At 42.1% G+C, this 141,172-nt stretch overlaps 3 protein-coding genes and 1 long non-coding RNA gene across 7 annotated transcripts; all 4 read left to right on the top strand.

The window, feature by feature from the left end:
• Positions 1-32,843: 32,843 nt before the first annotated feature.
• Positions 32,844-64,724, top strand: LOC110974633 (uncharacterized). 3 transcript variants are annotated; one of them, XM_022226431.2, is made up of 4 exons: positions 32,844-33,791; positions 44,201-44,463; positions 50,273-50,907; positions 61,307-64,724. In XM_022226431.2, exons 3-4 carry the CDS (start codon positions 50,439-50,441, stop codon positions 61,600-61,602), a joined length of 765 nt encoding a protein of 254 aa, XP_022082123.1. In that variant the 5' UTR covers positions 32,844-33,791; positions 44,201-44,463; positions 50,273-50,438; the 3' UTR covers positions 61,603-64,724. The 3 variants fall into 3 exon arrangements, with proteins under 3 accessions (XP_022082123.1, XP_022082125.1, XP_022082124.1); XM_022226432.2 differs by lacking the exon at positions 32,844-33,791 and adding an exon at positions 43,855-43,973; XM_022226433.2 differs by lacking the exon at positions 44,201-44,463.
• A 20,924-nt stretch (positions 64,725-85,648) lies between these two features.
• LOC147798310 (uncharacterized) lies at positions 85,649-89,188 on the top strand. Of its 2 annotated transcripts, none has more exons than XM_087140554.1 (2): positions 85,649-85,936; positions 86,328-88,202. In XM_087140554.1, the coding sequence occupies exon 2, from the start codon at positions 86,336-86,338 to the stop codon at positions 86,855-86,857; it is 522 nt and encodes a 173-aa protein (XP_086996680.1). In that variant the 5' UTR covers positions 85,649-85,936; positions 86,328-86,335; the 3' UTR covers positions 86,858-88,202. The 2 variants fall into 2 exon arrangements, with proteins under 2 accessions (XP_086996680.1, XP_086996681.1); XM_087140555.1 differs by lacking the exon at positions 85,649-85,936 and adding an exon at positions 85,943-86,065 and having other exon boundaries at positions 86,328-89,188.
• An 8,938-nt stretch (positions 89,189-98,126) lies between these two features.
• LOC147798309 (uncharacterized) lies at positions 98,127-105,902 on the top strand. The gene is made up of 2 exons (XR_015426240.1): positions 98,127-98,210; positions 105,574-105,902. It is a non-coding gene; the product is annotated as an uncharacterized LOC147798309 (long non-coding RNA).
• Positions 105,903-125,006: 19,104 nt separating this feature from the next.
• On the top strand, positions 125,007-129,059 carry LOC110974660 (homeobox protein Hox-B4-like). Its single transcript, XM_022226465.2, has 2 exons — positions 125,007-126,132; positions 126,516-129,059. Exons 1-2 carry the CDS (start codon positions 125,685-125,687, stop codon positions 126,869-126,871), a joined length of 804 nt encoding a protein of 267 aa, XP_022082157.1. The 5' UTR covers positions 125,007-125,684; the 3' UTR covers positions 126,872-129,059.
• Positions 129,060-141,172: the final 12,113 nt, after the last annotated feature.

Below are 141,172 nucleotides of genomic sequence, written 5' to 3'. Positions count from 1 at the left end.
GTGATTCTTAGAAAGCGAAAGTACAAATCTGGTGAAGTACCTCAAGGGCAGACTATATACTTCTATATACGCTATGCATTTCATTCATTTGAGCGGTATAGTCTATTAACTGACAATGGCAAAGGATTCTTTGTGTTTTGATGATGAAAACGGTTTCTGCATCAAAGACGGCGATGTCTCTGGAGGAATGGAACGAGTTAGGCAAAGAGTGACGGCGCAAGAAATGCGTCCTGGGCCAAACACGCAACTAACTAAAACTCTTGGACAGCGCCACTTTTAGAAGGGTGGCATCTGTGTGACAACACAGTGAAAGTTGCGAGGCACTAAAAATGGCTGACGGTTCTGAACTCAGAGTAAAGTGAAAGGCAAAGATGTCTCCGTGATTAAGAGGGTCGGTTTTCTTTTAGGTCTAATCAGTGAATGAAATCAAACAAACATGAACCTATTGAGGGCGAGATACGTTCACTTGAGTAGGGTGTGTGAGGGTAGGGTTCAGCTATTTAACAGCGTGTGTTTCCAAGGTAATTCGAAATTCGGGAAACTCGAAAAAATCTGGACTGCTGGATGTCTGTTTGTCCTCTCCTCGATTGGAATAACGTGAATGATCCAGGCACGATTTTGCAACGTGTTGACTAGCCAGGGGAATGAGACGGTATCTTTGATGTCTCGACAATGTTGGTGGTCTGTTGTTGGTCAGATAGCAAGCCTATCGTAACATAAAGGATGTGAGATTGAATTGGGACCAGTTAACTGCAGCCTCGCACAATGAATGGCGGGATGTCTCCTGCATTTAAGAGGGGAGGTTATAAATGGATTAGCTATTGAGGAATAAAAGAACCGGATCATGCACAGCGGCTTAATTCTACGTAAATGTCTAATCTGACCCGACTGTCAAATCGTATCAAGGATGTTGTGGTTGACTTCAATATTATGCAGTTGCTTATTGAATTTGGAAGTTAAAAAAATATGCTTAGACGAATCATCAGTGGACTTGTGAAGGCCTGTAATCTTAAATACTGGCTCTTGGCACATTACTTTTCAGGTTTAGTGAAACTAACGACAAATTTAGAATTCAAATTTCAAATAAAAAAAGTTAAATCATATACGGGAGGTGGGCTTGGGTGTGCAGGCAAAATGGAAACTGCACAGATCGTTTTCCAAACAAAGATTTGAAAAATCCAATAATAGGACAAAAAATCTAAAGAGAGAAAGAAAGAAAGAAAGAAACGGCCCTGAAATTCCTCAATTACATGTGACAATTGGCGGCTCGAGGGAGGGCTGGGACCATAGTTTTCCCAAAGCAGCCCCCAACATGAGAAATTTTAATTAAGGAGATCTGTTCCAGTTTCGCAAGGTAAAAAAGGGGAAAGGGCCGAATTAGTTACAACAATAAGTACTTCATAAGAATCCCAGTTTGACCATTCGGATTCGTCTTGAACTTTAAAGCTGCATTGTGCGGCCCTACAACCGTTTAAGCGTTCCACGTTCTGCTTCAACTCTGATGGAAACGAATATGGCTGTGATGGGGAAATACAATTTGGCTGCGAGTTCTGTTGCCTTTGGTAACATTTTCAAAATCTCACCAATAACCAAGAATTGAATTAAGCTTCGCCTGGTTACATTTTAGTCTATGAGTATATGGATCACAAGCTAGACAGCAGTCGATATGGGAATACGTGTACTTTCATAGCAATACTTCAACACTGGCGTCATAATATCTGCATGAAACGATTTCAATCTGCTTATTTGTCTCGATTTAGCTTCTGTATGATAATAAGCATTCCGAGTTTGGTTCATAAATTCTTCAGTCTAGGCTGCTGCATCCCAGGCTAGTAGGCTACGCTACTATAGCAACAAGCCCTGAAGAAAACTTTCTCCATCCAGTTTAACTTGGGCTTAACCTTTAAGCAGATAAAATGACCAGTTTGTTACATTAAAACTAAAGACGCAAAATGTGACACACACGCATAGGATAATCTTTGGCCAAAGGAAGGCCTTTAACAAAGTTGGATATGGTACAACACAGTCAGAAACAAGCTTGGACGAAAAGCAGACTGTCTCACTGAAAAGTCCGATCAGGTGAATTAATTTGTTTTAAATCCACTTCATGCACTAATGAACTAAGAAGGTTTTGAGGAAAAAAGGTCAGAGCAAAGACATTTGTGCTCCAGGCCTAAAATCAGACTAATGGTTCTATGTTATTGATGTGCTTACTTGGCTTCGCTGACAGTTGAGGCTCACGTACATACAGGTTATAAATCTAGGAATAAAAAAAAATGAGCCAGTGAAGAAAACCCGGATCTCTTGCCATTATGTTCATGGAATTAACCAATTTGTCGCCAGATGTGACCGTTTTGGGGAGTTGGCAATTTAACGCCAGAGTGACATTTCCCAACTCCAAGAAGATATCAACCGAAACGCGAGTTATTCCCAACTGATGTTGCCCAGTTATTAGTATCTGTTTGGATAATTTGTCTCTCTTGCAGGAGTGGATTTAAACCCAATCGGAGACAGACCACTTGAGCGCAAGAAAACGAACTGGGCACATTCAAAACGCCAAAATCGGTGGATTTGCCCGTGCCGAGTGTAGGGTACATTTGGAATAGTCCAGTTCTATCGTTTGTTGATCGTTATAGAGAATTTGTAATGCTATTATTTAATTGTAATGTATATTTACATACTTTAATATAATGTGTTATCATAGTATTATCGTCATACAAAGCATTATAGTTTCAATATTATCTTTTAATCCAATTTTAGCATTAATTTTGTTTATGAGTTCTGGAGTAACAAAACATAAACTGAACTGTATTCTGGCCTTTCAAAGTTGTGACAGTTCGACGGCAGTACGTTGTCAATAAAAACTAAAGTACAAAAGAGGGCAATTATACTTGCGTTTCACCCACCCGCACTTTTACAAGTCACAGACAGCAAACGATGTTGACCTATTAAGGATTCACGGGGCGTGTTAAAAATGCCACATAACTCCAGCTACGAAGTTACGGGGACCCTTAGAGAGTCTCGTTCTTGTATTGCAGCACCGAGCTTGTTATACTCAGTCGGACAACATCACTGGTTATGCAACAGCATTACGGATCCACCTGCAAAAAGAAACCGTGGCAATTTCTGACAATTGTTTATGAGTATAATGATCAGGTCTCTCAGCGAAGTAGGTGGTCAAACAACTTGAGATCGTTTTGAGCGAACATGCTTCTTTTTACATCCTGATCAATACGGCGCCCCTGCCTTGCATAGATATATCTAAATACAATAAAGAAAACGCCCATCAGTGGACTTTTCAAGACTGATTCCTGAGCCGATTCGACCAACATGTTAATGGCCTTAATAGGTTGTTCCAAATGATTTTACAGACTTCATACGACCTGGCCAAGAGATACAAAACGTTCGAGGTTTTTGTACGTGGGGGGATACTCCATAAATATAGACTGGCTTCTCACTTAGATCTAGACGAGGTGGAAATTTCTTACAACGTGAGGGTAAATAAACTGGATTGAGCACCTCCTCAAATAAACAAAACTCACTGTAAATGTTAACAATGGAAGTAACTGTTCAATTTCTCAACAACGAAGATTCAGGGTGAGCAATTGTAAACGAATGAAAGTTTCCACTTCTCCATAGACATATTTGGCGAGACAGGTTTGTTATTGACGGGCGAAGCAGAAGTTGAATCAAAAGGGTTTTACAACAGCTCAAGAATAAAAAAAAGACAGTTGGTTTGCAACTTGCTATTGTGGGTTCTAGACACAGTTGTACTGTGTGTGACTGCAAAAATACCTTTGGAAGTAAGTGTGAAGCAGTTTCATTTCAATGATGTGAAGGTTTGGAATGAGTATTAATAACAATTTAAAAATAAAATATACCGAAATATGCCAATTGGTTTAAAGAGTTCTTGACAAAGTATGCCCCAGTGAAATGTAAGTTATCAACTAGGTTAGTTCGTGTGGCGAGAACACATCTCGCCATACGGGGCAGAAGTCTCCAATGACATTGTGATTTCTGATCCTAGCCTGCGCTGGGAAAAGGCCTCTGTAAATGACTGAGAATTTGTTAACCGAATGCTCATCTCCTGCGCTGATTGTTAACAAACCTTGGGAGCAGGTTACCCTTGTTGGATTTCGTGTTTACCCCATGGCTGCGGACCTGTCGTTTTCGCGTAATTGGCAATAAGTCTCACTCCAGTAGTTTGCCCATGCGGGGAGAAAAATGAAAATTGAGCAAGAATTTTTCTGCAGTCCCGGGGGGAAGGCTGGAAATAATTTGGTCCATGTTTATGACGCCAATTGTTGGATGGAGTAAAACAGGGAGCAGTCCGCAGATGTGCGCTTGTGGGAGGAGAAATGATGGGGATTGCTGCGGGGGCAGGCACCGCGCGTCATTCGGCGGAGTCGCCCGTAATGTACCGTGAAATGTCCGCTGGCGGGTTGGTAACGACTCGCTCAAACTATACCCGCTCCCTGGGGATTAATCGAGGTATTGATTATGCCTCGGAACGAATTAGAAGGCACGCGTGGCGTACTTCTAAGGCATTTAGCTGCCGCGGTCGTTGGGAGGCACCAGGGATTTGGCTGCTAGAAGGGGGGGGGACGGAGGAAGGACAATGATCCGGCCCAGGGAAAGGGCCGAATGACGGCAGGGACGAAACGTTGCTATCACTTGATCAAAATGACGGATCATTGCAGTCGGTCGCTTTTATCGGTCGAACATTACAGTCGGAATTGGCAAAAATTGTCTGAGTCCAGATTAGCATAATGCGTTTCCCTAGCAAAAGTATAAAACCGGGGAAAAGTTTCAACTCGATCAGGAACTCCAGGCCTTCCAATGTTATGGAATGTCCCCCATCAAAGGCGGACCCAGGGAGTGGGTGGGCTCGGGGGGCTTCAAGTCCCCCCCCCCGGTTATTTATTTTTTTTTTCAATTTGAAAAAGGAAGATATAATCAGCACCTGCATCTTAAACTATACCAGTACAAGCTTAGGTATAAATATAAATTCTAGTTCCCTGTGGTGCAAACGGGGCGTGATCATCATGAGCTATTTGGGGGATAAATTCCGGTCCGAGACACCCCCCCCCCAGGAAAAACGCTGAGTGTACCACTGACCCCCTTGGATTAAAAGGTTCAATAAGTGATTGTTTCAACTGCATGCAATCGTGTTATGCACCTTTACCTTCTATGTAGTTATTACAGTAACATCACTCTACTATTGCAACTTGAATATAATCACGAAAATATTCAAGCACTGCCAACAGTTAAGGGCTGTTCACAAGTTATCGAGGTGACGCAAAGTGCACCGCGTGAATGTCCGTATCAAGGTCAATGAAAAAAACGTTTTTGCACTCTCACAGAAGTACACGCAAATCTGGGAGAATATCCAAGTTTGAGCGTCAAAAACATGGCATGTGGCCGAGCAACTCAGCTAATTACACGTGCGGCTAGATATCCCTGCACTTTTAATATAGGTCATCTTCCAATGCAGTTAAAAATCCATTTACATCCACGTCGACTTAACATAAACGTCGGGAATAACTTCAAAGGTTTCGCTGTTTTTGTTTCTCGCCAGAAGGTTCTCGAGTAGTTTGCAAGGACGATTTCCGTCGAGCGTGTGTGGGTGCGGCACGCCGCTCGCCGTGGGAGGCGGCGCATTGGCGGCCATCGTCGACGCGCCGCGCCCGCCCTATCTACACAAAACGGAGTGTACTGCAGGCGTGACGAAGCTCCTACTGCAAACCTCAGTTTTGACTTTTCTATTTCCTCCCTTACTACAGAAGCCCTGGGGGTACAAACATTAAGTACCTGCTGCTTACTAAATTAAAGCTATCTGTTTTTAGTACAGGATCTGAAATTTAAAGAAAGATTGAGGTGAAAACAAGTTGAAAGGATGTGGTTTTCAGAACGTGCCTCAACATCAACATAATACTCGCAACATGAGTTCAGTTGGCCTTGATGCTTGGCAAGACAAACTGATAACCTTTTTTAATCGAATGGAATCTTTAAATATATCACATAGGGAAACTGACTCGGCACTTTCATAAAAGAAACATAAATACATAAACAATGTTCGTGAAGAGGATTGGAGCTAGCAAAGCCGAACATACCGCGAACTCTTATAAAGTGAGTTATCTCAACGATATATTAGTGTGGTGCCCTTGTCTTTATCTTATTTTCAGGGACACCATGTGGTCAGAAGCCATGAATTCTTACACCAAATAAGGAGGGAACACGTTCGAAATTACGATATCAACACCGTCAGTAACGTTGGTAGCGTGATAAGACCTTAATTGCCAGAAGTGGCAGGTTCAAATCCTGTTCCACGAAATTTCTAGAGTAATCATGTTGGATTTTTTTTTGCGTAGGTTAGTAGTTTCCAATTCGTTGAGTTTTATGTGTGGTTGTGTAAAACACGTCTGCGTTTTTTCCCAGTGGCATGGTTTGCTTTTAGACAATAATGTGTCCCTGTTCTTCGCGGCATAATGATTGGAAATGTATATTTTAGTCAATGACATGCTCATTAGGGGTCAAATTATAGGGCACTAAAAACTTCAAACCACAACTCAGGCCAAGAGTATGAAATTAACCAGGGGACATTTACCAAAAGAGAGCTTCCCGTGAATTCAACATTTTATAACATGTCTAACGCATGCCTGCCTTGGTGACAGTGTCTGCAAGATTTCAGGGAAGGAGAGAGAGACTGTCATTTATTCCACAATCAGAGAAACATCTGCGCCTCCGAAGTCATAGTAAAAAAAAACCTTGGTTTTATTAATAGATCTGCCAACTAAACTTGAAAGCGGAGGAGAGGAAGTGAAGGAATTCCAACCTGAAGAGAAAATAGTATGAATGGAAAGCCAAGCAATGACGTGGTGGAAACATCCGGCCAATCACCTTCCGTTAGCACCACGCCGTGTTCCACGCGCTTGTCCGCCAAAAGGAAGAACCACTACCGCTACTCAGCTGAGCATACGCCCTATCTCACAGCGGATATGTTTGGAACTCCACGGGTAACGAAAGTACCACAACCGGAATCTTTTTTTCCAGATTTCACCGGAGTGGGGTGGAGAGACCAAGAGAATCATGGAGGAAGAGCGTGAACAATAGGAAATGATGGTTGAGGGATAATGAGGATACCATCTGACTCTTTTCCCTTTCTTCTTTTTTTTTTCCTTCCTTTCTGTGGGGTTTAAAGTAAAGGTGGACAGCTCGCACATCTAACCATGCGTGGCATTTAGTAGGACTTGTTAATTGGTAACCCTTTTTCACCTTGCTGATCACGTTTGTGTGTGCATACTTTAATATCTGTTTGAAAACTGTTCACACATGGTTTTAGTTTAAACCAAGAGCCATTTTTTTTGGGGGGGTCTGTTCGTCACGGCGAGTCAAAGGTCAAATAAGTGCCACACGCGTTTGATGGTTAGCAGGTCTGGAGTGGGGAGAACAGTGGTTGCGTGGTGTTATGGAACATCGATCTCAAGATCTGTGATTGAGTCTTACAGGTTACCGGTTGCCTTGGAGTATGGCGTGCAAAGTTGACATTTAATTCCGGAATAGAGATATCTCCATTCCTAATAGAGACATCTCTATTAAGAATAGACATATCTGTATACGCGGATTAAATCTTAACTTTGCACGCCATAGTGGAGTCCAGGCTGTGGTACGATGCATGTGTCTATCACTACCCCCCCCTCCCAGCCAGGAGCAAACAGCTACAGGGTCCAGTCCACTAATTCAAGCCCCATTGAATACTGTGTAAAATCAGCAACGTTCAGGGCCCAGTAGCATGCACGCCAACATCCCTGAGATTTCTGAAACACAAATGGAATTCTTGTCTGGTCACTTATCTTTCAATTTCTTTTCAATTTTTTGTGGGTTAACCAGTTACATTTTTAATTATTCCCACAAAACAAAATCACCCCCCAAAAAGTGATTTTTCCGAAGTCTGATTGCAGCCATTTTTCAAGTGGCAACCCTCAACTTTCTCGGGCACTTAGGACCATTTTTCAACCGTAGTTTTCAGCCCTTCTGCCCTCATATGAAAGCTCAAAGACCCAGGGAGTTGATACTGGCAACGATTTACACAATCTCACCATTTTGGGGGCCAAACAATCTCCTTTTTCAAAAGATACTGTGGGGGGGGGGCACTTTTAATGCTAATGAGCTGGTCAGGAATTCTCACTTGAATTAGTGGTCTGCACCCTACAAGTGAGAACAGCGACGGTTACTATATTGTAGCCGTTTGCGGCTGAATGGCCGCATCGAAGTGTGTATTAATACCCAAGGTGGCCGAGGTGGTGATTTTAGGAATGGTTTTAGGCCCGATGAGTATGGGCACTAGTGATCTTGTGTCTTGAGCAGCAATTTTGCTAAATGTCTGCGCATTACTGTTGCACATTATTAGGACAAGTCCCAAGTCACAAGAGTGTGGAATCGCTATACGTGTAGATTCTCTCAGCTCTTGCGCATGTCCGGTCCCTTTGCTACGATTGTACTTCATGGAGGTTCTCTGACGTTGGAGGAACAGAGGAAAAGAAAATCGGTCACAAAAACACCGTGCTGGAAAACATGTAAATACTAACGTCAGCTACTCTATATTTGTTCTTCGGATCTGAAGGTTTTGAGTTATAAATTGCAATAGTTCATGTTAGTACATGTAATTTAAAACGTCTTCGATCGATGAAGTTTGACTCTTTGCAGCCAGGAGAGACTGAAACCGTACAATTTGTGAATCAAATTTCTTTGAATTAAAAAAACTACTTCAATAAGTGGCGGTTGAATTTGTGATTTCATTTTGATACCGGAGTAACCGGGCCGCAGACTTGAATCGGGAGGATGAAGAGGGAGAGCAGGGACAACATTCTATTTTGCAACGGGTAGACAAAGCCCATTCCTGATTATAATTGATTGATCCATACATCACCCATACATGTGCATGCATAAAAACTTCATACAAATGAGATTCAAAAATATACATATATACCTCAGAACCTTAGAAATTTTCTCTCCGTTGGGGTGGCCGGTATTTTTCCACGGGGAGTAGCTGGAAAACTGACAACAGTCGAAGGTGGGGCAATACCGGGGTCAAATTGGAGATATTCACCCGCTTTCCACCTTTTCTGACTTCCTCTGCTTCCTTTTTTCTCTCCCTTTTTACCATTTTCAATTTCATCATGAGGGGGTCCCTCATCCAAGCCCATCCGCAATGCGCATGTCTAATTTGTCTCTTCCGTAACCTGTCATTATCTATTGGTGTCAAATCGGCGTGCGATACATTTCGATGCGTGTATATTGCACTCGTTTCTTCTTTGTTTACGTATCGTGGAATTAAAAATAAAATTGCTTTTTACAAAATATCCCCAGTCACAGCCATCCCTAGTTATGTTTTGTTTTAGAATTCGTTCTGTAAGGAATTCTGTTGGCGTCGATTCTTTACGATTCGGCCTTACAGTTCACTTAGTCGGTTAACGCTAGCTGCGTGGGACCCATGACACAGATGGAAAACTCATTTTGGGGTCTTTGCCTGGGTACAGGAATAAACACATCAATCGCGCGGGTGCTATTAAGATGGATGATATGGAATAGTGCTTTTGACAAGTTGAGAATAAATGCTGACTGGTTGAGACAAGGAAGGGGGCCTTCCCGCTGGAAGGTGCTTTCCTATTGAAGCCCAGTAGAATTTGATACAAAAGACAATGTATTTGTGTTTAGAACAGGTGTTTAAAATGACAAGATTTGTCTCGTCATTCTGGCAAGAGAGTTTGCTAAAACGACGAGACAATGTAAACTGCTGGTATTGTCATTCTGATTATTATCTGGCGAGTAAAATCCTGGTGTCATTTCAGACGGCCATGTACCTTGTCAGCAGAGCAAACTTTGTTTACAGTTTACCCACTTCCAGATTGACACAAACCAGCAACTCTTGTTAAAAAGCTGCTCTTTTAAGGAGACGATCTAGGGATACCGTGAGAGGAAAAAAATGAAGCAACACATTTTTTCGAGAAAGGAGTCCGCGCATCTACAGGTGGACAGTTTTTATATAGTTGGTCTGTGAGGCTGTCACCACCACTGGTAGAAACATGCACGGACTTAAATGGAGCGTGAAGTCAGAGCCCAATTTATCATTACGAAATGCTTATCTTCATCCATATATCTGTGCACGGCCTAACGATGGAGAAGGCTGTCATCCCCGTACCGCCATCCCGGCTGTTTCAATATCTAAATATGAGTCAAGTCGAGCTTCGGACTGCTGTAGGGATTTCAATCTATGTGCGTTTAACTTTTTTTTTTTCGTAAGCCATTGTCTCAACATATACATGTAGTTTCACCATTCGTTTTACTTTGCCTACAGCCACGAATGTGGTTTTTCAATGTTCAACAGACGTTAACAAAATACCAGTCAAACATCAAGCACACGGGTGTTGCCGTGTAACATGAAAGAAAAAAAAATCTATTTTCACATTTCCTCAAGATTGTACAAGCTAGGCCTTTAAGATGTTTCATGAAATTCTTTAAAATACGCCACACTGAACCAGAAAAATGAGACCAGCACTTAAAAAAGCAATCTTCCGTATAAATACCTTCTCATCAAGGGGGCAAAGGTTTGCACCTTTTACATGTACGATTCTACTTTCCACCGAACTACGCCATGCATCACAGCTTCTCTTACCTGTTTCCCCTACGAGATTAAAAGCATGAAGATACAGTACCGGTATTTCCATAGAGCTTTGGCCACATCGGTATAGTGTCATGCCGACAACGGCGCACTTTTGACAAACCCAAAACGAAGGTACGAATATTCCCGAGAATTGACGGGGAAAGACAATGCCGACCTCTCTACAGCTTGCCCACCGACTAACAAACTAAAACAAGGCACTGTTATACAACCTACACCCGATCTTGTCCCTCGAAATGGGGTTTCAACTGGCACTAAAAACAGCCTTAAACTTCAAATCAAACACATTCCGGCCATACTAGGGACACTTGTGCCCTGCATTAACACTGGACAAATGGATCATTCAGCCGGCCATTCCGACCCTCATTTGGTGCGGAAACACCGGATCGCAGGCGGTTTAAATGTTGCTCGTAAGCCGCAAATGTTCTCGGTTTTACGACGGGGCTGAGAGTTGCAGAAAATGTCCCCGGCCATTGAGAGCTGACTAACAATCCACATCTGAAGAGCAATTGTCTATTCAAATAGCATAATGGCGGTAGGTGCGGGTCTGGTAACAGATGTCAAGGGGATCCTAGGCTAAGCACAGACGGTAGATGTCAAGCAACCCGGTGAACTGTGTGATCTACTAGGAAAACCCGAGACGTGCAGTGAGGAGACTGCTAATTAGGTTGGCTGTTGGTTTAAATTCCTTAATTCCTAACTCTTTCATCTTATCCCCATTCTGTGATTTGGTTGAATGGAGTCAATAACTATTTCAAGACAGTTACAACTGTGATCAGGGCGCGATTCGCTATGAAGACAACTATCTCAGGGGAAATAACATTTAGAGTTCAATTAAAAAAAAACCTGTTACCAGAGAGCATTCCTTGATTTTTCGAAAATGAACCAATAAATAGCACTTCGCTGCATATCTCAAAAAAAGGTCAGGTAATTTCTTTTTTTCCCGAAATTGAACACCTGGGTTGAAATGTTTTTCAATAAAACATTTCCGAAAAGAAGTTGCCAGAAAATGAAACTAAAACTATGGTACCTTGTTGTTGGCAGGTTTTCCTGTTGAAATCGTTACTTTTGATTGATGTTGCTGGTTGTAATATTGATTGAATATAGGTCACTAATATCCTAATTAGGTCCCCTTTTAAATGGATTTTTTAATTTTTGAAAATCACAATACAATCTTATCATTCGTGATAAATTTCGATCGTAAAAAGCGAACAACGAATGGAAAGATAGAGAACAAATTTCCGCGTTTATTGCGTTCGCATTATGTTCACACATTTATCAGTGTCAATATCTAGGACGCTGTGTATTGAAAAAATCCATATAGCAAGGCCTAAAATAGCCTGCTTTTGAAATAGGCCGACACATTGTTCCCTGGGCTGTCCCATGATGCATTGGGGTGCTTTGTAGTCGCCGGGTGGTGGCGTGTCTCCTGGTTCCTTCTGGAGTGCCTGGGCGCCGTAATTTACGATAATTAGCCGCGCACATTTTGATCGCTTAGCCACAATCGAGGGTTTTATTTTCCCCCCCGCACAGAGGACAAACCTCGCCAGCTTCCGCGCCTTGTTGCCATCTGAGAAAAGTGCCATCACCCTTACGGTGTTCCCGCAAATTTTGGTGCTGTTGATAAATACCTGGGTTTTATGAAGATTGTATTGGATTTGACGCTGGCTAATAATGTTGATGCATCTGTCATCTCCGCAGCTGGGCCGAAAAGCGATGATTGATAATTCCAGCTAATTGGGCCTTGTTCTTTGGAGGGGATCATAGGGAGGTTTGAACAATTACGATGTCGTTCTTGTTTCTCAATTTATTATAGGAGGAATTGCAATCCACATCATTTCTTTTCTTGCTGTCAGGTAGGTTTCTTGTGGAAGAGAGAAAAATTATATCATTCAAATATTAACGTTTGTGGGGGAAAAGGAGAGGTAACCACACTGGACAAATGCCAACTTTGTCAAACAGGAAAAATCACAATTTAAACAAAGTGAATACACTTTTGAACACGAGTTGCTTCACTTCATTGCAACTGTCTGATTTCATTAGTTGATTAACCAGCGTAGTCCATTTACTGTGATTAATTATGTTTTTTTTTAAAAACAAGTCACTCTTGTCCAGAAAATGATGATAACATCAGTCCCCTATTATGTAAAGAAACAAATCGGGATCCATCTCTTAAAAAGCACCTCTAAGGAAAACATGTTTTCTCTGATCTCCTCTGTTCAAATAAATATTGAAGCATCCAAATCGAACTTAGTGACATTTGTCTTCAAAGCTCAACTATAACAAGCTAAAAGGACTTTTTCTTGTTCATGCCAAGATGCGAATTCTGAATGTAGATTGCGCCATTCTGAGAAAACAGGGGAACCCTCGCCCTGCGTTCGTAGTGGATAAACCCCAGTGCCTGCAAAACAATGGCTACATGCAATGGAGTTTGCTGTCTACAGCATCTCTGGATATTGCCGACAAAAGTATGAAGATTTCAGCCGGTTGACATAAAAAATCCCCGTTTTTCCTCAGAGTGACACATGATGACGCGTCTTGTCGTTACAATCAGTGGCATAAATTTGTGCATATATTTGGGATGGGGATGAGGATAGGTGGGGGGGGGGAATGACTTGCCCGGCCATGAAAATTTGAAAAGCAGGGGATGGGGACACCATATAACTCTATATAGAGGTAGATGTTCATGATATTAATGTATATCTGTAATACGTATTCAAAATGGCATGTTTATGGTTTTTAAAAGTTGTTTTTCCTTTTTTTAGTGATATTGAATGCATTTTAGCCGTTGGAAGTCTAAAAAATTCCTCACAATACTCTTTAACTTTTTGCTCATCACAGGGGGGGGTACGATTAAATAGCCCATCCCCCACCTCACAAAGTGTGGGGGGATATATACCCCCATTCCCCCGGGATTTACGACCATGGTTACAATCATATAGCTAGAATGCCTCGTGTTAACTAGGAATGTTAACTCATTTATGGTCAGATAATGACCAATGTTATGTCCTTGGAAGGCCGTGGAACATGCCGAATCACACACCATCGAAGCAGGATTCTGCAGGTTGCATAGACGTGAAGGAGTTGGGTGCGTCAAACAAGATGAAATTGCTAAAATGTTCTTGATGAGGGGCTTTGGAAACCTACTCAGATTTCATTGTCCTTTGCACAAAGAAGCTGAAAAGACACCATAAATGGCATAGGATCATTGGTCCTGTGCAAATGGCAGTGTTTCAAGATTAGTTAGTTTTTAGACAATTCCCGTCCCAACAAATTTCATTATAAGCGATGGGCATTGTTGAGTGGATCTCACATGTTTGGAATGTAATTGGCTATTTCATCGCAACATCGGGAAAAGTATCTGCTACGGTTAGTGGCAATAAATGCTTCCCGTTGTTGAGACTTTTTGCTCAAATGCTAAACCCACGACATATTCGCAATTTGCATTACACCTCAAACCAATCTTCTCTGTCGATACTAAACACCAAGTATACGTTCAAAATGGTTAATGGTCTCATTTGTCCTGTACATTTTGCTCAATTTGACTGGAACGCTATTAACGTCTGCCCCCAGAATTACGCGCAGCCGATCGTCAAATTATTATGCTGCCATTTCGGTTGTTGGAGTCCCGTCGCACTGTTCCTTTTCAACCGAATGCTGCCCAAAATGGAGATAACAATACTGTTCGAGCTCGCTAGTGTCCTTAGCATATTTGGGGACTTATTCAGACTGTGAAATATTGACGAATAGTAAAGGTATTCCACAAGAAAAGGAATCCTTCAAAAGCCGCTGAACCATTTACCGCGATTGGTGAAGCATCGCGAACGCGGGCAACTTGATCTCACAACAGTTCAATAGATTTTTGTTCGAGGAGAAATACGTGATTAATGAGGTTTCTTTCTGTGTCTGACCCTTTGCAAATTATGTAACGGTCTTTTTGTGCCAAATATTTTTAATTTGGGTTACAGGCCGACTTCAGAGCCGGTGAATAGTTGACGACAAATGTCGAGGGAGTGGTTTCCCAGATTCAACTATACCTTTTTTTCCTCTTCTCTTGTGTGAAACATGGTCACAAACTCTTACACAGCAAGGTTGACACTGTTTTCATGAATGAACAAATCATGTACATAAATGTCGGACCTTAAATACTGAGAAACTCACAATCTACGATTACGTAACATTTAAATACACAATTCAAATTGATTTCAGAAAAGTGCACGGCCCAGTTTTTGTTTGCCCGTGTCAAAATTATTTTATGTTCCTCGAAATGCTCACTATGAAGAAAAACGGATGACACGCTGTATTTAGTGCATTTATCTTGGATATATTTATATATGATGAATGATGTTTATTTGTATATTCAACTATTGACATTTCAAGAAATGGAACTACTATGGGGATAGGTTTTACGCACTTTTTTTTTACCCAGGCTATGCCCGAACGGTTTCTTGCAGGACACTTTTTTCTTTAATTGCACGAAATATGTCGTGTTAAGTTAAAAGAAAATTAAAAAAAAAAGTACATGGAAATAATATGACCAAAAATAACCACACATCAATGTCAATGAGAAGACTGGAAAGACTGTATTTCTGTAGATCTGCAAAAATTGGAATCGGTTGCCAAAAGACAAAGGGAAAAGTTGACCACACAAGTTAAGACCCGATCTGAATGTTAAAAAATGGTTTTGAATGTCATAGCACTGCAATATTGATCAGGAACGAACCGAGTTGGCCAAGACTTCGCTGCAAAACGACCATTGTACAAAACCTAGATGTTGTTTCCTTCAACAGGAGTTTATTGTCCTTCCATCCAAGTTCAAGTTTGTTTTCAGGAAGTTTCATCGAGGCTTCCCCGCTGGATCTGTCGCCTGGCCAGGCTTTTTATTCCAATCTTTAGGCCCCAAGATAAAGCAGTGGCGCGGCGCGTCTCGTCCTTCCGCAAACAGGGTGTTTTTTCCACTCGAGCCCTTCCTCTAGAAGGAAATGATCGAAATTTTATTTTGGCGCTGAATTGCGACATTACTGTTTAGCCAAAGAATTTCCCGACGACCTTAAAGTACAAGAAGCATGACTCTATTAATTTTTTTCAAATGAAAGAAAAGGTGTGTAATGCTTTTATTGGCCAACAGGACACACAAGGTCTAAGAACACACGGGTATATGGCTCACATTTGGGTTGTGCGCATTTTTTGGTGAAGTTATTCCTCAAAACAGTCGCGTAACTCGGGAACATTTTGCAAGGAGCAGTCGTAGGGGGCCGTCTTTTGCTGGAAGGGTGGGGGGGAGGGCACTCGACAGGTGTGATGACAATTACGGAACACTGTCCAAGACGGACTATCACCGGAGTTTTTCCGTTGTCTAATATCTGAGCGGGGAGCACACGGGGGGGGGGTGACGATGTTTGTATGTCCCCCTTAGTTCCAACGCTGCCTCCAAAAGGAAACCATTTTTTTTACGACACAATTTAGCGCTGAAAAGTAAAAAATCTGTTGTCAGAGATCGAAGGTGCATTTTTTCTCTTTTAATGCATACATGTAAAACGAAATAAGAAAGAGCGTTCTCTGCGAAAGCTATGAAAGAAAAAATGCGGTTTTTTAAAGAATGTATCGACCACGTTGGTAATTATTTCGACAAGTCGATTTTGTTCACAAGCTGCATCGGAATTGCAGGAAGTGCAGACGTTACAAAGCATTGTGGGTTATTTGTTGCCTTAGTGCACACACATATCGTGCACCCCGTGTCGTGCGCATGCCGAAGCGCTAACGCTAGTCAAGCAAATTTCTGTCCAATGAGGCCACTAGGAAATTGCATCATTTATCTAGAGGAAATTAGAGGGCACTAGTGACCTTGAATGAAACTGTAGGTACGAGTTATTTAGATTGACTGTGAGGGGCGTGAGGACAACCCGGTCGATTAAAGGTTAGCCAACTCACGTTGAGGGGAATACGTTGTCTCAGAGTGAAGTGGTGTACTTCGTGAGTAACTGGCCGCGATAGTGCTCAGAATTCACAACTGAAATGCACCTGATCGATGCTCTTACTTACAATGAAACCGAAGTGCGCCCTCCTTTGACTTGCAACTTTGCAAGAACACAACTGTAAACAGTCTATTGTAACGAAGCGCAAAGTAATTTCTGTCAAATTAACAGAAAGTTTCGTTTCACTTGATACGATTGCATTTCATCTTTGGTGAAACACGACGGACACATACCGATAAGAGGAAGATGCTGGCGAATTATTTCGAATGATGAAATAAAACGATTAAAGTTGCCGTCTTCCCCCCAAAGAAGGATTTATTTAAAAATTAATTGTTATGGTTTTTTGGGGGGAGAGCTAGTATAACACAACATGTAGAACATAAGATAGAGTCACCGTTTCGATCCGGAGATCTTCATCAGGACTGACTAGAATAGTACATGGCCAGGCTTAAATACTGAAACACTCAAGTCATGGAAATATACAACAGCTGTGTGGTAGGCAAGTGAAATAACTGCAGATAAACTATGTCCATGCAGGTGCTACTGCCAAATGGGGTGTATGTGGACACCAGAGTCAATGTTTATATTCGCAGTCTGTTGAATAAACAGAGCTTCCTGGGTTCTTCTGGTAAGGATTTATATCCCTGCATCTTTCAAACGAGAGGAACTTTGTTTCACTTTGTTAACTTCCTTCGGGGGAAAAGGGCAACTCAAAGTTGACAAAAGAGGGCAGTGTGTCGTTCTCACAGTTGGACCTACTGTGCCGTGTTGAATTAATCCTGTGTCCGAAAGTGCATTGTTCACGGCTATGGCTCTAAATTGTAGAGCGTGCAGGTGTCAAAGGGCAGAAACTCGAGGTAAGATATCCGATTGAAGTAGGCCTATGGCTTTGGAAAGGGGCATTTTTCTGTGGTGGTAGTTTCATCAGCAGTTATATCAGCCTGTTCAGACACAAGACCTAACTACAGTCCCCCTAAACTGCAGTGTCACGAGTCATTTACCATGGCAATCAGGGCGCTTCTTTCTCCTCGTTCATGAACCTGACCACTTGCATGGTCTTGCCTTGTTAATCACATATGCAAACTTATCACTGTGCCGATTTCAGTACCCTTAACACCGATCTAGTTTGTTCACTCATCTGTGTCAATAACATCACAAGCTGTATACCATTGCAAAGAGAGCATTCTGCCCTTTCTAGAGATATATTTCTCTTTCCAATATATAAAGTAGTTTTGCTATGACAGTAATTTTTATCTCGGTATACTTTTTATGTGGACACCCTGTATTAAGCGATGCTACTCACACCGTTACAGTACTGAGATCAACAATTCTTAAACATTAATTAATAACAGTCTTAGATCACTTTAGTCCAAATACAAGAAGCGCCATATGCAATCATGGAACAGGTTGACTGGTTCGAAGTGGCCTTCTCAAGTGACTGCAAAAGTCCCATTAAGTCGAATCGCTTCCTCTTTAGTTTTCCGCCTCGTTCCAGTCAATTGCGTGATAATATTTTACCTGTCAATTATTATACGAAATTATACAAAATCTCATAGCTGGAGTGCAGAGAAACCACCGAATGTTTCACAATGAATTGAACAAACAAAACTAAGCAAAATCTTAGCCTCACATGAAAATAGATTTAGGCTGTGTCTTTTTTTTATCTCAACAGATCATCATCAACCAGTGCGTTAATGAGACAGAGAAGTATACTCATAAATTGTTCTCAGGTTTTCCACTTGCAAACCAGTCTGCCTGTGAGATTTAATGATAAATTATTTTACGAGTTGAGTTGAATTTGTTGACCAGAGAAAGTTATGGACGGCCCTTTATTTAAACCGTATCATTTCCCACTTGCTAAAGGCTAACGTCAAATTTGTCTCAATAATTCATGTTCTTTTATAGTCCACGTTCAATTTCGCCTGTGGCCGATCAGTTTTGTACTTTGTTCAATTTCATAGTCCAAAATTGCCGAATGTACGATAAATGATGCAAATTTAACATTTTGCAATAAATTTCATTTCAATTCGTTACACAAGTGTATACCTTCAGCATTCTTACGTTTTCCTCTTCACCTCTTTTATAAACATAAATATTTACATTATAATTAGGTTTATTCCTGCAAATAAGCATTCCTTTGTAATGTTAATTCGTTTTCCATATTATTTGTGTGTCCACTTGACTCAGTGACAATTTTATTCGTCAACAACTGAGAGAAATAAGGTCAATACACAGGCATATGAAAACGTGTACCTTCCATTTCGTGCAAGAAATAAGTACCTCTATATTTAAACAAGAAAATATATTTATATTTTCCATCTTTCGGAGAAATGCCATCCAGTTCTTCTTCTTGTCCTTAGTGTTACGGTCGGGTCCTTTGGCTTCAACTGCAATCTTTTGTTTTTGCAGTGCATGTGCCAAATAATTATATCCGTGCATAGTTGCACACCATCCAATGAATTTGATCAAAATGTTCTTGACATTGATTGACGAACACTAATTGAACGATTACATTATGTAGATGATGATCGATAAGGAAATCCATTTAAATCCGACGACAACGAATGGACAAATATTGAAGAAGATCGACCATTGATCACTTGACATGACCAATGACTGAAATAAACTGTAAAATCAGCGCGTTCCAATTTACTCAAAGACGAAACTGAAGTTATCTGTTCATGAATTTAAATTTAAAAACCTTTTCAACTGCGCGAGAAAGCCTAGTGTTATTCAGAAGCCAGAAATCTTCGCTACAGAACATTTTTACCGTTTAAAGCTATAGCTACGATCCTACTGTTACAGCACCTAAGGTCCGTGCATTTAACGCAGAAGCTGAAGAACTCAGGAGATGTGGTGCACTGATAGCTTGTTCGGATAATGTGTTTCGACTACGGACGCCATTGAACGTCTGTGGCTGTGACCATGATTTATATGATCAAGTCAGACGCAAGCGGGCGCCGTACAAATTCACTATCAGTCAACGGCCTATTGTCAGCGTGTCCCCGTGTTTCCAATTGGGCGAAGGCCTAGACCTAGCACTAGATAACAAATGCTGATGCAGCCCTGCACAAGTGGAAGCACCTCCTAGAAATCCCAATGGGCACCGGTCATAAAGTGTTAATATAGGTTTTCCAGGCCAATGTCGGAAAATGTGTAAATGAATTAGTACTGGCAGCAATTGTTTTTGAGAGAAATAGAACGAACATTCAAATCCCTGTTTCTGTAAATAAAAGTTCCATTTCAATAAGGGTGCTTTCAGTCGTATAAAGTCAGCGTTCAATTTTCCAATATTGCGCTGGTTTATTTACTATACTGACAATGGTTTTTGGGCAAATTGAATGCACCTCAGCAATCCTGCATTCATCTTAATTTGAACTCAGTCTATTTCGCAAAATGTGCAGGCAATTTCGCGATAAGTGTTATTTTTAGGAAAATTCCAGGTTCGGTGACAATTTTAATGAAATGAGAGATTACACAGTGACTAACAAGTTTATAATCTATGCCTGGTCAAGAATTAGAATTCGTTTACCGGTGTGCTAATAGAGGTTACATTCTTAGATGTGTTAGTTGATATTTTTTTTTTAATTTTCATGAGCGAAATAAACCATTCATGTTGTCTTTGGAAACATTCCGACTATATAGGAATCCTATATAAACAATGACGCTGAGGTAACTTTCCTTCTTGTGTTGCGTTTCAATCGTAAAATCCTTAATTTTTGTACATTTTCTTTTATAACAAACACACTTTTGTAGATTTTTTTTATAACAAACACACTTTTGTAGATTTTTTTTATAACAAACACACTTTTGTACATTTTTGATGGCAAACACACTATAATTCTCCAGGAGTAACGTAACATTTATTATCAAAGTTGTGCCATGATTTGTGGAACCCTGTATATTCTAATCAAATTGAACTTGTATTTCGCGATTTTAAATTACAGCAAATGAAAATGAATACTCACTTCCGAAGGGTCACGGTAAAAGACAGATTTTCCGTGAATAAGAATGCACATTTGTTGTAATTGGCAAGGAATACGTCTATCCGAAATCCCAGTCACGTATTTGTAACTTCTTTAATGAAACGAAATGCACATTCGTTTATTTGAAACGTTTATTTGACGAAGTCGAATGATTGTCATTGCGAACATAAAACCAGGTTTTCAGTCGTTTTCAAAATCTACGCCATATTAATTTTTTGTTTGCAAATTAGATCTCGCATTTTCCGAAATTGGACGGGAAAACCTATACTAAGATAATATAAGTAGTACAGTTTTAATAATAAGATGCTTGTCAACTGTTTTACATAATAGTAAACGGAAAGATGAGATTTCCCCATTAGGTATTTGTTGCATGTTTGTATCAATATTTTGTGGAAATGCTATCGTGCCTTACTTTGGAATCTCAAAGGGTCCGAAGAATAGTGATCTTCTGCCTAAAATCGTCCTTTATCAAAATTTACTCCATCAAAAGTCAACAACCACAGGGGAAACTTGTCTTCCCTAGTCTTTATGCCCTACAATATTTCACTTCGATGGAACAGTCGCTGTTCTGTCCCGGATCTAAAGTGATGGCCAATTCTGACCAAAGCTCCCCTTAGAAGCTGACTTCAAAACGTCGCCAATTTTTCTAGATCAGTTTACACAGTGTTTAACCAGAAAGAAAGGAGACGGTGTATAAACCCGTAAAATGCTATAAATCTGTATACATTTCATTAAACGTCAGACACCCGTCTGAAGAAAAAAAATGTCCCAAATACTCATCGATATGGAAACTGCATTAAGCCGAGACGTTGGGCTTTGTGGGGACTGATTTACAGCTTTGATTTGTTTTCGGAAAGTGGAACCATCCCGCCAATGTTGAAAGACTTTCCAATTCTCGTCAGTGACACCTCTTTGTGCTGTATATCACGTTAATTTATGAGGTTTGGAGGGGATGAAAATAAACCAGGTTTGTTGAAGTGACGTTCAGGCATTTCGAGAACGACGCGCACCCGGACCCGCTAGCGCTGTCGAGCGCGATCAGTGTAATGTCTTTCTTCAACACTGCCGCCAGTAGTATGCCTTCGATCGAAAAAGGGCAAGGTGACTTGCTCGAAATATTCAAGAAGGAATGTCTTACCCTTTCACAGATGAAAAGGGTAAGCTTTGTCTTTGATAGAATTTTGACTAAAGAACGGCGAAGCGGAACATTTGAAGCGAGACTTGGGGACGGAGAGTACCCCTTCCCCCACTTTTGTGTTGGTCATTGTTTGATCAGAATCACAGGAATTTTTTCCAGACATAGGGGGGGGGGTGTTTGTCACAACGGTCTAAAGTGCGTATAGGGATTGGATATGTGGTAGGGGGTACCCCTTCATCCCATAAAGTGGAACGCCCTACACTTTTAGCATATGAAACAAGATATGGGACGGAGAGCGCCCCCACCTTTGTGTTGGTCATTGTTTGATCGGAATCTCAGGAATTCTTTACAGACATCTAGGGATGTGTTAAGTAACAATAGTCTAAAGTGTGTACCACGAGGTATGGCAACAGCGTCTTAGTATGGAGAATTCAAACTGTCATGTTCACGTAAATTTAAAGAACTCAGTGCACCGGATTTTATTGAAAGGCTTATTCGTCCAAGTTTCATCTGAGCTGATCAAAAAACAAAATATGACAGCATTTCGTTTCACGATCAAAGAACTGATGACGTCACTGTCCGATCCTGCCACCTGCATTTAAATCCACACTGTCGTCTACATCTTCAGTGAGGAAAGAAACGAGGAAACAAAATCACTCCACTAAAATTGTGAGCAATTTATGGAGGAGAATAAGATTGACCACCAGTTCATGAATGGTAACCGTTTTACAGCCTATTCTAATGCAGACAAAACGCTTAATGCCCCATGTATTTACATGACTAAACGCGGCGGTTGATTTCTCGAGGTGCCAAAGATATATTTTCAAATGAAAAACCAAACGAGGCGGGAAAAGTGGGTAATCAACTCCAATCTAATTTACCAAAGTTCCGGCTGTGTATAAGGATCTCGAGCGGGAGTGAAAAAGTGCTATGCAACACAATAGGCCTACATGTAAAATTGTGGCAGAAAGTATCGGCGTGATAAACACGAACTTTGACCAGCTTATTTCTGGTAGAAGCTCTTGAATCTACGATCAGGCTAGGGGAAGTGCGGTTGCTGTGAAAACTGCTGTAATTCTAAAATTTTAAATCATATGAAATTATTTACTCCAGTGAAACGCCCTCAAAAGGTCGAGAACCACGCCCTTGTAGAAATCCTGGTAGAAAAGTCCAGTGCCAGTTTCCAGACTCATCTGCACTCCACGAAGATGTGTGTCTTAGCCGTTTAGTTTCTTTAATATGAAAGAAGGGGGAAATGATACCGATCTTCAGCGTGCTTGTGCTGGCTTTTATTTTTGGACCAAACTTGACTGTTTCCTGCTCAGGAATTTTCAGAAGGCTGAGTACAAACTGCAGAAGGCGATATATCATCGGTAGACCTCATCTCTCTGGCAAGGCCAGAGTCATGAATCTCATCAGCTAGTTCCGGGCCATCTACGGTGGTACGTGCCCATTTCTCCCGCTGGCCAAAAATCCCCCCCCCCACACACAAACACACATTTTCCCGAGCCACCGTCCTGCAGTCCCGACACTGCATGTCCAAGGATCCCCCCAATACTTTTTTTTCTCCGTCCCGGAAACTTCCAAACTTCAGCTGGATTTATGATCGCATCAACAGGGAGTAGGAAAAATATTGTTTCCAAACAACAGGGAGTGACAGCGGTGACGGAGATGGATGGAGGCCGGGGCGCCGGGCAGGATACGCCTGAATATTTCATGGCCACAAATACCATGGGCTAGTCAGCGGACGGGGCCTGCATAAGTCCATCCGTCTCAGGCTTCCCAGGGAAACCCAAAACGAAACGATACTTGTGGATTGAGCCGGCCAGTGCATGCCGTGGATAGGGATAGTGGTAATTCCGGGATTAAAGGTTTCGTTCGGATGGCAAGAGGTGTGATAAAATATACATGGAAAACCCCCGAAGATGGGCTGTTTGCAATCACTGTGCGTCCGGATTAAAGAATGACACAACTGTAAAAGGAAAACCTAGAGTTACGTTGTGGAAAAAAACTGGCTCCACTATGATTTAGCTATCATATATACTTCAGTCGGATTACAGGCTCCAGACGGCATAGCAGTCTTCAGTATGAAGTTCAGTAAAAAATATGACATACAGTACATGATCAATTTTAGTGCGTTACATCCACAACAGTTGTTTCGATTCGAATAACTCCCAAAATAGTGATCAATTCTGTTCAACAAGTTTCTCACTCGGTTCAACATGACGTTGAAACTGAATTTCTATTCTCTGAAAATAAAAGGACACTCAGTCACACAGTCTTACTCACAAAGAAAGATGTAAGGCCCGTGTGGTAATGAGCTATTGCTGTACTCAAAAAGGACACGTTCACTGGAGAAGTCAAGCACGCGAGCGAGTCGGGGTATGGCCCCTCTGATGGGTAATCACTCAGATTTCGTTCAAACTTTTGTGTACAAACTTGTCGCCATAAAAATGCGTGTCATTCATGTCTTTATAACCCACCCTATCAACTGCTTTATGTTTCTCGTAGAGTTTCGTACAATGACCGTGAAGTATAGAGTGTATATTACACTCCACCATGTTTCTTAGCGCGGTTGTTTCTGGTTCTCGGCGCAAGCTCCAGTGAGGTAGTCCGTGGTATGATTGGTTGGTCAAGTTTGAAGTGCGGAGGTTGCACAAAGTATAATCCTCATTGGTCTTTCATCAGTCACAGGGCAGCATTCATGAATTATTTAACGTTAATCACTGGATTTTCTCTTCCCCCCCCCGAATCTACTCTTTTCCTCGCACAATATCAAGTCAAGACAAGGCTCAGCTTGGTGTTTTTCTTTTTTTTTAAGGCTTATGTTCCGTGATACAAAGGTAAAAATGGCAAGATTTCTCTGATGCTCGAAGAGGCGGGAAACGTCTACCGGCACATGTAAATGTTTCTGTTGTCTATCTAGCTGTCGAGGAGGCTTCAAACACACGCAACCAGGGAAGAGGGGCCGGTATGTTTGCCGCCACCTTGTGTTCAAATTGTCTCTCTCTTTTTTTCCTTGAGGGCTCCATGGTCTTTGGTTAGCAGTCATTCAAGTCACCACAGCTACGGCAAAGGGAAGAAGTAAACCGTTATGGATGTGTCGCTTGACCGTTGGGACATCGTTCAGTCTCACCCCGCCATATAGATCTCGGCCGTGGCCTAGAAGATTTTACTGAAAGTTGTTATGACCTTTAGACATGATCATATTTACCTATCTACAATGCATTAGACCATCACACTAAGAAATAAAAATGGTTGGTTATTAATGCTTCAGATTACACGTCATATATACAAATAGAAACAGCACAACACAAAGCAAAGCAAAAAGCACAAAAAACACACAACATGCCAGGTAGATCATTCCACCAGGCAATTTTAGTCTCTTCATAACTGTTTTGACCAACGATCGTATAGCGCCGCGTAGGTGTTTTTCCATAAATCCGCGACTCACGCATACGGATTCGAGGTGCTCTGCAAACGCTCAGGGGAAACTGCATTTAGTCAAATGTAATGGACCTTTCTCATGAAACATGCAAATAAGGGAGGCGCATGTGCATTACTACTACTAGTTGGCAAAGTTGCTTAAATCTATGACGTAACAATACAAATTTCTATGCGCGCGCAACTATAAGCATATGCATGCCGTCTCCGTACTGGTATAGTTTGACATGAGTGCCAAACCTAAAAGGAATTGTTACCTTTCCAACCTCAAGACTCTGAAAACTTCACTTAGTTTGGAGAAAAGCGTGCTGAAGTATCCTAAAAAGGCTGTAATGTGGTTTTGTTTGACCTTCAACGCGCCAGGTTATGGTTAGAGCAGCTGTCCTATACACTGCCGACAGTGTCGACGGCCGCGCTTGCCAACCAGTGGTAGTAGCGCACATGCACCTGCCCAATTTGCATATCTCATGGGAAAGGTCCATTGTTCAAGACTAATTGTAAGCATTAGGCGCCAGACGCGCGCGTAAATTAGTGTCCATGCGTAATGCGTTTTCCACTTGCTCGTGAATGAGGCAGTTTTTGTATATCAACAGGGCATACTCAAAATGAAGACAGCCCGAGGTCATTCGAGAGGATCAGTATGAATACCCAACTGAAAATGATAGTCACATTCAGTAAGCGTGCATTCGAAAATGTCAGAATTCTACATCTCCGATTTAATTCGAATCATTCTTTGTCACTGAAAACACGACATAGGCCTAACTTTCCTCCCCTTTTTAAAATTGTTTTATAATGTGTCAGATTCTTCCAACAGAAACAGTTTGATTAGCTGTCTTTGTTCTAAAACGCATGTACAATTAAACTAATTAACTAGAAGATACAGCACTGCTTGATTAGATGGCTTTGGGTTGCTTTGACGAGTTATGTCGGAAATACAACAACGTACTCTTGGGAAAAACGGAGCACCCACTAGTACATCCAAGTGACTAAGTCTCATTTATATTTTGCACAGAGAAAAGTATTAAGCAAAAAGAGTTGGATAATACGGGCAATTCACAACAGTGCGCCTCCAAGAGTTTGCAACGTGTTGACCAATCACATTGCACGAAATCTGTTGAACCAATGCGCGTTTGGAAAGGGGTGACAGATTTCGCGCACTGTGATTGGTTGACGCGTTGCAAACTCTTGGAGGCGCACTATTGTGAAACGCCCGCATTCTTTCCAGCCAATAGCAAAACTGATTGAAATGTAATTTCATAGCAGCTCATATTTTTTTCCTTCGACGTCTGTCGTGAAAACGAGCAACTGTTGCCCTTGTTGTGGCGTGCACGGCTTCAAAGATTAATTAATGCTTTTAATGTGAAGGATATTTGCCCTAACAACACGAATAACAAAACGAAGCCGAATTATTGCTGACGCAGCCAAGAAAGGACAGTTTTTTGGTCTATATATCTACAAAACAAAGCTAATTCAAACTAAAGAATAAAGACGACCTAAACAGTACTATTTACATATAAAGTTCCAATTCTTTAGCTCAGAAAGTAGTAAAGTAACATGATTCAAAACACGTATGTGCATAAAGAACACCAAGGGAAGATCACACATTTGAAGAGAAAGCAACTGTTCTCCCAGACACCCTCTGCTACTCTTTTTGAACAAAATGGTTGGAAGATGTGATAAACTAAGGGCAACTGAATTTCTTCTACAAGACTGGACAGAGGTGTGACAGTGGGTTGAAATCAAGTCCCCTTTTCGTTAAGACAAGAGAAGGCATCCAAGTGCTTTGGATAGAAATTAGGTGTGAAATCGTCCCCTCTATCAAACTTCACACGCCGAACAAAATGCCAACAGCCATATTCTCGGTCCGTACCAATGGACCGCTCAGGCTCAACAAACTCAATTTACATAATCCCTTCCCGCCCCCCCCCAATAAAACAGCCAAAAATAATAATAATAATAATAAGACCGTCGTCAGCCAACAATGCGCAAGGGCTAAAAATCCGGACAACCGCGATTTGGGACCGCGGTCAATTTTCCCGCAATCTAACGCGGAATTAACTTTTGGTGGCATTCATGTCAGCCCGTTGCCCCGGGATACGGCTCGCACAGATGATGTAAATTACTTGGATACACGGGAGAGGCGCCGGGAGGTTTTGCCCTGCACCGGTGGAGGACTCGACGCCGCTTCAGTGCGATCAGAGAGACAGTCTTGCCGATGGAGAAACAGCGATGAAAGGCAAGAAGACAGAAAGTGAGGCGTATGGGAAATGAGCACGCCACACACATTGAAACAAAATACAATAAACGATTATGCGTGGAAATGTGATCATATCCTTAGTCGAAACCACTCTGCAGATCGAATGACAGGATGCAAGTAGAAATACAAGCAGCAAAATGCAAAATATCGACGTTTTTATTTGCCAAAACACTTCTGAGGAGACTTTGGAAAAACATTAAATGAAATGAATTTTGAAAAAAGAAAGAAATTTGTTGTTTATCTAGCGATGAGTAGTAAATATGAAAACAGGAGAAAACAAAACACAACAAAAAGAAAGAAAGGAAAATATTATCTGGTCATTACAAGTCGACCGGGCTTCTCCATCGAAACTCACGAAAATGCTCCAACTGAAAAGGTCAACAGCAGTATATGCACATCAGTAGCAGAATTTGGCTGTGGGTTATTGGCTGCAAAAACCACTCACTCCTTCAGACGCTGACAATGTTGACAGTACCGGTCACAAACAACCAACAAGATCAAATAGAATGCTCAAGTTCCTAAATATTCTCGAATTACCTTTCAAAGCAGGAATAGGTACCACGGATTCCGATGCTTACCAGGGGAACGACCCTGGTACCCCCAAGCACGATGTGCAATGGCACGCTTTATGACGCTATCACGTTACCTGTTCGTTTTTTGACAAGTAAAGACTCTAGCCTTTTCATTCGTGGACCGTATTGAAATGAAAACGAGGTTAACTGTTCATTTAATAAAGTTGAGAGTAAAACTGAAGGCAATAAAATGACATTTCACGACAAATTATTACCTCTGATGAATAAATCTACTCTGATGAATAAATTTGTGATTAAAAATTAATGTTGAAAGGAGGCTTGCAACGTACGCCAATTACATGCAGTATATATCAGTCCGGTGCCATCCTAATCAGCAGTTCACCATCCATAAAGCAGATTCAGGGAATAAGAACAAAAAAGGCTTCTTCGTGGTCTACAGTTCCTGCCCCAGTGCACTTTAATTAGGTGCCAGCTATTCATTTTGAGAACTGTGAAATAATTTGGCATGATAAGCAGCGGGGGAGGAGGCAAACATGGTATAACAAAGGCAAAGTAGAATGAACTAGATAGGACGTGTTTATTTTAGTTGATATGTCGCTAGAGGCCATCGTTTTATGCAATGACATTATCAACCCCTGTACATGTCTAGCACTAGGCAAAATGCTCTCAGCTTTTGTTAGAAATACAAAGGGCTACAGAACAATCCTTCCGCTTTGACTTCTATTCAGATTTCATTGTATTACCGGTGACCCCGGAAGTTGAGGTCAGGTGACTGTGTTACGATCAGAAGTATTGATATGTGGTATCAAACATCGTGAGTAAAAAATAATGACTTTAATATTGACCTTAGATTGCTTGTAATTTTTATATCCGGAGACATAACAGTGACGTCACAAGAATATGGACAGCTGGTCATCAGTGTTAGAACAGAGTTTCAAGTTAATATCAGAACTGTTCGAAATTGACAGATGTTTTAATTTGAATGTTTGAAGTGTTTACAAAATTACCCAAGCATTGATCGTTCATTGGCCTCGGAAGCAAAGGTCAGACAAATTTGACTCCGAGGACAACAATGGCAGCCCAACTCAAGATAGTGAACCTCATACCTTCATTTTGTTCGGGAGATACAGCGAATAGAAGTTATGAATGTCAAATCACATGCATAGTACGTAGTACCTAATGACGTCTTCGATGTCATTTAGTGTGTACATCCAGGGATCAGGATTGATGTACAATACGTTCCAAGTTTCAAGTTTACAGTTACACACAGAAAAGCCGAGGAGAAAAATCGTTCAGAAAAACAAAATGACCACAACAAAACCAATAGGTGATCGGCTTCGTGCTGTAAATTGCTGTTAGACTTTAGCATGCTCAGTAACAGAAAATTGGTCAACCAGGTTAATATTAAGATTGTTGAATTAATTTTGCCGTTTTTTGTTAACTAGTCGGTCATTTTGAATGGAAAGAGAAGTGAGTATGTGCTTCACGCTTTTATGTCTAAGTTTAAATAAAAATGATGCAGAATATTTCTTTTTTAAGCCACACAAAACTCTGGGAATAAAAACACAATGTAAAAAGCTTGTTGAAACATTGTTTTTATGTACAACTGCATGGTACAACTTACAAATTAACTTTTTTTGCTAGCTCTTTTATACACTTGACACAACTTCTTTGGCAAGAAAAAAAATTGTAAACTTCATTGTTATTTCAATCCTTGCCAGACTTTTTATAACAAGACTGCATTAAAAATGGATTAAAACATCCCCCAAAACCTCATTTAAAAAAATTCATCCAGTTTGCCTATTTTGTACTATGCATATCAATAACTGGCACGTATGAATTAGTGTGGCCTTCACTTTCTGCGAAATACTAATCTAACTATTAAACCACTCGTGTGACCTCATCCTATTCAGAAAGAAAAGGGTTGATTATTTTTAAGAACGCAGCCTAAACTGTAATGATTTTAATAATTTAATTTTTTAATAATTTACGGTAAACTCTCATTCTTTAAAGAAATGACTGCTCAAGATTGACGCATTAGACATAAAAATCGCAATTGTGACGGGTCCCATATTCCCTCTTAATTTATCGATACGAAGCACTTATATTTTCTGTTTCATGATTGGTGCTGATTACAGATTTTCATTTAAAGTGAGAAACACTTTTCATTACACTTTTTATTTTATTTGTCTGTTTATTTCATACATACTCCTTCCATTTTATTGTTTATTTCGTAACTCATTTTTGCTAATTTATATTTATAAATTTCTTAATTTGTATTTAGCAAAATTTACTTTAAGTTTAACCGTAATTTATATCCTGCCTCTGTCATCACATTTTTCTTTCTCAAAAAAATGAATTTAACAATGGCAATTCCTGTAGAACTTTACAAAACAGGTAAATTATCTGGAAACTTAACAATCAATGCTTCCCTAATGATATTCTAAATGCATGTATTTTCTCAACAAACTAATTTCCTGTGGTGGCCAAGGGATTTCGATGAGTATGCACGCATGCTATTCCAAGGTTGTAAAGGTGGTCTTCATTTCAAGAGACGGTGAACTGCGGTTTTCAAGTTAGTCGCTCACAAAAAACTTGCTTGGTGGTGCAAAAAGTATCCAACACCGTGCAGTCATATCAGTCGCATTTGATAACTTGATGATAGCATATTTCTTCGGTCAACTTATACATGCAAATCCTATTGAACTTGTGTATGCTCACCGTACGATCTGGTGATGGTGCCAATCGCAGGTCTCTAAGTGTGACTTGATATGCCTGCAGCGTGCACGTGAATAAAAGAAAGCAGTTGTGCAGCCAGCCGAAGAGTTTACACAATTTACAGTTCGAACTAGGGGGAAAGCTTTTTATGTGCTGATGTACATGTACATGGTGAGCAACACTGGACAATAGATCGAATCATGTCTTGACTCAAAGCATTGATAAACCTTTTCGTTCTCTTGTACACTGGATAATAGTGGAGGGAGGGACGCGTTTTAGGTCAAAAGGTGGAGATTCTTTGATTCAAATGGCTCGGACGTTTCACAGACCTTTTTAACTGGACACCGTGATGTAGGCAAGCGGGATTGGGCTATCTCTTTTTCTCCACCTTTTGTAATATTTTAATGTTTTCTGGGGTGTACCGTCACCAATCTTTTTTTAATGACATAAAGTTTATCTTGTCAACACGAAGGAGTTTATCATTTCTATTTAACGTTCAAGATTTTCATGACTGTAGAATTTCTCATTCTGGATCTTTCCAGAAATCTGATTTAATTTTAGAATAATTCGAGTCTCATTTCTTTCCGGAGTGTAACCTCGGTCGTCGTTTTGCCACTGAATACACTACAAAAAATGTGTCAACATGAGGAAATGTTTATGCCTCCTGACTGAAGCAGCTGCCAACAAACGGATCGAATGCTGTCTCTTGAAACCTTAGAAGTCAAAAGTGAAGAGGCGTCTCTGGCTGAATGACGACTCCCAATTCACAAGTTCCAATTAGGCCTACTTCCGATAGGCTTTGTGGCACAAACAACACAGGCTGACCTTGCACCCGTATCGGCTGGCATCCATAGCGCAAAGCTTGGACCAAAAAATGCATCCAGAATTGCCAAGCATCTTGAACGGGTTTGATTAATTCCATTCCCAATTGGGGGTAGAGTATTCCCCTCCAACAATGCGGCAGATCTCAACCGCCCCGTCGGCTCACCACCAGGGAAAGGGGCGGACTTCTTCGCCAGTGAACCGTGTCCAATTTTAGTGCTACACCGTACGCGTGGGCCGTGAACAGGGCTATGATGACCTTGGATTTCAAGATGCGGCGCGAGGCGCATAGTTTGAGTAATTAATCGAATTACACGTGCTCACTTTACCACGCCTGAATTGAGGTGATCTGGTTGGGTGTCTCGAGGACATACGGTAGATGAGTGTGTTAATCATGACTACTGCGTCACTCGGTGGCTAAGGTCACACTGCTCTGCCAATGATGCTTAATTTAAATATCAAATTAGGCCCATGTCTTTTTTCCTGTTTTGTCTAAGTTTGCGTAAATCGGAGTTCGCACTGAGTAAGATAAGTAACCCACTTATCGGGGGCACCAATCCCCCTCCTCGATCCTGCAACCCCCCCCCCCCAGCAGAATACCTCGATAGGAAAGGATCTGTGAAAACTGAGTATAAAGAAATAAAACAATCAAGAGTAAAATAAACTCCAAAGATAATAAATAAATAAACCTGCAGGACTCACAATTGAATATCCGTAAAATGCCGCTGAAGGTCTTTTAGAAGCGAAAATTCCAATCCCAGCGATCTCCTATCTCAGAAAAAAAGAGAGTGGAACAACCCAAAGGAGGATTTTTTTGTTAAAAGAAAGGGTGCCGTAACAAACCCTCATAATGGATGAATGTATTCATATAAGACACACCTGGCTAATTTCTTTATTACCTATACTATTAAAAAAGAAAACTACAAAATGGAAAGATCAGAAATAATTAAAAAATATTTAGACACAATAACGATAGCAAAATTACCGAAAGAATATTTAAAAAACAAACGTTTCCCTCCAAACGATAACTAGAGCGGAGCCAGTGGGTTCCGTGACGGAGCAATTGCCAGCGTTGATTCATCAGAACCATTGACAATCGTTAAAGGCATTCTGACACCATCAATTAGCCTTGTACAAAGTCCATAGCTTTCGTTACATGCAGACAGACCCGCCGACCATCACAATACGCATTTAGCGTTGACAGCCAAGTAACGCTCCATATTCTATGAATGCATAAAATGGAATGGAAAACGAGGATCTATCATTATCAGGCATCTTTTCAAGTGAAATGAATAAATAAGTTCAAGCAGTCATTTGTAGTTAGTCGATTCTCGCCTATATACGACCTTTCAGTAGACTGTCATTATAGGCCAACCCTGAAAGGAATATAGAATCAATCCCGACATAAAGAATCACAGAGACCGTGCGCACTGTGGGCTGCATTTTTATTAATGTAACTCGGGGAAAGACGATCTGCAGAGCAATACGCGAAACAATGTGGCCAAGCGATGCGATTTCCGCCCTTCGATCCCGTTCCTCTCCCCGGTGTAACGCCGCTTTGAGCCGGCCGGGTGAGCTAATTCATTCCCGGCCACGGCCCGTATCGGAGACGTGTTTACCAAACCCGGCTCGCTTACAGTCAACACAGGCCGGATTAGATTAGTTACACGCGAAACGATTAGCCTCTTGACACATCTACGGCCCTGTCGAGAGAGAAGGAAGAAGAGGAAGGAAAAAAAATCCAAGGAAATCAGAGACAAGGAGAGATTCGGAAAAACAAACCCAAAACCGCACGACTGAGCACAGCTCCGCTGACGGGACATTTATCGCTCAATTACACGCATGAGGTAGGAGACTCCCTGGAGTCCTGGACGCGCGCATCTCGAAGTTATCGAGCCCATCTCATCCACTGGTTGGCCAGGCGATCGGAGTAGCCGAACGGGGCGAGCCCCATCCTCCGCCGTGTCCTGCGGGGACTTTTCTCGGTGTAAGGCAATTAAATCGGAGGTTCCGCACGGACGGGTAACAGCGACTTTTCATTAGACGCAGGGTCCTGGGAGAGAGCACGTCACCCGCAGCAGCGGCAGAGCATCATCAGCAGTGAGGGAAAGAAGTTGGTCAAGAAGAGGCGTCGAGGCAGCCCAAGACATCTGCTGCTGTCGAGTCAAGGAAGAACATTCAGTCAGACAAGCCTTCTCGTTCAGCAAGCATCGGTTGGTACCATTCATCCAAACAAGGTAAGCCCTCACCCAATCTTCATTTCCGTAGCTTTCTATGTCAGCTTCGCTGTGAGTTCTGAGCTCAATGCATTATTGATGACTTGTTAACTTTTCAAGAGTGAAAATCGCAGAAGCCGGTGTGGCCTCACAGTATCCGTGAAATGAAACTCCTTGTTATCCTGTCATCAGGTATTTTCTAATAATTTCAAAAGGAGCACCCGCAAGAATGTACCCTGGGACAAAATTATTAGGAAAAAACTTGAGACATTTTCGGTGGAAGGTAATGTACAATCAATGTGTTCAGATCACAAGAGGTACCCCCCTCTGTCTTGTTTTATTCCAAGACACATTAACTTCCTAATTATAACCTGGTTGAGAAACACATATAAGAAGGACACTTCTTAAATCAACCAATCGGCCAAAAGTTAATAATCCAATTTAATGCGATGCCTTAAAACAAAACAAGATTCATATCAACCTTGTTCCCGATGTATTATTGCGATCATGCCTTTCCCGCGTACACCGTTGCTCTTAGCAGTTACTAACACCTTGTCAGTTTTCTTTCCCACCAAGTTTCCTGTTTTTCGTTCCTTTGACAATGGCACATGCTTAATTAATCACCCAATGGTGTTGTTAATGTCAGGTGTATAGATCTGACCTCAGTGAAAAATGCCTGAACCAATATGCATGGGGCCCCTAATAATAACATTCTCGTTTACCCCCTTTTTAACGAACGCGTTGGGGTAGTAGATTTACGACTTATTTGTAATCGCTTTATTTCCAACTTGACGTGTCGGCGATTACCACTTCTTTAGCAGCGCAACTGTTGATTATACCCCCGTTGCTGGCCCTTAACTGACCCAAATGGAGTCACACTTGACATAAAAGGAGAGAAAAAAGAGAAAATGTTGTACCTGGCGGTTGGCTTGATATACGCAGCAATGTTCATAAATTCTGAATAAGATACAATCGGGTTTTTGAGGAATTTACAGGCCCATGACATTTTGACCAACAACAGGTAAACGCGTCAAACCACGATTGCCCATTTTTGAGGGCCTGTGAAGAAAACAAATTTTTTGAGTAGGCCTAATACTGTTGAATACATTTGCACTTATTTGATTGCATCGCAAAACCCGCTTTTTTTAAGGGGTGGTTGTTTTTATTTGGCTTATAAATTGCCCCTGTTATACCGAATTAATGGACCCATTACACCATGCAACTGTTACAATGTAAATGTATTCGGGGGACGCAGCGCAAAATGCAAATCTATCCGTCTACTAACCGCGTGTGGAAGGTCACGACTTCCAACACCTTGATGTGTTTAGTCTTGTCCGGCGGCAAATAACAAGTACCTTGACAAACCTACATGTCATTCCAAAACAGTTTTGCACTCAAACTGCGCTGAGCTGCTTACGGCCATCTATATAGCTGGTGTAATGTCAACCACCCCCCCCTAAGAAAAGGGAAATGGCGTTTCGAGGAAGAAAGATTTCAAATCGGTTCCCGGCCCACAAGGGGATTTTGGCACTCTCGACTGGTCGACAGGCGCCAACACCTCGGATGAGGATGTGATATTATACCAGAAAAAGCTAAGCAGGGAAAAAAATTCGAAAGAAAAGCCTAGGGCCCAGCAGTGCGCATCATCATGGCTCTCTCATCAAGCCACGGTAGATAGCGAGGCGCCGACTGGACCAACGCGCCATCAATCAGGTGTCATCAACTGAGGCAGCTCAGCGTCTGTTCGGGGGGGGGGGTGCATGGAGACTGGAGTTCGAGATATAGTCATGCAAATCGCGCAAGTTTGAGAGAAGCAAATATCAATATTATTTTCCGTCGAATGACGACACAAATTCTCTCCGCACACATAAAAACCATGAAAAGTACCAAACGCAACCATCGCAACCTCGCTGTTCATATTTTCATGAAAATAAAAACAAATAATAACATGAAAAAAGAACAATACATCTGGAAATTGATGCTTTAAACAGTCGAAAACTTTAAACAATGCAAATGTAGTCGATAACAGCAGGGTACTTTTTAACTCTTTATCCAATCCTCGGGAAGACAACTATTTGTGACTGTTAGAATGAAAGAATAAATTTCAGTTAAGACATCGTAGCCAGCCAATATTAAATTGTGAAGCTTCTTCATTTTTCCGTCATAGATTGATAATAATGCGTTGTATTAAAATTCAATTTTCCCCCAAAGATGAACAGCCTTTTAGCTTAATTCATTCAGTTGTTGCAAGCGTAGGCACACGTATAATGAATACAGATTGCCCAACAATGATGAGCTGGACCTAAATGAAGGGGATGAATCAATATCAATTCCAAAAGACAACTCCATTTGTAACAATCTCCACACCATTTTAATGGGTATAATTCTTCACTAAGCAATAAGAGCGGCTTATTTTCACCAAGCGAGGAAGACGAACCTGCCACAGCGAGGCGATCACCGCCGGCAACACGGGGCCAGGGCATAACTGACGATTAGTCGGGCTATTACGTCCTCGATGTTCCGGTAAGCAACAAGACCTTGCATCTTTTAACTGCCGCTGCTCATGAAAGACCAGGTTAACTCCGGATAATAATGGAAACCGGGGTCCACTAAATCGAAATATGACGATCTGTATGGTTCCTGGCGGGCCAGACGCGGCCGAGGAGCGAAATAAAGAAAAAAAAAGAAAGAAAGAAAAGAAAACAGAAAGTAAACGAACGAGTGGAACGAATACGGACATAAAGCAGTAGGCCCCCGGCGATATGTAGCGCGCATGGGGGTCGCAATTGGCGGGGGCACGCTTACGAGTACCGCATATCCGGTTCGTCTTGAGATGACTTCAGGCCGAGCCGCGAACGGCGGGCGTCGCGACGGCTGTCAGGGGGTCATGTACACACGGTGCACGGCACGCAACCCCCAACAGCCTGCCACTGATCGTATATCTGGTCGACCTCTATTTTACCAAGTCCTGCAAGCCAAACAGGCAGATATCACGACCCAAATGTCACACGTTTTCACGGTGGATCCTCTTAGGTTTACACTGAACGGAAACAATATTAAATGCCACCCCGCTTCAACTTGATGAAGAAAGTGAAATGACGAATGAGTTACAGGAAAAACAGGCTTCACCAACACGTAATTGTTCAGTTGTCAGATAGCTAAAATTAATTTTGTTTGTTTTGTTTTTTGTTTGTTGGTTGGTTTTTTTTTTCTTGTGTGCCTAAATATTAATAGCTTCTGGATTTTGGCCTGGAGGTTTTTTTCGTGATGGGATCGTCTTCTTCCCTGCTCAAGACGGTAGTCTTTTATTTTCCTCTCGCACCACTAAGCCTGACATTTCTGCCCACTGTCGTACCAGATTGGACCCCAGGGACAAAAATAAAATGTTACAGCCAGTCGGCGTACTTAGAATTAAAAATGTTGACTATACGGACAAGTAAGGATTTTGATCTCAAAGATAATCGGCTCTTCCGAGCGTAGCGAATAAGTAACATCACAAATCTTTTCGTGAAGGCAGAGGATAGGTATTTGTTCCAAGACCATCAAGAGGAAGACGGACTGGCCACCTAGCCCTTCGCGGAAGAGGCGAGTCAGAAACGTGAAACCCGATCAAGCCGGCTCCCCCGGGAACAATAAGTCGCCATTTGAATGTAATAACAATACACATAGATTACAGGACAATGAAAGACGACGTTAAAACTGCTAGGACCGAACCAGACCTAAACCTGGATGACAAGTGCGGTGTCTTTTGAATCCACATTAAATTACATTATAGGCCTGTATTAGTCTCAATCTGGTTATGCTTTAAATGCGCATTTCTATTGTCTTGGACAACCTTCATCTCTGCGTACGCATAAACGTTACAATATGGTGGAAACCTCTCCTAATTCAGTCCATGTAAACGGCACGAGAAAAGTGATATAAAGACAGACTTTCTCATCCTATTAAAGTCTGACTTTACCATTCAACAAATTCCTTTATCTCTCTTCATCCAAAGGCTAAACCCTCAGGCGATTGGGCATATTTCAGAGGAATCATTTTGTTGGCTGGTTTATGCATTTTATCAAAGGCCGCGGAAGGGGAACTTTGACTTGAGTTCTGCACATCTGCATCCGGTTGCTAACCCAAATCTTACTTTGGGCTTGAGTGGTTTGGTAGACAATTAACTTTTTTACCTTCATCGAATAACAAAGTTTACAGAAATTCTTCAGTAACCTTGCGAACATAATATTTCAAAAAGCGTTGCACAAAAAGTATGTGTACTCATACACGAGGAAATGTGCTGTAACATCAGCATGGGCATTTTGTCATGCCCTCGAAGCACAATTATCCAAAAAATCAACCGTAACAAACCAAGAATACATTTACAAGTGCGCCCTCCAGTGTTTGGCTTTGAGTATAAATTTACCATGAAAAAAAAAAGAAGAATGAAACACATGCAACCATAGCAGTGTTGAGTCTTATCTCGACATGTACGCTAACAAGACCAGTGTGGGGCATGCACTCCACACACCACTTTTGCGCGTTGGTTACGCCCGTTTCAGCCTTTCCATAGTAAGGGATACGACTACAACTCGAAAAGGAGCTTACCTCAAATGAGACACTCCCTAGTCCATGAGCAAACAACAACAACAAAAAGTATCCACTCGTCAATCCGCGACCTCCATTCCAGTCGTGCGTCCCATTTATTAACTCGGCCTGTCCATCTCTCATCATTACGGAGGATGAAGCCAGTCCGCAAATAGAGATTTATGCGCCTGGCAAGAGACAATCACGCTCCCAACTTCGCTCTATCCCTTCAACTTTCAGTAATATCTTACAAACTTCCTGGACGACTGTTCCGTGCCATGGGATGGGTCGTTCACACCCTGCGGCTGTTTCTGCACTGCTAATTGGGAGAGGTAGAGGATTCTGAAACCCTAGGTCAAGATTCGGTTAGTGTTCTTGATATATCGAAAAAAGGTGCCTTACGATGAGCTGTAATTAATAAGAGCTTAATCGTCGTCGTCAAATTTCACGGAGACAGTAACTTCAACAAAAATAACCCCGAGTTTTATAAGTTATGTCACACTTAATACAAAACACTGAACATTCGGGAGGATAATGACTAAAATCATGTTGATATCTCTGGCTAATTTGATCAAAAAAATAACGAACGCGAGTCATTTAAACTCCCTTGGTAGCCCCTGGTAAAAGATGACTCTCATGAGTGTTCAGGTTCCTGGTGTGTCAACCACGCCTATTGAAACGAGACTTTGACATGGCTTCTAGAGGCTGTCTGTTAAACGGTCTGCTTGTGCTGTTCTAATTCTCCAGTCGTTTCTGATGCTGCTTCACACAGTGAAGCCGGAGTTGAACCAGCTCTTTTGAACATTGAATAAGTTGCCGCTTTTCTCGTCTAAAATGTGTGGATTTGGCGGACCGGTTAACGCTGTAGTATCATACTCCCCCTTCTATTGTCCAAATTTGAGGCCTTCCACAGAATGGCCGTCGATGCCAACAGGGGAGAGGCTGGCCGGTGGAGGGGGGAAGGGACAGTCAAACGACAGAGTGTGTCGGCAGGGCGAGCTAGCTGCGGTGTCTGGTTTGTGATTTACTCCTCGACAAGGCGGAGGTTAGCCTCAATAGGAGCAGGCGATGAAGGAAACAACCACCCACTGACTTGACCTCTTAGCAAGTGCACTCTGGAGGCAAAACACGAAGCAACCTCCTCTGGTTCCCTGTCTCCATCCAAGCCTTTCACTTGCGTGCTTAGCGCCATCATGTTGGCCGACTGTCTCATTTTGGCAGGCAAAAATGTGCAGTGAAGTGGTTTTCTAATACGTGTGAAATCACCCATTTTAAACTTACACGGTAGGTCTGTGTCATGGTGTCCAAACGTTGGCTTGGTTAAATTAAAATTGGAAAGCATTAAGGCAAGTCTGCTGATCTTCCACCGAAGTATGAAATAATTTAAATGTAACTTTTCTCTTTTATTTTTTTTTTTATTTGGCAGAAAATGTAAGCAAGAAATTATCCAAGTTGTTTTTGAAAGGTAATATGATACTCTTTACAAAAAAATCTTACCTCAATCTGATCTAATTCACTGACTTTTCACTGACGTCAAGAAGTCGAAGATAAAAGATATTCCATATTTGAAAATGTTGACTTTAAAAAAAACAACAAACACAAACAACCCAAAGGAAACAAACAAATGAAACGTCTTCAGCGCTGGTAAAGTAAGCTTATTATGCAAATGCGTGTCTTGGTTGAAGAGGTTTATTTTAGCGAGAAATTAGCCTGAGCTGCGGAAGCGTGACATTCTGGATGTACCGTGTTCCATCGGCTCGCTGGACATGCATGGTTGAACCTCGGTCGGCTCGCGTATGCATGCCAACAATGGGCAGTTAGTCCCGCTACAGTGAGCACCCTCGATACTCTCTCATATCGCAGCTTGGGATGGGAGAAGGGGAGAGAAAAAACTCCGAAGTTATTATTTATAAGGAGATGAGCGGGAACATTTATCACTGCTCACCCCTCTAATCAGCCAGCTAATGCATGATGTAAGAAGGCCAATGGGCGCTTAGTTTACTGGCTTGGTGTCTGGGACGAAAAATAAGCAAGTAGTTGGCGGGTTACTCCCAAACGACATTATTCATTCCCGTTCGCCGCTGTGGTGAGTCACAGACATTGATCTATCGAGATCTGCAGGGGGAAGAGGGAGAGAAGGAAAAAAAAAAGAGGCGGGAATGGGCAAGGTGCCACTTTGTATAGGTCGCCGCCATGTCATTATACGATATAATTGGTATTTTAAAGGAAAGGCCATTTCTGAGATTGTCAACACTTACAATGTTTGTCTGTGATCATGTGTGCCATTATGTCGGTCTTCCCACTTATTTTTGCATAGTCCTCTTGAAAGAAAATGAGGCGTCTTAATTTTTTTGTTAACTTTTGGCTGTTTTTACCTAGAAATTAAAGTCTTCCGTTTTCAACCTTGGATCCACCCATTTTAGGCAATACCAAAAATCGAAGTGTGTGCTTTACGCGTTATCAGTCGATGGACACAAATACAGATATTTTTCACTCGTACTCAGGGCAATAAAATATTATTGGTGTCAATAACAAGCTGAATACAGCAACTTTCGAAATTTCATCGCTGTTCGTTGTTGTTGTTTCCTTTTTTTGTTCATTCTCTTGTTTGTTTCTCACAAATATGAAGTTTTGGGTGACTATAAGAATAGCAGGGGAAGACGAGACTAAAGATGTGCCTCTCTCCGTTTGAAGTAAAATTCCTTGGGAGCACTTCAAAACGTTGGACATACCAAAAAGCATACATGCTAACTGCAGAGTACCTCAATGTATTTGATGTTCTGTTTATTAAAGTGAGTGGCAAATAATGTTTTAGACACTTCATTCCAACACGTTCAACATGGTACGTATTTGAGTGCATTTTATGGTGATGCGGGGAACATCCAAGTAAAGATAAGACAGTACTCCCTCTTTGAGCTATGTTCGATGGGAAAGCAGGCATGAATTGACTTTCTGCCAACGATGGTCAAAATGTCAGCTGCTTGTACCCCTATTCTTCTTATGCAGATTGAGGCAGTCATTTTCTGTGACAAATCGTTTCTTTCTTAGTAGGTGATAGCAAAAAGTGGCTTCTCAACCGACTGAACTGGCACATGCATGTACATGGACACCAGGATTTTTTTTAGCACAACCTGAATTTCTTTTCGCTTTGTTTTTAAGATCCATCAGATGTCTCATCTATAAACCTGGTTTTCCCATGCATTTCAAAGCTCTAGCCCTTCAGCTGTTTCTATCATCGACCGAACCGGCACAAATTGACGCGCGTGTTTCGCCTTTTTCGCACATTCGGCTCGGCGACGTCAACCCCAGTTCTCTGATGGCACCAAAACAGACGTGAAATAAAATATACACCAAGTTCGAAAGGGACAAGGGGGAAAAAAGTCACTTCAATTTCTATGAATCTTTTCTCACCCGTTCCCGCCCTCCGACATAAATCCTTCCTCACACAAGTACATCTTGTTATGCGGCCACACATTGCGGGCTATATTCTGCGCCACCGATGTGACTTCATCGCGGGCGTATTCCTCGCTCGCAGGATCCTGAATTGCCCAGGTCGTGAACTGTCGACACAGATGGCCTAATAACTTAATTTTGTCAATTGGTGAGTTAGAGCTATATTTCTTTGGACGTGAGGCCAGCACGGCACAATAGCCGCATACCGCTACTTTTCTTATGTAGCCATGTGTGGTGTAGCCCGACTTCGGTGAATAATTGTACAGCGGAAACCTGCAGACGACAATTTTTGAGGCAAGTATCACTGAAATAGTGTCGTTTTTTCCCCAATGAATAGACTTTTGAACATTTCAAAAGTCAAATTGTTCAGTCAAGTGGGATAGAAGTGGTCTTATGTTTGTAGTTATATTTAACGAACTGAAGCCGAGGCTGTAGTCTTAAATGTGTATATACACGGTGACAAATGGTCTCCAGGCTATTAATTCAAAAAGAATATACTGTCCTTAGTCTATTGATCTCAGTAAATTCACCCTCCAACTTCTGTGACATTGAATAGAAAGGAGAGTTTTTCGAGCACCCTTGTACAACGGTCAGTCATGTCAATTCGAAAGTCAGTACCAATACCAGAGCGAAATAAGTAAAAATGGCGCCCGACGTATCGCCTAACACCAGCAGACTAAAGTGGTAAATGCTGCATTGGGTTTTATTCCTGCATTGAATACATATTGATAAAAAAAATTCAAGTTGCTTCTTTTCACTGTTAGTAAACTTTGCAAGTCGAGATTTAAAAAAAAAATGGAGTTACCGTCGTCAGAGCATCGTGTATTCATCGCACCGCCTTCCGGGGATCACAAGTAATTATTGGCGAAACCATGCACAGACTTTAAAATTTCAAATATGTCAAATTCGGGGGGTCGGGGACTTGCGAATGGGTGCCATTTACATGAAAAGGCAATTTACACATCTAATGAGCTGCTGTTTTTGGAGTCCGCGGGGAGAGTCGGGGGGCTCGACGTTGCCCGGCGTGTTTCGAATTCACACTCCCCGATAAATATTTCATTTTGACCGGGAGAGACCGTCACACGGAGGGGGCGCGACTCCAAGATGCTTGGACGAGACTTCCATGACCCAGCTGGAGAGGACCCTGAATATCAATCCTCCTTCAGGAAATGACTTTTCTCCTTGTTTCCTCCCTTTGCAACCCTTGGAATTTGTTCGTGGACTGATGGTGACAGATGATGAAGCAACGATGATGAAACATGTACAGTTTGAATACAAATCGGATGTACTAGGGGGGACAAAGTTAACTCGGACGGCCTAGAGGGTGCATGCGGGTTGACTTCTTTAGATGAGAACTGGCATTCATGTTGTGTTTAAGTGTTTGTGGTGTTGAGGTGAAAAGCATTGATGGTGCCTGTGGTGGTGACGACTATTGAGACAGAGTTGCCGGCGGTGTTCGGTAGCTGGTGATGTTGAGATGGTGTGTGTTGGTGATGATGGTGATGGTGTGTGTTGTGGTGATGACGGACATGACGGTGGTGAATTGGTGGTGCCTTGGTGAAAGCGATGCGGTGTTGTGGAGATGTCGGGTCAAAATTCGAGATTCTGTGATATCGGTGGTGAATGTTTGGGTTTGGTGGTGGTGATAAAATGATGAAAGTGACAAACTTTCTCCTGTAGCATCAGTTGTAATCAGTTGATTCAAACGATTTTGTTGATAAACGATGTACGAATATTAAGAGTAATAATATTTCTACCATATGTTTCTGTACAAAAAAAGTCATCTTACTTGAGTAGGCCTGCGTGGGCGTTTGATATTGTGTCTCTTTGTAAAGAGTCACAACTGAAGCCACAGAATTTTTCCATATTCACTACTAATGATGAACGGGTTCTTTTGAACCTGCAACCGGGTGAAAGGGGAGCGGTCGTCACGCGTGGATGAAGAAAAAACCTTTTGAAAACAAATACAAAAGACTGCAATATTTCATCGGCTCCTTCTTCTCTGACGTCTATTTGGCATTGGCGGGTTTTTTTTTTCGAGAGGATTCATATTTCGGGATCTGGGCCTTTTGTGACACTTCTTGGTACATTTGGTTTCGCCGATGGTGGTGTTGGCAGACATCTTTGTTCCCATCATTTTTTTCCATTGTCCCACCCTACCTACTGACTGGTTAGGCCACGGTACAGTGTTGTCGTGTGTTACTGTTGCAAGCTGTGTATATTAGCATAGGAAGCTTCCGCAGCTTCAGGAATCACTTATGGACACGCATACAAAATTGTCCGCTGGTTGGAATGTTGCACGTTAGAGGGCCCCTATACTCAATAGTCTTTTGCTCTTCGAGTTCATTCCTAGCATTCTGATCACCACAGCCGCTGAGGTCTCTTTCCCCCCTCTCTCTCGCTCACAGGACCAACTTGGGTAGAATCTCATCTCCAAACTGACAACCACTCAACTCTTTGGATATAGACTGTAGCACGACAACTTCCTTGCACCGCTGACGTGTACTGCTTTGGGGTCTGCTTCCCGACCACCCGTCCTCTTAGACAAACACCACTTCTCCCTACTCGGACCGCGGGAACCCCTGCGGGCCATAAACCAGCTCCAGCCTTGCGGCCACGGGACCCCGGGATCAGACGGCGTACGGGAGCCTTCGCCCCAACCCAGCCCAAGGTGAGAATTTATGCTCCCCTCGACACGCCTCGCGTGACGCGGCCAGGCGTGTTTGCACCTCGCCCGGCCAACCTTTAATTACTAGCTTCGGTCTTGGCGTCCATGGACCCAACCGACCTAGCCAGGATGACATATTAAGCTTGGCTTTACGTGATCTGGGCGTAATATTTTTGGCAGATTGGTTTGATAAACTCCGCCACCCACACTTATTCCTTTGTGTTTGAAGGATATCGAGCAGTTAAAAACTGTTCAAAAACAAGAAATCAACAACTTTTCAAAAATCTGAAGTATACAAAGCCTTTTTTAAAATTGAAATCAAGCTTTCAACCATTTTATCGATACATTGAAAAATTGTGGCTTTATTTTGAAAGGAAATGAGAACAACAGCATACTTGACCATAATCAAGACCATTGAAAAAAATTGTTCGACCCAATCCAAATGTACAGTCCTTAATCGTGCTGATTTAACTTGAGTTACCACGCACCAAAAGATTCCCCTTATATTTCTGTTTTTATTAAGAAACTTTGACGTTGAAAATGGCCAAAGCATGTTACTAATATCTTGGTTTGATTTGCACTTAATTAATGCGGACCCTACCCGCATGATGGCTTAATGACTTTCTTTGGAGCTCGGGTGCACTATTTCGGAGAGCGTGTCGACGGCCCGCCATTTCCACCCCTCAGCTCGTGTGGTGAATTCGCCCATACCGTAATGAATGGCATTATGGATTTTCCACAAACCGTATACCCTTCAAAATGCCGGGCCGTCCATCACCATTGCAACTTCTTTAAAAGGCTTAAGAGCGGGAACGACGGCCGGCATCGGCCTAGCCTAATACAACTTGACACACTTCCTGTGTTTAAGGACCATTATACGCCAAAGTGCCGGTCGTTACGGCTAATAAAGCGCGCTAACATACCCTTCTCGTAATCAACGGAAAATTATTTAATAAAGCACACTTAAAATGAATGGGCGGAGGGCGCTCCTGGAGCTGCGCTTCCGTCTTGCCATTTATCTGCTGCACCGGGAGTTTATGAAGTGAGCTGAAATCAGCATGAGGTAGCTATACCCTTTTGGAAAAGTTTTTTTTGCTTCAATGACAAGAGGAAAGCATAGTCCTTTCGAGTCAGGGAGAGAGGGCTTTTAGTGTCAGTGGTCTGGTTCCGATCCATTTATTTGTGTCTCTGAAAGTTTTTGCCACAAATTCTCAGCCTATTTTCGGTACAATTTTGCTTTGTTTTGCTTTGCTTTAATCGGTACATCGGGAATAGGAAGGGAGGCCAAAACTCTCTTATTGTTTCAAGCATAACTTTGGTAGTCACGAAGGTTTCCGTCGGAAATTTTGAAGTTCTGCCGCGTGAACGCATTTTTAACATGAATATCTTGCTAGTGTATCCAAACTACACTAAAAGTCTTGTCATTTATTACACATGCCAGAGCCAAGTACAAATTAAATGGCTATTCAACCCTTTGTACCAATGTCGAATTCGTTTCAGAGTAAACGTTTTCGGCATTAATTGTGTGTACCGCGAAGAAAAATATTCTCACATAGGATTGAATGCTTCATCCGTCGAATGACAGAAATTGTAGAAAGTGTGGACATCCCATTTTGGATCAAACATGCGCTTGATTTCTGATTTCACTAAATTGTATTTCGAGGCTACCATGGCATTGAGTTTGAACTGTAGCCTACTGTTTGCATTGAGCTCAAAACCCTTCGTTGGCTCCCAACGTTGTCATGTCACCATTCTCCGATGACGAGCCTTACAGCATGGCTCGTCTTACCCTTGTTGGTGCCTACGGATTCAGTTTGATTTGATACTGATGACGAGGTGCGATGTGCCCGCGCCATATCGCCGCGTCACGGAGGCCGGACCGAGCGGCGAAGCCGACGGGTGAAAACCCCACCTCTCTGCTGCCCAGCTGTCTCGCTCCCCGGGCATGGCCAATTACTCAGAGGCGTAACAGTAACACTGTCGCTTGTGGCGCGTTGTCAACTCGCAAGCTTCAGGGTAACGGTATGATAAGCAACCAGTTTCTCTGTTGCCTTAAAAGATATACCGGTACTAGAAATCTACGCATTAGTTGCCACCTATTGTTTCAGTCTGGTCCTTCAACATAAGTATTCTTATATATGTTGCAACAAGCAGGTGCTTTTGTAATTACCAATTACAAATTATAAATAAAAAACAAACATGAAAACATTGTATCTGGTAAAGAGGTTTTGTCTATGATAACATGCTTGATATTGTCTTTCTCTGGGTCTTAAGATCTGACCGTGAATCTAACTTTTTAGAAACATGACCAGACGCTGTAGCCTTCGAATGGACTACCTTTCACCTTGTTTTGTTTTGGATATTTTTTGTTCGTTTGTTTTTCCTTTCTTAAGTTTTATAATCTGTGATCCTGTCTAGCCAATAAATGATACTAGGTCGATTTGGACTCCAGAATGCGTGAACTAAAAACTGTTTCTTTGGTCAAATCTGGTACAGGACTTTTGTTGGGTATGTCTGCGAGAAATCTTTATGAGATTAAAAGTGCCGTATCGGTATCACACATGTCATCCAACGCTACAGTTTGCGCAAAATATACTAGCAACATGGAATTTTGTGGATTTTCTTCATTTCGATGACTGAGAGCACACTACGGTTAGATTAAGCCCACCCTAACCAAAAAAGCATATCCCATCGTGATATAAATGACATTAATTTGTGCCGACCTTGAAATACTTCTGAGAAATTGAAAGGCATAAATGTTAACTGATATCTTCTTTGCCACTTTCAAGTTCAATTTAGTGGTTCAGTTTTATAAATGAACGATTAATTAGAAGTATTTGCAGATCAAACAAGATTACTGTTTTATGTAAGTAAGGTTCACATTAAGGTCATTGTAGCTCAAATTAAAAACATTTTTCTGACTTCCAAAAGTGTAAGTGTTGACGTAGGTAGCTTGCAGGAGACAGAGTTCACAGCGAAATCGACAGCAATCGGAGACTGGTGATTTTCGCAGGTTGCTGGGTCCCGACTGTCCCGAGCCGATGTTAGTGTGCTAGACTGGCTGTTACTGAGACTTGCCAGAGAACACTGTCGGTACCTATTGGGCGCACATGCACTATTTGAGTTCAGATCGACAGCGGTGCGGTTAAAATAAAACATCTTTCCATCAATAGCTTTTTTCAAACTCGTCTGTGAAATTTACCGTGAAATGACTAAGAAAGTTAGAATAAAGAAGGGTTGATAGTGATCGCGTGTAAAAATGGGCTGACACCCCCCCAAGTCGACAAATAACCTAATTTTTACATGAAAAAGATTGATAAATTGATCCAAGGAACCCGTTCATAAATCAGTGGTTCTACGTATTCATTGAGTAGAAACAGCTTGAGCAATATTTTCTGGATGTATCCTATATTTCTTGGAATGAAATAAGAAATTCAAACCCCTGCAATGGGCCTCGAGCTGGACCAAAAGAGGGCGCTGTTTTCTCAGCAGCGGAGGCCGAGGCTCCTTTGGTAGGAATTGAATTTCACTGGATCACGAACTAATAGAAAATGCACGCGTCGCGACCAACAAATCGAACACTCCTGACCAACGCAACTCTTTTCAACCAATGAGGGCTTGCTTCTGCCCGAGGCGGATAGCGCCAACGAATTCAAAGTGCGCATAGAGACACCGAGTGTGCAGTTGCTAGTATGTTTTATTACGATAAATGCATACGATAGATGAATAAAATAATAAATAAAAAATAAGTTATACGATAAAGGAATAAAAAGTACTTGGTCAGGACAGCGCTGAAATGAAATATTTTGTATCCGGTGGAAAATTAACAAAACTAATACAAAAAACCCACAAACAATAATTATTGTAATTTGCTGATTAACAAGCCAGATGACAGGCTCACCAATTACTTTGTGTTATCATGGCCAGTGTAAATGAGTTGGTGAAAGAGGATGTAATTTCACAAAGTGGGATGAGTAACTTTATAGATCCTTTTTTGAATGAAGGTGTTGTCTAATTGACAAGGAATGCATAGTCAGCCCATCCACGGCCTTGGAATAGAAGCACTCACCTCCAAGATGGTTGCCGTGAGCTAGGAGCTGTACACAGTGGATTTTCGGATAACTGACCGATCACAGAGGATCAAACAAATTCATAGTATTTCTCTCTCTCTATTCTTGAATCTTCAGGGAGCCTTTGCTGACAATTCCAATGGTAGTGCTCCAACAACCTATGTAATCCTCCCCGAAAGTCAGTTGATTAATTGACTGAATATTTCCAAATGAAGAAATGGGATTTACGTTGACGGTTCGTGCAAAATTCATCCACGCTTGTCCAGTTTACATTCATGAATACATAAATAAATAAATAAGCATGTCAAAATTACACGCGTAATGACTATGTAAGTGACAAGCAACGCTGTTCACAGCGTGTTTTGGAAACGCCTTGTTGGATCAATCCCGAGATAAAGTCCAGTTCAAGAGCACCGCTGGCCCGCGACAAATGGCTCACTCGAAGGTACCAAATCGGTGGGACGGAACTGGCTCTTTTGTCCCGGGGTCGAAAGATGTTTCTCAATCCCCTCCCCGTGTCTGGCAGATAGCAAAGACATAATACATTCCACGGACTATTGCTTTCAACTGATGCACAGAAGCTGTTGTTCAGTGCTTTCGAAGAGCATGCTTTTCTCCCCAACCCCCTGTGAGCCACTACTGATACCGATATTTGCCAGGGGAATTTCGAGGCTACAGTAGTATTTTGTTCATTTGAATAAATGGCACATATGTACGTATAAAAATCTGTGAGACGGACGTAGGCAAGCGAAGCGGGCGCACGGCTGCCGGCCGGCCGACAGGAGAGCCCGTTGGTCACGGTCTAGCGGCGCGGCTTTACCGTAGGCTTGGAATAATTATTCCATTACCAACAACGCTGCGTATAGTGATGAGCACGTGCGCAGTGAAAACAAATGACCAATATTGTAGAAATGATATCATACCTTAGCATAATTATGTGCCTGTAACAGTGATGCATATCTATCACAAAGTGCCCTCCGTTGTCATATTCTGTATTTCCTTCTCTCTACGTAGATAATCTGTTACACAGAACTCAAAGGGTTTATCTCTAATATCAGGCCTCTATGACGTATTCAGAAACGTATTGGTCGTTTGTGTTTTCGGTTTAGATCGAGTTACTGTGATGTTTCGGTTGGTTGTCATTATCATAGCTGTTGCTATTTTTTGTTACTTAAGTTGCTTGATTTTGGGGGGTAAAGGTGTTGCCTCAGAGTGTTTCACAAAATGATGCATGGAAAGAGTTCTTGAATTTGTGAAAAAGAAACAATGAAATGCCTTATGAAGTAGAGTAACCTCTATGGGAAGCTTCTAACCTTTATTGGTATCTACCTCTTTTCCCAAACTGCATTTGCATAAAGATAATAATAATTCAGCTCCCTTTAGAAATCCGACGTTTGTCTATTTCGTCATGCGCGAAGTGACGCTTTTTGATTGGTCCATCCTCCAGCGTAGTCAGGGAGGAAAACTGAGTGGAATTCGTTTCTGGGTTTGAATACTGTCTGTGATCTGGTGCTATACCTTTCTTGTGGACGGGTGACAGTGTAATTCGCTCTTGGCCTGCGCCTGTTATTTATGAGTGCATTTTGTAATATGACAACTCCATTCACTGCGCTTTTGTGACCAGGGACAATAGGCCTATCTCATTACTCAGTTTTTTAGGTGAGGGGTGGAAAAAGCAACTGTTTGGGGGCGATTGGCTGGTTTGAATCACGTGGTATATCTCTTCTTTCCCTATTTGGTAGCTGGTATTGACCTGACAGAAGGCAGGCCGTGCCAAGCTCTATTCATCATCGAAGTTTGCAACACTGCTGACTCGGCGGGACAGCTAGACAGCCGTTCACTGCACAGCAAGGGCAATAAAATCCTAAGGGTCACAAATCAACGGCTCTGAGCCCAGATACGAGACAAATGAGCTCATACTTCACACACTCTTTGTCGACGGCCGATTTCCACCATGGGTCGGATTACCCATCGGCTGCAACGGTACAGGGTTACTCCCGGCAGGCCCCCCACTACCCAGCCAACAGCACGCCGGTTAACTACAGTTACAGCAGCTACGGGGCGTCGCAGTTGGAGGGCAGTTTCTACCACATGGACCGGACACCGTCCATGGAGCCCACCGTGCCGCTGACGCACCCGCAGAGTTCGCCCGTGTCCGGCGTGACGGCCACCACCACCTCGGCGGCGTACAACCGCTGCCCGAGCCAGCACGGGACGGGATCTTCCGGGGCCGCGGCGGCAGCGGCGGCCTGCATCAAGATGACCAGTCAGAACCTGAGCGGGGACTGCGCCAAATCGGCAATGAAGGCGGCGCAAACAGCTCGGCAACCGGAGCAGATTTACCCCTGGATGAGAAGAATCCATTCCAACACGGCAGGTAAGTCAAGATACTTAACTTTTCCTATAACATTTCCAAACGTATACATGCTGTCAGCATTTCTTGTTATTAGTCCCATTTATAATTGAAAGAGCAGTTGACCGAGTCAAAGTTGGAAAAGGGTATGCAGTTTGTTCGCCCTTTAGGACTCTCTCCGTCGACCACATCATTTATTTCTACTTAATTTGCAAGCTAGCAGGCTTTTCAATCAGAATTTATAATTGTAAAATGACATCTGTCTATGCATACATTTCATATTGCTTAACGACACCAGCTGACAGCTGCTATGAGTATCACCAACGCAATGTGCAAAGTACAGACTGTATTCAGCTTGCATGCGTGGAACGTATGATATACATCCATCCAACCCATGTCAAAATACACCATTCAGAAATCTCAGCATTGTTCAGTTAAAAGCCTCTTCAAATACTCGGCAGTTATTTAAGTCAGCCTGACGGAGTGACGAAACATGGAATGTACCGAAAAAAATGATGCATATCTCTTAAAAAAATGACACAAGTTGACGCATGTTGAAACAGTTAGATCTATTTAAGCATTCCAGACCAAAGCCGCATTGGTCGACAGTGGTTAATGTTGCCTCCACCGAAGATTTTAATCATGTGATTGCACGTGTGATTTTTCCATAGTTAAATTGAGAAGTGTAACATTTTTGTTGGTTGACCGTAAATGATTGATTCCAGCATCATAATCAAAAGTTTCTACACAGTCAGACACATGTGTCTGGAAGGCACTATAGCATAATAAGGTCGGGAATATTTGTGTTCATCCTATGGGTTGACCCGTAGATGTTTCGGAAGCAGTCGTCTTGAATAGTGCATGACGCCTTTCGCGTTACTTGGGACGGTGCGTAACAAATTTACTTTAACATTATCTTTCTTTATTTATAAATAATATCAATTTCTTAAAACAATCAGCTGCGCTTAATTTTCCATTGCTAAGCCTCGACTGTCTACCCAAACGCCTACCTGTAAACATTGTGCAGTGCTGTGTTTCTCTCAAAAAACCCAAAGACTTTTTTTTCAAAGTATTATATCTAAGGAACTTCGGCGTTGTCTTTTGTTCCCGTATAACCCAAAAAAAAAAAATTAAAAAATAAAGGAAAGACTATACAGCCTTACCAACTAACTAATTACACGAAGAGCTAAAGCACGTTGGTAACTAAATCTTCAGAGATATCCACTTTAAATTCTTCGCAAACCTTTGGAATTCAAGGTGAGTGAGACAATCACGGGCTCCAGTTTTATGTAACGGATGAAACGAGCTATTCTATTCTAAAGCATAACATTCAGAGGTAAAGCAATAAGCAGTGTTTTTTCATTACTGAGTAGTGGTAGCATGTTACAGCTGTGTGGTGTTTATATGCAACATGACACTCAGTTGATTTCAAATACGGTACCCATCGCCCTAAGGTTGCCGTATCTAGACTGCTTTGCCAACGACAAACCTGCCCTGGGCTTGCTCAACGTAGAAATATCCAAACCTGAAATGTCCCATATTTGCTATTGAATATTGTAACAATGGTTAATGGAAATCTGCAGCGATGTTTACAAAAGATCAAGGTTCATCCCCGAGGGCCTTGTGTATTTTCTGCAGAATAGGCTTCGCCAAGCGTAACGCAATCCACTGAGAGAAGAAGGATTCATACATAATACGCTCGCGCTCGACTGGGTGATCCCTGTTACTTATTTCAGTGCAAGATGTGATCCAAACTTAAAGCAGCCAGTATCTATGACATAATTACATAGGTCTTCCTGCAGCGCCAGTATGTGAGTGTCTATAAGGGCGAATTTTCCAACAAATTGTCGCTCATAATCTGATAATTGGTCGGGCAGATCAACATCCTTGGGCGAACAATTAGTAGGGAAGATCAACCGCGGAAAGCGTCTTTTCTCTCAGGCCAAAACATGCGATGTTGTACATCATGTTCACACGAGTCATTGCACACGCAAACGTTGCCCGCATTGATTTGCAGGGTGGTGAATGTTCCAATCGAACATTCACATCCCAAGTTATTTCAGTAACTTTTTTCTATTTCGCCCAGCGAATTTGCAAGTGTGCAGATTAATATCATTTGACAACGCCTACTATTAAAAATAATCAACGACGAATTCCAAAGAACTGAGTAATAAGCAGTGTCTCATTTACTATTTCACTTCATTCTGTGGTAAATCTTGAATCTTTTCCCAAGTTAATGCGATACTCAAAATTAGTGTAAGACAGAGAAAAAAATTCTGAAGGAAAATAAAAAAAAACCCAAAAAAAACTGAAATTAAATTTGGAAGAGATCACTAATAGCTAATTCAACAACAAACAGGAATTGTAGTAACTAAAAATCTAACGCAAACTGTGTGAGCAGACGTGAAAAAGAGACTGTACTATTAATATCATACCAAAAACTCCTCCTTGCCAGCAATAATAAAGAAAACTCGAGCGAGAATAATTTGCATGTTTTATAGACATCAAGATCATCATCATCAACAGAAAGAAGCACTGAAGATGCAACAGTAGGCAAATGAGAATTTTAATCCCTTCGACGAAAAGGCAGTTCCCGTCGTTTACATTGCACGCGGGACAAACTGTAACAAATGTTCCAATTTTGGGATTCTTTTTTTTTATTCCATTCAAAACTGTGGACCAATTTATAAAAGACTTCCCCCAAAACACAGCGGACTCCGAAATCCCTACTGATTTTGTTCCACCTACAATAATTGGAGCATTTAAGTGCTACCGTTTAAATTATCGGCGATGTGACATCTTTGACCTCGTACGCTCACAGATACATTGTTTGCGAATATAGAGCAAAGCGGATGGCTTCAGCCAGGATACTACAAGCTAGTCAGCATTGATACCAGTTTGAAACACGTCAAGCCAAGGAACGGTTGCAATAACAACATTTTTATTATGCCCAATGTTGGACCACCAATTCAAGTTGAAAGTGTGAAAATATGTTGTGCACCAGAACTCTTGTGGACACTGTGTGTCTTGTTGCACTGAAAAGAATTGGCCATGAGGAATTCAGTATCATTTATGGAAAACTCAGTCATTAACAGCTACATGTCCTATCCTTGGGTTCACAACTCCTGTCCGACGATGGATTTCCAGTTAACAGTATTCGCAAGTTAATTTTTGAAATGGCATTCTTTCTGAAAAATAGAAGCATACTCTGGGCTCTGTTTAGCACTGGACGCTTAACCGTCAAGCCGCCCGGCGTTATAAATGAAGTACAATCCTCTGCTTAATTACTGAATTCGTTAAAAAACAAACGAGCGGTCAGAGTGTGCGGTGAAGGTGCATATGTAACAACTCAAGCGGGCCGTGAGCTGAAGGTCAGCGGGTCGCCTACGGGGTAAGGAGATATACAGGCCTGGTGAGATTTGAAGGGGCCACGGAACAGGGCTTGCGGAAACAGCTCAACGTTTTTATGGCCTTTCTGTGTCGCACTGATCCAAGTTTCGGGAACTGTCACTTACCCAGTTGTGTTTATTAGTCCCGGGAGAATAGCTAAAGAACACCATATTCGATACCGTTTTACGGGCACGAAATGTTCCCTCGGAAAAAAAAGAAGTTGAATTAAAAGAGCCTTTGGAAAATTCATCATTGTTCAATAGCTGTTGTGAATATCAACCCCCCCCCGCTTGTGAAAAAAAAAATCCAGTTGTTTTTGTTTGCTTATAAGACTGTCAGGCCAAGCCTTGCAGCAGATGATAGCGCGTGATCACATGGACAACACCCCTAGGCAGCGGAAACAAGGAATCATGAACTTCAGTGAGATATGCTCTGTAGCACAGTCTCGCATAAATTTGACGGATCGGGTCCTAATCCAAACCATTAATTGCAGGAGCAGCTGCAACGACCAAGTGCGGCGCTTTGCATAGCATGGTGGTTCTTTAGTATTGCCGCGTTGGCCTGTGGTTGATTGGAAGCTTTATTCCCAGTTGTAATTTGGAGATATCTTTTTTTTTTATACAGGGTTGAGTGTTTTACGGTTCGCATGTCGACGTTCAAAGTTGTGTTTAACTTCGAACTGTGAACATAGTGGGTCTGCCATTTCTTTTCATGTACTGCCCTCAACCACTGTACAAATTGTCCGTCGAGTGGGATCTGTTGTGTATGTCCGGTTAAATCTGAAGCTTGCAAAGGGATGCCAAGACCCCTTTAATTTCCTGTTAAATGCCAGGCTTTTATTGAACTAAGCCAATAGAAAACTGCTTAGCTCAGTCTGTGTTTATGTTTCTTTTAGTGCACAAGCAAACAACTCTATTGATGTAGAAGTCATTGGCAGCCGCGTAGTGTCGAAATATTCGAAGGTTGCTGGCTTGAATTCGCAGTGGTTGGTAACAGTTGAGTCACACATCCACAGAGAAGTAATAATTGATTATTAGAAATGTACGAACACGAAAAGGGTTCGCCTGTTGTTTTTCATCTACCAATTCCAGATTATTTATGTTCGGATATTGAATCAGAGAACACATGTCTTTTAATTTATTCATTCTATTCAGAAATATTTTTTGCCCTGTTTGTAAATAAACTGCAGATTTTATCGGACGGGAGTGAATCTCTTCCGTTAATCTCAGACCAATACATCCTGTCATTTTCCGTTGAGCTGAATCCTCATTACGGGCGTTGTGTGAGAGACACCGATAGCAAGTAATAAAAAAAAGTCCAAACGAACACGTGTTCCTGGGAATGTGGACGGCGCTGAACCGGATGGCGAAAGTGACGCCATTGTGCCTCCACGAATTACGTTGTTCCGGCTTGCTTAGCGTCGAAACCCATGCACTTTCATGATTACAGCGGCCAGACAATGCTTGATGTCGGCATTCAGTGACTGTCGCTCTAGCAATCTGGAGGTTTACGAACTCCAACTTGTTTTCTCATTTCGCTCTCTCTTTTTTTTTTTTGGCTAGCCTGGTCCCCCCCCACCTACCGGAGCAGAGAATATTAAACCTTGACTCTTTGTTTCTAGTAGCTGGCTCTCCTCCGTGTCATACACAGTTGGGATGGTTTCGTCAAATTTCGGCTAAGAAAACTGTTTATTTGCCTTACACCTCCCGTAATTTCGTTGGGGGGGGGAGCTGTGTGCGGGGCGACCACAGTGTTTTTCTCGTGGCGGCCGCTGGCTCGTGATTAAAGGCGAACACGACCGAGCCGCGAGCGAGACATTCGGACTCCAATTACATGTGTGTTCATTAATAAATAAACTCGTTCGTCACTGCTGTCAACCAAAAGCTGATTGCATCGTACTTCTCCCCTTGCTTTCTTTCTTCTTCGATCTCTCTGTTTTGTAATGTCTCGGTCGGTTCTTCTCCACATCCGGAATATACCTTGTTCCGATGTAACAATGCCTCGATCGTCGGACTGTACCCGCGTCCAGGCTCAAGTGTTCGAAATATGCAAAGTTTAGAGGTCCTTACCCTTTCAGAAATTAAACTTGTCACCTTAATCGGCAAAATGAATATTTAATGGAAAGTTCTTCTCATGGTAATTATGTGGACTATTCATGCGGTTGACTCACAATTTAGCTATCGACTTGACTGGTCCAAAGCTTCCACGATTTACAATCTTGGTGTAGAGAACCGATTTTTTCTTTATTCAAACCTTAATCAAATGATAAAGCTCCCCCCACACTAAAACCCGACACAGTGGTCGATTCGCCAGCTGCAAATATAGATACTCTGTACTAGCTTGCTTTCAAGTTGATAAATTTACGATTCTGTCTTGAGACGCTGATTGCTGTATAACCTATTGATGGGCAACAGTGGAAAATCAGCGAGCAAGGTTGATCATGAACACAGAGCATGGAACGTGTGATTTATCGGCTTCAGGCGAACATAAAAACTGGGCTCTAAGAATTTCGCATTTTTCCCAGAAAAAAAGTCTACAGGTTTCTTTGCTGTAGATTTTACTGTGTACATCGAGCAGCATTTTTCCTGTACAACATAAGAATGATGTTTTCGTTGTAGTGAAAATGAAAAAAAAAAAGGAATTTGGAACTTTAGTTATTATGCATTGTCTGAAGATCAGTCTGAAATAAGCTATTTATACAAAACAAAACACCCATATAAATTTTAGCCTTTTCCTTAGAGTTTCTAAATTCCAACAATGAGGGCGTCTGTATGTATTTCCGACCGACCCTCCTTTTGGCTTTGTTATTATGCTGAAGACCCTGTCTGGAATTTCCAACTAAGAAAAAAGATAAAACATGATAATCTTAAGAATTTCTGGGGGCAAGGAAGACATTTATTTTAACCTTCTTTCCCCCACCCATCGACCTTCCCTCAAGGTCAAAAATATATGAAACCACTTAAATACATAACTTCAAACATCTTGAAACAATGTTGTCAAAGTTTTCTATCACTAACCAAAAAGTCACGTCAGTGTGCTTTGATTGCCGCGCAGATAACACAGCCTAAGGCTTCGAAGACTAATGATTTTTGGGGGGGGGTAATTCCTGTATGCAAGTCGTAGACGTCAAGTTGGTTTGTAAACTACGAGGGAACTCACGAACGTATTAACCTGGTAGCCGGAGGCGTACAGGATGCGCATTTTTACTTGTGCTTATGCCGTCAGATTTCAGTCTGCTTTGTAGGAATGAAGACCGAACAGGGGAATCGTAGCTAAATTTTCGCAGAAAAGCCTTCAAGGTGGTACGTCCTTTTAGCGAAAAAAATGCTCCTGATGTTCTACAGTACAGGAAGTGATATTAGCCAGGATTTCGCGCAAACAGACAGGGGCCTATCGTAAGATGTTGTTGCAGTGTTCAAAATATTCTGTGGCTTGTAGTTGAAATTATGATGATGCTTTACCATGGTGGCTCCTCACAAATCATAAACATAATTCAAGTGGGAGACCATTATTTATTAATGAATCTTATGTGTCTTTCTTTATTGGAATATGCCTTAACTGTAGAGGCTTATTGTTACCAATGTGGCTACAGTCATCGCTGACACTGTTAACACGGCAATAACGAATTAATATAGACTTCATTAAACAAGCCCCAGGATGATTAGACAGAATTGCTGGCTTTGAAGCTGTTAAACCTTCCTTACCTAACAACTACAATAACAAAAAACAATCAAGAACATCAGTCAACAACAACCAACCAACAACATCAAAACTACAACAATTATTTAGTCCACATAACTCAGGTTAATTATATTCTCTGTTTCCGGTTGTAGAATACGTCGTCTTTCGATAGGCTGATCTGACCAAACGCTAGCAAGAACAGTGTCTCAGTGTGGTTGGTCAGCACACCCCATTCCATTCGGAGAATCACGTTCATTTTAAAGAAGCTGCACTTTTTGTCGCCCTCAGTTCAACCACAGTTCAACCATGACATCTCATGGCAGGATTTCTTGAACATCTGAGAGCGGAGATATCAAATGGACGACTCCAAGGTCCCCAGGAGCTCGACGAGTCTTTTGTAGCGCGTGTCACGGGTAATTGGTCCTGGCATGTGCATCATGTTAGCCCGGGATCTTGGGGAGCCTCTTATTCTAAGTAGGCGGAACACTGATTTCCTTTTTTCGCAAGTTTGGCGTCCTGACTGACATTTTTATTTCGTCCTGTCATGGCATTTACGAGCTGCCGCTTGGCAGGCATATCGTTCACCGGAAACCAACTGAATCCAAGTTGACTTAGCTCTATAAGGATTGATCCGAAGCTGTGGCAAATAAGTAAAATCCTCGATGTAATGAGCGCAAATTCCACACTCCGGCATTGGAGAAGGGGCAGTCCGGTCGTCCGTACCTTTTTAAAACTAGAACGAGCAAACAGAATTCTTATTACCCAATGTTCTATACCCAGCAAGAAATGAGACCGAGGGGTACCCCCCAACATGTCCAATCCCTGTACACATTCCAGACTACTGTTACTTAACACATCCCCCCAAGATGTCTGAAAGGATTTCCCCTGATTCCTGCGAGACAATGACCAACACAAAGCAGTGGGGGGGGGGTTCTCTCCGTCTCATACCTTGCTGCATATGTCATGTTCCAAGCTATGGTTGGTCAGTGCCCCTGGGTAGCTCTGCATATACACCACGTTCTCCTGGCTTACATGTACATGCAGTTGCTGTACCTCAAAGTTCATTTTCACTTTCTGGTTTTACGGGGCAGGCATCTAAAAGTTCAGAAATTTGAAAGCGTGTCATCACCCTCCAACAGCTGAATTTAGACTTGTATAACCAAAGACTAAGAATGTTTTCTATTATTTAGACCATAGATGATTGGTTTAAAATCCTGACTTTCAGAAGTGCTGATCGATTTTTTTTCCTGAAGACATCAAATTTATCAAAATTAAATTCGAAGTAAAAAAGGTCGTAGTTTGGGGGGATTTAGTTTTAAATGCCTCCAAAGTATCTCTTTGAATTGACCCAAATATTGACGGAGTGGCTCTAAATAACACTATTTTACGCGATGCCGTTTATATAGGATTTGGAACTAGATTTATTTATTTATTTATTTATATCTAATAATCCAGCAGCGCATTTAGAGCCGATTACAGGATGATAATGAATGAAAAATACACTAAAGAAATGTTCAGTTTTAGAGGTGGGAGGAAAACCCTGAATAAATGTTTCGGGGAAAACCCACGGACTCAGGTTGGGACTGAAAACCCAATCCACATGTGGACCGTGCCGGATTCAAACCCGGACCGCAAAGATGGAAGGCGAGGAAAGAAACGCGAGGCCAACCCGACTCCCCAGAATTTACTTGTACAATTTGCCATAAACATCTCTAGATTCAGATAAAATGTGGAAGTAGCACAAGTTATCCCCACAGTAAGTCCTGTCTACATCACCGTGTACAAAGCACGCTTAATGCGTGGCGAAGAGACTTTGTGGTCCTGCGTCGCATTTATACGATGGCAAAGTAGGCTGTCGCTGGCCAAGGTTTTCTCATTTGTCAACAACATCTCGCTGCGTGATTGGGACATCATGCAAATATTTTCACCTTTTTCGTCAAGGTGCGTTCGACATATTTCTGCAGAATTTACTTGCGAGATTTTTTTTCGCCCGTACACTTTGACATTACGCATTGCATTTACCCCCTTACTTGTTAAACTTCTTTTATAAGCACTGCATAAAATGTATTTGAGGGGATTCCAACACGAGTGGCTGCTTGAACCTGACAGAGCAGAGTAACAAGCTACATGAGATTGTATTGTGCTCATGGTGGTCATTGTTGATATCACTGTTGTCCTTGATGTCGTCATAACTCACACTGCTTAATTGAGAGCTTATTTGTTGTTCGCAAAATGTATATCTATTTGCCGGCATTGTTCCTCGCAAGCTTTGTGCCATGAATATTTAATTCACAGATGAAGGCAAACTGTAGTCATTGTTTGACGGTGTCTCTGTCTGATCCATTGTGTCTCGTCAAATCCTCCCCGTGAGGCGGTGGAATTGTGCCGGAGACGAGGCAACCTAGCTTCAACGCGAGGCCTACGCACGAGCAGTTCTCAGATTGTGTGACCGTAGGAAGGCTTCGCATCGTTATTAATCACCATGCACTGTATTCGATCCGTGTGCAGTGTTGGTGGGGCCGCTGCCGTTCGAAATAGTGCATTGCCCTGGCCAATGTCACTCGAGCTATTTCCCATTTTGTAGATTTTTTTCTCTCATCTTCTTCCGCCTATATACAAAACAAACGTCCTGTTGCTTTGTATAATTTTTCATTTTTGCTCTGCATAATTTTGATGTTTGCAGCTGGAAAGATTTTTCTAGGTAATTACAAATGGGCTCATGGTATCCCAAGCACCGTGATTACACGCCAAAAGGAATACACTTTAAATACACACACTCTAATAATTATTCCTTCTCTTGGTTAACTCAGAAAATGGAAGCTTTTAAATGATGGCCAAAACAAGACGTCGCATACAACTCATGACAATAAAAAACAACAGCCCAATATCAGAACGACAGCAATACATTATGTATGATCACTTCAAGGACACGTGCATAACAGTAGCACCATTCACCGTCGTAATGTAGTGACAATACGGGCGATTCACAATAGTGCGCCTCCAACAGTTTGCAACGCGTTGACCAATCACAGAAATCGAAAATCTGTCGAACCTTCCCAAACGCGCATTGGGTGGACAGATTTTGCGCACTGCGATTGGTCAACGCGTTGTGAACTCTTGGAGGTGCACTATTGTGAATCGCCCGTATTTGATGGGTACAAGTAGATCACCAGCTTAATGTTCTGTTTTGGTTTCTGTCATCAAATGTAAACTTTGGGGCTTAACGTTTAAACGAAAAAAATAAACATGTTATTTGAAAGAAATGGTTCCACTATAATACATCGTTTAATTGCTTGAACTAACGTCGCATGCGGTTGAACCTCTGTTTCTTGTTTGGTGTTTCTTTTCTCAGTTAGCCAAACAAATGGCCTGGAACCCAGCAAGCGGTCACGAACGGCATACACGCGTTACCAGACCCTGGAGCTGGAGAAGGAATTCCACTTCAACCGCTACCTGACGCGGCGGCGACGCATCGAGATCGCCCACGCTCTGGGCCTGACGGAGCGGCAGATCAAGATATGGTTCCAGAACCGCCGCATGAAGTGGAAGAAGGAGCACAACGTCAAGAGTATCTCGCAGTTGATGAGCCAGGAGGCGGCCGCCGCCGCGGCTGCCGCAGCCGCGGCCGACCACCAGTCCCTGCGCTGACTCGATCAACCGAAAACTTAACTGCGAAATCTCTCGGACGCCTGACCCCACAGGAGGTTGTTTACGTTCCTGCGGACCCCCGCCACGAGTGAGACATTTTGACACGCCGTGAGCGTTCCCTCTAGGCCTTTCCTCCGGGCCGCTGATGAGGTTGAGACATCGTACTTTTGTTTACAGCCGTGCAGGCACTGATATAATGAATTAAAAGCCTGTACGGAATTGGAGTAAACTGACGGAGGCTTGGACGATACAGAGACCAAGTGTATTTTTGTTTATACAGTGTCATTCTCCTTCTTGTTTTATATCTTCCTCCGAGAAGACAGGCTTGACATCAGGATCAGTAAGAGTTAGTTATTTGGGGGGCTTTTAATTTGTTTTGTAGCGCTGTGAATATATTGCCATCATATGCTCGATATTTATTAGTAACTAAACGAGTCCAACTTCTCACTGGGCTGCATTCGGACGTCACATCCTGCGCATGTCCTTATGTCCCCCCTCGATCTTTGAGACATCTTGTTGTTTTGTGCAATACCATTCGCCAAAGATTACGGAAAACTGAGCTGACAGTTTCTTTGAATTGAAACAAATATACACCATTTCGTTACTGACTCACCTTCATCTGGAAGATTGTTATGATATTTTGAGGAATAGCAGAGGAATTTCGTTTCATATCTTAGCCGGATAAGACCATAGCACCAGAAATATTTTCTGGATTGGGCGAAGGCTGTAATCATGTGGGTCGCAGGGTCCAAGGAGGGCACCTGCCCCAGGAAAACCAGAAGAGTATTACTGAGGTACAAGAAACAATGAAAATGGGGAAGGGGGGAGGGGAGACAGTTGCCTGGTTTCATAATAAGGCCTCAGAACTGATACCCTCTAGCTACTGTGGAGCGCTTCGACCAACAGTGGGGGGGGATCCTTGCGACACGAATGACGATAACAACCGGATTGCACACTGCGTAAAAGAGAGGTGGTATGCTGTTTCGATCCAATTAATTAAAGTGAAAATTCTGCTGACTTGCCAAGTGAAGTTCCCCGAAACTGTGGTCGGTTGATTATTCTTAGGCAAGAGGTTGGGTGATGATTGCCCGTTTATCGTGTGTAGTTTGTGAAATTGCACATTTTTGTTTTTACTTGCTTGCTTGCTTGATGTGTGTTTGATTTCTTAGCTACTGCATTCCATGAATGATGAACAAGCTTATATCATGCCAACAACAAACGTTGTGATTATTACATGAAACATACAACTTCTGATCATGCATAATGTACTACCTACGAGTACAAGCTAAACGTTTACATGTCTTGCTAATTTACTCTAAATTGCTGGTCGAAATTATCAGTTTTGTGTAACATTTGTATTATTTACGGGGTCATTACCATGGGAAAAGCATCCAAAGGGTACTGATCAAACCTAATCATTTATCACCTCGCTCCATTATACGGTTTGATTAATTCCACAGAAACTGGCCCATTGACTATACCACGACTGGTGGATCTAACTGACCATAATATCGTATTGTCAGGTATTTCCAGTCCAGATCTTTCTGGAATAATGAAGAAAAATCATAAAGCTGTCTGCATTTATGCCACTTATTAATTTTTACCATTTCGGACACGTGGGTACTTATTATTATTTTTAAAAATCTTAATGTATAACATTGCATTTGTTGCTTTACTGTAAAGAGAATGAAAGAAAAAGCAGTGTTAATAATCTACCCATTCAACCGATATCAAATTAATCCACGTACTGCCTATATTGAGTCCAATTTTAGAACATTTTAGAAGCATTTGCTCAGTATTCTAGGCATCAAAATTGGCAGGAAATTGAAGTGCATTTGACATTTTTTTTCGGCGTAATAGAAGGTGCAAAAACACTCTCTGGGACTATTCATGCGTGACCACGGAGGCCGACAATAGCCATGCCACCGCAGCACTCCTACGTGTACTGCAGCCGAATGTGGTGACTGAACGAACAATACTGCAGTTGAAAATCCACCTGTTATGACGAGTCAAACTAGTCTCTGTTACATTTCAGGGTGTGCCACGCCTTCGGCTTTAAAACGGGAAAAGTGACAGAGTCCCTGATAAAGATTGCCCCTGCCACAAGACACACCAAACATGACTGTAAAAACTCGAAGGAAATAAATGCTTGGACTGGACGTGATGGCACACAACCTAGACAAAGTATCCAATCAAGTTCTAGGGACTATTACTCGAGAATTCTAGATGAGTTTCAAACCGTCTGGTTCTGTTTATAGCAGGTTGAATCGAGGAACTAAAGTACCATGCAACTTCGCGTATGTACTTGAACGCACGGCCCAAGTCCCAAGTCGGGTCTTGGTGTTTTTTTATTGTCCCTCAAAACTGACCTGGGGTTTATGTCCAGGTTGAATTTCTTGATACTCAACTCTTACGCCTTAAGTTCAGGCGGTATGTCCTAACATTAAGGGAGTGTCCATCGAGGCCATAAATTGTTGGAAACCAAATAGTTTGTCATTTTGCTAACCCTGAGAGATGCTCGTTCACTAAACGTGTTCGTCTTTATTTCGGATAACATTGTTTTCACGAGGAGGTGAATCCTTGATCAAGGCTGAAATAACGTGTTTGCTCAATAATTCAATCTTGTAAAGTACTGCCTATATTCCGTTCTATTGCATGGTCAGATTATGTGTGTTGAGTATACTGGGCCAGTTCTGAAGTATAGATGGGGGGGGGGATTGGTGACATTGTCTTTGTGTGCCAGTTAGCCATCCCCATCGTGTGTTAAATGTAATGCTTAAGGACGGGACATTTTGATGTAAATATTTGAAATCACTTTATATTACTGTGTAATGTAATTTACTTATATAGTTTCCATTAGACTATTGTCTATATAGAGCCATTTCTTTCATCTGTACATCCACTTCAGTAAAAAATGTGTCATTATAAAGCTATTCAGATTCTTTCATTTCTTCTGTCCATTTTTGCCATGGTCTTGCGCATTGGTTTTGTTTACACTTGTGTGTTCTTGTCCTTAACCCCTTGCCTCCACTAAGTCTTGGCCAGAAAAACACTGATTTGTTTGCAGTGTGGAAGGACAAAAATAAATCCCTCGATGGCGTTGAGAAACGAGGCCTGAATAATGCCGAATGGAATCTAGTCCTTACGGTGGTTCACACATCAGCTCGCTCGCTCGAATGCCACAACCGACGTGCATTTTGTAAACCGAGCAACAGCGACGAATTAAAATTCTCTCTCGGAAAAGCTGGTTCCTGGGTTCCTCTTTCTTTTTTTCTGGATGTGGGTACTGAGTTCAGGGATACCGCCATCTTGGATTAATGTTGCTTGTTATTGACACGCTCTTCGCGGCAAACTGTGCTGCGTAAACAGCCTTCCTTTGGCTATGTCACTGCAGTAACTGTATGCTAATATTTGGTTACAGAAGCCAGGAATAGTTCACTCATGAATTGAAAATAAATACGAAAAGTAGTCCCCAAAACTAGATGAGATATGCTGATCTCACAGTTGAAAATGAACGCAAAAGCTGTGGGTTTTTTTGGAACATTTGTATTAAACGAATGGAAGGTCGAAAACCACAGTTTTCAATGATAAAAAGGATAGATATTTGCCCACACAGAGATCACGAGACCACCACGTAACTAAAAAATCCAAGATGGCAGGGTCCGTTTAATGTTCTCTTGCGAAACGCCACCACGCCAATGGCCTTGTTGCCTTTCTAACTCGACCGAATGCATGACTTGTAGATGATTTCCAAATCAGTTAACACAGAATTTTTATACAAATATGATTTCACTACATTTCAAAACGTAATCAAAAATAAATGTCACTATACAATGGAAGCAGCTGGTGAGAAACGACTTATTAAGCTTTTCTGGAGGCCACCGCATGTCGTATAACATGAATTCCATAAAATGTAGAATGTTGAAATTATCCTAATTGGTTTGGGACGGTTGGTTAAAATATAAAGCACAAACATGGCAAATGGTCTAATATCAAGCAGATCATGGTTTGAAGCGTTTATGGATCCCGCTACGTTATTGGAGTGGTTTAGTTAGGCCATCATTTATTTAATCACATAAAATGTTTACACTGGTCGATGCCCGGTCCTCTGGCAAGCTGTCTCGTGGAAATCCCCTCCAGGAGTCCCCTTCTTAGCCTGTTGAATATATGTACTGGTAAAAAGCAAGCTGGCTGACGTTCCTTTTTAATGATCATCTACAAATGAATATTGACATTCAAATGCGGGGAACTGTGACATTTTGTCGTCTCTCTGGGATGAGCGAAATGCCATCAAGCCGCTGTTCTTTTGAAGGCTTCTCATACAGGCGCACGGCCGGTCAACCCAATCCACCACAAAGGCGGGGAAGTGGTATTCTGAAATATACATGAACAGTTGGCCTTTATTGAAACCGCCCCTATGTTCCAGTCCCGATGAACAACCTAATTCAACAATGGCGCACGCCAACAGGAAGAATTCATAATTAATTTCATTACAGAAAATACCAACAACGATCTCAGGCAACTGCATGCATCCCGACTATGCTGAAGGTGATGGCGTTTGTGCTGCATGTATAACTTTCTCCATCTTTCCATCCCGCTCCAGGTGATTTACCCCTACGTTTTCTCCGTAAAGACGTTTCTAATGCCGTATCTCCCCCTTGCTTCTGTCGTCTCATATAAAAGAACTCTACCACCAAAAGTTGGGCCCAGTAATTCGCTGTGAAATGATGGACTTTACGTCCTTGCGATTAAATCTGCCAAGCTCTCCAATGATTGCACGCCAACAGTTGATGTTGAGGAGCGGGGCGGGAGCGGAGATTTCATACGGGCTGATGACGTAAATGCCATCATTTCATACAGACATTGTCCAAGTTTCGATATTCCATTAAAAAGGGGTGGATTTGGATGTCTATTAGACTATGTTGTTTAATGTTTTATTGTAACACTGCTGTGCATGAAAATGATTTCACTTAATGCTTTTGAAAAGTATATCTTGAACAATGGGAAAATTGGCAGTAGCGCCTTTTTAATTGATTGATTTCAGGCGGGTATTCTCACTTTATGTCAGGTTTATTTCCTAGTATTTCACGAAGCTGTTGCTACAGCATCAGGTGTGGCACTTCGTTTGTGCTAAAATTATGTTCATTAAGGTTTAGCTGGTCATCGTGATATGTGAGATCGCCAAAGAGCACAACAATTAAAGAAAACAGAACCTGTTGATGCTGTCCACTGCTTAAAGGAACTTACCGGTAACTAAAATTGGCCAAGGTACACGTTGCGTAATCTTAATATCCAGAATTCTCGCAGGGCAGAAAGTCCTGCAGCGTGTCGGGGATGGACCCCGAGACCCAACGGCCGACAAAAGCTGACGAACAGACCACACGCCGACTGGCCCTTCTCACAATGTCACATGGACTGAAGCTGCAAAATATACGAGGCTGCGCTAAAATTGAATAATGGGTCTGGCAGGACACCATCGCGATTTATCACCCTGACGCTCGACACCATTTATGTTTATGTGGAGCATTATTTTGGGAAGGTCAACCCTAAAGGATGGCAGCTCAGTCATCCCGATATTCCTGATGTGTTACAGTTGCACGGACGCCATTTTGAAAATTGATTAGTGAGATCCACTAGTAGGCGCTATATAGATTTTTTGATATTGCTCCCCACTTGCATGGGCAGCGAAAATTTTGAGATGATCACACTGAATTTGGGATTCGTCTCAAAATGTGAAGATCGCACAGTACTTTTTATGGGTCCATGCAATGTAATACAATTTTAATACGTTCCTTGAAAGTTTTCTTTCAGTTAACCACTGTTTTGCTACTTTATGAAGTAGTTACGGCTAATGTACATTTCCATATTCATGAGCAAGAGTGTGATATCTCATGCAGGGGAAACCCTCAAATTTGCATCGATCTGTCCACAAAAACTGCTTGAATTTTCGATATTTGCAGACCTAAATTTTTCTGAGTGTGATCTATTGTTGTGTATATAAAACACATGACAGTAAGAAAATGAGCCAACCTTTCTAAGAAATGCTTCCAATCTTGGGTGCACATTTCAAAAAGAAAATTATAATTATACGATTTGAAAACTAGTTTCTTCCCACATTGGCTACATCACCCTCAGTTTACGAAAAAAAATAATTTTAAATGTTTAACTAAGTTGACTTTTAAAAGCTCTTAACCTCAAAAGAGTGCCAAATAGTTTACATTTATTGAAGAAAATGCACAAAAGTGTGTGTAGTAAAAGAAAATGTTATTCCATTGCTCCTTGAAAGAAGGCCGCTCTTTCATTTTGGTATTTAGTAGTAGGTTTGTAGTGGGAATCTGTACTGGCGACAAGCCAAAGTTCCAATAGCCACTGGTGGGCGAACTGACAAGGAATGAGAGATGGCTCACTTACTATAGATTTGGCAGCTGGCATTTTGAACCTAAAATTGACAGTTTAATGGAGAAAATACAGGTTATATCACAACCTCACAATCACTGGCGCAACCAGGGGGCAAGGGACCCCCAGGACGGACCTTGTTACGCTGCTGCTCACAATGTAAAATCGACCAAGTCCCGCAACATTATCTGGCTGGCGCTGTTCGAAGATAAACACTTTTACTGAGTGAAGGTATCTGCGTCTATTCCTGACGATTTTCTCTATTCATGTCCATAGAAACTTTAAATTCAAGGCGCTCTTGATAGCAATATACTCCTTGACAGGTATGCTGCCGGATTTGATGGCTGACATTGCGGAGGTGTTGAGTGTCAAAGTCTTGTGGGAGATATGCCCTCCACATCCAGCAGTTTTCAAATTTCCCATGAAACTGTTATATTTATGTCCTTTTCACACTCAGTAATTTTTAGCTAAATTTGATAATTTTTGGTTAAGGACCAACTGTACATATGTTGTTGCAATTTTTGAAAAGTCAAGTTAAAGTCCTGTCCGCTTCTTTTCACAAAACAAAGGAAAATCCTGTGGAAAATATCGCCCAAGTATTTTGAATGGTGGTGGGAGCGCAAGACAGAATGCATGATCCTATGCGCAGACCAACCAATTACACCTGTAACTGCAAAGGTCGTACTCCATTCCTCGAATTGTGCCATTATCCTGTCGGCCACAAGCTTTGGCATCTGCTGATATCTTAATTGTCGTACAGACTGACTATTTCCGAAAGAGTGCTTAGCAACAGTGCCAATGTAACGAGGTATCCAAAGGTCTGCAGTGAGCAACCCCTCCCCCAAAAAAGAGTCAGAAAAGTTTTTAAAATGCATGAGTAATACAGTTCATGGGGATTGTTCATTACAGCTAGCATGCACGAAGATCACTCCCTTCGGTGGCTCAAGGGGAACCCATCGGCAGGCAATCCAAAGGCAAATGATTCATGATTTTTATTTTCCCAGTCTTTGTTCGCCAGCACTGACAAAAACCCGCGCTGACGTTAGCTGTGCGCGTAAATGATAGCGCTGTCAGGTTGCCGACCCGGCGAGATAGCTCAAACCTGGGGGAGAACTGCGCCGGAGAATCGCGGCCACATTTCGCGGCTGGCCATCCGCTCGGCTCTGCATCGATTGAGCGCGGCACGGCCGGGCGACAGGACGCACCAGCAAAGTGCAGAGGAAGTTGACTGGATCCTACCGCGCTGGGGGCTGAGGGGGGGGGGTCAATATTTTCCAGCCTCACCGGTTCTACGAGGGAAACTAGATGAATTAATGTAGTTATTCATTATGAAAGCTCAATTTCAGCTGGGGGGGGGTGATTACAAAATTGTGACGGGTTAAGAAACCGTTACTAATTCAGCTTAAAGACTACTCCAAACCTTGGTGCCCATGGAGTACAAAGGTTGATTGGCCTTTATGGACACGAATGGAGAAATTAAAGGGGATGTTGATGAATCCGACACAACAAACTCAAAGTGGACAATAGATACAACTGACCTACTTTTTATTCATACCAATTAGGAATGATGAATTACAGGAATGTCCATTTCAGACATTTTTATGCAAGATGGATAAAATTATCGCCTTTTCACTTTGTTACTGCATATCACTTCCCCAAATCACGTTCACATCTCCATGTTTTCCTTTCTTGAATACAGAAAATGAAAGAAAACGTATAGCTTCTTAAAAATCTCTAAAAAACGCGGCTTTCTCGTTCTTGTTACACTGAACAAAAAAACTTCATTACTTCATTAACATGCTTAACCTGATGTACTTTGTTCATGGCGATTTCATCCGCATAAGGATTTTTAGTAGCTCTGATTACACTTCTTAAGTGTACTTATCATTTTGAAATCACCCAATGGAAAGCACTCATCTGTGAGAGATACAAGAATATTTGTACGCATGGAAGGTCAAGAGGAAGTCTTGGCTTGGCTGGATGGTGTTTTCACTCTTTAACCTTCGAGACCAAAATTTGAATCTTGAAGACTTTATGGGTTTTCTCTGTCGTCTTCTGCATTTCCCTGAATTTTCTCCACGGTTCAACCTCCAGTGCACGTGTACTTTTGACGATCTTTGTTTCCATTATCTTAATGAATAAAGAGATTAAAAACTGAATAGTAAAAAATGGTAAAACATATGACAGTGTGTGACCTGTGAATCAACATGGAGCCGTATTTGTGTATGATATGCGTTTCTCTGAACCTGAAACGCTGTTCTTCTTGTGCGTTTTACCCCTCTGATCATACAAGATCACCGTTGATTTTGACATGAAAGAGTAATCCCCGGTTTAAATAAGTAATGATGGGCTGCCTTCTTGAATGGAGGGGTGATGGGGTGTGCGGGCGGCGCCGTCGTAAGCCGATACACACCGGCGGTAACGCTCGACTAGTCGGTTAATGGGGCGGGCAGCGTGAGGGCAAGACCTAGTGAGCCGGGACTACAACTCGACATGCCGGTGAACAGTACGCAAACTGCTGGGGGCGGGGCGTACGGGGGCACCGAAGCCTGGATTCAAAATCTTCATCAGGTCGCTGGTAAAGTACAGGTTTTTTTCATAAGAGAACAGAGCTTGGGAATTACTTCAAAGCGAGTAAAGACGGCAGGTGTTTGTCATAGTTTATCTTAAGGAAAAACTTCGATAAGACGATGAAGTGCATGAAAAAAGCTTATCTAAGCCTGTCAATTATTCTAAATAGTCCACAAAATTCACTTATTTCACTTTAATATACTAACTTTAACTTGTTTTTCAATTTCGGCGTTCGTTATCAAAAGGATGGATATTTTTATATCGAAGTGTTTGTAGGGTAAGGGCCTAGGGGAGCAAAGTGTACTGTAACTCATCACGGACCTCTGTACACAACCACCACCTTTAATGGGAACGAGGAGACAGAGAGAATGCAGGACAAGGCCTTCCATTTTGCGTACATCAAATGGAAAGCCAGGCGTTGTCGCGGTGTGTTGGCCCAACGGGACGTTGTTGCAAGGTGTCAAGGCGCCCTCTCTCGTTCACCTGCACCGTTCATGACGCAGGAGGTAATGGACTGACGGGTGCAGTGTCCCAATTAAGGAAATTCTCCACCAGGCGGAGACGCGTAAAATGCACCCCTGCATATTCTGTCGAAAAGAGGGGTCTGTGTGGGCCAAGAAATTGTGGGATTTTGTAAGTATGGACCAGGATCACCTCTATTGATTCAGGGGCACCCATCTGGGGGCAAAACAGACAAAAGTGTGATTGAAAATTTGTCAGAAGAGCCCCAAGAAAGGTGAGGGATGTCAATGAAAAGTGGCTGCTGAGAAGACTTGGGGACTTTCACGTTTTGGGGGTTGAGATAGTTTTTTGGAGGATACTTAAAACTTCATTGTTTAAACTACTAAAATTTGAAAATCAAATGAAATCTGAAGGACAGAGCAACACATCGTTTTTTGTTTGAGACTTAAGTTGCCTGTTATGGGGCTCCAAACTCTGTTGGTTTTACACTGTTTTCAATGGTGCTTGATTTAGTTCAGTGCACCCGGAATTTCATTCAGGGATTCCCGAATGATACTTGCGTCAGTTCTTCAGGCTAAATGCAACGATGCATCGCAGGAAATCAACCAGCCATCAAACGACATGAAGGGCTCCATAACTTCTGGGTAACGACTATCCAAGACGCCCACCTTGGGGCCTTCACCAATCATAAATGACCCCCCCCCGCAAGTTTAGTACTTCAATTTCCTAGGATTTCCAGAGATCCAGTCTGTATCTATCAAAGAGCGGAATGTGAATGCCTATTTGACTGAACGAATATAATGATTGGTTGAGCAACACAAATCCGGTCCATTTCTATTCATGTCTGAAATTCACGTAAATGTATTTGGACCTACTTTTGATCTGTTAACAGGCCATTATAGCTCTATCTTAAAAAACCTGAAATACAACAATATCTTTTTCTTAAGAGTTTACATGTATATCTGTCAAACGGTGTTCCTCCACATGAATGCTTATAAACACAAGGAATCTACTGACTCTGAATCTGCGCAGTGGAGTTTTCATTTTGAAAACTTATTGGTGATTCTCATAATTAACATTTTGTGAGATGACCGGATAGCTTACGTATCGTCTTTTGATCGTTGGGCCAGCCTTCCCGCCCTTCTCATTTCCCGCCTGCAGACGAACATGAGTACAGTTCACCGACTTTACCGGGCCCAGCCTGCTAAATCAACACCTCGGCCGACCCTGACGAGCTGCGGCCTTCGGTGTACCACCCCTTATATCTCGCTGCCAGGTCACGTCTCGGGTTGCGTATAATGACGCGTCTTTGCCCTGCCTTCAAACAATGGCGGCAGATGGGACGCAGACAGTAAATTGACAAACTCAGTTCACGTGATGCATATGTAATTAACGACTCATGCTGATGTAATTTTGGTCCTAAGTGAAGTTTGGAAATAAGTTAGGCAAACCCCGATTCACACATTAAGTCCTATTTAATTCTTCAATTTGTACAGCAAAGCTTATGCAACCGCTTTTCAACTTTGAGACTTAATGACGCCACTATGGCGCCGCACAAAAGCACCAGTTATCTATGTCGTTAGAAAATAAAGTATTCATATATTTTTTTTCCTCAGTGAGGCGAGTTATCATTGGTCGAATCAATTTATAACATGACGGGTAGAAACGTTTTCCTTCCTTCATCGGCATGAGGTTTATGCATGTTATGTTGGCTAACCCCACAACCCCCTCAGTCATACGGCGGTATTTCTGATTAAATTTAGGAGATGACTCCGCATAGATGGCAATTCAAAAAATGGGCCCTATGTTGAGAGATGGTTTGCTAAACAGAGAGTTCTGATAATCATCAGGTGAAAATTGACACCCTTACAGATGTCTTTTCTGTTTCTTCCTTGTGATAAATCAGAATGAACATTGTTGTTAATATTCTAATGATGAATTTCTTCGATTCTCATTGGCTTCGACGAGCTCTTTTCTAGGAACAATTGTGTCCCGTAATTAGGTATTCATGCCTCCGATGGGCTCTTTGCCGGCCATGCATAGCATGCAGATACGAACTGACCAACTAATACTGCGCATTAGGGTCCGTCCTCGTGGTCATCATGCAAGCGGCCAACGGTCATGAAAATGGCTCGGTTGGAAAAAATTGGTGATAAGACTCTAAGTCAGACTTGTAGAGTTCAAAGCAGTTGGTCCCAGCACTTTGGGGAAAGCGTTCAAATAAACGCCTCTTGTATCGTCAACCCACCCAGAGTTATGACAGAATTACACAATCCGAGTAATATTCTTTTCATCAGATAACTTACAGATGGTGTGTACGTATACAGCAGAGTCCAAGAGTACATCAAATAACTGTGAACGTTGAGAGGTTGGCGAGACTTACAGCGCCAGACGACAGTGACGCAGGAATTACCATTGCTGACTCCCGGTAATCTGTTGTAATTTGGACGGCACAGGACAGAAATCATGATGCATGAGAATGCAATACTCCATCGAGGCCAAAATAATTACACGCGCGACCATTTAGGCGGCATATTCGGGAACCATTTAGGTAATGGCCAGCCATAAATTCACCCCTTTGCATGAAATATTGGCCCAAATGTTACCCATGAATTTTACCACTTTGTTCGGTTGATGTCTTTATTAATCCCAATCCACTGATGTTCTTGCCGCATGAAATGAGCGTGTTCGCGGATGGTCGCGTACGGAAAGAGCCGACAGTGGTTACGGCATTGGGAAATGTAACATAAGATGTGGGCGAACTAACAGCCTGCGTGTCTCTTCGGAGGACGGCGCCGGACACCAACGAAGATCGTCAGCGACCGGTGCGTCCCTCTACCCTCAGCCTGACACTCCTGCAAGATGTTCCCAATGAAATACGGCCGAAGGGAGGCGCTAACGACGACACGGTGTCACATAAATCTCCACTGTGGCTTTTGAACTAAAAAAGAACTCAGACTTAAGAGAGTGAAATTGGCGAGGGGAAATACAAGCTCAACGACGTGAGTTCGTTAACCAGTAGGTTACTGTCAGACTGAAAAGCCACCTGCCATTTCGGTTCACAAAAGGTGTCGTAGAACATAGCCCCATTAATCTGTAATGGCTAAAGATTATGTGTGAACGTTGCGATGGAAAGATCTTTCCAAAATAAGGACAACAGTTATCTGTTATTGTCAAGTGGGAATTAATTACACAGTGGGAAAAATTAAGGCAGACTGTTCAAAAGTATAAAGCCGTGCCACAGAACCTCTTTTGTCTTATCAAAGCCGAAGGGGCAGATCTCTCACTTTCCCGCTTTATCTGTTATCTTACCACCGTCATGGTTTATTCAACGAAACAAGAAGGCACCGTAGGCTACTTGCACGGTTTCAGTCTAATTGGATGATTGCCTTTATACGTTTTGACTATTATTCGTAATGGGTTTGCACGATTAGTGAAAAAGGGAACAGTTGTCGCAACCCTGGGCACAAGAAAGGAATACGCAAAAAACAAAAACCAAACAGGAACAAGATGTCACCAAATTTTGTGCATGGGTCGACGTCGATTCCAAAGAAAATGTCCATGTCGATGAAATCTGGCTTGAACCAATGCTTCGCTCTCTTGCACTGCCATGCCTGTAAATTCTAGGAGTGACAGAAGGTCTGAAATACTCTGCTATATAGAGCAGAGTGGTTGCCAATTCCTTGTACTGTTGGAGAGGCTTAAAATATGGTTTCTAAAGCACTCACGAAGCTGTCATGTAAAACCTATAGGAGTAGCTAGACTTCATGGTGGACGTCATTTTCGGGTCTTGGTTCCATGGGGTATTCGAAGGGTTAGAGCATGTCGTTTCGTTGAACCCGTCCTAATCTTTCTACAGTCTCCTTGCTTTATTGTAATTGTTTGCATTCGTTTCACGAATTGAAGAGTAGTCGAGCACGACGTTCGAAGTATCCCCTGCAAGACAGTGTTCAACATTTTTTTCCAGCCCTCAACATGTGCGTACCGTCCGTCTGACGGCGATCTCTCTCGCCCTCTGCTCGGCCTCGCGAACCGTTCCATGACGGAGATGGGGGGGGGAGTGGGGAGGAAAAAAAAACGCTGCATGATTTATACACTGCTTTGCTTCCATCAATCTTTCAGCAAAGTATACGTGCTTTGGTTGGGAGCGGGCGCTGCAAACTTACCAAAGGCCAACGCACCTTCTGCGGGTTAATGGCCGACATATTTTGACTATACATGTATTATAATTGGTTGGACCTTGTACGTGTTCTGCCTGAAAACAGTGTTTCTTCAAAAGAAAAGACACAGAAGGTGGATTTCCTGCGGCATGGGAAAGGACGAACTTGTGTAATTGGTATCTGAATAATAAATGCAGACAAAAATGGTCTATCTGGAAACTAATTTCAGAGTAACCTTGATTATGTTATGCTATAGTAAATTACTCATTGATGTATCCCGCCTGTAAATGAGTCTCACACTAAAAATTAATGCTAATCGGATAAACCCCTAAGTGCAAGTTAACACTCATAATGTTGAATGTGTTCTCTCAGAAGCGGGTGTTGGATGTTGTGAAGGTCACGAACGTGCTCGCCAAAACAGAAAATTACACCATGTTGTTCAGCGAGTCAAACACAACATCGAGACAGCTCACTGAAAGCTTTTCAAACATTTGAATTTGATGTCCATTCTTTTGTAATAATTTCAGTGTATTTTGCGGTCATGTGATGTCTAGAGCATGAGGTGTAGACAGTTGCGTTCACTCATCACTCTGACAGATGGTTTTAAATCGTGTTTGCTAAAGTATGCCAACCCCAAAACAGCCCACCTGACTGACAACAATTAGGCGTACTCCTAGATGGCAGATGCCGCTAGTGGTCGATGGACAAAAAGCTCTGCGTTGAAGCCCAGGATATACAGACAGGATGCCGTGGGTCCTCCGTGTACGGGTCTAGTATTTGTTGGCTGGGTGAATGGGACTAAGCTGGTCAAAATCTTGTGTATGGACCTATAGATCTGTAGACCAATAAATCTCTAGGTCTTTCCCGGATGCAGATACGTAGGCACATGTTGGTAACTGACGTAGCCACACCTTTAATAGCCTTCTTCAGAAACCGCACGCTTGAAACTTACAGAAACCAAATTGGTTTACGGTTATGCTTGTTTTCATGATTAATACAACATTTAGTATAACTTCGAAATTAAAGAATGAAAATTAATGTTTTTTTGTGAACTTTATGAAACAAAGTTAATAGGGAATTCCGAACAACAAACTCTTAATGTATTGGAAGAGAACCCTGTGCTCCTTCTCAACAAGAGAGGGCGTCTTTTGCCAAGTATGCCTCGCGTCTAATAACGAAAAGGCCGCGAGAAAATTTATGAATGATGTTTCTGATTTACGAGGAGTGCAACACAATCGGAGTTATCTTTGGCCAAAGCTGTTTATGATACCCAAAGATCAAATCTCTTGAAGGAGGAATGACAGATTTGTTTGGGGTTTCCGAAAAAGGCCATTGATCGGGTCTGCCGCCCTCTCTCACCTCTGTCGATAGCGGAGAATGCAGGGTGAACACACGACGCATATAAATCAAGGCGATAGACTTGTATTTCTTACGAAGACGGCATCTTGGTCCCAATTTGAACAAATGCTTAGGGAATCAACAGACAAGTGCGGGCTTCTGAGGCTGTGAGTTTAGATTACTGAGGGAAACGTCAGCGTTTTCACGACGACACGGGATCATGCCAAAAGGCGCTGGTGAATTACAGTCAACAGTTACAAACATTAATAAGCCTGCTAAAACGTTAGTTATGAAACTTTCAACCCGGTTAGCATTAGAGAGATACACTGACAAAGTCACCCGGGACTCCTATTCTGCGCATGTAGAAACAAAAAGGCAAAATTAAATTCCCAAGGCTCGTTCTTCTCAACAGAAGCTCTCTTCAAGCTTAAGTATTGCTGCAGTTGAGCCAACTAGGCTATACCAGGCAAGATATGGGACAGAGGAGGACCCCCCCTACCTGTCCAATCCCTATGCACGCTCTAGACTATTGTTACCTAACACATCCCCCCTAGAAGTCTTTAAAGAATTCCTGAGATTCCGATCAAACAATGACCAACACAAAAGCGGGGGGGGGTTCTCTCCGTTTCATATCTTGCTTCAAATGAACCCGGCAACATGGTTTGTTGTGATTTGTCATGAGGTTTGATCAGTGCAGAAGTGCAGTCCGTATCCGAAAAAGCTATAGCGATTGTTTTGCCATGTAAGTATTAGAAACACCTTTTTTTTCGTCACATGGAAAGCATGATAGTGTTTTTCAGCACTGTGCTATAAACGGCTTAGACAGTTATAATGAAGTGTCCAAGGGCGCCAATTCGTGAGGGAGACTGGCAGTTAACAATGGGAAATCCTGAATTTTCCCGGTCGTTGGCAAAATCGAAAAGGAAGGACTGGACAGCCTTTTTTATCCTGTGTTACTCGTATGCATATTAAGCACATGATTTGAAGTTTATTACTGTCCTAGACAGTTTGTAGCGTTGATATCCACATGTGAGAATGATTAAATACTCTGCAATTCCTTGTCCGGCTTTGTTACAGATTTTTATAGTATATGTCTTACTTTTTATCGGTACAAAACAGGGAGAGATGACCTTAAGACCCATCCCCAACTGAAAAAGACGAGGGAAGTATTAAACCATCTCCTCTCTGGGGTTTACTCCCCTGATGTGTATCATGCACTTACGGCGAGGTGATGAAATTTATTGCAGTTGTCTTGGGTTCTGACTTTTTTTCTGTCTGTGGACCAGGCCTAAATGGATGTTAGGCCCGGGACTTCAGACTAGTGCCATAGTTTATCGATTCAAGGTCACCGTCATCGACGTTTCATCTGGAGCAGATGTGCACGGCGGCATAGGATCAGGAACGGAAGAATCAACGTCGATTTTTTGCGATGATTGATCATAATTCCTGGAGCTTTACGGCGTCTCCGTCTACATTGTAACCCTGTGTTGTATCTCGGGTCGACGATGCAGCTGGCAACATCTCAAACACGGACGCCTCTCTAAACCGCGGCATTGTCAGCGATTCTACTTCAACCTCGATCCTCGAGATTTTAGTTCATAGAGTTTTATAGACCCTCCGCCTCGATGCGACTCAATTTTCTATTGCAGAAACTCTACATCAGAAATTGAAGTGTAAAAGCGACCAGAAATGTGAAGCGTTAGTTTTTCTTTTAAATCTACCACTTAAAGTTGAAACTTAGTTTAAGGTGCCATAATCCTGCACCAAAATTTCAAGTGTTTTATTTAAGTCCTGATATATTTTCTACATAACCAAGAAAACCCTGCGCACATCTTCATGATTAATTTGTTCAACGGTCGAATGACAACACAGTACAATATACTTTACAGCCGTTTCGATGAAAATTAACAGGGCCGTAATTGTCCAAATGGCCGGTGAATCGGTTTTGATTAAATATGTATTTTAATGTCAGCCATTACAAAGAACTAATGAGCACCATTACATTTGAAGGCTCCGCCTGTCAGCATAGGTTTCTCGTATGAGGATAACCTGCAGGTTAGAGGCTAAGGTATCTTCAACATTGATTAGCCATTGGCCGAGCGGCAGTTCTATAGCCTGCGTCAAAGATGTACAGTCTATCAAAATCCACCTCTGAAAATTTAAATGGTATGGATAAAGACAAGTTAAAAATCACATTAGTCGATATAATGAATTTAGCTGAAACAAATAAAACGCATAAAGCCTCTTAGAAGGTTGGAACTGTTCTTTCATGTTAGATTTAATATCAGTTCTCAACTATAGTTTAAAAGAAACATTGAAAGTAAATGAGTGAATTAAAAACAAAAAACAAACAAACGTACAACAACAAAACAAGAAACAAACAAAAAACAAAAGTGCAGGCAGGCAGTCACTCCGAATAAAGCACACTGCTTTATACTGCCAAACGAAAATTCTTTTGTTTGTTTAATTAAAAAAAATATATATGAACAGTAAAGCTGTCCTTCGGATATCCATACCGGGGAAAGACAGGAAACCGAAGAGGAAGACAGACAGAAAGGTCAGCGGGAAAAAAGCAAAGAGTGGCCAGCAAAAAATACGCCGAATACACGGTGCCCATGCACCTGCTTGGCTAAGCCCGCTTCCCCTCGCGCTCTCCACGGCTAGCGCATCGCCTCTGGCGCTATCAGTCGCCGTAATAACTCAAGCGTTGTGTTTGATCCTGGCGACACCCCAAAATTTATACTCCCAAGGTTTTTGTTTACCTTTTCTAGCTTTTTTTTCCCTTTGTGGGAGGTGCAGCACAAAGAGAGAACGGCAAATGTTGCTCTTCGAACGGAAAACTAACCAGGCTGTTGATGACTTTATTCGCCGATTCATTCGTTCCTCTCCAGAACAATTCAAATTCGAATTCTGAAAATAGCATTTAAAGGAAAACTCCGAAAAGTGGGCGATTTTTTTATATGATGTAGGCTCGTTGTGCAATTGGAAATGTAGCAAGGCTACAAAGACATTGGGTACTAGGCCGTGGGTGGGCACACGCTTCTTCTTGCCTGGGCCCACTGCCCCTCTCCCCCAACTCGGAGAAGATAATAACATGATTATGTAACATTTAAATTCTACACGCTCGATAAAGGGTATTCCATGCGTACTCAAGCAACGAATTAAGGCACGAGCATCCCTAACCCTCTAACTTAGCATTAGTGCAAAATAATATACATTTTTTTTTTCGTGACGGACTAATTCTTTTTCTGAGGAGGAAATGTAGTTGGGAATGAGGTGCTCCGATGGGATCCCTCGCCATCTTTGTTTAATCGCGTTGTCCCCAAAGCCAGAGCTGGCGCGGTAAAAATACTGTGGCAAAGACATGTAGCAATCTAGCCGGCAGAGGGCGCTCGTAAATCGCAATGTTATGCAGGCTGGAAGCGTGATGTCATATTTATATACGTCTTGCTTGTGAACTAGAAAGTGAGAGTTGTATCGCTAACATCAACAAGCGACAGCAAGTTGCTTTATTTTCATCCAAGGGCTTTTCTACATAATCTGCGAAGAAGACAAAATCCAGTGGGGGGATTGTCATAACAGACTAGTGTTGGCACAACCGTGAAACGAACCATGAACGTTTGAATGCACGTGTATAATGCATGAACGTTTTATACACGTGCATACAAATTTCATGTGATTTCCAATTTCATGTGAATGTCTGCGCTTTCCAGCGGAATGATTAATCGCCCAGTTTGGATGCATTATGGTCGTAGCATGAATGCTTTTTTTCTAATGAGACCTATATACAATGTAATGTCACCGTACAAAGAAGCCGATTGATTGCCTGCGCCACCCTTTACGAAGATCCGGGTGCAAAGGCATGAAGCTAAATTGAAATGAATATAATTACGAAGTGCAAATACCGGGAGGATGGAGAGAACCAGCCGTAACTGAGAAAAAGACGTGGGTGACAATAATCCCCGTCCACCATCTGGGGAGAGGCCAAATAGAAACGAATGTACACTTACATGACAGAGCTGTTATTTTTTTTCCTTCTATTTCTGTAGTAACGTGTTTTGTCGGGCAGTTTCAGGATATTATGTATTATTGATGTTGTTCATTTGCATGATGGGAGCCTAATAGTCTGGAAGATAGTTGATGAGCCAAATCCCAACAAATAAAAATTAATATAATATAGCACACATTTGTTTGGAACGCTTGCATTAGAAAGAGAAAGAGAGAGAGACGAATGCAAAAAAATCCACTACAGAATTTTCCTGAACGCAAAGCCAGAAAGGCGCATCCCAAACTCATTACTGTTCTTGTAAAAATTTCATCACTAATTGACAACTGTAGGAAAGGGTACTCTGAAGGAAAGGTTTTTAAAATGGCTTTTTTTCAGCGGAACGAATAGATAATGGAGACCCCGGTCGAAGTCTAATTTACCTTCGGTAAGTCGTCTGTGCTTAATATGGTGGAATCGAGTTAACAGGTTATTTTTCAGCCCAAGTCTTCACCAAAGTCTCCACGTAAACTTTTTTCCCTTCTTTTTTTTTTCCATTCTGTGAAATTAATGTGAGTAGTTACACCGTCTTATTCAACCTCAAGGTGGTGGCCTAGCTTATAATAGTCTGTAGCACCCTTCAAAAGTTCAAACAACTATACTGGGGGACTGAGTTGATATTTCGAAAACCAATGGTGTTTATAAAATGTCAAAGTAGACTTTTCTTCTCTTGCTGTTGTAAATATTGTTGTTACCGTTTTGTTGAAACTGTCATTGCTGTCGCTGTTGTCATTACTGTCGTTTCTGTAGCCATTGTCATTGTCATTTCTACCATAATGGCTTCCACAATAAAAAAACAGGAATGAAATTGCACCTCCATATGGATACACTATACACCTGCACCTTAAACTGCCACCTCTGATAGAGATGTACATCTTAGGCCCCTGTATGTAGCGCAATCCGGTGGGGGGGGGGGTGACTGGGGAATAATAATGAACTATATAGGGTAAAATTTCTTTCTGAGCCCCCCTCCCCATAAAAAATCCTGGCTACTCCAATTGGCTACACGATAATATTGACAACAGTGACAGTAAGTCCTAGAATGCTCCTATGGTTCAATGATACTGTTTGTCTTGAAAGTTATGTGTTTGCCCTAATTGTTTTCTCTTTTGATCGATAATTGTGTTTCATTTCGTGATTTTGAGGTTGGTGTTGGTTGATGTAGACATTGTGGATTCTATGTTGGTGTTGGCGTAGGTGGTTATGTCGTCTGTACTGGTTATTTTATATAGCTGATTACGAGCGATTCACAGTAGTGTGCCTCCAAGAGTTTGCAACGCATTGACCCACTGCTCGTTTGGAAAAGGGTGGGCAGATTTTGCGCACTGCGATTGGTCAACGCGTTGCAAACTCTTGGAGGCGCACTATTGTGAATCGCCCGTACTGTCCGCGATTGTGGAGACCATTATGTTCGGTATGCTTGCATGCGCGCCGGTCACTGATGTACGTCTTCTAAACACGGACACTTCCCAAAATAAAAACATGGGACAGGGCCCAAAAGTCTCAGTATCATTATTTCTCTAATGGATGCGTGGTTGGCCAATTACCCACTAGTTGGCTGACAGTGGCGTAACTGCGGGGGACACGTGCCCCTAGTGTCAGTTCGCCTAGCCTCCTTTGATATATCGAAATGTACACATTCTATTAATAAACCAATATTTATTTGTTGTTGATGTCTTCTTAATAAAATAGCGCCCCCTCTCATCTTTAGAACTTTCATCGATTTTATGACGCTGTTCGCAGGATCCCTTTCTTTGACTCACTTTGAGAGCTTTGTTATAGCTCCGTAGAGGGCAGTGCATCGGTATGGTAACAAACTGGATAGCATAAACACTTCCAAAAGAGTGAGGGCGCTATTAATCATCATTTCAATCACCATTAATTTATTCTGTGTCATGTATGTAAACTGAATTATTTATTTCATCAATGTTGGTCTTACTTATGTTTATAATGGTGGGAAGTTTTGGGGTTTCTGTTCTGTTTTGTTTTGTTTTTGTTTTTCAATAGATCGTATTCGCAGGAGACCCATTTTCAGTTGTATTTCTGAACGTTTTGTATACATTTGAAACCCTTGGGATGATACCAGGTAAATTTGGGGAGTCGGAATGAAATCTTTGAATAGAGTCTGGTTCTTAAAATTTAACTTTTTCAAATGAATACACTTCGTTAGGGAATCTGACTGAAATTACGGTCTATTGCAAATTTTGTTGTGATTTCTTCGCTTAGCCCTACTCCCTAATGAACATTGAAATTTTAATATTTATGTATTTTCCATTTTGTGTTGGATATAACCACTTCACAATTCAAATTGTGGGTTGCATGAAAGTCGGAATGAACCAATAATAATGATCTAAATTACAGCGCTGGAGCTATTTCTAAAGAGAGTTGAAACCAAAATGGAAAACCATGCATCTAGTGCACATGGACAATAAGCACACAATCCGCCCTGAGTTGAAGTGCACCCTCAACGACGAAAGAAAGGCACACTGGTAAGAAGTTTTCCAACCAAGTTATTGCCCACGTTCATCGTGCACGCGAAGACCATTCCATCATAAATTAGGCCTACCTAGCGTACCCCGCGCCAAACGCGTACTCAGCGTACCAAATATGCGCCAATAGAAAACTGTGCAAAATCGGACAGAAATAGCGCCTCCTGTTGACTCTCCTGAAGAGGTTGGCCTCCATTTTTTCACTGGAAATTCAAGATTGTGGCCAGAAGATCGCTTTTCGTTTCAATTTGATGGGGGTTAGCCACGAAAATCTTTTTTTATTCGCCTTTGAAGGAAGACACCCCAAAATAGCAGTAAAACTAAGCGCTCATTTCTGAATGTAACTGCCCGCCTCTATGCAAAATATGTCCGTAATACGAGAGATTCACAATAGTGCGTCAGCAAGAATTTGCAACGCATTGGCCAATCACAACGCGCGAAATTTGTCGACCCTTTCCAAACGCGCAATGGGTCGACAAATTCCGCGCATTGTGATTGGCCAACGCGTTGCAAACTCTTGGTGGCGCACTATTGTGAAACGGCCGTATTTTGGGCTTTTTTTGAAAGAAATACCCCGAAATAGAAATTTTCAGTCCCAAATTCGGGATTTATAGAAATATTTCTATGATCTCTCCTGATTCGATACCTCCTGATTCGCCATTTCGGTTTGGAACAGCTTCACATCTCGAACAATGTTGTACAGGAAAATACATCCCACCGCATCCTGGGTGTCATAGTGCATCTCAGGCGGACCTTAAATGGGATGCCCACGTCCAGAATATGACATCTCAGGCCAACAAAAAACTGTACATCTTAAAAACACTGAAACGATTTTGCTTACCTGTCAATGATTTGGTGTCCATCTACCTTGGCTACATTAAGCCATTGTTAGAAAATGCCCCACCAGTAGGGAATTTTAGCCTCACGCTGAAACATGTTAAAGCTCCGTAGAATTTCCAGAAGAGGGTCTGTAAAACAATCCTTAGTAATGAATACAATGGTTATGATGATGCACTTGTTTCTCGTGGCTTACCTACTCTCCGTCAGAGGCGAAATCAGTTGTTAAGTTTTATTTTTAGCACTTGAATTCCTCTGACTCGTCATACGTCACATGGTCGTTAGTTTTAAGAAACTCAACAACTGTGGTTCTAATTTGCCATTCCTTAGCATGTAAGGGTATATCTACTGCAGTTATTTTGCTACAGCACTTTGGAAAACATCTTTGTTACTGCAAGTTACCTGCCAAATAAATAAAAATAGTTGCAATCAATTTCAGCGATATATATCCCTTGTCGTGATACGCCTATACATGTCAGGTGTAACTGGAATGGAAAAGTGTCACACGTCGGACCCCAAATTATAGAATGACCCTAATGCGTATTTCCACATTCATGAGCAAAACTGTGATGTCATACCAGTGAAAAAACCTCATTGTTATTTGGAGTTTTGTTTTTACAAAAATGATGGAATTTTTTATATTTTACTGTTCTAAATTTTCCCATGTTTTATGTTTCACTGTTTTGGGGGTACACAGTTAAAAGTCAAAGAACAGTCTTTTCTCAAAAAAAATGTTCAGTGAGTAAATTCTAGCCCCACAATGGACCGATCGCTCCCGCTAAGTCACGTGGCCTACAGTGGGTATAGCACGGCGTTCTCCAAAAGCAAAGTGTTTCATAAGTATCATTTACCAAAGTAAGGCCGAAGATACGTACTGTACTCAGATTACTGATGTGCTGGGTACCAGCGTAAATGAGTTTTGTTAGTAAACAACACGCAACGCACACTTTGAGGTCACGTGGTTTAGCAGGCACAAACGGTTCATTTGAACAGAAACACAAATAGACTGAGCAGTGTCTCACCTGATCGACATCACAGAAAAATGCGTATTTTCCTGGCCGATTACTCTTAACAGCGCCCCCGTTGTTGGATAACATCCAGCAACTGTTTCCCCGCGCTTTTCAAATACTCACTCTTTCGAGGGAGTTTTTTCCAGCATGGTAAATGGGAATTTCTTGGGTCCCGTTTCCCCATCTGAAACTGGCCCAATGACAGCTGTGGCCTAGACCAATCGGACCGTTGTTCGTTCCATGAAGTACACTGGCAAAACCATCTCAGTGAGAAAAACAGAAACTAAAAATAGATAGAATAAACAGCTGCAGGCTAAATATGACTTGCCAAAGTGAACATGATATCTTTAGGGGGATATTAACAGACTTGTAAGCAGCCCCGTATAGTACATTTAAAATAACGATAAGATTTCAATATAATTAGATAGAACAAGCCATTTTTTGTGTGCCAGTGTCCGGTTCGTAAGTGTGACGTCACTTCATTTTAAACCACGCCCACTGCACATGCACTGTACAGAGTTACATGCACTGATTGCCGTTAACGTGGAACCATGCATGGAACCGGAAGTTAACACGCAACTTCAGCGATCGTCCGATAGGAGCCTGCAAATCGTGGCGCGGCGCGTCCGCCTTTGTGACGAAGTCACTTACGAACCGGATACAGGACACAGACGCACTATTATTCCGTGTTCCACGAACGCGAGCGTGATAACGAATTTATCTTCGATTTCAAGCAAACTTGGCAAGCAGTAAAATGTTTTCAGCACTGATCTCCGTTATAAAGACGATCAATGGTTATCAGGGCAAGTGTAACCCCTGAAGCCTCTTGAGGAGCGTATTGAGGAGGCCAAAGAGACCTGGACCGTGGGAGATGCGGTCTTGGTCTATTATAGTGTTACCCCCTTTTTGAAAAACGGCTAGTCCACCCTAGTCACGTAGGATGGGCTGGCGAGGATCGCAAACGACTGCATTACAGACATGGAACAGGCGTGACGATTTGAGCTTCCAACGGGAGGACAGAGAGGGGTATGAGATCTCTCAGATTTTTGAAGCCTTTGAAATCGCAAGGCACGTCAAAGGACTGACGCAAATCTCCGTAAATCTCCGTGAATTCTGTGGCGCCTGCAATTACCAATTGTGACTGAAATCGCTCGGGTGAGTCTCGTCGGTCTGAAAAAACCTGGCGTTGGCGCCTGGACTATATTGCGCAGCCCCGATTTTTTTCGCCGGCTATTGGAAATGCCGACAGTGCTAGTTTACAGGAGAAATTGAAGTTGCCGTCTCTGCCTGGCTGGATTCCTTGCCTAAGTTTGGTTTGACCTATCAGGGACCGAGGTCTTGTTCGAACCAAAATTCTTAACCTTTTTCTCTCTTTGTTTTTTGTTTGTTTGTTGTTTTATTTGTTTGTTTTTTGCAGGCGTTGTCATGGCTGAGCTTGTGACACCAGAAGAGATCCATCCCGCAGATGACGACGAGGCCGTCATGGTCGACACCGACCTAAGCGAAACGGCCCCGGGCGGATCAAACTCCCCGTCCCTCACGGACCAGACCTCGCAGCAACTGGACAAGAACCTGGAGGAACAGAACGCATCGCACGATAGTCCGGATGGGCTGCTATCGCTTATCAAGCGCCCCCAGTCCAACCACACGTCGAAACAACCCTCGTCCAAGGGCCCATGTCTAGGATCACCCCATCCAAGATCCCAGCTGCTATTAAAGAGCTCTGCCAACCAGTGTCCAATTGTTAAGAGACTTTCGAACCACGGCCCCTCTGCCAAACGCCCTTTGATCCACAAAGAGCAGCGTGATCTCCACTCCCCGAAGAAGAGTAGGCCAAAGGATTCTGAGGCAAGCTCTCGGGAATGTAGCGTTGAAATGCCCAGCGCTTTCACGCCCATCACTGACTTTCTCCACAACAGGGAAGGAATCGCCACTGTTCGGAGCTGACCTTTGCTATTTGCAACAGAGGATCCGAGCTCCGAATGGGGAGGTAACTTTTGGTAACGGCCAGGGGGAAGGCCCTGGACGTGGTTGTATACTTCCTTGGAGCAGAGAAAAAACATCCTTCGACCTTTGACAAAAACCTCAAGCATGCCAAAAAGTTCCTTTCGAACCTGGACTGATTTGCTGAATAGACTGTACGTGTCAGCAGGATCTGGATACGGTCATTTTGGGAGCAGAAAAAACTCGCCTTTCCACCTGTCGCGGGTGCATTTGGCTCTGGGACTGAAAGCACAACTACATTTTAGTCAAGTATGGACTCTTTTCAATGTAAAGCTTAATTAAATTGGAACATCCCATAAAACACATTTGTTATAGCAAATAATTATCTCTTACTACCTCCTTTGTAACCTTCTCTTGTTTTTTTATACAATTTTTATTTGTGTGAAGCAACCTATCAGCAGCTGGTTGTAGAAAGCATCAGTTTACAAAGTTTTTTTTTCCTGTAGAACTTTTTTGACTATATTCAATCAGAGTACTCCATGTTATTACCCCTGATCGGGAGGCCAATGGAACATTCCCTGAGAGTATACATCTCTCTCTTGCTATCTTCAGCTGAATCACCAGTAGCTAGGTTTATTTGTTTTGTTTTGTTTTTTTGGCGAGTCGCAAGCCCTTGCTACCGGCCCAAATGCCTCGACAAACTTTTTCGATGCTCTGCTAGTTTTGTCTTATGTTGGACTTGATAGCTTCAGATAATGCGGTGTCTAAATTCGGATTCGTACTTCGACGTATTGCAAAACTTGTTCCTTTCTCAGACCCTCGGTCAGGAGCCTGATGTAAATAACGCATGTGCCCACTGTTTTTAATATTTAATGAATTTTTGCAACAGAACCTGTGAATAAACGCCTTTGATAAATATGGCAAAGTGCCACCTTTGAATTTAAAGTAAATTTTCCAGTTGTGCGTTTTGTTTTTAGCGTAATGCGTTGAGTAAGAACAGCGCGTTACGCGGGGTTAGATATGATACATGCAACTACGGTTACATATCAGAGAAATATGGAAGGGCTGCGTAACATCGTGATCAGAATATTGACAAGAATATAATATAAAATCAGTGCTCTGAAACATGTTATTGCCACATGTAATTGCTTCGCCTTGGGGCGCTACGCGTCCCTTGGGTGTTCAAGACGTCATATCCTACACCACAGCAATCAACATTTGTTAATATCACCCGAGCGCGAGTGGAACACTTTGGAATAATGTAGAAATATGAAAGGGCTACGTAGCACCGTGATCAGAATATTGACAAAAATATAATTTAAAATCAGTGCTCTGAATTATGTAATTGCCGAGCTTTCGGTAACTGGGTAACTTCGTCAGGGCAAGCAGATATTATATTTTTGTCAATATACGGAATAAGGAAGTTCGTCTGTGTCGTGTATATTACGAAGTCGAAGGCTGACTGGTATAAAGCCCGACAAGACGACTGCCATCCGGGGCGAACTGCTACCTGACAACGGTAGGCTTAATTGCTCGTCAGATTTTTATTGATAAACGTCAAGACAATTCCTCTCCACAACGTTGCAGTTACTGTTGCCATGTAAACAAATTAATTTCAAACCATTGGTACCTCTCTCAGTTTTATTCTGTAATGCGCGTATTGTATAGATGATGTCGGTAACGTTACGGATTTTGACGCAAAAGCGTAGCCCGCCCTCGTTGGTCTAAATCTCTTATTTCTTTATTTCTTATTTCTTTATTTATACTTATACTGATGTACAGTGCTTGGGAGCAGCTTGATGGATTTGGCGCTTTATAAATGTCAATCATTATTATTATTATTTTATTTATTTATTATTATTAAATATTTAAATGTGTCCCGTCCTGGAACACAGCCTCAATCGTCTGCGTTATCTTTGATATACAGTTCGGCTGGTTTAATCACACAATGAAGACTCGGCGACGCGTGCTACCAGTTGAATAACATCAGGGCTCCACTGCAACCAGCACATTTTGGAGTTGCCTCATTATATATCGTAATCGCATACCATTTACGACATAAGGGTTGAATTTCATACAGTTGCTTAACAGTTACCAGAAAGATCGTGCTAATTTCAGCTGAAGAAAATTAGCAAAAAACCTTGAGCACTATTTCAAGGCGGTGCTTGGCGTGATGTTAACGGTTGCACGAGTATAGAGATTTCTGTTGTTACTTCACTAAGTTTTAGCAAATTATTTCCTCCAAGGTAAGTATGCCTTTGGCTGTCCTTACTGCTCATGGTCTCAATGAAATATGTGGAGCCTCTATTAGTAGTGCCATGAAATTGGGCCCTGGTCTGTGTCAAACACGTTAACGCAAAAAAAGGCAGACTTAGGAAAGGACGCCCCCACTTTATACCCATCAGTCTCGTTCGCACGGCGTTGAGCAGTGCGCTCAACGTGCGCCCAATGGATACTGCTCTCACCCCAGGACTGGTTGATTAGAAATAGTCCGGTGCTTGCCTGCGTGGTGGACGGAATGGATCTAGTAAACAAACAGGGTCAATTATGCACTGCATTACGGAGCCTACTACACGATTTTGAACATATCAAATTTTAAAATTCTTATTCAGCTACTGTAATTTATAATATCCGATTTCGTGTGAATTACGAAAGATGTGAAAGGGTGAGGGGACGAGGCGGGGATGAGGAAATTCACATTGAGCGTTAAAACACGTAATAGCATATGGAACACGATATTTGCTGTCAATCAAGATTGAGGAGAACAGTTTCCTAACCAAGGGCTACCACTGGAAGTAAGTGGAAAATAAATGAACCCCAGAGGCGAGATTGACATAGATTTTGTTGCACTCATCTCGGCACGCGCGATATCCCTAGAAGCGGCTCTGTAGAGTACCAAAGTGAATACGTCACGCGTACAATTAGTGTGTAAAAGGCATTAGCGCAGTGACGTCACATTCGGTACACTATAGTGGTTAGTTTAGTCACTGCAACCCGCTGATATTAATATAAATCCCTGCACGTCAGTTGGTCTTTTTTTTTATATTGACTCACTTGCACTGTCGTTTTTCGTGTTGCATAAGTGGGGTAGTTTTTTTTTTTAACAAAAATTGCTCTAAATGGTTTCAATTTCCTAAATGGATGTCCTTTGCACCCTCAAACCAATAAATCCGCAAAGAAACCTAAGGAAAGGGTAGTAAGCTTGTATCCAACTGCTGTCAGTTGGTCTTTTTATTTTATTAAGTCAGTTGCTGTGTCCTTTTAAGAAGGTGGTGTTGCAATGGAGTGAGCCGCTGCCAAATTCTACGAAGATAGTGAGACTGGGCCAACTTGAAAAACACTAAAAAGCAATAAAGCAAGGGAGATCATCTTAGATTTCATGAAACTCTGTAGGAATGCTTCGAGATAACTAGATGCAATCCAGGTATCACATCCGGATGTCAGTGTGATCATGTGACGCTCATGTCACGAGGGTAAAATGTGAAGAGGTCACGTGACAGAAAGCTTCACTTGAATATGAAACCATAACCCGCTGTGCTGCAGTCACAAGCACCCTATTCAGTTTCACCAAACGAAAGGTGAACACTCGTGAGCATCCACCCTAAATACAGCGTTGTCGTAAACTGAAGATAAAAATGATATTACTGGGAAAAACAAATGACTAGTTGAGACATGCCGAAAACTTATCTCAATGGAGTCGAGACATTACATCAGTTTCGTTTTTGATTGCAATATTCAAAAGATGCTGCTGCAAGCGAAACAAATAGAGTCTTTAAACGTCAAAAATTACACCTCAAAATGGGGACATTAGCACTCAACACTAGTGATTTTTCCAGACGACACTAAAATGGCTCCGGCCAGTGTTTTAAACGAATCGTTTTGCATGTAGATGGGATTGTTGTGAAAACAGAACAATAGATTCAGGTCAACAAGCAATGTTGCAGTCTTTCGTTTTAATATGACCTTAATGCAAGGGGTGTTGGTGTTCAGGTTAATGAGGTTATTAGGAAAAACACCACGTGACAGCAAAAATTGTAGCCTTGGGGAGGCCAGCTGAGGGGATACGCACAAAAACATCACAATATTCAGCATTCAAAACAAATCCTAGCTTGGGCAAAAACAAAAACAAATAAGTGCATTTTTTATTCCAAAATCTCTGAGCGAAGATTGTTTCGTGGACGGTCACGACCTCTTGAAACGACAAAGGGGAGTTGTTAATTCATGAGGAAAAGCCAGCAGAATAATCACTCCCGCCTGTGGTTGGGAAAACGTCTTGTTGACGCATCAATAATTCATTCGACAGCCATCAATCACCAATTTAACCACTGGTTTATTATAATAATCGGATCATTCAGCGCCTGTAGACACCAATAAGGGGTCACGTGTTCACTCCGAGTGTGTACTTCTCTCAAGTTAAAGGATCCATGCCATGATTTTTCACGTGCATCTTTTTCCTCTTCTTCGATGTATGACGACTGCACTGAAACATTTCGGAGTTTTGTGTATTGTTCATGGTTCTCCGTACAACGTTAACTGAGGGCGCTGCAGCTAGCTGTGATGTAAATCAGGGACGGCATTGTTCAGTTAACATATTTTCATGTTCAAAGTTGAACCATGGAGCTACATGGTTGAACCCTAAGTTTTCTCTGATTAACAATAATTTTAGGAAAAAGGCTCATCTAAACTTGTCTAACACAGCAACGAAGTGCCAAAGAAATTGGAATTTACGTCAGCAAAAAAAACAAACATTTCTAGCGCTTTTTATGTACACATATCAGTGCATCACTGCAGTTAATGCCTGGGATAGTATTTCAGTTTTTATTAGGAATTTTATCAATTTGTATGAGCATAAAACTAGAAAGGCTCCAAAATACAAATTACAGTAGCAGAGAAGAAATGAAAGAAAAGGTGAATTGAAATGCAAACGTGAAATCTCAAGGGTTGCAGTGAAACAACCACATTACATGGACCCTTTAATGAATGCGTGAAGATCCTTGACTTAGATGACAGAAAAATCACAATTAGACTGTTTACAATCGTACTGCTAAAAAGTCATTTTCAAATCATCTACAGTGTACATTCCCTTTCCAATATCACTGAAGCACTGTTCATTTCACCTATTTCACGAACACATTAGCGAAAGTTAATGCCTAAACTGTTAAGGAAAAAGCTGGCCGTGAAGACAATTAGTAAATATTCAGACAGTTTTATTCTGATAACATTTTGGGACAGAGACATCATTTTTGTATACCATTTGGAAGACTCCACGGCAGATTTTGTAACGACTGGTTTCTGAGTCTGGACCATGTCAGTGGGCGTTTGAGCTGTATACGTGTCTCGTGATACTTATTAATCTATCACGAGGCACAACTGTTGGCAAATATGAATTTACGTTTTCTAACCTGGTACTTGACCTTTTGACCTAACATGTCTTTAGCACACGATACAAGAGGAGACCTTCGGTCCAACAAATTGTAGATCGGTATCGCGACCTGCTGGGTGAATCTTTTCACAAACACACTGCAATCACAAAATGTTTAAACTCAATACAATTTTAGGCAAAGATATCGAAATTGAGACGCATGACATGGTTTGCACCCTGTCTCCAAAGATGGGCGTCCGGGGAGGGGAGCAATCATCAGTACTGACAGGCTGAAAACCATTCACGGGGAACGGGGACGGACAGTATGCACAGTTGCTCTCCTCTTTCCCAATGCCTCCGAATACTTCAAACTTCCTCATTTAATGCTTCCTTGCCATTTAACTAAGGGTTCGTCAAATGTGCAGGAGGCATTGCACTTGGGAAGCCTTTATGAAATGACAATGTCGTACAGTTTCAGAAAATGGGAGGAAATCCCAGAACGAGATTCCCGGGAGAACCCCCTTTGGGAGAGCTGAGGAAATTCAAAATGCCAGCTTGGTTGGGAATGTATAAACGTTCTATGTTATCGAAGGTAGGAACCTCCCCAAGGTGCAATGCTAAATTCTCATACCGGTGAGGTTTCATATCAGTGTTTGGTTATTCGGTAATTCATTGAATAAAACTGCATCGGCCGTGGAGAGGAGGAGTGGTTATGAAACTGATGTACGCGTTATAGTCATTCTAATCAGTGACCAGTAGACTTTGCCCAGGGATGTCTGAAGTTCACAGTGACAGAGTTGTCATTCCTGATGCTTTAAAGTACTCCGTTGCCATATTGAATACGCCTTCCTTCTGCTGTAAAGTGGTATGACCTCTAACCTACGTAGGAACTGAACTGAAAATGTCCACCCCGTCTGAAGCCACGTGGTGCCTTTTTTGTCCCTGACACATGCGCAGGATGCTGTTGTCCTTCTATATACCGGTATTCTTTTCAAGGTGTGAGGAGGCATAAATTAAAGTAAAGAACAGAACAAGTTTTAAACGTGTAAGTACAATTTTTCGTCGTCAGTTCAGTACAATGTACGCCGCTATGTGAAACATATATTTGGGGAAACAAAATGGCGGAATTTTTATATATACAGTATATATTTTTTTTGGTGGTGTATAGGCTGGCCATCCCTATGCATCGTGTTGCAGCGCTTCGCATGACTGGTTGAAATAAGATTTTCAATTGTTTCATTTCTTGAGATCTTGAGAGATTGAAATAGTCAGCTCTATCAAAAGTCAATAATATCATATATTTAAGGCTGAGTTTGGACCAATATAATGAGAATAACAATGAAACAGTCATTTTTGTCATTACTTTCGAAATGTCTGGATCAAAAGTTCGAGTTGGCTGTGAACTGTCGAGTTTACGGCACAAGACGAGTCTCGTGATGGAGATCCGCCCCCTTCCATTCACTGGTGAAGTATGGTCGAGAGGCACATCCCAGATACATATCAGCTCTAAAAATACCTGTTGCGATTAACCACTGAATGGAGCCCATCACTTCGAGGGTTATAAATATGCCCATTTACTGCTGCACTGTTTACCGTCCCTTCTGATGCGGGTCAGGCAGCTATAGTCTACGCCCCCGTATGATCGCTGCTCGAAAACGAAAGGTCAAAATGCATTCCCGACACCATGTACTGCATGGTGGAATTTGCGGGGATAAAAACGTCCGGGGTCCTGTTTTGAGATCAGCTCGAGAACAGCCGTTTTTCATGTCAAGAAACCAAAGCATGCAGACTATCTATAGTTTCCTTGTTGTGTCTGCAATGCCCCCTTTTGGCTAGTGCGATTGCTTTGGCATTAATCCGGTTGTAAGGCGTATTTATGGTTGCAGGCCAGTAAATACACTGTCATGTAGCCAACAGCGATAAATACCTGAACTTCAAAAAATCGCGGAAAATACTCACTAGTCTTCAGACGTTCGAGACGTACATCAAATTAAAGCCAAGGTTATGGTTGTTCACTTTCTTTTCAAATTTCCATTCATTAACCGATAACTTTTGAAAATATATTTTTCTTCACGGAAGGTCACCCCTAAAAAGCAGTCGTGAAGCCCCTCGCCTTTTGAAATATCGACACCTGCACTAGTCTTCTCGAAAAAATAGACCGTTTTCAGGCACCGATTTCATGCAAATCTCACTCAGACGCAAGCTGGTATTCTTATTGCTCACCTAAACCTGTCTTTTCTACAAATCTTCCAGTTCATAGGCCACAAAATTGCTCTATTTTACAGAGAATTTAAGTGCATACAAACTGTGATTTGGTCCGCGCAAACAGTTTTAGCCTACACTGGCCTGCAACTTTTATATCCTTACAGTCAAACGGATGCCTACGTGGTGTTTCGAATTTCGAGTGGAAGAATCGGCTATTTTCCCAATAATCTTCCCGGCGACCGGAATACTCAATGGGTTCGATCACAGTCATAACACTGACCAACAGCAGAAGTTTTCCTTCTGTATTTCGGGGGGAGGGGCACAGGCCTCAAGCATGCCCCCCACCCCCTTTAGTTACGCCACTGTCCCCGCCTCAGTCCTCAGTGCAAATACGAAACATATTTATGTTAAATGATTGTGTTAAAATCAGGGACACTTTATTAACAATAGGCCTATATGATACATTTTTCCGAAGACTTTTTTTCAAATTCGATCCACAATCTCCAAAATAACATTTTGAAGGACGCGTATATTAGTATAATGTGGGACACAGGACAGCCCCTCCAATTCGATGCCTTGTCCCTCCCTTGGAATTTGAAGAAGATGAAGGGCTCTTCCTGTTTAAAACTATGGCTAAAACTAATGAATGTACCCCAATGCGACAATTTTGATGCTCCCTACTACAAAATGCCACCGCCCTTTGAAAAGTTGTGGCGAACCATATTTCCTTCACTCGGCCCAGAAAGTCTTTCCGGTCCCATATCGTTAATTAATTACAGAAGATGAGGACGAAAGCTAACAAACATAGGACGGGACAGACATCAGAGTGAATCACAATGGGCAAAATCCACTTACCCCCGGAAGATTTTGTTTTTTTTAATGATTGGTATAAATATTCTATAAACTGCTAAAACTATCTGGTCACTCTATGGAACTGGTCACACCATATACCTTTTTTAATCCACGCCATTGATCATTTTGCTTCAAAACAATTACAATAGCAAGAAGTAAATAATGACAAACATGTTCAAAAGGATACACCAAAAGGGGCAAACCACAACGTTCTATTGTGACTCTGATATATCTTGCGTGGCACATAGTATCTGAGTTTTTATCTTTTCAGCACTTTCAACATTCGCATTTTTTCGAGAAATACGGAATACAGTGATTGCACGTTTACACTCTGAAGTAAAAATATATTAATACATAGGCCTGACACATCCATAAAATAATGCGTACTTTATCCAAGACGCACATGAAGATCAGATTTTTATTTTGCTTTTCGTTGCGTCCATTTTCACCTGCATAACTTCATAATTACTCAAGCTTTCTGCATTTTTCCTAGTTATTCTTCCGTCAGATCGAACGAAATGCGACTATTTTGCTGAAAAACTTGGAACAACTTAAACGGCATAATCCAAATGTTAAGGGTACTAAGGTTTAGCTTTTTCACAACAGTTCTGATGAGAGTTGCAAATATACGTGTTTCAGCCAAAGAGGATAGTTGTATATCCCCTGCTGGTTACAGCTTTGAAAATCTTGAAAACCAGTTAAGGACGAAATATTTGAAGACACGTCGTGTAACTAGACTCGCAGTAGCTTTCCTCTATAAATGACATCTAACCTTTGCAACCTGTATACCCCGATGATAGAATCATCGCAAACCGAAAAATCGTCCTGACCCATTAATTTGTGTACGTCTTGTACATGGCGATGTGGTATTTTGGCTCGGAAGAAAAAGTTCCAAGTTGTAAATCGAGGTGATTGATGAGAACGGAATATTATGACCTGCGAACCTTATGCAAAGGCTGTTTACTAGGCCAAAGGAATGAAATTTCATGTTTTATGTCCAGCACCCGCATGACTGTGAAGTATCAGCTTAAACTTTTCATTATGTAAAGAAAAACATATTTGTCTCAAGTTTTCTTGGTTTTAATTTCTTTTCTAAAACATTGTGTAAAACACATAAAAATGCCAGTAAAATGTGTGTGACTACACCTTGGACGAGAAACTCTCCAACGCGTACTGCCTGCAGCCAAGCCCAGCAGGAATCGCCCGGCCTGGGGCATACGTTTTGGGCATAATTTATGGCATCCTAGTTAACGAGCTTGCAATCGACCGAGATTGTCAAGAAAATCCGAAGACCAACAGACTGACGGAACCGACAAAACTTCGGATCGGACAATCTGATTGGCCGAGGTCACGAAGATCATGGCCAGCTGGCCAATGGCAATCGCTGTTTCAGCGTGTTCATTTTGGAAACGACAACGTTTTTGTTTGATGAAAGTGAGTGCCGACATTCAACAGAATCTTATACCAATTTTCTGCAGGACAATTTACTTTAAAAAAGGAATGATGAGATTCTCCCAAGGAACCAGTATCAAAGAGGTTGTAAAGTTGTATGCGCATGCGTTAGCCTATCCCTTTTTTTCCCAACTGTATTGTAAACTTTTCATTCATTTTCAGCTGGCTGTCTGACATGTAACACATTTGTTTTTCTATTAAACAGTATTTCAATTAATGCTCAGACACAAAACATGTAACTTCAGTACGTTGGCCTCGGGAAAGCGAATCACCATCTCCAGTCTTCCCTGCACCGCGGGAATTACTGGAGTAAACGTTAACAACAACCAAAAGCGCTACGATCGAGTCAATCGTTGGTGTGTCAGCGGCAGTTGGTGATGGTGTGCGTGTGCTGTTGTGCTGCACAACGACATGGTTTCTACGGGGTGGGAAACATACTTGGCATTGATCGAATGTGAAGTACATGAATACAGTATTACTTGCTTACAATAAAAGCCACGATTTTTTTCAGACAACTGAACTTTGCTGTGATAAACTGGGTCTTTGGAGACCGTTCAACCGATCATACGTCATAAAGATGTACTCCTTTCATATTTTTGACAGAGTTTCCTGTTCTGCATTTTTCAGTCGTTCCTGCATATTCCTGGCGCAGGTTGAGTATTACCGGTTAGTGAATAAGGGGCTTTGCTTTTCGTGCCCTGCTCCAGTTTGTGATACTTATCATTTCTGAGGGTTTATTTTAAATTGAAATACGAAGCATGACCGCGACAGTCTTGATGATGTGACCATAGTGACGGAGCAGATTTTTCGTCATTAACACCAGGATGTTTTTTATCCCGTGTAGTTTTTTTTTCTGAAGAGGCAAACAACGCCCCGCTTATGTCAACGCAGAAATGATAAAGGTCAGTTTACATGTGTGCCTACCTCGACAGCTGGGTCAGGGCAGCGCCATCTTTGGTCGGCGCCAAACCGCACCAGCGCTTAATACCCACTGGTTCAGAGGGAAACTCGGCTGCCTTGAGCCCGTTGAGCTGCTCGGGGCGACCTGACATCTGATCACGCCCTATTGCGGTTCCATTCTGGTTGAAGCGACACCTCAAACACCTCCACTAGAGATGCTAGCCTAATCATAACCCCCCTGCCTTCAACTTCACCTTCAGCGGGTCGGGTCCGGCCGGTTAATGTTTAACCCGGCCCCGTCCAATATTTTCAGCACTCCCCGGCTGATAGATGTGTATATAGATAAGCCGTGTACATACCGCCCCGGTTTATTCGCGCTGGGCCGGCTGCCGTCGTCACCGCCTCATGTTAAGGTCAAGATCAGTCGACAGCGGAGCGGGGCAGGTGAGGACACGGGGTGTTCTTTTGGCGGCTCCTCGCCGGCGTTGACTCCCACGCGATGGCCGCTTGTTCCGTCTACAGAGCCCGGTCTCCGTCTGTACGCCATGATGTTACGCAGAAGACACTGGAACTGTGCGAGTTCGGGTGAGTATGCAATAAAGCACCTGCGCCGCACATAGGCCTAATGCCTGTCTGCTTTACGTGCGTTCAGATTCTAACCTTGACCTGTAATTACGAGCCCATTAAATGATTTCAAAATTATACCCAGGCTTTCTTTCTGAGAAAACAGAAAAACCACTTAGTCCAAAAGAAATTCATTTAAATCAAATATTTTTCAGTTTTTAGAATGATGAAAAGCATTTTGATATTCACGACCCACATAGCCTACACAATTGCTCGCGATAAAACATCTATAAAATCCATCTATGATCGCCTTGCAGGTCTTTCTCCAGATTTTACGAATTTCATCCCACACTTTGTACCCCTACAGGTGTTCATTTCTTCACGGTACATCATGTAGGTTAAATTCAACACATGCCCTCGAGTTGCTATACTAATTTATGAATCAGGGCCATTAGGCTATGACTAATTCCATGTCGTAATGTCTAAATCTGTCCACCGTGTTTTTTATTCGATGCGACCATGTTTGTGAAGAATTATGGTGTGATTGCAGTCCCCAAAGACGCCCAATTGTCACTGGCAAGAGAAAATATGATTGGATTAGCAGCTGACTGGAGGGGATTGGTTACTCTAATGGCTCAAATAGATTTAATCCTCCGTACCAAGCATTTTTTTTACGCTTAATATTCCCAAACCCGCTTTTCGCACTAGTAACAACATGAATAACCGTGGGTCAAATCAGATCGAATCGTGCCTGTTTGCTCAGTTCAAATGTACGTGATTACTGCTGACTGCGACTGTTTGCGGAGAGAAATTCCCCCCTCTTTTATGACCAGGAATACACCTTTTGTCCCCTCCACAGTCGTCATCAGACAATCCTGGGTTTTGTCCAAGCGAGAGGGGAAATCACTGGTCCATATCCTTCAACGAAGTCTGAAAGTATGATCGGGGATCTCTCGCCAGTTGGCCCACAAAAGGCTCTACACTCATTTTTTTTTAATGAATTCTATGCGTTGCCTGTGAAGTGTCCTTTTTTGCACTCCCGAAAAACAGGTCATAATTTGGCCTGTGGTTTTTCCCCATGAAATAAGACTTCAGTGCTGGTGCTGATGTGATTTTTCGCGAAGGTAACTAGGGCCTGGCGTCCCCTCTCACTCGCATGGGTTCAGGTCCCGACATGGATGACTGATCCCCTCTTCCATAAATTACCGACTAGGGCCATTATTGCGAGTCCACGGTCTAGCCCTGACTGATAATTTATTTACACTGTGTAGCCCGCACTCTCCGCAATTTTTGCAGGTCCTTTGCTTAGAACGTGGTGAGAGCAAATTGTGACAGATTTGGGGAATTTTTTTTTTATTTTCCTTTCGATGGGGACCTTCTTTCGTACATGTACACGCAGCCCGTGCTCCCCGCTCACCGTACCTCCGGCGACCTCGTAAAACATGTGCCTCTCGTGTGCCGACCCCGGCCACTGGCAGGGGGAACAAGTGTAATTACATTCCCACTGCCGCTACTTTTACGGCTCGCCAATATACAGCCCGCCGAGGGAGCCGTTTCGGCGACACCTTACCTGTCGGACTGTCCTCACTCTATTCCTGCTCTGCATCAACCCTGTAGATCCGAATTTGTGTAAGTGGTAAATTCTCTCACAAGTTTGGATCTCGCGGTACCTGCAGAGCAGAACAAGACATCGGGGATTTCTTGGACAACACGGTGGGGGTCGGAGGAAACCTCGAGTAGTGAAAGCTCTACACATTATGGCTGCCATCTCAGACAACAAATATAACATCCCAGGGGGAACCTTGTCGGTGAAGGTGACTATTTATCCTCTTTCTAATTCAGTTTGTAAAAATTCTCAAAAATTCGGGACTTACCGGCTACTTTGCTGGATCTATATTATGTAACCTAACCACGTACATGTATCAAGGATTATTCAGTCATACGTATCTAATGAGTACAGAGAGATGCACATGGCTAATTATGGTAAAGGTTAATCTGCATATTTCATATATTCATGTATGCATATCTGTTAAGTAGAAACCGTATGATTTGGTGTTATGAAATATTATTATTGGCGTGTCGACTGTACCTATCGAGTCGTTGGTGCCCAGCGCGAATCGTACCATATATTATGCGCAAGAGCTTCGTGGATCTGTTTCAAATGTAAACAAAGCTGTGGACCCTCGCTGGCGTGGCATTCACATGCAGTCGGCTGATTAGTTGGACGATGAGTGGAGACGACATTAAACATAACATGTCAGTTCCCGCACGCACCCTCGCATCATGCACTGGAAAGCTGCCGGTCTTAATTGGAGACATAATACTTTCAAAGTACTCGTGCTCTGATAACTTCGCACGTGGGACCCTGCGATGTGTGGATGAAATCGCGAAGAGTGAAATACAGTCGGTCGTGTACCAGTTCAGTTATTCAACTTGAACTGCGTGTGCGCGTCTTGAGATTGGACCGTCTTCCATTTGGAATGAACAGCGAAATCTATACCTTTTTTTGAGATTTCATCAATTCATTGATCGTATAACTGGTTTGTTGTTACTCATGTGTGGTCATGTACGCTCACCCGCTGTGTTCATACTGATGTGAAAATCGCCTAATAATTAATGAGGAGCACAGATTGCAGTTCGAAGCAAAAGCTAGTTTTTGCTTTGTATGTTTGTTTCTTTTTTTTGGGGGTGGTGGTGGCTGAATTCCATTCTTTAGTTCGTATTCACTCCTCCCCAGCCCCCACTTGCTAGTGATTTATTTCCATGTCTGTAGGGTGGCCTGTCTGACTATCAGTGGGGACCTTTGACGCCTGTCTGTCGGTCTTTCTTGTCTGAACACATCGACTCCCCCACGCTTCGCTGTACTTGTATTTCACGTATTGAAAGGCAGATACATTTTGTGTGCGTGAACATTTTTCTGTGCTGCCTGTAAGTCTCGAATTACGTCTTTAGAAAATAATTAGAGATACAGAGAAAATGTCACTCTGCGAAGTTGCATGTTCTCTCAAACACCAAGTTCGAATACTTATCAGTTTTATTTTCCCTTTAGGTATACAGTGTACATCGATTTGACCACACGTAATTGTACAACGTCGTCGGATATTTTAGCTATAATCAAATTTTCAATAAAATCGGAATCTATAGCGTTGCTCGTAATTTTGTTAAGTAATGTATGCAACATTTACACTGATTGCAAAAATGATTTTGTTGAAAAGATATGTGTTTGTGATATTAATCTTGTTAGAGGTATTTTGGGAAATATCATACTACGTTTGTAATAATGACGTTCGATGTCGGCTTTTCTTGATATTTTTTTGCCTTCACTAAACTAAAAATCTGAAATATGCCCAACTGCCGCCCACTACACTGAGATCTAAGCAGTGCATTCAATATTTTCAAACCACATTACACTCCAAACATTCAAAAAACATTCTATATAAACTTGCATGGCATTCCTTCACTTTTTGCACAATGTTCTCTTCCTAGTCCATAAACCGTAGCTAGAATGTCACTGAATTTATCATTCACCTGTTTATATAGGATGGAAAAACAAAACACACAAACACATGTCAGTGACATTAAATCCCTCACTTTTGCCAATTACTAGCTATACCACAAGGGCTCACATATTCGGTCACACGTGGCACATAAACCAGAACCTTAAGGACGCTTACCCTACAAGCCACAACCATCCATAGGTTGCGATGGAGCAGCATCGTTAATATTACCAACTTTGATCGTTGGCTTCAAGTTAACGGTTAACATTGGACTGTGATATAAATTATTATGCCTGAATCACCCAGCCTTGGCGGTGACTGTTTATCAAAGCCTGCATGTCAGGGAGTGAATAACGAAATATCTGTGTCACTCAGTGGAGCCCACCGCATACACATACATGTACATGTACACGTCATTGTATTCAATGTTGTGCACGAGCAATTAACAAAGAATCATTCAAAAAAAGTCCGTTGTCGGTTTCTTGTAAGTGATTTAATAAGCTTGTTCATGGCCGCATCTCCACATTTTCAGTTGTTTCTTCTTGCGTTATGTTTCCTTCTCCGAGGATGTATGAGGATAAAAAAAGTTTCACATTAATCAATACTTGAGAATTAATGAGATAATTGATAACGATCGGGATACATAAATTGGCAAATATCGACCGGGGTTTCAGTTTTAGGGTATTGTACACTTCCTTAATACAGTTTTGCTTAGGCCTATTTGTCTCAGTGTACTCTTTCATTTTGCTTAGGAAACTGATATTTCCCCTGATGATGATGTACATGTACATTTCGAAACCACGATCATACAACACATGATATTTTTATGGCGTCGAATACGCCCCCTACTTGGTATGCGAGCTAGCCAAGCTCATTTGTTTGTTATCTTGCATTAGAGGCGATGGTTTTTCTATCGTATCAGAAGGGGAAACTGTTTACCGTACCGCACTGTACTCTGGCCCTAGGTCGAGGGGACGAGATACCTGGGAAATCGCGCTAACAATCTCGTGGGGAAAACAAGGGAGCCGCGCGGCCCAGGTTAGACAGGTTTATGTTTATCCAAGCTTCTTTTTGCCAACAAGGAAGCAGCACTAATTGTACGACTCCAGGAAAGGAAAGATAGGGCACAGAATGTTCGTTTCGAATAACAAATGGCAACAATTTCGGTGTAGTTTGGGTTAAGTTCGTTGTCACCCGATTGTCGAGTGGCAAACTCTTAATGACCCATTAAATTGGTCCTCGGTGCCAACTTCCCTGATGACGAAGGGCGTAGAAATGGCACTGTGACAGGAAACCATGTATTTACTACAAAAGGACACCAAAACAAAGTAACCCAATAGAGCAAAACTTTTAATTTTGGAATCTAATTCAAATTCTCGTTCAAATCATCTTCAGCACGTCCTCATCAAAATACGCTCTGATTCAAACTTTTGACGTCAAATACGAACACTGTCAAAGCCAAGAAGCCCAAAACGACCTTTGATAAATCTCTTTCTGCCCGTTTTTATAAAGAAAAATATTACATTATACAGTACATGTGAATCCGTTCACAATTTGACTTCAATAATTATTGATTGTAAATTGTAATTGAAAATTGTAATCGATTGCTGGGTTCCTGTGGGCATAAGTGCAGTTTCTGTTTTTGACTTTATTGCTTGGTTTTATCTGAAAAGTCATAGAGAATCTGCTCACACCCCAGCAGAATCTCTCTCAAAGGGAAAAACCTTTTGCCCTCGTCAGTACACATTTTTTTCCTGGTGCTGTGTTCTTCTATTATGTGGAGCAATACGTGGTTTTCGTTTGCCAAGTAGCGATCCGGGATGAGGGAGGTTTGCACGGCAAGCCGATTACTGATTACACAGCCTGTGTGCGGGCAGCATCTTCACACGGCACATACTGAGTTATAGCACCCCGTGTCCCGAGGATAAGGTCACGCAAAGGTTATCTCACGTACAACGCTGCATAGCGCCTCAGCACAGTTATATCCGTGCGCGGCTTTTGCAGAGGAGCGATAATATTTTTCGGTCGGCATTATCCCGGTGGCGTGTTTATGAGCTTTGGGTTTGTGTAAACAAAGGGGATCGGCGTGGCGCTGAAGATGTTACTGAATGGGAGTAACCCGATGAGGTCACGAGATGGTACCCGGTGTGCGTTCGAGTGTTTGCTATAACATGTGCACGACATGAGAAAGGGAACCAACTCGTTGTGGGTTTGGTGTAATAATGCATGACGGGGGAAGTCGATGACAGCCACGATAGAGGGCACTGAATCATCGGGAGGCTCTCCCGCAATCCGCAATCCATCCAAGCGCGGCAAAGGTTCGAGCGCCAACAATCTGGACAGACTGCCCTCCAACCCTTTGCCCACAAAAGACAATGTAGGCCTACTCTGTAAGTTCACCAAAAGGGGGACTCTTTCATCAGATCGGAAAAGGTCACGTTAAAATGTTGCATAATGTCCTTGAAAAACTACCTACAAAACAACAGTAATCTACAGTAAATGTTGAAATTATCTTGATCATTTTGTCATCATTTTAAAATTCCTAGTCTCTGCAACTCCGATCCCTCCCAAATAAATAAATTAAGATTGAAGGCTTGTCCCCCATCCTTCGCACTGTATTCTCCACGGTCAAACTGCAATCATAGAAGAACTGGGCATATTTGTTTGGGTTTCTTCCTTACTTTAATGACAGAATTTCGACAATTCTGGATTGGATAGTTGCAAAATGTAATACATCCGTGACAACATAATACTTCATGTTGAAAGAAAGCACTTTTAAAAGGGGCAATACAGGCGCACTCATCAGTGCACTGGGGAGAGCTTCACTCCTTTTCCTTGCGATGTTTGTTTAATTTCGCTCATTTTGGCGCTAGTCTCCAAGAGGTCCTCCTGTTTATGTCTGAAACAAAAGACAGCGAAATCATGTGCGGGCCTTCAATTTTTGGAGGAGGTTCACGACAAGTCATGTGCTTCTTGGGGTTAGTGTGCGAGGGAGTTACAGATTTAGAAGCCGAACCCATTGCATGGGTGAGTGAACTACAAAAGTATGCCAGAATAGCATTATAATTATTCAAATATCAGCACTGTTTCAGCCTGTTGTCGTTTCCATCTGTCAAAGAAACGAACGAAACTAATCAAAGTGTCTGAAAGGGAAAGACCCACGTTTTTAAAACACAATTTTCCGAATCGACATGAAATTCCAAACCCTTGCTTCAGTCCTTTTTCGACCTGTCGCATAGATGCGTACAACCGAAGTTTTGCCGAATGGACAATTGAAAAAACTTTTTGAAAAAATATTATTCTCAACTTCAAGCAGCTGATGTGGAATTCCCGCTTTATTAACTTAGACCGTACCTTATTTCGCCAAAGTTTAAAGGGTGATGTTTGCGCGACCAGTTTGTGAATATATGTACATGTATACGCTTACATATGCAAATAGTTATGTCTGTAACTGGGGCAGGGCAGGGTGGCTAATTGGGGGATTGGCACTAAAAGCAGACAAAATCTTTAAAATTACATATTCATACTTGTATAGGGCTTTCTTTAGATTCTGTGGCTCGTCATCACAGCAATATTTCACAAAAGAAGCAGGATTGCGATAAAAACGAAACCATCAGGGCTGATTAAAATCTGGTTACCTCATTTCATTCTTGCAAAATATGTATTTAACCAAACACTGGAAAAGTAATTAAGACTATTGAAATTGACTAAGATTAAGATTTTCGATAGGTAAAATATTACAATAAACTTTAAAACAAATGTTAAACAATTCTTTTTCAAGACTGTAGGCAATTTCCAAATTGTATAGAAGAACAAAAGGTGTATTTCCATCCCAATGTAGAGTGTTGCTTTGGCCAACCCTTTCTCTATCCATTTGTGTCCCTTAGGGGTGAGGAGTGAATCTCAACGTGCGCCCACTCTGACCAGAATTGTAGCAACTCCCAGAATCCCGGAAATAAAACATGGAGTGGTTTCTCTGACTCTTCATATTAATTATGAAACAAGTAGTTTCGTACGGTAGGTAATGTTGGATGCCTTGACGGTGGGTTAAAAAAAAATTGCAGGCTGTGTTTACAGTATTCCAATGAACAAAGAAAGCAGAAGTAACTGACGGGTTACTGCCAAGCTAAGGCACGTAGGCTATGTGCTGATATCGAATTACATTTAATCGAAACTAAAACTTGCTTTGGCTGAAATAAAATTGAGGCGAATGATACTCTTTGGTGTCCTGCGTACCTTCCCTTTGATTAATTTTGTGTTAAAGTTAACTTGGGGGAGGGCTGTTGTTGACCTTTGTGATTTTGTGTTTAATACTCGAGGAATTTTCATGTTTATGGGCAAAAGAGACATCTGAATAGCAGGAAAAAGCTCCACTTACATGTTTAAGCACAAAACTTGTGTAGGATGTCTGGTCCTTGCTGAAAGGAACTGCCACTGGCTGTTGCCAACTGGATGGGCATGACTACCATGATGGGCAATATTTTTAATATTTATCAACTCGCAAGAGTAAACTACATCATGCACGGCACAGGTGTCACAAGAATATGGGGGGGGGGCTACAGCTTTTTTCGAGAGATTCAAAGGACTCAGCATTGCACAGCAGACTGGCAAGCCATGAACATGGGGGATGGCCTCCTGTGGGCATTTCCACGAAAATAGGTAACTCTTCTCCTCGCCAGTTTTCTTTTTTCCTTTGCTCTGGGGGACTTGACGAGCGCCACCATGCGTCCCACTTTTGTCACACAAACCAGAGGCAAGAACATTTTTGCTCAAGTTTTCTTGTTGACTTTTCGTTTTGGCCTCTATACTGCTGTGTTTGTGAAGGTTCCTCAGATATTGGGGGGAAATTGAATAACACCAATGGAGGCATGTGTGAATTCAAATCAATAGTTTAATGCAGCTACTAAAACCAGGAAATGTTAAAGCGGCTTCCACGCCCAACTTCCTCGTGAAGGTTTCACGTGCTAAATGACTGTTTAAGGCGTTATGACATCGGCAGGAATTGGGTCAAACAGATATTATATCCTGCCAGCTTGTTCGATGGTGTTGCTGTACTACTTGGAGACTCGGCATCGAAATGCGACTACCAGAGGGCGCCCTCATCAGACCGTGGCATCAGGCGAGAGAGAACAGTTAACCGTAAACGATGGTGTTGACGTAGGTAAAGCGACTGAGCAACGCCCAACCCAAAGGATGAAGGTAATGTGCTGCTGGCAAAACGTTTTTATACATGTCCTTAAAGCAGATGGGCGGGTAGTGCAGACTACAAGCCTTGCCTAAGTGTAGTAGTCACAAAACTGCAAACCTGCAGGAAAGTAATGGGCCTACACGAATACTTCAGCAACTTCAACCTTGGGTGTAAACGCCTATGAACGTACACTATAGGCGTCCACCCTGAGGAACTGTTTGAAATACAGGGTAGAAGGTTTTCTCGGGAACTACATTTTTCCGTATGGAAATTGAAGAGTTATTCGTATTCTTACTGGTGCCTCCTATGATCGATGGCAGATCGCATGATTGCATGAACATGACTCAGACACACGGCATACGGACGTTTCACAAAAGTGCGCCTCCTACAGTTTGCAAAGCGTTGTCCAATCACAACGCGCACAATCTGTCAACCCATTCCAAACGCGCATTGGGTCAACAGATTTCGTGCATTGTGAGCGGCGAACGCGCGTTGCGAACTCTTGGAGGCTCACTTTTGTGAAACGCCCGTATTTAGAGGTGCGCTGTGAATAATCAAAAAGCCAAGAGTTCAATCTATCCTCTTGTCAAGACTGGGCAGTATGCATTTCATAAAAGGTATTGCACACCTGGGGGTTCAGGGAAAATCCTCCGCCAGGCCGTAGAGCTTAAAAAGTGCCCCTGCAGATTCTTTCGAAAAGAGGGGTCTGCGTGGGCCAAGAAACTGTGGGATTGTGTCAGTATGGCTGGGGATCATCTCTGAAGATTCAGGGGCACCCATCTGGGGGCAAAACAGACAAAATGGGATTGAAAATTAGTCGGAAGAGCCCGAGGAAGGCGAGAGATGTCATTTGAAAAATGGCCGCTGAGAAGACTTGGGAAAATTGACTTTTTTGGGAGTGAGTTTGTTTTTGGCGGATAATGAAAAATTTCATCGATTAACCCACTAAAACTTGAAAATCAAATGAAATCTGAAGGACCAAACAACACATTGTCTTTTCTTTGAGAGGCCTCAGGGACTTCAGTTGCCTGCCATGGGGCTCCAAACCTTGTTGATTTTACACTATTTTCAATGCAGCTTGAATTAATGAAGTGCACCTTTGGATTTCGTAAGTTCAAGGCTTGATTGGAAGTTACAAATGAGCACAGTGAGAGTGAGAATTAGAACATGCAGCCTTCCACGGGATACCGCCACTAACTACATATTTGACGAGTTAATTCCGTGAACTCGATTCGCAGTAAAGGACGACATGATGAAAGATTGGATCAAGGCCGCTTTTTCAATCTAATGCCTGCAGTATGTCTTATCGGCCCTATTAGCTTCGAATATTTTGATTGCTGGAGGGAGGGTAATTTTTAAACAGGATTTTACCCGCGATCTCCAGTCCTTAGGTAAGGCCGTGATTCAGTTATGATTTCGGGTCCCGACTGGACTATAGATGGCGCTACTGCGATTTTCATTCTGGTAACAGTGATGATGCATGATTGAGCGAAATGAAAGCATCTCACTATCGGTCATTTATGTACCTTTAAGGGAAGGCATTTCCGTTATTATTGAAAGTAGGCCCTGACTTAAGTGCTTTTGAAATGTAAGCGTCATCTAAAAGCGTTCAAAACTTGGATTTAGAGCTGCGTTTCCATTTGGCACTATGAAGACAATCCCGCGTGTGTTGATCCGCGTGTGCCTTGAGCGCATCACACTTTCTCGGAAAAATTGGCGCGGTATTCTAAATATTCGTGAAATTGGTGTGGAGATGATTTTAAGACATTTTAGAAAGTTTGACATGAAAATGCGACCACACAGACGTCTACCAGAAAGGTGTTGGGCTTTGCCTTGGGATAAAAGTCAAGGCTTGTTTGTATACGGGGCGATTCATAATACAGTACGCGACCAAGAGGTTGCCGAGAGGAAGTTGAAGTTTACAGTCGGCAAAAACATGACCGCCTTGCCTTGATTTGCAATTAAACTTACATTAGTGGACAAATTGGACAATTAAGTCTGTTACTGTGAAATACACTTACGAGTCTTCCTCCTTGACAAGTAAACATTTATTTTCAAATTCTCAGCGCGCAGCCATACAACGAATAGAATTTGTCGACCATTTCCTACAATACCTTGTGAAATATGGCCTTTATGTGGCAACCTCTTGGTGGCGCCCTTTTATTGTGATTCGTCTGTAATTTACTTCTTTCTTTCCGGCACGGTCTTTCCTTATCGCCAGTTTCTGTATCATTATGAACAGAAGCCGTGCGTAATTCATGCCACCCTCTGGGTGAGGACATGTCGGGTTCTGCAAGTTATCCTTAGTTACGATTTCAGCCAAGTTCCTTAAGGCTTCACAGAGCTGCAGTGACAAACAGTGGGACTTAAAATGGATGCATCGAAACGGAAGCAGATATCTGTTCACTTTTCTCTTCCGCGCGGAATGACTGGAGGCCGTTTCGTGTGCACGGGTTGCCGTACGTCTCGGTTGCATGGAGGCACGTTCAGTAGTGAAAGGCATTATTGGCATAATCTGTGCGTCTCTGTCAGTGATGATAAGCCACGAATGCAAATATGGCATTATTTGCACACACACCCTTTACACTGTCTGACACAGAAACAACATTGAATGATTGAGAATGTATCAAAAAACTCAAGTTTAAAGAAAACTGAAAAAAAAACTGTCCACTGGCTGTATTGGGGCGAGAAAATGCTCAAGGTCAGTCAATAACAAATGTTCACAGCTTACTACCTGCCTTATATATACTTACTTCAGCCAACTTCAGCCATGCTTTAATTGACATGAAAGCTCACCGTAGAAATTACTCCAGTTGACAGGCTCCAGCCCAAGAGTTGAAAACATGAGCCCAAAGTAGGGCACTTCCAATACAAGAGTGGAACAAATCACCAAGGAGAGTGTTTCGAGAACTTTCAATCACCTGTGCATATCTACAGCTTGGTCAGTTGGTGCTCAAGCTGTACTTGACCATCAAGGATTGAACCCCCACTCTTGGTTAGGGTCGGTCCCTGTTAGGTTTAGCCTTCATTAGGGATGGCCTCCGTTAGGATTAAGCTCTGTTCGGTTTGGCAGCTGAAATCTGTCAAGTCCTTTGGTCACTGCTTATTTCTTGAAAATAACGAACAGCACAAACAGTGACAAAATTAATCGGTTTTCATAATTTTAATGTTATTACCTGAGTAGTTATCAGTGGAGTCTTGTTGCCAACAATCAAATATTTCTGATATCTCATAACCCATAAAGCAGCTATTCATGGTCTGTTCCGTCTCTACACCACTGCCGTAACTATCCAGCCACCATTACTACCTGGACGCCGTCATTTTGACGCTATAGGGTGCACTTCACGACTTCAAACTCCATTAAAAAGAGTGTAAAATCAACAAAGTTCGGAGCCCCATTGCGGGCAACTGAAGTCCCCGAGGCTTCTCAAACCAAAAACAATGCGTTGTTTGGTCCTTCACATTTCATTTGGTTTTTAAATATTAGTACGTTAACCAGTGAAAATTTTCATTATCCGCCAAAAACAAACTCACACCTCCAAAAACGTGAACGTTCCCAAGTGTTATCAGCCGCCATTTTTCAAATCACATTCCTCAACTTTCTCAGGCTCTTCTGAAAATATTTCAATAACATTTTTGTTTGCTTTGCCCCCAGATGGAGCCCTTGAATCTACAGGGTTTATCGTGGGCCATAGTTAGGCAATCCCACAGTTTCTTGGCCACACAGACACCTCTTTTCGGAAGAAACTGTGATTTTTAAGCGCCAATACCCGGTGGAGAATTTTTCTTGAATTTGGGACAGGGCACCCTTGAACACAACACTGGACACAGTGCCCTCTATAGTTGCACACAAAATTATGAGTTTTTTTCTCATTTCATGTAGCCTCATGTGGTCCTACCTCCTCAGTAAAGCTCGTTGGCTTTCCATTATGAATCATCCTGTACCAAATCAGCGTTGTGAGTTTGGGAGTTAGGGAGTAGACTGAATACTCCGAAGTTTGACTTTTATTCTAGAATGCCTCTTGCATGTTCCAAGTTTCTGATATTTTGATTGACTCAACTGATTTCAGCCAATAGGCCTTTCTTAATATTTATGCGAATTTTACGCACCGGAACTGAAAACGAGGCTTTAAGAGACTGTTACAATGTCATTTCCGACAAATTAGCGATTGCAGCCAGTTAATCATCACACCCAACAAAAGACTGGTATTTTGCTGTTTACTACTTAGAGTTTTATTTCCTTCGTAAAACTCTTCTACTTTCTACAACAAATCAGTGTAACAGTAATAAATAACATGTTTCAACCAAGGCTGGCTTTAATAAGAAATTATTACTTAGCTGTATTTCTGTGCACAGTGCAGTGAGTCCATGTCCTTGATGAGTCTGTGTCCTTATGGTGATGCCACAAGCTCTTACATGTAGGCACACTGCTGGTACGATAGTAGTTTAGATGATCATGAAGCTTTTACTGAAGGGGAGTCTGGCGCTGGACGGAGATTGTCCACTCCAAGGAGGGGGTTTTCGTGCATCCACTTTGGACTTGGAAGTCTTCTGGATGCCTGGATTGGCATCTGCGGCTTGATGATATCCGCCACAATTGGTTGCAACTCATCTGATTGTGACGGCTTGGTCAGCAATCCATCTCGCTGTCAATATGGCTGGCTTTAACTGCAGCCAAGAGTTCAGCAATCAAGATGAGACTCTTCAGCATCTCACTACAAGTGACAAATCTTGACTAACACGTACATGGAGCTGAAGCTCTCCCATATGAATAATTCATCTCTCTCCTGCCAGTCCATCCTCACTCGGGTCTGGTTAAAAACCTTCATTTGAGTCTGTCCACTCTGGACTTTAAATCCATTGGACTTTGATTACATAAAATGATCCTTCGTATATAAAGAATAAAACAAGAGGGTATAATAGAAAGTACTGTGTGTGCAAAAGTTACATAAAACCCGAGTCTTATGTAAAAGTGAAACTTGCTGCGCTTGTAAGGCCACTGCCCAAAGCATAGGCAGTGAATTGGACCAAACTGTAACTGTATAGGCTAATGGGGGAAACTTGGAATTATTATCACACTTAATCAGACTCATAGCACTTTATTCATTAATTTAACATTTCCCATAACAGGGACTCTGCGCTGTCGGCGAAAACGGCAAAACATTGTTCAGTGCCGTGTTATAGCAATCACGAACGAAAATCATCACCAGAAATTAGCTTTTCTCAGACTCTCCCCGGATCCGCACCTGTTTATACCGTCCTAGGGTGCGCCTCCGTGTGACATGTAGTCGGGGATGAGGCACGCTCCTTCCGAAGAAATTCTAAGATATTTTAAGAACTTTTTATGGACCGTAAAGGAAGCAATGTCATTAAAGCTTTTTCCATTAATTACACCGTTTACAACAATCATTTTTCGATAGTTATTTTCGTCATATCCCCTAGAGCTTTTGTTTACAAAATATTGGGCAGGTATCATTAACAAGCTCACATAACTGAAAACTCTATTTTGATCTTCTGTCCCTGTACTCGCGATATTCGTCAGTGAACAGCATTGATTTGGAGGAATAGGAGAGGTGCTTTTTTATCGTTTTCTCCGGGCCATCAATCAGTGTTCTTTATCCCCCGGTATTCAGCCAGAGATAATAGATGCATCTTGGCCAGACACCACGGAAACACGGAGAGCATAGCCGGCGGGGCCTGTCGCTCGTGTCCACGGTCTCAGCCGAGAGGATTTACGGTGTGTGTCGTCGTCTGCCCCGTGCGAGCTCAATTGTATGAGTCTTGGGCTGTGCCCATCCATCGTGCCACAGTTAACCTTGAGATCGAATCTGCCCTTCACAAAGCACTGCCTCCACGTGGCTTAGGAGTTCATGAAATAATGGACGAGCCCGCTATGAGTAAGACCGAATCGTACGGCGGCAGGATTAGGAGTGATTTCAACAATATACAAACAAGCAGATGCTAGGGAGGACTCATAAATAAAACACAATGCCTGAACAAAATTGTGGAGACGTGAAGTCTGGTCATCAAGTAAAACGCTTCACTGCCCAAGGAAGGTTTCAGATTCTGTCTCTGCGCGTACTCCTTCAAATAACTTGACCTTTGAGATGTGAACCCACTTCAGGTCGAATTATTGTAGTAATGGTTAATCACTGGATTAGGTTAATTGCCGTTTTTCATCTCATATCATCAAACATTTCAAGGAGAGCTTCAATATGTCAAATGAAAAAAAAATGGAATGACGGATGCCGGTAAAAAAAACGAGGTTGTACAAGACGTAGGAAACGATGGTGTATTTTAGCAAAGACTTACATGAAAATAGATTTTAACATACTGACAGTTTATCAAATGAAAAGATGTAAACAAGTAAACAACAACTTGACAAAAACATTCATGCTAGTATATAACTACCCCCTCTGCTAAAATTTCTAAAAAAGTACCAAATTCAGTTGAACTATGTATTGACGATTCTAACCCAGTCCTGACCTATTCGACAGCTGTCAGGAACCGGAAAACATTATCATTCACGTCTCAATAAACTTATCGGTTTTGATATGACGCTTCGATATCTGAATTTGAAATGTTTATTGGCAACTGACTAGCTGTTAACCGACAGGATTTTTACGTTACTCAAAGCTCAGTTATAGTGACTCGAACTGAGGTTTGGTCATTTCACATTTTTGAAAGCTGGGTTGGCGTACAGCCTACTGAGATCGGGCTTTGTAAATCCTTCCACGTGTACTTGCACCACATCTTCACAAAGTGCCCCACAAAAGCCTCTCACCTCTGAATTATGAAAGACCGCAACGAGTACTGGATGAAATCGTCATTTCTCCAAATTTGGTTTGGAACTGCCCTGGCACCCTCGCAATTCCAAAACAGTTACTTAACAGAGACTCGACACTTAACTGTTACGATTTTTGGCGGTCCCATAATCGGACTTAAGAATCCATTAGTTTTAATTCTAATCAAGTTATAATCTTACATGAATTTTGGGACTCGAAGTCCTGGATTCAATTCCGCTTAATCACGCAAACTCAAGCTATGTATTAAAATAATGTGGTTGCGGTAACTATTAATGCATGCATGTACCCGCGGAAGCCATTTCTTAGCAGATGAAGTGAATACCTATAATAGCCGCCGGTCGCAGTCATTTGGTTGGGATAGCCTCAGTTATGAACTCCCGAATTTAACTGTTACCTGGAGCTAAGACGTACCTGCATTGCTCTTTGCACTTTAACCCACTTATTACCTTTACGATTTAGCACTTGAACTTGGAAAAGATTGCTAACTTACTTGAGACTTTTTAGTCCTTCAACTTGAACGCAGATTCATATCTTGGGCTCATTTTCTAAAGTGTTTGAAAGCCGGTCTTAACATGTTCGAATAGCAACCTTTTTTTACAACAGTCAACCACTGGTCGACTTTGCCTGGCACCCGGGATATATATTGTGTTCAGGTTACCTGGGAGAAAGAGGCCAATGGTCCACAAATGGTCGGTGTGCAAACTTGAGCCTTGTTTTTAATCTCAGTTATCAACCCGAGCTTACCAATGAACTTGATTACAGTAAAGGACTTGAAATGGAGATTAGATCTCCATAACTGAAAGTCATACCTGACCTTTGAACTTCGGGGCCCAGATCAGGAACAAGCAGTGCGGACTGTGTGCACGGTGTTGGAAGTTTCCTTTACATTGGCCCTTTGGTTTAGTTGACTAGAGATAATTTCACAGTACATAGAGTTGTATGATGTAGTGTGCTGACCAGATTTACATCGTGAGCAAACTGGAAAGATTCCATTTGTCATCTTGATTAGAGAGCTCGTCAAGCGAACAGGACACACATCACGGCAGGGTTTGGTTTCTTTGAAATAAAATTCAGTGTTCAATTTGTGCAAAGTGAAGTGCAGTATGCATAATTGACATGACATGCTATTTAGTCCGCCAAAATGAATCGACAGCGGCAAGCCAATATGGGTTGGAATTCCAATCTCTTTCATAACGATCTTGCACAGTGGAAACCGATATCGTGTGTTGATAAGTTCATCCGCTTTGTGTCTGTGTTTATGAGTCTGTCAAAGCAATGCATCATAATTACTCAAGAGGTGAGTGTGATTTCTACTGCCGAAAGAAATCAAATAAGAGGGAGATTTCTTTCGTGGGATCTGGTCTTCAGTTTGTTTCTATGAAGAATTTTTTTACGTCTAGCCATATTCTGCGGCATGCATTCGATAGACGTGTCAGGATGTTGATCCTCTCTCGAAGCTCGACAAGCAAGCCTCATTCGGTATTGTTGACACACATCTATAACAAAGGGCGCCGATCCCGAATTAGTAAGCTCTGAAGAATTTTTGACATTTTGGAGATTGCCTTAAAAATGGAGGCTTGTTTCACACTCAAAATGTGATGAATTTCTCAGTGTCAAAGGTGGGAACAATATGGATTGAGGTGTCTCTGTTTATTAAGATAGGACAAGCAGTTGCCTGCTAGCCAGCGAAGTGCAGTTACTATATATGCAGATTGTTGATAACTTGGACTAGACCAGATGCGAGTCACTCTTATCAAATGAAAACAAAACCTGGCAAGATGACGCACGAGCTTTTGAACGGTTCAAGTTCTCTGCTGTGCCGCCAGCAAAGGTTGTCAGAGACCTCCGAGACCGGAGTCTCTTTTTCCAGCAACCCGCCGTCACACGGCCATCCGTTAACCAAGAAAACAGTGACTCGCGTGACGCCTTGGGGGGTTCACCAAGCCCCTCACCCATACAACACGGACGGCTCGACAGCAGCGCAGGCTCGGCGGATCCGCCCCATATCCTGCACGCTCAGCCTGCCGTCCGCACGGGCGCAATTAAGCAGTCAGCGTGACGGGCTCCGGCTTAATTCACCAAGACGGCCGGGATGATACCCAACTAGACAAAACTGCGCGATTTTGTTTAACCGAGTGATAAATATTATCCACTGGGACGTCGGAACGGAAAACATTTTGACATACAGGGCGACAAAGAGAGAGAACGAGGGGGAGTTGTTCAGTCGCCCCGGCCGGCGAAGATGGCGGCCACAATATCGCCTACCAACCCCCTTCGATTTATTATAATAGCCTGTGCAAATAAATAACACTGATTGGATTTATTTTCACTTGTCACTGAATAACACTGGTGATGACATGGCCCTATTCTCAAGATAAACATGGAAACTTTGCTGTGCTTTTAGGTTGGACACTGTTGGGAAGGCAGACGCGTCACGGTGCACAGTCTCGGCTAGCAACATCAAAGTACATTGACTCGCCCCCACTCGTCATAGCGCGTCACTGACTGTGCAGAATTCCTACCTACATTTTACTAGCTGCAACGCACACATAACTGTGTCATGACGACAGAACGTTTAAACCAAGGCTATGGTTTAACCGATAAAGAAAAAAAAATCAACCATACATCGATTTCTTACTATTTCTTTTCTCTGTCTGTTTGGGCCTCCATGTGTTGGTGGGCACTTATTGAAGTGGTCCAAATTCTTTTCTTTTCAATGATAGCTGATGAAAGTGGCAAATACAAACTAAATTTCCACCATTGAAGAAAATCTGATAACCGCACAATACGCTACTTTATTATTTTGCAGTACATAAAAGCCTGATGTGAATAATAATAATAATAATAATATGTAACATTGATGGATTTCATTTTTATTCTGATTTTTAAAAAGCAATTTGATAGTAATATTAAACTTGCTGCTTTTCATAATATTCCAAATTTTCGAACAAAATGTAAGCTAGTATAAGTGATTTCATATACTTTGGTTTGTTGCGTCATTTTTACTTGCATTCTAAAGATGTTTTCAATAGTCAACAAAGTAGTCAACCATAAAATTGAACACGCTGATTTCCTTCTAGTCGAAATGTGTAATTTGGACCTAAATTTCTGTGTTGATTTGAGTCATCATTATCAGCAACTAAGTTACGGACTTGTTTAAAAATTTCAAGTTGTCACCTGACGTTGAAAAAGTGAATTGGCCTGTTCTTCACTGTGTGTATATCTATATATGTATATTACTTTAAATATTGGCATATTTTTAATGACATAGATTCGGGTCAACAAGTTTGACCGGGGTGGTTGATGATGGTTAAGCCAGTAGACGTTTATCAAGACGCTATGATGTTTACAACGTATATACTCACGATAAAACCGCATGTGGCAAGTAGTACTGATGGGATAATTTTGTCTTGGTATGTTTTTCATTTGTTTTTGTTTGTTTGTTTGTTTGTTTGTTTGTTTGTTTGTTTGCTTGAAGGCGGTGTGATTTTTGGGCTCTCGTTTAACGTAAGTTTTATCACTGTACTAATGACCTTTTTGGTCCTTATTGGTTGTAGTTGTGTACGTATATTGTTGTAGACTTGATAGGTCTTATTGAAGGACTGTTACGGTATATCATCTTGTAATATTTTCACCTCTTTTTTTTGGCATAGTCCCGAACATTCGATACACGTTAGCTAGCGGGGCTGGCCGCCATGGCTAGTCGTGCTGCCGACCGTCCTGTTGTTCGGGATCACTCAGGTGATCAGGCGACTGGCTTCTCAAAGACCAATGTTGCATCTGAACCTTTCACTAACATAACTCGCGAGAATGGAATCGTTTTCAAAGCTGAAGACAATGTCTCTGTCCAGTGTTATGTTAATGCACTATCTGTCTCGGGTATGAACCCTGCTGAAATAGTTTCTGCCTCCCGTATATCAAATGGGCGTGTAGCAGTCTACCTCAAATCAAGGGAAGCAGTTGAGGAAGCTGTTGTGTATGGTTTGGAGTACAACGATTCGTTTATATCCATCACCCCCTTAGTAAAACCTACTGAGAGACTTGTACTGTCCAATGTATATCCAGAATTACCAAATGCAGTCATTGCACGAAATCTATCAAGCTTCTGCAAACCAGTTTCAGCCATCAAACCGATCCCCTTGGGAATTAAAGACAAAGAGTTATCTCATGTTATGTCTTTTAGACGTCAAGTGCATGCTATCATAGAAACCAATGTCACTATTCCCGATCACATGAACATATTTCACGCAGGGGTGAACTACAGAGTTTTCATCTCCAATGATTCTGTTAAATGTTTCAGCTGTGGAGAAAATGGCCACATAAGTAAACATTGCAAAAAAACAACACAAGCTGAACCGTCTACATCTGACACAAACATGGCAGATTTTAACCCACTGAATCCCCCTCCCAAGTTTGTACACGGTAAAAAATCTGACCCGAAACATCCATCAAAACAGAGTCGACGAGACAGTTTGACTGACCAGAACAAGCCGTCTACTTCAGATAAGCTAGCTGATACTGATGCGCAGCAACAATCAGCCACTGAACCTGATGCTCGATTTTTAACAGGTACACCTTTAAAACAACAGGAGACAGAAAAACAAAGTGCTTCCACTGCAGACAAACATAACACCACTTTAAGTCCAGCTCCTTCAAAGCAAAATACACAACATCTAAAAACATCTAACAATACTACAGTGCCTGCCATCTGGGGTTCGCCTCCAGCTCCTTCTCGTGAAACCTCTCCTCTCTTTGCAGAGGTTGTTGCCAAAGGACACCGCAAAAAATCAAAGCCTAAAGAAGTTGTGTCCAATCCATTGGTGCAGCTGAAGTCTCCGTCTCCACAGCGAAAACTGCGTAAGCTAAGTGATACACCCCAGATGGAAAGAGATGAAAGTGTCTCCCAAACTTCAACGGAGGAAAATATCTCCCAAATCCTGGACGAATCTCAGATGTCCACAGAATCACCACCGATACACCCATCTCAACTGGATTCAGAGAGCGACCATGAATCCGTCTCCTCTGTCGTAAGCGTCTTCGATCAAGAGGGAGATGGGCCAGGGGACCTAAACCTGACAAAAGGACCACTTCAAAACGAGGAAGTCGTCACCTTCCTTAAGTGCGTCAAGTCACGTCGAAAGCCGCTTGACGTTGCCAGGAAATTTACTCATGACATCCCTGGTCTAGTAAAACAGCTGAAGCCACTCCGCAACAGCCCTCTGTTCACGAAAAATATGCAACAGAGGATTCGAAAGCTTGTCAGAAACCTCGATCCCAGCGATCCCATCCATCTTTTTCCATGATGTTTCTACTTTTCTTTGTTTTGTATATGACTTTCTCCCTAGTAACCCTCAATACAGGGGGATGTTCCACGCCCATCAAAAACAACTCTGTTCGTGCGTATCTAGACATAACCCTTGAAAATCCCGATGTTGCTCTGCTACAGGAAACTTATGATCTTAGGAACGAAGATCTGTGTTGGAAAACATGGCCGTATGATGTCTGTTGCGCTCCTGGAACCACCCGGGGATCTGGTGTTGCCACTCTCGTCAAGAAAAATAATAATTTTAACATAATAAAATCTTGTACGATCTGTGCTGGATATGTTCTTTTTCTCGAGCTTAGAATTCATTCAACCACCTATCATATTTACAATATCCTGATTCCTCAGGATGACGTTGCTGCAATGAACTGTCTTATCTCCTTGGAAGAGCATTGTTCTTCACACGACAATCGAGTTATCATTTTTGGCGGGGATTTCAATTGTACACATGACCCGCTTCTGGATCGCTTCTCGCAAAGCATTGAAAGGAGACACAAAATTGCTTCCGCTATAGAAAATATCATCAATACTTTTTCTATGTGTGATGTTTGGCGTAGAAATAATCCCAATTCATCTAAATTTACTTGGTTCAGATACAGCACTGGCACTTTGAGAAGCACCTCCAAAGCTAGACTTGATAGAATTTACTTCCCTGTTCACCTTTTGCCCTCTGTTGACTCCTGTAACATTCAACCTTGTTCCTTGTCGGATCATAGTGCTGTTGTTCTTAAAATAACACTTCCCGATGTAAGTAAGAGGGGTAGCGCCTACTGGCACTTCAATAATTCTTTGCTTCAAGATGAGACCTACAAAGGAATTTTTAAACAATTCTGGAAAAAGTGGCAAGCTACAAGATGCCAATTTTCCTCCATCAGTGTATGGTGGGACATGGGGAAGAATCATATTAAATCTATCACTCAAATGTATGGAGCTAAAATTGCCCGTGAAAAACGGGACAAGATTCATTCTCTTCACAAATCCATTGATGATTTACAGTGTTGTCCTGATCTTACCCCAGAGACTCAAAAAACTCTTCAGGAACAGCGGGATGCCCTGAATGAACACTTTAAGCATGACGCTAAAGGGGCTATCATTAGATCTCGTTTTAAGCTCACAACAGAAATTGACACTTGTTCTACATTCTTTTTTAATCTAGAAAAATCCAATTCTACCGCTAAAACTATTTCTAAAATTCGTCTCTCATCTGGAAGGACTACTGATGATCCAAATGAAATAAAATGTCACATTCGGAACTTCTACAAAGAATTGTACAGTGAGGCCGAAACTGAACCCAGTACTATGGATCACTTGTTTAAAAATTTACCTACGCTCAATGAAAGTGACTCTGAAGATTGTGACAAACCGATAACAACAGATGAAATGGATATGGCGGTTAACCAGTTAAATTTAAATAAGTCCCCTGGCCTGGATGGCCTTACTTCTGAATTTTATCAAACTTTTTGGAATATCATTAAGGACGATCTCATGGCAGTACTCAATGAATCTGTTGCCAACGGCCACCTTCCGGTTTCTTGTCGAAGGGGAGTTATAACCCTTCTTCCCAAAACAGGCGACTTGCTTGAGATTTCAAACTGGCGTCCTGTCTCTTTACTCAATACAGACTACAAAATCTTTGCAAAAATTATTTCAAACCGACTCAAAAATGTCATCGATAGCGTTGTTCACCCTGATCAAAGTTATACTGTTCCGGGTCGTTCAATTTATGATAATATCATCCTAATCAAGGATATTCTTATGTATGCTAATTCTCACTGTATTCCTCTGGCTGTTCTAAATCTTGATCAAAAAAAGGCATTTGATAATGTGGATCATTACTATTTATGTGCTGTTATGAAGACCATGGGTTTTGGAGAAAGATTTATCTCCTATGTCAAACTGCTATATAATGATGCTCAGAGTTTTATCAAGGTTTGTGGCTCCTTAACCGCACCTTTCCCTTTTAAAAAGGGAATTAGACAAGGATGTCCACTTTCAGGTTTGCTATATGCAATAGCTATAGAACCTCTCCTCCATGCTCTTCGATGTAATTTAAGACCTTTTGGCTTTATGATTCCTAATTCTGATTACACTGTTGTTACCTCGGCCTATGCCGATGATGTTTCTATATTTGTTACCAGTGATAAAGCTTTTAATATTATTCAAGATATTTATCATTGTTATAGCCGTTGTTCTGCTGCTTGTTTGAATTTTACTAAATCTCAAGGCCTCTGGGTCGGTTCGTGGATAAATAGAACGGACAACCCCTTAAATTTTAAGTGGAATAATACTGGTTTAAAATTCCTTGGAGTTCACATGGGAAACTCCTTCCATTTTTTTCAACAAAACTGGCAAACCTGTCGAGAAAAATTGCAAAACGTTCTTGCTCGTTGGAAAGGATTGTGTAAACTGCTGTCCTTCAGAGGCAGAGCCCTGGTAGCCAATCAGTTAGCGGCTTCCAAACTTCTTCACGTCCTTGCAGTTTTATCCCCCCCTCCAGAAATTCTCAGTGAACTCCAAAGGAAACTGGTAGATTTTATTTGGTCTGATGGGCGACATTGGATAAAGGAAAATATTTTGTATCGTTCACCTGAAACAGGCGGTCTGGGCCTTACCTGCCTCCAGTCACGAGTTTTTACGTATCGCTTCTCCTTTGTACAAAGATTTCTAAAAAAATCACCTCATCCTGTTTTCGCTTTCATGAGCTACTTTTTGCGTCAATATTGCAAGTTCGATTTTGATGCTCAAATCTTCTTAATAAATCTTGACGCTAAATTTTTTGTTCACCTCCCAACATTCTACTGTAGCGTGTTACGAGCTTGGAAGTTATCGAGAGCCCAAATTGTCATACCGCTCGAATCTCTTCATTTCATTTTGAATTTACCGTTAATTTCTACTCATGTAATTAAGTTTGCCGGTATAGATGACCATCTCCTTTGCCCTCGTCTCCGGATGTGTGGTGTTCGTACAGTTGGAGACCTACTGGACGTCTCTTCCGGAAAATGGAAAACAACGGAGGATATCCAAGCTGCAAACCCAGTGCGAAGGTCCTCAAACAGGCTTCTTCGCGCTGAACTCTCTGAAATGACGAATCTCCTCTTGCGTGTCTTCCCGCAGTTTTTCAACCGTTTTGGATACCGTCTCTCCACACGTAATCTTCAGAGCATCCCAGCCCTGAGAGAACTTCCCCTCGTTGTTCACTTCCCTCCAGACATCAATGCCACAGGCGCGTCTTCAAAGACTATTTATAAAACCCTCAACGCAGAACTCAACCAACTGAAGATTCCTCTTCAGACTTACTGGCATGAACAGAATGTAATCCCAGAGAACCGGAAAATCGAATGGCAAGCAATATATCGTCTACCTTCCTCAAAGAAAGAGGGCGATGTCCAATTTCGCCTATTGCATAACTTTCTGCCCAGTCTACCGGTCCTGCAGCACATTAACCCAGACATATCTCCACTGTGCCCTTGGTGTGGACAAAGAGGAACAATCGTTCACTTGTTCATCATGTGTCGCGCCATCCAGCCAGCATTAAATCTTCTGAACTGTCTCTTGAGTCGTCTTTTCCCGAGTGTAGTTCAAGATTTCGACCTGTACTGGTGCCTCCTTCCGTACAAGAATGGACGTTCAAAGGAGATGGTTAATCTGGCAAATTACTTCATTATCAGTCTGAAAGCAACCATATACTTTCTCTACTCGCGTTCATCTACTGCTGACCCTCTTATTGTATGGAAACTTCGAATGAAGAGTAAAATTCTGATTGATTACCACTTTTTCTCTGCAAAACACAACGTTGGCCTATTTTTGAGCAAATGGGACCACAACAACACCTTGTTCACATTTCTGGACAATAAGCTTTTCTGGCTGATATGAAGACTGATCTTTTTTTTCATGGTTGTCATTGTCTATCCCTGATGAGAAGTCTCAGGGTTTTGGATGACTATAAGTGTGGTTCCAATCTTCATGTTATAATTAGCAAATTAATTCTTTTTATTTTTTTACTGAGAATCCTTTCTTTTTTTCTGTTAAGTTTATTGTATGTCAGTATTTTCGTATTCCACTTGAACCTTGTTTTATTTTAAGAATCGTTGTTTTGTAGATATTTTCTGTCATGAATTAAAGGTTCATTTGGAAAAGTGAAAAAGTGTTTGTTTGTTTGTTTGTTTGTTTGTTTGTTTGTTTGCTTGCTTGCTTGCTTGCTTGCTTGCGTGTGCCTGGCGTGTGTGTTCAGTGGAAATATATAGGGTGGGGTAGAGTTGAATGGGGTGGGGTGACCTCCGTAAAAATGCCCTTATTGGCAATGTACAAATACGGTTGGTGGAATTTGACTCGATGTGACTTTGTCTGCTGTCGACAACCGACAAGTATAATGTCGCAGGTGATGTGACCTGTAACTAAAGCGGACTTTAATAGTCACCCATGAGGTATATCCTAATCAGCCTCACTAGAGATGTGAAAGCATGGGCATTTATCTAGTCTTTTCTTCATTGAAGTTCTGGGCCCATCAATGAGTACCGGTAATAAGCCTGATTTTGGTAAAATTTGCTCGACATAATTTGTTTGTTTGTTTGTTTGTTTGTTTGCTTACTTGTTTGAAGACAAATTTCTGAAATGAAAATTGTCTAAAATTGTATATTTACACTATTGGGAAAACTAATATCGGAGGTTTCAAATTTCTTTAAAACGCAATTTCACACAAGTTGAGGACACGTAGACTTTATGGCGTCCCCCGTTCTTCTTGATATCTCGTTATCAAGGACTGATAATTAGGAATGATGTTCGGAGGATGGCGGACTTTTTCATTCGAACTTTATCTTTTGACGGTATGGTGTATAAAGTCAGCTAGCTAAACACCACTGTACGTGAAAGTTGATACTGCGCCATTGGGGAGGCCCTAACCAGAATCCTCAGGGTTTGTTTATCAGAGTGTGGTCTTTAACGCTAAAGGCGGGGCGGTGAGTGGCAATGTCCCTCATCGCGGCCGGCCCTTTGTTTAAACCAGCCTGGCCATCCCGGCGAACGCAAGCTGGCCCGATCTGAGCCGCGGCACCCAAATCGCCACTCGCTACACGGACAGACAGCTCGTTCGTGCTCTTCGTTTAGCAATTGCCAAGGGTGACTGCTAGTCCAAGATCTTAAAGAGGTCCGTTTCGGTCGAAGACGTAGGTGACATGCAAGTCTTTATACGGCCTACAACCAGCAGAGTTGATGCTGTATGTGTCGTGGTCGTCCTTGTCGTTGTCACTGATGTTTCCTCGCTGCACTGAAAGATGATATTGTCCTTGTCGTAGTTTCCGTTCCCTTAGATCTAACACATTTGTTGCAGTTTTTGTCAAACAATCTTTGGGTGAATTCATCATCCCAAAAGTCGTTTGAAGTAACGTTACCCACATCCACAAACCTTCTATCCTTTAAAAAAATCGAGTATTTTTGCCCAATTTTTGAAAAAATCTTACCCCAGTAACAAAAACATTGAATATGCGAGAGATCTCATTCTTGTTTTCCTATGATAGCATCATTAATTAATTTTTTTTGTACTTTCTAACTCGTGATACGTCATGAAATTATTGGGAAGAGCCGGTTGTTGTTTGATGCAATACCACTTCTTCAGGGAACTCTATTCGTGCTCCGAATTTTCAGTGTACTGCACAGAGCTTATTTTTTTCTCCGCGATTTTATTGTGGTCTTTGTCCTTAAAACTTTCTTACATCTTCTTCCGAGTTCATCTTGGACTTATACTCCCTACTTTAAGAGAGAAAATTAACCTGCCATTTTATGTATTTGGAGAAGCACCACTAACGTAGCGTTTGGATGCTTGTACCTCACGGACAAAATTCCCACTCACGCCGACACTTTTATCTTTTAATCATTTAAAACAATTTGTAGCTGAGTCCGGGAAGCCAACAGCGATCATTTTTCACCCTTGAAATGCGACAACCGATAGCGAGCTCACCTCGTTTACATATCAAAGCGAACCTTTTTAAAAAATAGATGATCCCCGGCCGGATTCAATTCCCCTGTGGAGGTGGCAATCAGCAATCTTCGATAATAATAAAACCTAATTCGGTCCTGGGTCTGTTTTTTTCCCCTCTGCAAAGGAGACAAAGTGTAATAAGCGGCGTCTACAGCCTATTGCTGGCGGATTTCATAATTTTTTTCTCCAAGCCAAGGACCCCTGGTCACAGCGGACAGGGTCTGGCAATCCACGCTCTGTCAGAGACAGAGAACGATTTGATTCGGCCGGGGAGAGTGAGTGGAAGTCGGCACGGGGCCCGATCATGCATAACCAAGGAGCAGAATGCTCTTTCAGCGTTCCTGCGGAAAATTATCTTTTGGCGCCGCGAGTCGACAATCGGAGACCAATTAAGCCGCGCAATCATCCAAGGCGGCTTTTCCCCCCTTTTCAGTGTGAGTGAGAGATAGAAGGAAAAAACACAGCGGGAAAAAACCAACTTCGTCTGGTACACCTTCCACGACGTTACAGCCTGTCAGCTCGTCCGTCATTGGACGACCAAGGTCACGTGCTTTGAATAGGGAAAGTGAGGGGCATGGATGGGTAACGTGTGTGTCGTTAAGACTCAAATGGAGGCTATAGGACTGAACCGTATCAAACTCGGCCCGCTTAGCAAACAAAAATAGTTCAATTTTGACAATTACTTAGCTTACCGGTGTGGCGTGAGGATGTCCAGCGCGTCGACGTGTGGAGTAGACCCGAAATTCCCGCCGCTGGAAGAGTACGCGCAGTCCAGCTACATTCCAACAAATGGCTGCTTCAGCGGCTCACACTTTGCCAACGAGAACCATAGGTACATCGAGGCCAACTCCTCGCCAACGTTCCACCAGGAGTACGACAAATACCGCGCAAACTTTGCCGAGTGCGAGCAGGGCCGACCGGGCAACCTGCAGCACGGCTTCAGCAGCTTCACGGCAGCGCTAGCCGGCGAGGGCAACGTGGAGAGCTGGGCTGACTACCAGAGTAGCCCGGACAGAGACAATGGCTGGACCGGCCTTGGGACGAATAGTCCTTGTCTGTTCAAACAGAGAGGGACAGGCAAATTGGGGAATAACCAGATGCCACCCCAACAACTTCCTTTATATCCTTGGATGAAGAGGATACACGTCAACCCAGGTAAGTTTGAATGGTTTCATTCACCTGGTTAAAACAAAAGTGTTTAACGGCCTTTTTTAACCTTTGATTAATTTTAAGTCAACATGATATAATCGTTGAAGAGGACTATTATGCTGAACGCCCCCCTTGGGCTAAAAGCACGCGGTCTCAAGAGAATAACCCTCCAGAAAAGTGCATACTTTGCCAGACGGCGTTGGTAAATCGTGGGTCTCTTTCAACATATGCGCGTGTGACAAATGATCCAGATATATTCATTAATTATCCTATGCGCCGAAAGCATAGTGTTCACGTTCGGCTTTGTGGAAACCACACCGACTCAACGTAAATACACGCGGTGATAGTAGTACATTTTTTACGGGATTTTTTTTTCTCCCTCCGTGCAGCGGTCGGGAGTCGTTTATCAGCGTCCGGTGTCGACACCAAACGGACCCGCACCTCATACACCAGGCAACAGCTCCTGGAGCTGGAGAAGGAATTCCACTTCAACCGTTACCTGACGCGGCGGCGGCGCATCGAGATAGCCCAGTCCCTCGGACTCTCGGAGCGCCAGATCAAGATCTGGTTCCAGAACCGCCGCATGAAGTGGAAGAAAGACCACAACCTGCCCAACACCAAGCCGCGGGCCGGTACCACCACGCAGGCGGGCACCCGCCCGGCAGGCCCGGCTAACTTCGACGCCGCACCGCCGGTGGATATCAAGCGCGACACGCCGGAGAGTACCAGCACGGATTCGTCATGACCTGCTCAGACCCAAGCAGCGGGAGTGCGCTCATATCCGGTAGTTATCATATACTTAATTTTTGCCTCTCCGACTCAAGTACATTTTCGGTACATGTTGTGTACTGTGAAACGTTTCAGTGACATTCTATTAAATACGTCAACAAACTTGCCGCTACCAAGCAAACAAATGAACAATGTTTTTTTTCTTTATTATCCTGATGGCTGCTGGTAAATGTGAGACTCACTGAAATGTGAAGTACGTATTTGGTATTGCGATGAGGTTGTTAAAACTCGGTAAGCATGGACATTTTTTTCTCCATAAAGTCAGCTGAAGGACCCACGATAAGTAGCAAATGGCCATAAAAGGCGTGTCGTTAACGCATAAACAATACCAGTAATGTATTGCACGACACAATGAAGCGCGCTGAAGACACTTCCATCGTCATTAATTTTAATTTTCGAGTGCTACCATCATAAATTATATGAATAATTCGGTCATGATACTGCTATCACAATGGGGATAATTTGTTTTTTCTGTCATTGCTATGTGCAAAATAGCTCTATTTAACATGCTTCATATGCAGGGTGTTTTTAATTGTAATTTTATACATTGATTTATTTAAATTCATGTATAGTGTGTGTTTGGGGGGTTTATTTTGTTCGTTTGTTTTGTTTTAAAAAAGTAATATCCTTCCATTTAACCTTCAGATAATCATAGGCTTTTTTTAAATTTGAGTACATCTCTTTCTGGAATCAGCGCGGGAAGTGTTTGAATGTCATGTAGGCTGCCCTTTTTCATGCAATACACTTGCATTCCAGGAAGTCATTTGTTGTCCGTCAAAGTATTAAAGCCATTTAATCGACTCTGAAGGCACATTTCGATTTTCTCTGAATCGATTAATGATAGATCAATGAGAATTACGAACCATTGCAGAGAGCGCCTATGGAATGACTCTCGATAATGTGTAAACACAAATTTGGTGACAACGAACAAAAATAAACTTTCGGTCAAGCATTTGGAGGAAAACTTCCCGATAGTGGAAGTTTAACAGGCTTCCGTTTGAGACTTTTTCAGACTGACAGTTTGTATGATGGATAGCTGTCATTTCGATTGTGATTGTTTTCCCACTGAAAAATATCTTTCACTGAGTTTGTAACCGAAACCACATTATAAGTCCGTAGTTTTTACTAAACCCGAGGAAAAGCGAGAGAACGATCACTCTTGCTGTTGTTAGTTGTGTGCAACATTGCTTGTGTTTATGTTTTGTTCACACAAGACATGGAAAAAAAGTACAAACATGAAAGAATGAAAATAATTTCAACCAGGAAGTACCGTATGACCTCAAGAACATGCTTTATTTCAGTTCTTCTGAAGAGTCAGGTAACTTTCCATTTTCACTGCAAGAAAACGAACGTACCGCTTTCATATATATATATTTTTAATTATTTTTTATATGTTTGGTTAAGTTTTGGCTCCAGTGTGTGTTAACAAATAATTTTTCTGCCTTCGCAGAAAATCCATCGCTGACGGGAATTTAGTGCTCTTTCAAGGAAAGAAACGGTACTGTTGAGTGACCCTGGTGCCAAGATCTGTGGGAAAGTATTCACATTTTGTTGAAGGCTAGGATAGGGTCTGTTTTCCAGAACTCTGCAAATAGGCTGTATTGGCAGATTCAGGCCATTGACACGTTCATTTGAAATGAAAAGACACTGTTTCAGACAAAATACACACAATCGTCAGGTTTTACTGTGGACTCTTGATTTAAAGAACAAAATAATGAAATACTACGAATGTTGAGGGTCGTGATCCCTCCAATTCCTTTGTTTTGATTGATTTTCCTGTTCTTGTTTTGAAAAAGGTCTCTTCCTAAACAAGGAAATTCGCCTGGTCCAAATAACCTTCTTTTACAGAGTTGAATGTGCTAAGAAATCTTTGACGACGATAAAATTGGTCATTTTGGTGTAAACTTTAATACCCGAAAGAGGGGATGTTATCACACTGACTCTTGGACTATAAAGCCTGAAATTGTACATTTTACGAAGAGAACCCTCCTAAGCAAATTATATACACCTGCTGTATGTTAACTATGCTGTTTAAAACAGCCAGGGAGAGTGGACGTGTAAATATTCCTATATTATGAGGTCTCTATGTCGTTGTTAATTAAGGTATGTGAAATAAAGCATTGTTGTTCTTAAGTGTCTATAAAGTTATGAGGCGGACTTTAATTTCGTTATTGACTTGACTGTTTTTACACCCACTGTTGAGGACGTGCTGCAACATTGATTGACACTGGACTATTAACACACCTAAATCGTCAGCCTGAATCTACGTATCCTTTTTTCAATAAAAATTGGGGGAAAAGGGAGAGAAAGAACAAAATTGCATAAAACGAATTTGTACAAACGGCTTCTGGAACGTGTCGCTGACGGTTGAAAATTCTGTAAAAATCGAGAGTAATGGAAGAGAAAAAAGGAATCCACTTTCTTGATATCCATATACACCATACGTTATCGATACGACTACCCGAGATCGTGGGTCGGGATAGTTACCCAAAACAAGCTATAGACGGTAGTATGGCACATTTTATGACCACATCCTTTATGCTGTTTTTAATTAATTGATCGCCCGCACATTAAGACAAGTGCAGACAATTAGCCTTGCGCAGTAACAAAATCGTGTTGAGCATCTCCACCGGTTCCTTTGTGTGGCCATCACGATTTTTTAAATATTATTTTTGACCACTTGAAAACATGAAATGAAAGGAGCACATAATGTCAACCAGTCCTTCCCTAAAATAAATCACTTGCCCATTTGACTTCAGACTTAATATTGTCGGTCAATCTCTTTAAAAGTGTTCACACGGCCGCGTCCGAATAATAGGCCAGTCCTGTATAATATTGCGATTGGACTGAAACAGTGCTACAACCTTTCTATCAGAACCTACATGCATCCAAGTCTATTATCCAGCATAAACTTAGAACAGTTGAAACCACCGATGGTTGTTGGAAATTTATAAAAGAAGAACAAAACCGAATGGTAGCCATGATGAAAATAAAAAATGCAAAGCCTGCCTTCTCCCTCTTTCTGCAAAAAAAAAGAAAGAAAAAAGGGAAAAAAAACCCAAAAAGTTTCAACAAACAACTTAACAACAAAAACATTAGACGTTAATGTTTTTTTTACTAGGCCTCATATCGAGATACAATACCTCCAGCTCTTATCTAAGTTAATTTGCTAAGATGGAATAAACCGAGTCATACCATTAATTAATTATGTTTCTGTAATTTCTGTTTTAGAATCGAGTACTTCGGCATGATTCTCCTTCGTTCGGCCTACCGTTGCTATGGAAACAAATTGCGAGAAATGACGGCCCCATTAAAGATAGAAAAATAGTTCACTTTGAATCTTTCATCAGAAATGCAAAAAAAAAAAGTGGGAATTCATTTTGTTTTGCAATTAGCCGAGAAGGAGAAAAGGATAGATTCTTTTCGTCAAAATATATTTCGTAATTCGATTCACATTTTGAAAATAAAAAGCAAAACATATCGAAAGTAAAACACACCCCCTGAAAAGAATGAATTTTTGGACGTGTTCTCATTGAGGTATTCGAGAACAGTGGCATTAACAACAACATCTAGGTCACAGACATTTCACTACCCACCAGCTCCCCTTCGGAGTCAAATACCCCAGTTTTCGGGGGCTTTGTCCCTCACCAAATCGACTAATTGAGCCTGTCCTCATCGCTTCACAGGTGACCGGGTATTTTGCATGACAAGTCGGGCCGACGCCGCACTGTCGGTTCTCTCCGAAATCCTAGGAACACAGACCTGACTACATCGTCGACTGCTGCTGTATAACCGCTGTCTTTGGTTTACCCGCACGGGTGCGGGCTTGCGCGGGGGATATAAGCCTGGGGGCTTTACGGCACGTGTGCCGCCCTTCCAGCGTGCCTTTTTGTGTCACCACTATGGGTGACCAAGGGAGTATTTCGGCGCGAAATTCTTCCTTCTGCTTTTCATTATTCCATCTACTAATGTTCACACTTTCACACTAATGAGATTTTTTTTTGCCCAAACTGCCCTGCACGAAGGCAATCTTCAGATTGTTTGGGGTAGTGTATTGCTGCAGGAATTTTTGTTAGATTACTGTGAAAAGTGTGTGAATAAAAATGGCTTTCCGCTTGAAACGGGGTTAAAAGTCACCGTAGCTACGATAGAGAGTTTCCTTAGGCAGTTGAAGCGATGGGATCTTCGTGCGGACTGATCGTCTCTTGTGCATGTGCTTAAAACATGACGTTCCAACGTCGACCTAATCGACAACGTCTGGAGTCTATCGAGACTTTGGTCTCTATCGAAAAGTGTCGATAGTCTGTTGAGAATAGCGTCAAATTATGGAGATCTATGTCCTTCATAATGGTAAAATTGCATCTTTCTGGAAACAGCCATGCAAACAAGTTATTTATAGTTCTGTAGGCCTAATCTTATGTAGGTTGGAGGCTCTTACGTTAGTTTTAAGATCACACAAACGGCAGTAAATGCATTTGATCTACCTGTGGGTTTTTATTCCGTCCAAAAAGAAAAAAGATCAAAAATTATTCTTTTGGCAGATATTTTGATATTAAAACTATTTCCTCACGCCATTATCGATGTAAAAGCTTTTACTGCAATCATTTCTGAAACAGAACAGTAAGTTAAAGTCAGGGAACAAGGCTCGCTCACTACTGACTACTGTTATAAGAGGTTTCATATCAAAACGGAATTGACTGTTTTCATTCTGCACGGTTATCAACATAATTTGAGTATGCCTTTTCCTTGTGACAACTGTGTGGCCAAAAATGAAGCTTGTCTTGGAATGATGGCAAGGACTGAAGTCGTCGGCACTCTGTTGATATCCCAAAGAAACAAGTTGAACGTTGTTTGTGTTCACTGCCCCTTGTTTGACGGATGGGCAGAGCGTGGTAAGACGGGCAGAAGTAACGCGATTCTTTCCCTCAATTTCACATCCCACGATGATCGCGCACGCTGATACATTATTAACATCTCAACGCCGCCAGTAAATTGATGTAGCGCATAGATGGTCTCCGGGCATGATTGTAGCACGTGTCCCGAACTCTCTTCCGTATGTGTTCCTCAAGCATTGTTGTGTATAGACATGGGAGGCACGCACACAATATGTGCTGAAGAAAAAAAATTGTAAAAGAGGCGGGAAAAGGATCAATATTAATAGTGTACAAGGAAGCATCGCGCGAGCGATTGGGTGTGAATAATCAGGTACATTGTGAGAACAGCAATCCCCAAATGCCGTTGCTCTTGCCAACAGTTACGCCATCCACCATCTCTGGAATGCCACGCTTCAACTCTTGGCCAGGTGATGACCTGCTCCACCAAACTGGCAAAAAACACCTGTTTTTCCCCCATGTGCAGATATGGTGCGCCGTATATCCGCTAAACCCACTTTATCCCCCTTGTCAATTTTGTGCACCCGAAAGGTTACTTATATTACCATTTTATGGGTTATTGTAGTTCAAGAATTTTTTGGAGGGGGGAACTGCAAATATTTCAAAGCTACATGAAAAACATTCGTTGAACTATACCTTATGCTTCACCCAAAGGCTATTTGAATACTTCAGAAGGTGGATGTTCATTGGTTTTGTTCACTTCTTTAAAGATTAACTTTGCAACTGATAGAAAAAACTGTTACTTTTCATTTGAATTCTTAAATTGGCTCAGCATTTAGCCCGGAAAGTCAAAATAGTATCGCAATGCCATAGTTTCCTAAGGATTTTTATAATTAATTAAGTAGCTTTTTAAACTCATAGGTAGATATTACGGTGTAATTTGATTGTTAATGTGACCAAATGCCCCACTGTTTCCCAAAATATTAACGCTTGAAGGGACAGTGACTTACGATTGTTGACAAATACTAATGAAACATGCACATCACAGAAGCTGCCTCCAGTATAACACTTTTGGTGCAGTATTTTTTTTAAAATAAAGTCCCCCTCCTCGACGAAAGAGGGGAAGATGTAAATGATAAACCCACAGTAACCTGTATTGCATTCCGATTTGGGGGTGCAAGGAGGGGTGAGCCCCCTGCGGTTTGCAGCGTCTTCGGCCCGGTAGCGATGGCTTTCACACCTCCGCTCCGGTCGCCCGTACCAAGAGTTGGCTGAGGTTTTTTCACGGTGAGGCTTTCAGCGGCGAAGCGTGGCGGGCAAATCACCCAAGTGAACCGCAAGAGGGGGGGGTATATCTGTCTTCCATCTTTCAAGTTTACCCCTTTTTTACATTGTCTTACTCTGTCTGTGTCCTTTATTTTGTTTTTCATCTCGTGCCTGAAAGATTGATGAAGTTTCCCATATTCCGAAGAGAGCGGCAACCGATGTCGAAGCAGGTCTGAGGTGTCGAAGCCGCAGTCTTTAACTCCAAAAGAGTAGATGTGGTGAGTCTTCTCACAGCCAAGGGAGGCCGATTCCTCTCCGGTTTTCCAAGAACCAATGGTTCTATTTCAAAGAAAGAAAGAAAAACGCAGACAACCCAGCAAAAAAAAAGTGCCTCCTGACGACGCGTCGTCCACATCAGCAGGGCAAACTGCTTACTGCCCAAGTTTTCGAGTTGCCTGGTTCTTTTTGCAAACTCACAAAGGGGGTGTTCCTGCCATGATGGTCTCCCTGCAGACTTAGCCACGGAGAAAAAGCGCGAGCTTATTTGAAAGAATTGTGTGGATAACTTTCTGTGCAATATGAATACGACGTTAACAATACAACTCGAATTGCTTGGAAAAGGCAATCGGCTTTGTTTTTTTCCTGCGGCGCTGGCTGGACGCGTTTGACGGAACAGGAGGACAGATTTCCCCTATGGAGGAATCAGTAACGAATCATCCATGGAGAAATAGTCGACGTCAAGACGAGTACCAATCAGACCACGGGGGAAAAAAAGAAAAGAGAGACACAGAAAGATATGCCGCTCATCATTCCCGCGAATCGTTCACCGACAAGCAAGGAGACACTTGCAATCTCAACCAAACCCATCATGATTATTTCGTTTGTCACCCCTTGTTGCCATTAACAAAACGCCTGAGGCCTCGCTATTGATGATTATGAAGAAGTGATGGTTCCAGATCCGCGTGGGTATTATTGTGTGCATAATGCCCTGGTAAAAAAATCTTGTAATGAATAAACATCAGCTAATGTGATCAGCCACTTGATCTAAATGTACCAACTTATACTTCTTCCTTGCTCGATTGGAGTGAACATTTCAACACGGAAGTTCTTTGCATCAGTGCCAGGTAACAGTGAAAAAAAATCACACCGAAAGTGAAAGAAACTTGTCTTCCAGTTTTAACAGGAGTTCTGTCGTTCGCTGCGCATGAACATCAGAGGTTTCCTCGCAAACTGACGCCCACAGTGGTGTGTCAAGGTCTGGGGTCCCCTGGGGGTAAAAAGGAGATTTTTTAAAATGTCTTTGGATATCTTTGATCATCTATTAAAACCCCAACCTCCCCCTTGAAAGGTGCACCGGTGGTAGTACCGTTTTTAAATAGCCGAAACATTCATTTCCTTTTAAAAAAAAATGGTAATTTGTCGGGGGGGGGCGGCTGCAACTCACCCCTGCCTCCCTCTCCCGTTGGATACGCCACTGTATACCTCATCCTTCTGATCAGAGATGATAGGGAGTGACACTTAAACCGGTACTAACAATTTCCCTCTCCCTGGCATAAATCAAGTTTGTCATCAGGGAGAGAGCCGGCTCGGTAGGTATCCTCCGCTGGAGATTCACTTCAGAATCAGCATGGAATTTGGAAATTATATGAGTCCATTACCAAGTAGGTGAAATCCATCGGCGATCCGTTCAAGTATGATAAGAGCGATGTTATTATCATGCGCATGCACTTCACGCCACTTGCACGTGTCACATGTTATTCACGTTGAAGCTAAATTTCAAGCCAGTTCAACTTTTGTGACGCCTATAGCGGTGATTGCTGCGCTCGGCACAAACATGGCAACATGCTTTCATCCAACAGAGCAACTCTAAAAAGCACTAATTTCAAGCAATTTCTTTCCTTTTTTTGGAAACATACGGACAAACTACCCCGGAGGTGGTTTGCCACGGATGGTAAGGGCTTTTATCTGGATAGAATTAGATTAAACTACCATGACAGACCAAAGGCAGAAATGAAACATTTTGTTAACACACTCACAGTCGTTCACATTCAATCCTTCAGCCTGATGAGTTGTTTCCCTTTGGAAAAAAGTGTTTATTCCTCTTACGAGCTTTATATACCATTTCCTGTTTTACTGGTTCAATCCAAAATTTACGTTCGTCCAAATCTATGGCTTGTTTGTCATCTATAGTTCCTTGACGCACTAGAAACGTCAAACGGGGATTTTGATAAAATAGAAACGATGCTTAAAAACCAAGACTAAGATTTGGAAAGACCGATAATCTTATGGAAAGGAAGTCAGAGGTTTTTATGGAACTTCTTCAAAAACACATTGTTGAGCTTATAGGAAATAAGCATAAAACCCATAGGAGCGTGACAGTCCCACAGCTTTTGTCATACAAGCACAGACAATAACTTTGCATGGCCTTTCTAGTCTAATTCTTTCTTTTTCTCCCAACTGCTCATTAAATAATTTGACCTACATATTTCTAAAAATATACCCCGCTTATATGCTCCCCCCACACTGGGCGCCCCTCCCCTTTGTTTGTAATTGTCGAATCTGCCAGCGATTAAGAGTACTTCTGGAAAGGGAAAGATATCGCAGGATGCTCACAATGGCAAAGATGCCCTTCATACCTCTCACAGACCCACGAATGTTAGGAGGAAAAAAGAGACAAAAACAGAATAAGTTAGACTCAAGGTGATTATGACGGAGGCTCCTGGAGGTCATTAATGCTCCTAATGGCGCCTGCCTTTCAAGACGGAGGAAATAAATGCAAGAAACGAATCGGATATGGAGGTGGCCTTTATTGGTCATCAATCCTCGTCCTCCAAACGTCTCCATCCCCGGTGCCTGGTCGGTCGGGGAGACCTATCAATGTTTCATGCGACGACCGGTGTTGCATCGTTCCCCGTATTATTTGCAATGACAATGCACGCTAATATATATTTCATTCAAATGACTTGGCACGGGATTCGTGCATGGCTGACTTGCACAGCTTAATGCAACCGGCAGCCCCAACGCAAGGCTGGAGGCATTTTTCTAATTAAATTATACGGCCTTCTGTGCGATTCTCCCGAATTTTGTTGCATTTATGAGCCCCCAAACAAAAACTTGCATAATCGAATGTGACAACATCGTAAACTAAAAGAGAGAACGACTCACCTTTACCGTTTTTATCAATTTGGGCAATTCTGCAATCTTTGTGTATGAACCCGTTGTAGCTGAACACTACCCGCTGCTATCCAATCAAAACTTACGTAGCGATCCTCCCTCCCCCTCCAAAAACAAACCACCCCCCCAAAAAAAAAAAACAAATTTGTCCTAATCCTTCCGGTCTTTGATGATTTTTCCTGGACAGGTTCTGACGCACTTCTTTATATCGAGGGGGATTCCTCAGTGTAGGAAATTCTTGTACCGGGATTGGTCCATAGGTTAACCGAAGCCCATATTTTTGAGGTATCAGAGTCTCTTTCGTTCGTTGGTCTGCCTATCTTCACAACACCGTTCTTCAAATCACTCCGTAAGTGGCATGTATATAGCTAGCTCCTAATGGAAGAATCCCCCACGCACACTGAAATAGGTACATACATACTGCTAGTGATTCGATTCACTGTAACCATGGCAAACGAATACCGATGATTGTCGTCATCATCATTCGTTAATAAGCATATATAGGCCTACAGCCAGGGACTACCAGGGTCATGGGCACAATAATAATTGAATTAAGTAAATGCCAAACAGGTTGTAAAACATCCAATTCATAAAAAAATCAGAGAAACACTAAATAAAAGGTGCGCGAATATTCTAATCAATTTTGCGGAGCAACGTACTTCTTGATCAGTCGGGTGTGAAGTATATACGGCGGACTGATTAGTGGATTTGGCCATGTGTTCGTCATGCACCCAAACCCAAGCAAATTGGTCTTTGCCAGGGCAGAAAAAAAATCCCAACGGTATGTCTGTTCGGGATTTCCCTTGGGTGTGGAACCGTGCACTCCCCCTAAGAGACACGGGCAAGTGACATATGGGGGTGAGGAGGATCACGACAAGGCGCGTGACACCAGCCAGTGCGCTGTTCCTTCCCTCAAGAAGCTCCCCCACCCAAACACCCACCCAAGAGATGTATCTCTCTTGGCATCAGTAACCACGGAACAGATTATCAAGGCAGTGTGAGCGCGGTATTTGGCCCAATTCGACGGTTTCGCCCCTGTAAGATGATACAAGACAACATACAGCACTCGATCCTACAGTCAGCCTGTTTCCACTCATAACAAAGGATCCGGCAAGGGATAGGACCCCCCCACACACACATATTGTTTTTTCGTTTTTCGTTTCTGAGGAAACTTAACTCCAACTTGGGAGGCTCCGGATATTAGCGCGTGCCAAGCTGCCCTCGAACACAAAGGTTGACGCTACGCCCACAGCTTTCCAATATAATTTTCACAATGTAAGTGATATTTCTTCATTAGTGACCTTGGAATTACTGTTCCATACTAATGTATGCGGTCAGTCTAGCTACTCAGCAATCTCAGCCAATATCCCCCATTAAGCCAGCCGCTCTAATATCATCCGAGTAGGCCCACAGCACTAAATCAATCGGTTTCCGTTATCTGACATAAGTCGATGCATATAAGAACGCCATCGTCGACTGGAACATGTCTGACACATCTTCAATAAGATGTGCAAGGCAGGGCCTTTTACCCGTTACCTGCTGTTTATACTAACATAATGACGTCAGGCTTTGTACACATTTTGGTTAGGTGGGGCACGCTACATCACATCCTATAAGAAAACACAGATATCGACAGAGCGTGACGTCATGAAGTAACAAACCAGGAAACAACCAAACCAAACAAAGGCCTTTGTAGAGTTAGAAAAACAAAAGAAACAGGAACAAGAACTTCACTTTAACCCTGTGAGTAGAGAGTGAGTAATCAGTGAAAAATGTAGTATCCAGCAACGTGTTATCACAAGTTGTCCCAGCTCGTGGTATGTGGTGATCTCATCGACAGAGTCCTAACCTGAAAAGCTTGCTTGTTGAAAAAATCTGTTGGTGGTGAGATTTGCACTCTTTTCAAAAAGGATTTGGAGAGAGGGTTTTTATGCATTATGAGCTTCGAAAGACCTTGCATAATGAAAAAAGTTCATACACAGCTAAACAAGACGGAAAACGCTGCATAGAAGGTGGGGGACAAGACAACAAGGAGATACAAGAATATACCCAGCAAGAAATGAGACCGAGGGGTACCCCCACCCCCAACATGTCCAATCCCTATACACCTTCCAGACTATTGTTAATTAACACATCTCCCAAGATGTCTGAAAGGAATTCCCCAGATTCCTGCGAGACAATGACCAATACAAAGCAGGGGGGGGGTTCTCTCCGTCTCATACCTTGCTGCATATGTAGAAGAGCATAGAAAAGCGTGGTTTGCTGGGGGAAATGCAAACGGTTAGTGATAAAATAAGATGGGACAACCTGAAAACAAAACAAAACTTGATTGAAATCATTCCTGATGCTATCAGACAATCAGAGATGAAAGAGAGAAAAAAAGAGAAATGGATGAGAGGAGAGGCGAGATTTGATGGAATGTTTATTTATTTATTTATCTCATTGTTGGGGAAAACACAGGTAAACAAAACGGTCAGTGAAACATAAATATACATGATGGAAAAAAGGACAAACCCAACCAGTCCCCGATGGATTGCCCAAAAGCAAAAAAACTTACATAAAATTCTTGAATATATATGTTGATATAAATATAAATATACTGATATAAAAAACCCTATGTTATAAATGAACCAACGGAGCGAGACGGGGGGGGCGTGGCATGATGATACAAGACAAGATGAAATAAATGCCGAGTAACTGGGAGAAAAGGCGAGATATGAGACGCAGTATTAAGTGATAGGGTACAATAAAGGCAGGACCGCAAAGACCCCTAAGTAAATCATTATTTAATGTCGTTACAACCAGTCTCAGTCACAGCTGTTTACAGAGAGAGTTGCCACATGATGTCCCAAATGTTGGAACCAAAATGGTAGATTATGCGTCCGTGCACATGGACAGTTAGCACACAATAGCCGCATGCTGTACTGCACACATAATGAACAGCCATTTTGTTTCCAATGTCTGAAGTTGGCGGCGCTCTCTATATACAGGTATGATCTTAGTCTCTCTTCGCTAAGAATATGTACATGTTCACCAGGCATCGTCATTGTATCTTTATCTACCTCCCTGCATGGTAGCGAATGCACTCAAAGAGTTGCTCAACTCCCAAGGATATAAAACTTTACGTTAACTATTGCGAGTCTTTTTTCTTTTATATCTGGCTCTTTTTTGATACTAACAGTCTTTGCTTCCAAACTAAACACTGACTTTGCAGTACTGTGGCAGGGTCTGGAAGGCATGGATATTTAAAAGCCCGTGTTGAGTCCATCTTAAAAGGGGTCCATACATCTTTCTATGTGTCACTCCAGAACAAAGTTGGTTTTCAACGATGGAGAAAACAAGCGACATCCTATACCTCTCCATATGATATTTATTTTGCAAGCTTCAAACATTCCAGCCCCCCCCCGTGACTAGGTGTACTTTGTCGCGATTGTGGGGGTTCCATGGTTGGGTAGCCGAGTCTGGTTACACGCAGCGGTCGGGGTCACCTTATGTCGGCCACTTTCAACTCGAGCGATGAGTGAGAGAAACAGTTCATCAAGCCTTGAGAGAAGTCGCGCTTAAATCGAGGTTCTGTTTCAGCTTTTCCCACCATTTCTTATTTCCTTTTCTTGAATCAAGATTGCTCTGTTTTAAAGAACATGCACAGTCATGGGTTCCAATCGTCGGCAAGTGCAATACTGTGACTAAACATCGATGTGTTTTTAAATCTCCGACGGGGTATGTGTTATCGTGTTCATGTAATAGCCCCCTCTGTCGTTAGAATTATTGCTACAACGGTTGCGTCAACGGCGGTGACGCTCTAAGTCTAAGCATGCCCGCATAAATACGTGGGCTTGTGTAATCGAGACCCTGTCGTCTACCAAAAAAGATACTAAAGGAATAAATGCAATCCATCTTTCAGAAATTAACGAATCCTTGTTATTTGATTTATATCTGCACGCACACATGAAGCAGACTGACATGAGTTTGGCAAAAAAATCTTACGAGAGTGCACGGCGCCTTGGAAGAGTGGTTGCTATGGATACGTTTCAATTAGAACTGTAGACAGATACACGTTCTCCGCTTGGCTCCAAAAATACTAAAGAGACTGGAGAGGCCAGGCCAGGAAAAGTGTGGATTGGGGGCTAACTATAGGAATTTCGGAATTTGAAAGACTAGCAGGGAAGCACAGGTGGTAGAATCGAATTGGGGATGGAGTCGGGAATTTTTGTCGGGGTATTCTAGGAGTATCCCACCAGAACTAGACGGGAATGGAATACATTACGTGTGGGGCTGGCCCTCTTGATAAGCTGATTCCTTGCAAAGACAACCATGGACGAGGAAAATAAATTATGACATAATGACTATGTATGTATTTTCAGATGTGGCATGTACACAAACGTCCGGTGGTTATGAAACAGTCTATATAATCAAAGATATGTCAAAGTAAAATGTGGGAAAAAGAGATGAAGGCACCTTTTTCAAATTGTAATGCATTATGGGGGGTGCAGTGTGCGAAGAAAAGCAATTTATTTCTGCATGCAAAATATTCGCGAATATTGACGACAGTATCTGAAAATCGACGGGCGTTGTTCAGACGATTTCGGAAACGGAAGGAATTGTTTTGGTCATGTGACCATGGCGGCTATATACTGGCATATGCAGCAAGGTATGAGACGGAGAGAACCCCCCCCCTGCTTTGTGTTGGTCATTGTCTGGCAGGAATCTGGGAATTCCTTTCAGACATCTTGGGGGATGTGTTAAGTAACAATAGTCTGGAATGTGCATAGGGATTGGACATGTTGGGGGGTACCCCTCGGTCTCATTTCTTGCTGGGTATATATACTGGAAAGATTCTCCCAAACAGTCGGAATGTTTTGGTCTGGTATCCAGGCCAGCCCTTTCGAGCAATGTCATCAAATGGGGGGGGGTTGAACGATTAAGATTTTCAGAAACAAATTTATGTCAAGAAATTCACACAATCGAAGCTTAATAGACTAATA

Source organism: Acanthaster planci, linkage group LG08, assembly GCF_054643075.1.
Source record: "Acanthaster planci isolate LZ-2023a linkage group LG08, COTS_SCS, whole genome shotgun sequence".
Lineage (NCBI taxonomy): Eukaryota > Metazoa > Echinodermata > Asteroidea > Valvatida > Acanthasteridae > Acanthaster > Acanthaster planci.
This window is presented reverse-complemented; position numbering and strand designations above follow the sequence as displayed.

What these genes read in the sequence shown, in the direction of transcription:
- LOC110974660 (XM_022226465.2), top strand. Translation starts at nt 125,685, where the DNA reads ATGTCCAGCGCGTCGACGTGTGGAGTAGACCCGAAATTCCCGCCGCTG. An exon ending in GAGGATACACGTCAACCCAG is followed by an intron (nt 126,133 to 126,515) that starts GTAAGTTTGAAT and finishes CCCTCCGTGCAG; the next exon opens with CGGTCGGGAGTCGTTTATCA.
- LOC147798310 (XM_087140555.1), top strand. Translation starts at nt 86,336, where the DNA reads ATGGCTGAGCTTGTGACACCAGAAGAGATCCATCCCGCAGATGACGAC.
- LOC110974633 (XM_022226433.2), top strand. Translation starts at nt 50,439, where the DNA reads ATGAGCTCATACTTCACACACTCTTTGTCGACGGCCGATTTCCACCAT. An exon ending in AATCCATTCCAACACGGCAG is followed by an intron (nt 50,908 to 61,306) that starts GTAAGTCAAGAT and finishes TTCTTTTCTCAG; the next exon opens with TTAGCCAAACAAATGGCCTG.